The sequence below is a fragment of the Scomber japonicus genome, chromosome 9 (genome assembly GCF_027409825.1).
Source record: "Scomber japonicus isolate fScoJap1 chromosome 9, fScoJap1.pri, whole genome shotgun sequence".
Lineage (NCBI taxonomy): Eukaryota > Metazoa > Chordata > Actinopteri > Scombriformes > Scombridae > Scomber > Scomber japonicus.
In genome coordinates, this window is record NC_070586.1 from 16,059,783 (window position 1) to 16,172,479 (window position 112,697).

Consider the following 112,697-nt stretch of genomic DNA (forward strand, 5'->3'; position numbering starts at 1 on the left):
GAAATGTTAAACGGTGACACAGATAAATTGCTGAAGTCTATGTGGATCCTTGGGGGCCTTACACAACCCTTTTCCACATAGCAAGATTCAAAGGTATACATTTACAGACAGGTTCAGGAAAATATATACATGCTTAGACAGGTTTGACTGTTGGAATGATATATTTTCACGTTTTTGGTTCAATTTGGATCATGACGAATTATGCTGCTCAGTTTGAAGAAAATTGAACATATCACACCTGTTCTCAAGTCTTTGCAATGGCTTTTTGTGCATCTTATAATAGTCAGATTTGCTTATAAATACGTTTTGAGACCAAAATACATGTCTTAGATCACAAGGAGGCAGTCTGCTAACAGTTCAAAGAGTCCAAACTAATCATGGAGAGGTTGAATTACTTATTATAGCCCTCATAACTGAGGATAAAAGCCTTGCATGATATCTGACTCACCTTTAAAACCAGGTTTAAAACTTTTACATTCTCAATTCCATTTAAATGAATCATAAGTAGAAACACTTTCATCCTCAGTTTATGCCTGTCCATTTTTTACTTTCCTTTTATGTTTTCAAATTCCCTATGCTGCATTTCTCTTTTTGATGTTTTTATGCCTCATGTGAAGTACTGTGAATTACCTATGTGTATGAAATGTCCTATAATTTACTTTGCCTTGCTATACATCACAGAATGGATACAGATACAGTATACAGTGATAACCAACTGTAAAGGTTACAAGTAAGTTCCTGAAAACTGATTATCATTTTACCTGCTGTTTTCTGTATTTTATTTTTACTTTGCTGAATGAGAAGAGAAGTAAATTCCTATACCTCGCATTGAGCCCTTGCACCATTTCTTCAGTCTTCTTGTTTAGATATTTTAATGAAATATGCATCCAAATCCAATAAACAAGCCAATACAGAAGCTATGATTCCTGAGAAAACTGCGAGTAAAAGCAGCTTGTGTGTGACTCATTGGGCGCTCCTAGATTTCTTCACTGTCATAGACTGAAAGTCCCACTGATTCATTTTCTCAGTAAACTTCTGCAAAAATAAGTTAAACATCAGCAGCTTGTAATATGATTATCTTGACTTCTTCCTCCTTCTCATCAGTGTTTCCATGCACATCCCTTTACTGCACACGATTCATTTTTTTTCGACTTTCCCACCATGTCATTTTGCATCGTTTGTGACTGTGTGACTCAAAAATCATGAGCTTCACCGCATTTGTATTTAGTGCATATCTGTTGCATGGTGTTTCTTTTATATAGTGCAACCAATAACCTTGAAAAAACACCCACTCATCTTCCCAGCCTGTTAACAGCAGCTCTAATTTCCTCTTTGGGATGCTGCAGTGGGAGTTTGATGAGTGTATCTCTTCATGCTGTCCTCTTAACATTCTTCACAGCCTCAAACTTCATACTCTACAATTTGTCTCATCGTGCACAAGATGCCTTAGTTCTCCACTGTGGCCGAGCCACTGTGTCATTTAGTCAACTCTGTTTTTCAAGACATCCTCTTTCCACACCAGATCTGTCTGTGTGTGCCACCCTGGTGAGAAGACTGTGGGAGGCAGAGAGTCTGTAAATAGATAAGTGGTCATGTCGATGCTCCGGCCTCAGAGGCAGGAAGATGTTCTTAGCTGCAGGGCAATTCCATGGGAAATGCAGACATGACTGAGGAGACACTGGGAGAGATAATAGGGTTTGATGGTTAGAAGCTGTGGGGAGGAAGTGAAGCTCTGTGCAGGAAATATGCCATGAAACCATGTTCCTGCTGCATGCAAAATAAGATGCAGTCAGGCTTCAAATATATATCTCCACTGGTTCCTAAAATATGAAAAAGTCCCCTTGGTGTGACAGAGGGTTTTTTATTTTGATTGTGTGGATGTAAAATAGTAGTTAAAAGCTTTAATTTGGAATTTGGAATATATTAATAATGCATATAATAATTTCATGTTTTATATAAGCAATGATATAATTAGAGAATGCATTTTTGTCTTGAGAACATAAGCTGAGAAATAAACTACACTCACAAATGGCCTACAACCTTTAACAAATGCCTATACCTTTCAACATAAATAATATAATTTATTATAGTATCAGAGCTAAACTCACACACACACACACACACACACACACATGAACACACACACACACACACATGAACACACACACACACACACATGAACACACACACACACACACACACACACACACACACACATACACACAGGAGAACTATATACACTGATGAAATGTGTCCAGTTTTGAAAATAAAAGAAAAAAGCTTCCAAATGTAATAAAAATTTCTGGTTGATCCTTTGAAAAGTGCCATTACCTTCTCTACCTAACAAGTGTTTATTAAGATGGTGGTGAAGTCCTTCTCCATCTGAGAATCAATTTCTGAGCAAGCAAAACGCAACATTATTCCCTTGAGTTTCACCAATTTACTACAGGTCAGATGAAACCTACGTATCCTATGCCCATGCCTGTATTGATGATGAATGTACTAATTTAACCACTAACTGCCACACTGTTTCCAATATTTTTGAGAAATATCAGATTTCCAATTGCACTTTATGCAGGAGATGAGATTTATTGCCTAAATGAATAGCAAAACTTCTTATAATGGTACCACCTCTGAGGCCAGGTGATAGAGAAAAGTACCTTTGACTAAATTTGGATCTGCAGGTACCTGAAGGATTTGGATCTGTTATACTTCTTTAGAGGGATAGCATGAATAAGTCGAGCTTAGAGTAATGCCATTGGAGAATAAATAATAATAGTAGAGTGGATTTGCCAGCAGTTTAAGGTTTGATGTCACAAATAATGTCACACTGGGACACACACATGAGACAAAAATAGGATATGACATATAGGTGACACAACACTTTCCACCACAAAAACACAGTACATTTGAAAATAACAGATTAGTTAGATCACCCAAACTAAGCACAGGGGACTTACTGGGACAAGCCAAACATGAGTGACTTTACAAGAACGAAGCAGCTCTGATGAGTCTGCTGTGGCCATGATGGATAATAAAGTTATATCTTGTTTAAGGTTAAACAGCACAGGACTTGTTCATCTCTGTCTGACTCATAAGAATACACAGACACAAACTAGAGATGATCTTATAAGGTGCTTTTTAAGCATAGCCTACTTTGGCTGAAAATTAACTTCACAAACATTTGGAGTCTTTGCTTATCCAAATTCTATTTATCTGACAATTCTCTTCCATTAATGTCAACATATTAATCACACTAGGAATAAACTAAAACACTGCAGCGTCCTCTGACTCATTCCCATAAAATCACATTAAGCATTCAAACCTAACTAGCGTCAAGGATATTACAACACTATTTGTATTTCCAAAATAAGCATACGTTTTGAATACAGGTGACTTCATAAATTGTATTTGGAAAACATTTCTGTGGTTGCTAACAAATAAAAGAGAAACAGTGGTTAACTCAGTATGATATTTGAATGGTCACTCTTCAGGAATGCTCGTCATCAGCCTACAGCTGTTTGTTTTCGGTGATTTAAAGTACAGAGAATGTACACAAAGACATAAAGAAAGTGCTACGATGTGCTGTTCACAGTTACTTAATCTTTATACAAGATATACACAAGTCAAGGATTTTATTGGACTCTTCTGGCTAATATTTGATCACATATTCTCTTGGGTTGATTATCTTTTATGGACATTCAAGTACATGGCAGGCTGTATCTGTTCAGTTTTCTGCATAGTCATGCTGTGAGGCTTTAGCACAAGATTAGAAGGAGCAGTTAAAGGATAAGTGTAAATCTACTATACATATTTACAGTGTTGTCTGCTGGAAAGAAAAAAATGAAAAGAAGGAGGTAATGAAAAACTGGTGGAATTGTTTTAGTATTACAATGAACTACAAGATATTGCAACCCCTTAAATCTACTTGAGACCCCTTGTCACAGTTTGTATATGTCGACCGGTTGAAAGCAGTTCAACCAAAGAGTGATTCTTTCGTCTTTCTTGAATCTGAATGATTCCTAGAGGTCATAAGAGGTTCAATTGTAAACAGTAAGCCACAAAAATAGAATAGAAGTTCATTCTCCACCAAAGTGTAAAATTGTGTGACAGAAAGAACATGCAAAATACACAACAAGCAACATGCAAAACAAATTCAGTAAAAAAACACCATCTAAAAAAAACCCCTACAAAGTACACAACAATACATGAAAAAATGTTTTAAACAGCACAAAACAGAGGAACAAAAACACAAAAAAACCTAAAAAGTATAACATATATATGCTTTGTAGACCAATTGATGGGTTGAAGACAGAAAATAACCTATTTATTTCAATGTTTTACAATTAATTGGTCGCTAGAACATAAATATAAATGTACAGTCAAAATGCACACCACATGTATGTATGTTGACATATGATACAGACATTCATATGAGATTTTTGAACATCTCACTCCAAAACCATGGGCATTGACAGGCTCTCCTTCAGATTTTAAGAGCAGGCTGCAGGCCTTTATTCCCACTGAGCCACAAGAGCAGAAGTGAGATTGGTCACTCATCTTCACAGTCTGCGTTACAGTTCGTGTGACTATGAACAGGTAAGCTCTTCCACACCTGAAAAGGGATTTCTTCATGGCTCTGTGCATGAATACACTGTCATGATGAAAGAGGATGTTCCCTTGAGGGCCCTCTCCAAGAGCTGGAAGCACACTACTGTCTAAAAAATATTTAAGATTTTGAATATTTGGATTAGAGGGATCAAGGTCAAACCCTGAAAAACAGCAAAAAAGACCACTAAGGTATTTTCATATTGTCCATATTGTGTATTTAAAAAATATACTGTATATACTGAAAAAGTGTACTACAGTGCCCTCTTGTGTCTCAAACTGATTTTATCATCTTTGGAGCATATTTTTCTCCTTTTTTTCTTATCATCTTTATTGGTCACGATGTATGTATTGCAACTAGGTGTTGCCTCTTATAAGGAGCGAATTTATAGTTTTATGTAAGATAAAACGTAAGATAACAGAGATAAGAACCAACTCTGCAAAGGCAACATGGGTAAATTAGGTCACAGAGTGCACTCTCTCTTTCTCTCTCTCTCTCTCTCTCTCTCTTTCTCTCTCTCTCTCACACACACACACACACAACACACACACACACACACACACACACACACACACACACACACACACACACACACACACACACAAACACACACACACACCCACACACACACACATACACACACACACACGCACACACACACAAACACACACACACACACACACACACATACGCGCACACACACACACACACACACACACACAAACACACACACACACACACAGACTCACTCGATGTCTCTCTCCCTATCTATCTTTCTGTGGCCTACAAATCCACAAAGAATGAACAGTTTGAGCAGAACGTCTTCTTCTGCTGGAGCTGTGATTGGACCAGATGAAGGGGTGGAGGTAAACACAGGGTGCAGTGCACAGGGAGTCCTTCTATAACAGGAGAGGAAAGAGTAAAGAAAGATAGAAAACAGAGCGTGTGTGGAGATTATAGGTAGAAAAGACCCAAATAGGTGGATTAGTGTTGGCTCTTTAGGCTCCTCAACACATCATTTTCTGGCTAAGTGTCCTTCAGCATATAGGAGAACCTTTATAAGCTTTGAAAATACAAGGCAGAAACACAAATTTGCAATAGCATGTAGTTGTAGACTTAGGAATTCATCAATATTCAGTATTTCAAAAGCAGTATCGTAACTTCTAATGCAGGTTACAATGCAAGTACCAAATCTGAGGTTAATTTAGGTTATTACAGAAACTTTTCTCTGCTCCATTTCTTTTGCTGTCTGGACAAAAGAACATGTGACAACTTCAAAGTATTGCCAGCACCTTATCAGTGTGTTAGGAGTCAATAGTTAACCACAACTTTATCGGTGTCACCCCAGGTCATTTAAATTAGAAATGTTCTCCACAGAGAGAACTGGGCTTGCAAACTTGACACCTTTCACACCCCCTTCCTCCAGTCTCATACTTCAAACCTGGTCTTTTTCCCAGCCTCACCCCTCATCCTCTCCCCCTCTACCACTCTGGCTCCAGCCCACTATGAAGGGTGCACAACCCCCACTTGACATGTTCAAGTTCCACCTCGAAACCACCCATCAGTCAGTCTCCTTTCACCCTCAGCTTCAGCCTTTGGTCCCTTTGAAACTACACAGACAGCCTCAGTTCCAGCCACAGCCTGTGAAAACTAGTTATGGCTGCAGAGAAAAAAATGTCACCCAGTACAGCTGCTGGTCAACGCCCAATACTCCCAGTGTAATAGTTGGAATAGCTCAGGGGAAATGGGATATGGTACCTATAGGCCATGTAAATAGATTTCATAGAAATTGATCTATGGTGTAACCTCATAAGGCCTTACATGCAATAACTCTTGTTCTGACTTCTGTGGGGCTTTTGAGGCAACAGAAAGATGGTAGAGGAGGAACTACAAATGGAGTTTATCAATAGAAAGGAAAATGTTTCAAATAATTGAAAGGTGATCACTGAAGGAAAAATGACCTTTTTTGAAAAAGATATTGCTCATTCTGAACTATACTTCTTTATTGCCTTCAATATGTGTTAGATAAACCTTCAGGTCAGTCCATATGATGTAAGGTGTCCAGTAGGCCTGGTGAGCAACATTTTGGTGAATTTGGAGCTCTATTCAGAGCAGGGTTGTGGTTCAGTGGACACTTGGAATTTAGGATCTCTTCCACTGTGGAGATGTGTTTACTGAATCAGCACTTCAGTGACACTTGAAACATCAGAGGTATTTCTAACTTTACACATACATGCATGCACACACAAACACACGCACAAACACATGGGGACATCGTCACTCAAAAACATGTTCACCCTCCTGCGACTGGAAGGAAGAAGGGAGGAAGGTTGCCGTTGAAAGTAAAACTACTACACTTTAGTAAACACTGCACTCCTCTCTAAATACAGCCACCATTAAGGAACATTAAGTTGAGTAACATTTTTTTTCCTCCGCTGCTGTGTGTGTATAGTTTGCATGAAGTCATCACTGCCCCACCAGTCTGAGGTACAACACTTTTGTGTATTGCTGTTCAGTTTGGTAACCACTCTGATTCTAAAGGTCACCAGGTTCCCAGCCCGTCTTACTGTACCTTCACATTTCACCTGATTGTTGGAAAGACCCTTTTTACCCTGGGATAAACCTTTTATTTAGCTTAAAGGCATAGTTTGACATTTTGAGATCAATTTTCTCTCTTGCGGAGAGAATCTCATGTAAATCTACGGCCATGAAAGAGTTACTAAAACAGTATGTTGTTTTGTTTTAGTAAGAAAACGTGAAAGTGTAAAAAGGACAATTTGTAATTTCCCAGGAATAATGTGCCAGACTCTTTCTTTTACACAAAGCACTGATTTCTTTAAGTCTTGAGGTTGGCAAGCAGCCAGTGGAGACACAGGGATGTTTAAAAAAGTTTAAAATAAAAAAAAAAGGTCATATTGGCATTTTACACCTTGTTTTTTTTTTTGCAAGGATTGAGCAAATTAGGTTTAACAAGTTAATTGGGGAGCTTTAAGGGTGCTGGTACGCAAGTTTTTCTAGTGTCAAACAAAGCTAGGCTAACGGTTTTACCCTGTTTCCAATCTTTGTGCTAAACTACTGTACGTGCTGATACGTGTGGCTTAAAATCCAGATTTCCCCTATTTAAATCATTGCATAATCACTCTGTCTGATAGTATCAAACCATTTTTTGTTCAAACTCTTCATTGACACTATAATATCTACTCTGAGTGAAATGTTCAGATTCCTCAGTCCAACAAACGGAAATATTCTATATGTGTTTTTTATACATTTCCCCAAAATTCAGCATAGTATTTGACATCTTTGGAAACTTTGGCATCTCTAGTAGATGTACAAATTAAGTCCTGTGGGTTTGCACACTGCTTTCCTCCGCAGGATCAGTGTGTAATGACTGACACACTAGTGGGAACAGGTTTGACATGGATAGTATATTTGCAAACTAATGGCAGAGTCCATTTTTGGGACAAATAACACTTTTATGTAATGCAGTAAACACAGTCCTCTCAGAACGACTATGTGTAACTCCACTGCAGGCTGAATACTGATGAAATCCTATGATGAACTATAGATTGGAGGCGTTTTCTGAACTTTGACTCTGTTGATAAACACCATAGGGAGGCATATCTGTATCTGTCTACCTGAAACTGGATAGACCCAGAGCTGACAAAACTACACACCACCACTATGCTGAAGGTCAACATCCCCCATATCTGTGCGTGAATGTGTGTGTGTTTGTGTTTGTGTTTGTGTGTGTGTGTGTGTGTGCGTGTGTGTGTGTGTGTGTTTGGGTGTGTGTGTGTGTGTGTGTGTGTGTGTGTTTGTGTGTATGTGTGTGTGTGTGTGTATGTGTACATTTTTTCATATGTGTCTGTGTGCAGGGGATGGAAAAACTAGGGACTGAAGACAACAGGCAGGAAAAGAGGTGTTACTGGTTAACCTGGATTTTTCAGATACAGAGTAATACTATTCGTACAAAACTAATCGGTCCAGCAGGGTTTTGACTCAAGGACAGCTGGACTAAAAGTTCTAAAACATTTCTAATTAAACCTGCAACTAACAATTATTTTCATTATCAATTCATCAGCTGAATATTTTCTTGATTAATTGCTTAATTGCCTCCAATAAACAGAGACACATTTCACAGAGAATCATAGACTGTGAAGTGATGTCATCAAATGTCTAGATTTATGCAGCTGACAGTCCAAATGTAAGACAAGGAAAAGCTGCAGAATCTCAACCTGGAGAAGATGTAGCCATCAAATGTTTGGTATTCTTATTTGAAGAATAATTTTTACAGGTAGTCAATTATCAATAAGCACCATCAGTCTTTTTTGTATCAGTCTTTTGTCTCAAGAATGCTTGAAATTGGACAAAAGTGCAAAACACAAGCTTATCTATTCAGGTCTTTGCAATAGGTTCCACCTGTGTGTTGCTCCACTGTCAGTTTTTTAAGTCCTAATTGCATCAGACGTTTTATGGTCATATGACAAACACCAGATTTGATTTGATGTAACCAGGCTGGTTAACGAAGATGTCACATTAAAATGAATAAAAGATTTAGATAACTTGCAGGAAACTATTTTTTATCACCAGAAGTAAACTCAAAGTAGATTTGCATCAAAAGCAAAGTATTATGGTGCTGAATATTAATACAAATACTCTGGTCTGTTAAACTGGTATCTTCTTGAATGAGTTACAATCTACTGTGTGCCACAATTTTCTAAACAGTAGTTTATAATAAAACACAAATGGTTTAGAAGTAAATCAATGTTTAAACCAGATATACTATTGGCTCAGATTGGTAATATAATCATTAAACTGAAAGATTTCTTGTTCTATAACAAACCACATGTCCCTATCTTACTTGTGCCAGCTGTTAACCCATGGCATCTCCATTGATTTCTGCGCTAGACTCTATTGCACAATAGCCAAACAGACATGGGGCAATTAGACATGGATTTGGCACAGATGTATTCATCCAGCAGTATAAAACTGGTGAGGAGCAAGTCTCTGCACTCTTCGGGCCAACAAAGGGGTTCGCTGTTACCAAGTGCTTAGTGCTGCAACTGAAACTGGAAAGAAGAGATGGCACCTGTCAAGAAGGTACGACTAACTTTCCTGCAGATACGATTGTATTTTCATCTCTTCGATATTAAATTATTCAGCTGGGAACAGAAAATTTGTTGATGCAGCTTCTAAGGCCTTAACTTCCTGCAATGTAATTACAGTCACAGTTGTCTTTTTGGTCAATTGACTGTGGTGTTTTATGGGAAATTTTATAGGTTTGCAGGTTTTATGTGTGTGTGTGTGTGTGTGTGTGTGTGTGTGTGTGTGTGTGTGTGTGTGTGTGTGTGTGTGTGTGTGTGTGTGTGAAATAGCCAGACTAAAGCGGTCACTGCTGGAGAATCTCCGGCTAAAAATGTTTTTTATATTTGCACTTTCGCAACTGAACAGCAGCTTTTCACACATAAACAGATACAGAAACATGACATTTTCACTGCACATACACATTTGTCCACATTGGTGTCAACTGCTTTGCAAAGCATATCACAACACATCTGTGCTCTGCTACCATCTTTAACTCACATTATTTTTTTTGTCTGCACTCCTTCCCTCTTAATATTTATAAAGTAAGCTACAAAATATCATTAAGCTTATAAGTCATTCAGTGTGTAGCTGTGGTTTAAAGTGTCCATGGATCCCTCTGCTATCACAGGGCATCCTTGAACGCCTGAATGCTGGGGAGGTAGTGATCGGCGATGGAGGCTTTGTGTTTGCTCTGGAGAAGAGGGGATATGTGAAGGCCGGGCCATGGACCCCTGAGGCAGCTGTCACACACCCTGAGGCTGGTAAGACAGACAACACTCACTTATACGCACATGAACACTCTCAAAAGCACACTTTTTACTTATTTGTCTGACAAACCTGTATGTTCCCGTCAGTGCGGCAGCTGCACAGGGAGTTCCTGAGAGCAGGATCTAATGTCATGCAGACATTCACATTCTACGCCAGTGATGACAAACTGGAGAACAGGGGTCAGAACCTGAGATTGACTGTAAGTACGCAACTATAGCACCTTACAGCCAACATGAGCAGGATCATGCAGATCTTGCAGGTTACACTTTGTCAATAAACATGACGTGTATTGCAGTAGGGGGGAACTAAACTACTTTGAACATGATTGTTTTACCTTCCTCGTTCTTTTAGGGCGTACAAATCAACGAGGCTGCCTGTGACCTGGCGAGGGAAGTAGCCAATGAAGGAGATGCACTGGTAGCTGGTGGAGTGTGTCAGACTCCATCCTACCTGAGCTGTAAGAGCGAGGTAGAAGTGAAAGCTGTCTTCAAAAAACAGCTGGAAGTTTTCATGAAGAAGAATGTGGATTTCATGATTGCTGAGGTAAAAATCACAATCCATTTATTTTTGTTCATGTGGAAAAAAAATAATTATACCAAATCTACTTTGATCTGATTATTAATGAAACAAACAAAAGCTCATTAGTGACTCATCTGTCATTGCAGTACTTTGAGCACGTTGAGGAGGCAGAGTGGGCTGTGCATGTGATGAAGACCAGCGGAAAGCCTGTGGCTGCTTGTATGTGCATCGGACCACAGGGAGACATGCACGGAATCTCACCTGGAGAGTGTGCCGTCAGGCTTGTGAAGGCTGGTACGTATTTATGCTACTCTGAATGATCTCAACTTAAATCCTATGGGTTTTTTTTCTCTTGAAGGTCGGCTGTGTTATCTGACATGACAATAATAATTTTCCCTTGTTCTTCAGGTGCCCAGATTGTGGGAGTCAACTGCCACTTTGACCCCATGACCTGCGTTGAGGCTGTCAGGTTGATGAAGGAGGGAGTGGAGAAGGCTGGGCTGAAGGCTCACTACATGGTGCAGCCGCTGGCATACCACACCCCTGATTGCAACTGCCAGGGATTCATCGATCTGCCAGAATTCCCCTTCGGTAATACACTTTTTGTGAACATAAACTGCAACTACATCATGGCGGTCATGCAGCAATTGAGCAGCACAATTAATTCAGTTGTCCCCATTTTTTCCCTCTGCTTTCAGGTCTGGAGCCCAGGATCCTGACCCGCTGGGACATGCACAAGTATGCCAGAGAGGCATACAAGGTTGGCATCCGCTTCATTGGTGGCTGCTGTGGATTTGAGCCCTACCACATCAGGGCTGTGGCAGAAGAGCTGGCCACCGAGAGAGGGATCGTGCCCCCTGGCTCGGAGAAACATGGAATGTGGGGTTCTGGTCTGGAAATGCACACAAAACCATGGGTCAGGGCAAGGTAAACCGTTTTGATGTACAGTTAATTCACACTTTTGATCACAAGTTTTTCATCTGTATCTAATCATTGTCTCTGTTTCTCTAAGGGCTCGTCGTGACTACTGGGAGAATCTCATGCCTGCATCTGGTCGTCCCCAGTGTGCGTCCATGTCCACTCCAGAGGGTTGGGGTGTGACCAAGGGCCATGTTGACCTGCTGCAGCACAAAGAGGCCACAAGCAGCCAGGAAATGAAGCATGTGCTGGATATGCAGAAGAAGGCCAAATCATCTGCATGAGCAAGACAGAGTTAGAAAATCTAGTTGACAGAAAGAAGAACGGGGAAGAAGTGAAGTCTTTCCATTTCAGTTTGGAGATAAAAAGCACTTGTAACAGCGATGCTCCAGTTGTGGAGTATTACTATGTAAACCCCAAAGCAATAAACCTGAGTTTGTTACATAATTGTACATGGTGTTGATGTGAATTGAGTGTTATGGGTTGATCTGCAAGAAACACAACATATTTAAAAGTTATGATGAAATTTTTAATTCTCAATGTAGCAAATTTCGCATACTTTAAAGTTTAATTAAATTTTAAAGTAACTCTGTCCTCACTTGCCTTCCAAAAGGAGTTCAATTTAATCAATGAGTTTATTCAGGATCAGTACCCACGAATCCAACAGGAGGACAGACAAACACACCAACAACCATAATTAATCCGGACTAAACTAGTAACTCACACACTCACAATACACTCATTCAGTTAAAGAGGGGAGGGAGAAGGAGTAAACATTGGAGTTGTGTAACTTGCCTCTTGCCAATCAGAGCAACTCTTACTTAGTCCCCTCCCCTCCTTCAGACAGATTTATAGTGGCCCTCTGCCCCACTTTAATGTCGCTTCAGTCACTCAAAGTCTGAGCAGTCAGGGGTCCACACAGCTGCAGGATAATGGCACCAGCAAAGAAGGTATGTGTGAGCTTTGTCTATGGGCAGTATGTGCAAGCAGGAGTGTCCGGCAGCATCTTCAGGGGTTTTTGCAGAATGCAAAAAGTATTATTGTCAAATATGTCAAATTTTATTGTAAAGATGAATGAATTCCAAACTCAAACATCTCTTGAGCACTTGGATGTAATTAAAGGGTTGGGCCAACCAAATTACAAAAATGTTTTTTAAGTCAACTCAGCTTCGCTTTTGAGAAAAATCTGTCTTATATTTTCTAAAAATCTTAAGAATAAATATTTAAAACTGTTTATGGATAGAGTAACCAAGATACCACCAAATGCCAAACATAACTGAGAAAATGATAAGTGTTTTAATTTTTTTAGGGGGTTGTAATTTGGGTGAAATTATCCTTTAACAGATAAAAATCAGTTTGATATCATGAACTCAACATCATTGTACCCTAAGTTGCTCAACCTCTTCAAAGTTATTAGCAATGATGGCATAACAATTTCTCAGCAGTTTGGAGGGGTTGTTCAAAGGTTTTCTTTGTGCAGTGTGTATCCAGGCAAGGGGCTGCAAACTTCTAATGCATGTTCTGCACAACATGCCTGTCAACTGATTTCAAATATATTACTGGAATTTAAATGTTTGCAAACTTAACATTTTTTAAATTTAGTAATGCAAAGTCAAGCCAAATCAATTACATGTGTAAATATACAAATATTTGTTTCAGGGGGCTACAGGGGGCTTTACAATCTGTACAGCCATACAACATGTAAAAAATGTAATGGGGAAAAAAGAGAATAAATCTCAGGATGTGATGCAACAACCTTCTCTCAGGATAGACAGACATGCAATAGATGTTATGTGTAGAGAACATACCAAGATAGAAAAATAACAGAAATAAAGCATGGAAAAACAACATGACAAAAATATAGATGGAACATAAATCTAAAGTATAATGAACACAGGATAGTCAGATTACTAGTAGAACTAGTAGCACCAAGTAAAATATTTTACTTTGACTGTCAAGCTTGTTGGAATTAAAAAGTGCAGGTCCATCAGTCCTTTCACACACTGCAGCTGTTCACAGACATGTGCTGCTTTCTTGACAACTCAGGGTCATTGACGGAAGGGGGTTGTGTGTATGTGATGTAATGTATAGCATGTATATTTGTCTCAAGTGTCTATATTACTGCCATGTGTTACTCTTTGACATTTATGGCTCATCTCTGACCTGACTAATCTGTATATTAATTTTTAAATGGCCTTGTTACCACTATACCGCTATTATGTGTTCATTATGGTGTCGCATCCCTTAAACTTACATCAATCCATTATCACAGGGAATCTTGGAGCGTCTTGACGCTGGAGAGATTGTGATCGGCGATGGAGGCTTTGTGTTTGCCCTGGAGAAGAGAGGATATGTGAAGGCTGGTCCCTGGACCCCCGAAGCCGCCGCAGAGTACCCTGAAGCAGGTGAGAACAATACATTTTATTAACTGTAATATTCTGCATCAACTTGAAACAGTTTGTCGATTTCTTCTGTATCATGTGACACAGTTTAAATGGCTTTTCTAGTATATTTGCCTTATGTAATCTATTTGCATTATGGTTTTTAGTGCGCCAGCTGCACAGGGAGTTCCTGAGGGCCGGGGCCAATGTTATGCAGACCTTCACCTTCTATGCCAGTGATGACAAACTGGAGAACAGAGGCAACAAGCTCGCCTTCACTGTAAGTTAAATGGGACATCACACCACTTTCATAGGAATAAAAAGTACATCTGTATCTGCATGCCATCTGTACAGGTTGTATTATATAGTATTCAGCAACTAACCTCTATGCCACTCATCCATTGTTAATTACAAAGTAAACAAAGTTGAGAATTGATTATCTTGTATATCAGAATTAACTGTTTAATTCCCTCCTCTGGTTTGTTTCACCACAATTTGGCATCGCTCTGCAGGGAGCTCAGATCAACGAGGCCGCTTGCGATTTGGCCCGTGAGGTTGCCAATGAGGGTGATGCTCTGGTTGCCGGAGGAGTGTGCCAGACTCCATCTTACCTGAGCTGCAAGAGTGAGGCAGACGTGAAGGCCATCTTCAAGAAACAGCTTGATGTGTTCATCAAGAAAGACGTGGACTTCCTGATTGCTGAGGTACAGATCTTTTAAGAACACCTACCAGCTATGAGGGAGGCTGATTTTCCCCTCATTTCTAACATCTGCATCACATAATGTCTCTGTCTTGCAGTACTTTGAGCATGTTGAAGAGGCCGTGTGGGCGGTGGAGGTGCTGAAGGAGACAGGAAAGCCTGTGGCTGCTTGTCTGTGCATTGGACCTGACGGAGACATGCACGGACTCTCACCTGCAGAGTGCGCTGTCAAGCTGGTGAAGGCCGGTGGGTACAGTGGTGTTTACCCATGAATAAAACTAATTGGACTCTACCAAAAAGGGATAGATCATATATGGGTTAGGGTTAGGATAAGGTTACTCATCTGACTAAAGTGTGGCAAGGAAAGATTTCCCAGATGGCGATTTCTAACTGTTAGATGAGAATAAAAGACATGGAATTTTGAATTAGGACCAGCACACTGGCAAAAACTTGTCATTTCCTTGCACCAAAATGTTACAGGGAATTACGAGGAGTGACATTAAATTTGAATTTGCAATCCAAAATTCACTGATCTGCAAATCTTGCAAACACAGCAGCAAATAACAGTTGGTGCCACTTCTCCGACAGCATCTTATCTGCAGCAGTCAGCTTACACCATTGTCTGTTCATCTGTAGGTGCCCAGATTGTGGGAATCAACTGCCACTTTGACCCCATGACCTGCGTGAAGGCTGTCAAGATGATGAAGGAGGGAGTGGAGAAGGCTGGGCTGAAGGCTCACTACATGGTGCAGCCACTGGCATACCACACCCCTGATTGCAGCTGCCAGGGATTCATCGATCTGCCAGAATTCCCCTTCGGTAATAAAATACTGTGAATTTAATGTAATCATAGCACATTTTCACCACAAGCAACCAGGCTGCAATTAAATGTGTATAAAATGCAATCTTCTGTCAGGTCTGGAGCCCAGGATCCTGACTCGCTGGGACATGCACCAATACGCCAGAGAGGCCTACAATGCCGGCATCCACTTCATTGGTGGCTGCTGTGGATTTGAGGCCTACCACATCAGGGCTGTGGCAGAGGAGTTGGCACCTGAGAGAGGCTATCTCCCAGCTGCATCAGAAAAACATGGCAACTGGGGTGCTGGTCTGGAGATGCATACCAAACCCTGGGTCAGAGCCAGGTCAGAAGCAACTTTTAAAATACATTAATCTGTAGAATACTTCAAATGTGTACTTAAATCTGTCAGGTGAGAAATTCTGTCTCTTCAGCACCTATGGGTCCTAACTGGTATGAGTATTCTTGTCTCTTTGTCTCTTTTAGAGCCCGCCGTAACTACTGGGAGAACCTGAAGCCAGCCTCTGGTCGTCCACAGTGTGCTTCCATGTCCACCCCAGATGGCTGGGGTGTCACTAAGGGCCACACTGATCTCATGCAGCAGAAAGAGGCCACCTCTAAGGACCAACTCAAACAGCTGTTCGACAGGTCAAAGAGCCAGTGAATCGATCTGTCTCCTTCAGACCTGACAGCTGTCCCGTGCAGCTAATGACGCTGCATAGTTGTGTGTACCATCAGTACAATGTGCTGCACCTGTAACAAACACAATGTCAGCATCTGTCACCCTGTTGACCTCAGGGGCCAGATCCTCACTTGAGACTGGCAATGTTTCTGTGAATCTGTTGATAGTGAAACTGTATGTAACTATGTGAAGTGGTATCTCAAGTAAGGATTTGGCCCATATAGGATTGGGACCCTCTTGTTTTTCATGACTCTGGACCAGTGTGTTAAATAAAATAAGCCCTAATAAAATGTGAAATGGTGATTTGACTGTGATGTGATGTTTTCTGCTGTGGATTGTGAGTGGTGGAGTATTTTCTATTTGCATCAAACAGATTAGAAAAAGAGATTTAAATATCCAATTAATTGTAGGTTTGTTAATTACAAAGCACAGACAAAACTTATCAACAGCCAAGCTACTCTCTCCAGTCTGTATCATTTCAGAACATGCCATTAACGTTTGGAAATCCTGTAATGTGGTTCAAGGAAAAGAGATGTATTATTTATGAATTTAAAAAAAAAATAAACACATTAGTGAAGATAGACAATTATTACTAGACATTACAAGGCTTTAGATAATGGTGTGATAGTTTCTAGGAGTCCAGTAGATGGCAGTATTCTGATCCATGTCTGAAAAGTAACCGGATTAACAAAGAGCCTTAAAGGAAAGATGTTCCACCTGCAAGCAATCCTAATGATGTTAACATAATAATATTATCTTTCTCTCTCTTTATTTTAACAATGCATTTAACTATATATATATTTTTTTCTTTTTCAAAAGTACTTCCAAGTGTAATTTCACACCCCACAAATTTATCATCACCAAGATTTTTCTCAGATTATTTTATGTTCAAAGATATTCAAGGCAAGTCAAGGCAGCTTTATTTATATAGCGCATTTCATACACAATGGCAACTCAATGTGCTTTACATAAAACAAACATTTAACAGTAAGAATTGGAAATAAAGAACATGAAAACATGCAATTTGAGAAATAAAAATAAAACCCAATAATAGTAAAAACATGGAAACATTAAAACATACAATTAAAGAACAACTGTCTGATGCAAGTATCACAGTGTTTATAGCTGATGCTAATTCACAACACCTGTCACTAGGAGGGCTTTTGTGAAAGTAAGAGATAATATATAAAGATGTGTGTGTGTGTGTGTGTGTGTGTGTGTGTGTGTGTGTGTGTGTGTGTGTGTGTGTGTGTGTGTGTGTGTGTGTGTGTGTGTGTGTGTGTGTGTAGGCTATATATGTAGTAAAAAAGGAAGTTAAACCAAGTAGCCTACATCAGCACAATAAATACAATATAGCACACAATAAAAAAGGACACAATCAAACATGGTACACGGTACTATAAGACAGGCTACACATAAAACCAGACATGGGTACATTTTTGAAGCTGAATTAGGCCTACCAGGATTAGGTGAGTAAATTTGAAAGTGGTGAATTGTGCAAGCAAATTCAGGTAGAGAGCTTCAGATGTTTGCTCATTTCACAGAGAAGGCTGTTTTGTACAATGAGACTTTAAAGTCTCTATTTAAAAGTGCTCCGGCGTGCTGCACAGTATGAGTTTTCTGCTAGTGACACATCTCCCCATATGTGAACAAGCTCTGCTGCGTTCCTCCTTTGTTATTGGACAAGCCCTGACCACGTGACTTCTGCGCAGCGCTATCAGTTTTTTTCGAGGTGGAGTGAAATTAAGGATAAGGGTATGGTATCTGTCATTGCTTAGCACAGTGACAGTAAGCTTTATTATTTACATTTTCTGTTAACACACAGACAGTATTTGCCATTTAATTGTCGCTTTTTATGGAATAAAACCCTTCTGGAGGCATATGTGACCTCGACGTTTCTGCTATTGAAATGGATTAAGATCTTTTAGTGCTCTATTTTTGTGTGTGTCCTTTATTTTTTTGACAGAAGGCCAACTTTACAACGCGGAGCCTGAAGTATGGCCTGAGTGACTGACCTTGTGGGACATTACTGTAGTTGGGACAGCGCATCTAGCCTATCTGCAGGCTGATATTTATAATTAATCGCTTGAGAGGTAATGTAAACCCAATAAAAGGCTCAAGAATCTGGTTATTTATTCAAAATAGGCTTCTAATTTTGAAACACATGCGTTGTGAAGATTAATAGTATTGTTTAAATCGTCTAAATGTCTATTTTCATTTCTGATGATGCAGCGCAGTTCATCCATAAGCTTCTGCAGGCATGCATTAATGTATACCTGCATCCTCTGGACTACCTCGCTGTATGCTGTATGTAATGACTGTGGTGCCCTCTTGTGGTGTGTTTCAGCTACTGCAGGGAGCCTCAGACACCCGGAAGGAAACCATTAAGGTCAGCATGGGGAGCAAAGTCAGCTCCAAAATGGCAGCTCCTACCGCCCGAGTTATCCAGGTAACGTCGCTGCTGGAAAAAATATTAACTCTAGACATGTATGTGTTGTATTTAAATGAACGTTATTAAGAAAAAAATGTTTCTTTGTCGTCCTCAATGGTGAATGATTTAACTTTGTAGAGGCCTGGCTGGGTGACAAATCCCGTCGTACCCTTGTTGGTGTCCTTGTTGTAAAACTCTTCACTCAAGTCATGTTTTTACCATTTTAAGGAAGCACCAGTAAAAGTATTGAAATTGCTAAATGTGTGTAAATGTGAATTTGGCATTGCTATTGTTTAACTCGGCTAATTTCTGGAGTTAAATGTCTTCATGAGGTAAAATTATCAGTTTAAATGGCTGTGTTATGTTGTCCATCTTCTTATGTCCTATTAAAGACAAAAACACTTTAATAGTTAAGATGGCAAGCCAGTATTATGTCAGAAGATGGTTAAAATGAGTCATTTTTGTCTAATCTACAGTTCAAAGAAAGTGGATTTCTAAGTATTTTTAACAGAAAAACCTCAGAGAAGAGAGCATAAGGGACATCCTGCCTACTTTGCCTACTAAAGCAATTCATTGATCGTCTGTCCATCAGTCGGTTAATAGATTAATTGTCTATTCTTTAAATCACTGAATCTCCTTCTGTCATATGTTTTAAAAATCATAATTTAACCACAAAAACTATCCCTAGTGATATCTAGCCATGTTTGTTGTCAGTGTTGTGTGCCTAAAATTAGATCACAATGCATTGAGAAAGTTGACTGTTTGTAGACTGCACTGTATGGACAGCCTTTTCACTCAATATGTAATCATTGTTTGTATGGATGAAGGCTGCAATGATTGTTTTCATATTAATGTATTTTTCTACAGTGGTTTAATAATTTAATTCAAATCAATATTATATTAAAAGATGGTATAAATGTAGTATCATAGTAGTGCACTCCGGACATCTTGAATTTTCAATAATTCAAACTAAAAAGCTCAGAAAGTTTAAGAGGGTGTAGTAAATGTTTAACCTGTTTTGCTTGATAAATTGCAGTGAATTGATCGTCTAATCTGAAGATGATTAATTTCTGCCTATCATCCAGCTCGTAGATTAATTAAGCCGCACTAATTCATCTCCTGTCACAATCACAAACGATTCTGTCAGTATAAGTGGGTCGTACTTTAACCCCCAGTAGTATTTAGCCATGCTTTTTTTGTGTGTGTTATTTGGCCTCATTTTGAGCACATAATATTGGAAAAAAATGAGACTTGTTTCCTTTTTGAAGAACTGTCTGTAGAGAGATGTGTGTATTATTGAGAATAATGAGGACAGTCTGTAAAACACATTGATGATGACGTTTTCTTTAGCAGCAGATGTCAAAGTGTCTTACAATAAATGTATCAAATGTCAGCAACTAAAGCTATCTGCATGGCTAAGTAAAGTACCACATGCTAGAGTTGGGAAAATACTCTTTCTTATGAATATGATGAACTGACTCTTTAACGAACCCCATCTGTCTAATTAATTTTTTCAGGCTGTTCGGCCTCATGCTCCTCTGATCAAGTTTCCCAATAGACATGACATCCCGAAGCCCAATGGTGAGGACGAAAAACTGAATAATTGTCCAAAAAAAAGCTAAATAAATCTGATATATTTTTATTTCTTTTTTTGTGATGTATTTTCTCATTTTGTGACTAACTGGACAGCTTTTATGTTAGGTCCAGATAGTGGCTGCAAAGTTACAATGCTTTTAAAAATTATTTATTTTTGAGCTCTATTTTTAACTTTCTACAGATAATGTCTGATCCTCCTTCCCCCCCCTTTTTTTCCAGCTCAAGAAGCGTTGAAAATATTAACAACTAGTCTTCCACAACATAACGCTCCCTCAGCTGCAGCACCACCTCAGTTAGCAAGAACTCATGTACCTTTGACCCCAATCCCTGGCACACCCGACACCCTGGCAACCATTAATCTTCTCCCTGCAAGGTACAGAAGGAGACCGATGGCGCTGGATGAGATGGAATTCATTCAGGTGAGGGCAGCGGCAACATACTGTCTTACTAACCTTAACCATCTCTAAGTATTGCTAACATCATTTTTCTCTTATTCAAATAATATAACAATAAAGTGAAACTATTATATGATTATACAGTTTATTACCATTATTACATATAATAATATATGAAGTTAAATAGAAATGGCTCTGGAGGTAGTTAAAAAGGAAGTGGAGCTCTCCAGCCAAAATGATTACCATGGAAATTTATGGAAAATGAGAACATAACTTTAGTCCACTATTTAATATAAAGCTGCACAGAAACCTCAACCTCAGCCCTTGGTGATGTTTTTAAAAAATATATTATTATTAGTGTTCACCACAAAGGTTGGAAAGCAAGAGTTTCAGTTCACATTGGTGTAATAGCATTATAATGGATTCATAATAGGAGCAAAACACACTACAAACACACGTTATCTACCTAATAAAAACAGAAAATATCAAACTAAATAAAGTTCTCCTATCTAGAGACAGTGCATATGTACACTAGTGTCATGAATCAGGAGCCATTACTGTGCTCTTTTAATTTATTTTTTACGGATGTTTATTCTATTTTCTTTTTTTCTTCCAGCGTGGTGGACCAGAGTGATCTAACACAACTCAATCACTGCAACCAAAGTCCTTATCTGTGGAGATCAGTATGTGTCTTTAATTCTGTCCTTCAGCACAAGAGAACCTAATGCCACATGAGACATGATGTAGAATAAAATATTAACATGAATCCTGTTGAAATGTACATATGTTTATTTTATTTTTTAGACGTTAATCTTAAATTGTATTTTAAGTTCACACTAAAGGGACATCTGCATTGCATTCTTTGTTGTGTTAAGATACGGTAAAGCCATAACAACAGCTTCTGGATTTTTCTTATTTTACTGTTTTAGCACTTCGGCTATTCATCACACTTTTCTTGTTATAACCTGGGCTCGGTCGGCATTTTGACAAACGTTATCCGCACTTAACAGCTCCCAACATTGCTCTGATTTTCAATTTTGTCACATAATCTATTTAATTTGCAATGCCACCAAACCCAGATACAAACATGAGACTCTGGTAATGTAGAAGAAAGTGTTTGAGGGTACTTGGTAGGTTTTTTTTTTTTTTGCCCTTCATGCCTTCCATTGCAATGAAGTGACTGATCTGTCTCTTGGAGCTAAACAAGACTGAAGGGGATGATGCTGGATATCAAGTTGCAAAATAGTGTTGAGTTTTGTGAGAAATGCTGGATTTAAATGATTAAAAGAATATTGTATTTTACTGTGGTGTTCTTATCATGCTTCATGCAGCATTCACACTATAAAAATGTGTTAAAAAAAATGACACATGGAATAAAAAACACAGATGAATGACACCATAGTTAGAATTAATTTCAGGTATTTATTGTTGTTACTGTTGCTGGCATGCTCTATATGATAAACATTAACAACATTGAACTTTCACAACACAGCAATATGACCGGGCCACCATGAATGTGTTAACTGGTTTTCTATCTATGAGACTCTGTAAGCAGTTCATTACTTGATTAGATGAATATTAATTTGGCACAAGTAGTACAGACATGACAGAAAGGCCAAAAGTGAATACACACTTCACCTGTCTCGCTGGCAGATTGTCTTATAGTCTCTACTAGAGCTGAGAAAAAGCTTCTAGTTTGTTTTTACTCCCCTTTCTTGCCATGAATTAATTGAGGAGAAGTCACACAGCCAGGCAAATACATGAGAAAACAACTCTGCGTGATCTAAGTACATGTCAGTTTGCCTTTAGGTGAGAATTTTTTTTAACAACCTGCTTCTAAACACATGAATGCCGTTACAGAACAATTCATGGCTTTACAAAAATACCTCTGGGCGTTCAAAACCCAATATCAAACACAACCTATGAACCTTATGAACAAAGTGCAATATATTCATATAAACACTAACAGCAACAAGGAACTGTCAAGTCACAAATGGGCACAACACTAGAAGAAACACTGAGGTATGCACTGGATTACGGATTATTTGGGGGTAGAATATTCTGTCCTACGTGCGTCCTGGTTACAACATAAAAAGCGCTGTGTTATTGGGGAACATTTACAGCATCCCTGTCACTTCTCACTTCTCATAGCTGTGAATGGGACTGTTTTTGCAAACGCTGGACTACACATTGCACTTGAAATGTAATAGAAGCAATCTACACTCCACACTGGAGGCAAAAGGACTCGTCAATTGCTCTGTTCGTCCAGTTCCTCGAAAGCGGGCAAGAAATCGGCGATGGTGTCCACCACGTAGTCGGGTACCAGGCTGTGGTTGGTGGACAGCTCACTATTCCTGTACTCCTGGGCCTCCTCGATCTGAGATATGCCGGTGAGAGTGAGCATGGTGTCCAGGCCGCAGTTGGACCCGAACAGCATGTCTGTCTCCAGGCGATCCCCGACCATCAGGCACTGGGCGGGGTCCACCCCCCGGAACTGGCTGGAGATGCACTCGAACATGAAGCGGCTCGGCTTGCCGATCACAGTAGCCTTCCGACCTGAGGAAACCTCCAGGGCTGCAGTGAGAGACCCAGAGCCTGCCAGAGGGGGATGAAGATAAGATCAGGATTACACATGAACGAATCACCTCCACCAAGTATGTTTGGGTGCAACTGACTCAATGTGTCTCACTCATCTACAGACATGCCTCAGCCTCTTTTTCACACCAACACAAAAGATGATTGAATGGTCAGTTCATATTTTTTCCATCTTAAAAATACTCAGGTGATTATATACACTGTATGAAAGCTTTGGTCAGGTCACTTCAACTGTTCTCTCTGTCCACTCTGGCTGTAAAAAGATTTGTCCCAAAGTCCTTGTTCTGTTTAAAAAATCATTTTGAGATTAAGTCATTATCTCCCAAACTCTTTTTCAGTACAAAATTCCCTCTTTGTCTTTTATGCTGAGCCACGACAGAAGGACAGTGACTCTAAGACTAACTTTGGAAAACACCTACCTTTATTTGTCAAGGGACTAATTGATTCATTGTTGCAGCTCCACACTGAAAATGTTTTTTTTAACAGGAGAAATCATTTCAGTGAATGCAAAATTCAGGCTTGAAAAAATTTGAACCTATCCTTTAATGTTTTTTTCAATCTGGTTTAAGTACTGTAAGAATGGTTTATTATGTGCAAGCCTACTACTAACCACATATAGCTTAGTTCAGGCTTCATTACTGTCAATAGATACTTTTTTAGATTTCTGAATACAGTACTATTTTTCAGAGAGCTTCTGGTTTAAATATATTTCAATGCCACATGAAGATGAACTAGAAAGGTCTTGTTAATTTAGTTGCATTGCTCATATTTTTATTGGCCCTAAAAAAGGACCTAGATTCACTTTGTATCACTTTGGTTTGTAGTGTACATTTATTTGAGAATATATACATTTTATCCAAAGTGCAGGTCCTGCATTATTATCATCCATATTCCAGTTCATGTTGGGCTTTGAGTACATTATCCATATTCATTCATAAATACATTAGTGCTCCATCATATTGACACAAAAAGACACACTGCAAATCTGCGGGCATGTGATTGTTATCTGGGACTTTGTGCCTAATACAATGAATCTGCCATGTGTGGTCTGCCGTGGCGTGTTCAGGGTGGATCCTTTTACAGGTGACACAAAGCTCAGAGAAAAGGAGGAACAAAGGTCGAAGGGGGCCCTCATTTCGAACCACAAGTGATCATTCATGGTGAAAACCATGAGTGTTTGATGTTTTTCACAAAACCAGTGTGTGATGCAGCTGGATCACAGCAGACTGAGCTACAAGCATGTTTTCTAGAGGTGTTTTGCAGGTTAATGTTGACTCTAATAAAGGTCTCATGTTGGTGGTTGAGACTATTTTGATGATCCTGGAAATGATAACAAACATAGCAATATAGTCCTATAACATCTAATGAATATTGAATGAATAATGAATACAAGAAAGCAACTTCTGTCCAGTATTTCGCAGCCTTTTTACCTCTGTACCTCTGTAATGTCATTTTCATACTAGAGAGTTTCCACCATTGACTCTTTTAATCATGAACACTGTGTTTATTTAATGTCAGCTGTGTGACATTAAATAAATGTTCACTCTAGTGGAGTCTAGTTTGGTTGTTGGTAAATCATCAAACCATCAGACTGAGACATGCACAAACATGCTCTTCAAATCTCCAGTTTTCCAGTTTTCTGTCAAATTTGCTCCAATGTTTTAATCTTAATATAGACTAATTATTATAGCATGCCCTGTGTAGCTGTATGAAAGGAAATAGAAATATGACCAAAAAAAAGTAAGATCAGACTTTGCAGATACTAAGGGCCCACATTTAATCAGGTTACCCCCCCCCCCCCCCTCCCCCCCGCCGCAATACCTGGCAGTATCCTTCCACCGGACAGAGGGTGCCAGGGGTCGTTGTCGGTGGCCAGGAACAAGCAGTCCGGGTCCCTCAGGTAGCACGAAGCTTTGGCCAGTTTGAGAAAAGTCAGTTTATCATCATGTCCCACCAGCACCGCCTTCACGTCCGGAGCCAGGGTGCAGTTGTAGATGGTGGCGTCCGGGTCGTCAGCCTCCTCCACGCAGGGGACGCCCGCCTCCTGCAGCTCTCTGCGGAGCCCGTCGCAGCCCATGACGAACACCTGGCCCCGGACCTTGACGACGTCTCTCAGATAGAGAGCCGAGCAGTACGACGAGCTGAAGATCTGCTCCAGCATTACGTCGGTGAAGCCCAGTCGGTAAAACTTGTGCACGTAATTCTCCCGGGGCCTGGTGCAATTGTTGGTGACGAACACTACATTTTTGCCCTGCCTGATCAGCGAGCTCACCACCTTCGCGGCGCCGGTGATCGCCTTCTCTCCGTGCCATATGACCCCATCGCAGTCGAAGAGGAAGAAGTCCTTCGCCTCCAGCAGATTTCTGATCTGCGGACCTCGAATTTTCTGGCAGCCTTTGAACCCAAAGGCGCCTGCCATTCCGGCTTTTTCCTCGGCTTCTTCCGTGTTTCACCTGCTAGTGGCCCCCCATGTCGAAGGCTTGTACATAATGTGGAGAAAGTCAGCGGGGGGGAAATGCTATGAAAACAAATCAATGTCAGGAAATCACATTGCAGAGTCCTTGATGCTGTTACATACACGCAGAGGGCTACATAAACATTGACGTCTGGACACGCCCACTTTGTCGATGCCGACCAATCACACGGCGGCGTTTCAACCAATCAGGTGTCAGTGTGTCACAAGCCCTTCATTGCTTCAACATGCTCTGGAAATTAAATTGCGCCCTCATGGACGTTACAAAATATCACATTTAATACAAATATATATATGCATTTAACATGCAGAGAACGGAAGACAAAAAAACGAACAAAAAACAAAACTAAAAAGAGACTACAGCTGTTTAAAATCTGTTTTGGAGCTGTACGTTTATATAATTGTATTGTGTAAGGTTACCTGTTTAAGTATTTTTTCTGTAGTTCTTGAGTACACGTACTGTATTAATTAAAGAGTGGGTTCACAACTTTTCAAGTCTGTTTTAAAACAACAGTCAGGTGCCCATTTAAACACACTAAATAGCCCTGGGTAGCCAAAACGTGTGCTAAAGTGCCCTCTTGGTTGGCAAAACACACTAAACTGCCCTCTTGAGTGGCAAAAACTCACGCTAAAGTGCCCTCTTCAGTCCCTGTCCTTCAAAAAGTCTGTGCATGCCACTGCTTAGATCCTTAAATGGATAAATAGTCAGAGCCATTAAAAGGAAATATGTATTGTAGGACTTTAAAAAAAATAAGGCATACAATATTATTATTATTTTTATTAGCAGTAGTTGTAGTAGTAGTAGTAGTGATTGTGCACATGACCCCATTCTGACTAGTGCATTATTGAAGTGTCACCCAAGATAGTACTGCAGGATGCATATTTTTAATACAGTTGGGTATGTAATCTGTATCAATCAACTGTTTTCTTCATCATCATACTACTAATAATAATAATAGGTGAGATTTATATAGCACCTTTCACAAACCCAAGGATGCTTTACAAAGGATAAAACAAACACACAAATAAACAAAACAAACAAACCAAAAATCAAGACTGAGCAGGAGAAGAGGAAGAGAAGTGTTCATTGAAGAGAAAGGTTTTTAACTGGGACTTGAAATCAATCACGTAGGGATTGTGGGAGAGAGTTCCAGAGCTTGGGAGCTGTAGCACTGAAGGACCAGCCTCCCAAGGTGGATACTTTCAGTTGTCAGATTATTAGGCATACTTAGCCAAAACTAGGTCAGTCTAATGCAGCCCTGTAATAAATCCTATTTTCATTAAAGTTATATAGCCAAGGTTTATGTTTTGTCCACCTGATGTATATCAATACACACAAACAATCCATCATACCACAAACTACTACAGTCTCAAAAAAAAGTAACATTATAGCTTTCATGTAATAAGGTTTTATTGCCGGCTGTTATATTAGACTGCTGTACTGTCGACCAGGTGAAGCTAATAAACTGGCTTTTTAGTGTATTTTTGAGCATTTAAAATCTTTACCTGCAAAGGAACTGAGTACAGCCATTAAAAATATGTTAAAACACTAATGCTCTTATAGTTATTTATTTATTTATCTTTAACATCCTCTTCAATATTTGCTGATTTTATTATGTTTGATGTACTGTTGTTGTTTTACAGTATGTGTCTTGTAAGGTGTCCTTGAGTGCTTTGAAAAGTGCCTATAAAATGCATTGTTATTATTGTTATTTTTATTTAAGCACCAGTTCCCCAAAACTGTATTTACTCTAACAACAGTATTAAATGTTGGCTCCATGTTTTTCAGTAATGAGTGGTCAAAGAATAGGTTTAATCCAAGATATATGTATATGTAGGTCACACTCTCTTTAAATCTTTTTCTCAGGTCACTAGATGGTGCTCTAGCCCACAAAGTAGATTTTAACTTCAGAATACATTAGCTTAAAAAAAAGGACTATACACTGTGTTGAACTAAGTCATCAAACCAGACTTTATATGCTGTTTTTCTATTGTAGTTTTCTATTTTTGTATATTTAGACTTTACCACTGTAGGAAAATTACAAATGTGTCCATGATGAAAGACATCATTCAGCCACAAGCTTTACTCTCAAATCTAAATGAACTAATTCCCATCTTCAGTCTTTAATTCAGTATTACAGAGGCACAACTCATCAAAATAGGAACGCGTTACTAGAGCCACTTCAAAAAACACCAACCACAAGTATGCAGCTGTTATGAAGACAGCCCAAACTCTTGAGTCACGTTGGTCGTATACAGCCTTTACAAAACTATTTAGCATCTACATGCTTCATCATATGGATGCTATTATGTTACTTTATTTTTTTCTATTTTAGTCTTGTTTGGTACCACATGACACCTGCTTTGAGATTCATGACTGCAAATCAAACTCACACTGAAATGGACAAAAACAGAATTGTAAATGTAATGCCTGACTTTTACTTTTAATAATATTATATTCCAACTACAATTTGTTCTATACTCAGTTCCCCCTGCATGTCTTTTTTCCTGTTTCTTAACTCTCCTCTATTCTGCTTTGCTTTAGTGTATTCTTCTTCTGCTTCATTACAGTTAGCCTTTTTCTTTTTTTCCTCCCCCTATCATGTCATGTCATTCTTTGCCTGCTTTGCCCTGCCCATTTTTAGATTGCGTGCGAGAGAGAGAGAGGAAGACTCATTGGCACCTGCAACTGCCCGACAAAGAGACAAATGAAATGAAGAGAAGGAGTGATGGAATGGACAGCTGAATGGACAAAGAACAAGCTGTCCTAATTGGTCATTATTTTCTTGCTAATCTATATTTTCCTCCCTACTAACCCCCAACACAGATGCAAGGAGTAGGAGGGAGGATAGAGCAGAAGGGAGGTTGAAGGGGGGGGGTCTTCCAAGTAATGGTCTGCTCTGAAAAGTGGCTTGAGCGCTGACCGTGAACATAGCTGTGCGCTTTTGTGCCTTGTTTAGGAAGGGGAAGGAGACTCAGTGGTAACCAGCAGAGGAGGGTGTGGGGGTCAGAGTTGAGACTTGCAGGTGGTGCTGGTAGTTATAAACTGAAGAGCCCAATAGAGCATAATGCTGCCCCCCCTCTCCCACACACACACACGTACACGCACACACACACACACACACACATTGTAGGTAAAACACATTTTTGAGGGCTGAAGTGTATTCTGAGTTCAACGGACAAACAAAGCAGCAAACAAACATTCATTCATCTACACTAACAGTTTTAAAAGCCTTCAACAACACAAAAGCATGACTCAGTTAGTGTGTGTGTGTGTGTGTGTGTGTGTGTGTGTGTGTGTGTTTGCGTGCATACAGTCAACCACCCCTGCTTGCAGCACAGACAGGTCAAAGCAGCACAGAGGTGTTGGACAATGTGGCGCTACAGTACAAATGAGACGTCCGTTAGACATGGCGGCACTGGGAGGGGAGAGGGCAGGATGCGGGGACATTAACACGATTCCCACTGAAGTTAAACCGAAAATACAGAAAGTGAAACATTTGTTATTTTTTACTCGATTGCATTACTTTGTAGTTTTCCTTTAAATAATAATAGTAATGAAAAGGGAAGGGATGCTTTTTCTCGTATGGTGTCCCTTTTGGCTGAGTTTGGGTTACATCACTGTCAAAACACTGTCAAATGTGTTTTCTACATCAGCATGTCAGCTTGCTATCACTTATTTGTTTTTTTATATTGAGGTGAATTGTATAAATCACTTAAAACAAGCATAGTTGATGGGTTTATTAAACATCTGCAATATTTAAGGGCAGCAGGAATTCATTTTTTCAAGTTCTCATATTGATGCAGTCCACAATAAGTCTCAGATAAACAAGTCATATAAAAATAAGGTATTAATCCAAAGTTCCCCTGAGCCAACGCTTAGTGTTACTATTGTATTTTTTGGTGTTTATCCCTGCTGTTCTTGTTCCTACAGTTAGTCCAGCAGAGCGCTAAAGGTCCAAGAAGCACCAGCGAGAAAAGAAGCATCAGGTCCAACAGATATCTCTGGTACCACGGCTGTGTCAGTGAGGCCGGCTTGAGATGAGCTCCACCTTCACTGTGCAGAATGTGCTCTACCCACTGGATAAGACGAAGCGTGGGAGGGACAGGGTGTGATTTGTGGATCCTGCTAAGGGACAAAGCTGAAGACTTGAACCTAGAAAAGGAAAAATATTGTGAGAAAATAAAGAAAGAAAAATGTACTGGCATCACAAATATTGCCCGTCCCTCCCTGGCTTTCACATACCTGCTGTCCTTTATGAGTGTTTGAATAGTGGAGCTGAGCAGTCCCCTGCTGATTTGTTTGGGGTTGATGGTGAGGCCTAGCCCCTTTGCTTCAGCCCTCACCATATTATCAAACTGGTCTCCAAACAGAGGGATTCCCAGCACTGGAACAGCGTGGTACACTGCCTGAAGAAGACTGTTCTGTCCACCGTGGGTAATAAAAAGGCATGCTTTTCTGTGGCCTGGGAAAGAGAGAAAAACACAAAAATGTCACAAAATGGATGTGATGATGCTACCACAGAATAGTACAGAAACAATTAGTATAATAATCAATTATCAAATTTAATTAAATTAACAACCACATTAATAATAATTTAGGCTTTTTATCAAATATAAATGCCAGACAGCTTGTTCAACTTACTACAGTTCATTATTTTGGTCTATTTTCAGCTCACAATAATTAATCAACTGACAAGCTGTTTGAGTCTTGCACATAATGTAACCTGCATATTTGTTTGAGAGAGATAATCCATAATGAGAAGATAAACTAACCCAGTATATCATTCAGAGGGAGCCAGTCCAGGAGCCTGAGATTGGTGGGTTTGTCCAGGTGAGGTGGCCATCGCTTAGGGTCATACCTGCAAGCAAAAAAACACAAGTTTAGGAACTTGCATCATGAGATTAAAAAAAAATCAAATATATCTTTCTTTTTGAGGCAGATATAATATATATAACACTGAAACGTAATTTTTCGTATGTTTTTCCCAATTTGTGTTTTACAAATTGAGATGTGCTTGTACCTCCAGATCACCCCCTGAGAAATCATGGAGAATCCAGTCACCAACTCTACAAGCAGTGGGTCCACAGAGATTGAGGACACCATAGATCCCAGGGTCACAACAATGAAACCTGCCTCTCCAAAACTGGAGATCCACGATTCAAGATCCTGAAGGGTCCACAAGGTTTTGGGAAAGGGAGATGCAGGATGAAAGAGATGGTAGGGCAGCGTCGGACAGGAAAGTAAGGAAGGTAAGACAGAAAGAGAGAGTTTGTTACTCTGAATCCCTGAGTCTTAAATGACATATCTGTATTTATTTATCAAGACTAGAAACCTGATCCAGAGGCTTTGCAGGTTTATTCAGAAGACCCCCAACCAGCACAGTGAAGGGCATAAGAGGCTGAGGGAACTCTAGAGAAAAGTCACTGTTGAAGGCCCACAGTTCAGCTCGTTGGTGTAACTCCTCCAGACCACCAGGGGGTGAGCCTGACTCCAGGTGGCGCTCAGCGACACCTCTAAACATTGACCATAAAAGTTCCTGACCTTTCAATAAAAGACAGAAGTCATAAGCAAGCAATTTGAAGGCACCAACATTGTCTGTCCCATAGTTGATGTGATAATTCAGTATTAGCTTCTTTCTCAGTATCAGAAAGAAGTGGAGACAAGATGAGTGATTCAGTAATAATGCCATTAATAAAGAGATTTTTTTTTTTTTTGCAAGGTCTGCCATTCCAGATGTAAACAATAATACAAGAGTGCAAAGAACAAAAAATTAATGGAGGAATTTGAACCTATTAAAAAACTATGGATTTGGATAGTATGGATGCACTGAGCTGAGAAGAGTAAGTAACACCATGCTTACTGATGGGAGCCAGGAGTGAATAAAAGAGGTTCTTTGCACGACCCCAGAGGTCCATGTGATCAGACAGCTGGGAGCAGGAGACTGGGACGAAGGACACTGAAATGGGGAGGGCGATGGACAGAGGACCATTCAGAGTGCCAGGGTAGAAAGCTATATATTGGACACCTGGAGAAAAGTAAAGAGTAAAGTGCAGGAACGTTTGAGTTGCTACTGATCAGTTAAGAAAAAAATCACGATGAATCTGGCCAGCAGTTTGGTTAAATCAGCATGTTGAAATACATCTGCATTACATTTAAAAGTGGTAAAGTCTTTGTAAATAATATATGATGGCGATAATGACATAAATTAAAGTGATATGAACAGCAAATACCAAGTTTGTGTGCCAGGATGAAGGAGCAGGGGTTAAAAGCATCAAGAATAGCGATGTCGTAGCGTTCCCGCTGGAGGAAAGTTATCATCTCCTTGTCTCCTAACAGCTTGTCACACTGGTAGGACAGGTGCCCCATGAAGCTCAGGAAGTTATTAAAATTATCCCTGAGGGAAAGAGTTAGGAAGAAAAAAAGAAGAGCATGAGTAAGATAAAGACAAACTGAATGAGGTGTGGAGAGTGACGAAAAACTTTTAAAATCAATTTGGATTTGATAATAATTCACACGAATCCCTGTCATTCCAAACTCTAACATAGACACAAATTAGACATTACGTTAAATAAATTCAAGAGCTTCAAAACTTCGACGGAAAACCTGACTCAGTATCAAAATGTGGGAATAGGGAAGGGTGATATGACCACAATCTAATATCTCGATGTAGGTCATTTCATATCCCAACAGAGCACATTTTAACTCAATGAGGTGGTAACAACTAAACGCATGACATCATCTTTGCAGTAAAAAAGCCAAGAAGAGTAATTTATTAATGTAATCCAAGCAAAAGATGGACAGACTCGAAAAGGTTGTAAAATATTGCTGTAAGGGGTGATTTGTGTCACAATGAAATAAATGGTAGATCATATTATTACATTATCTTGTGACATGATCATATTACGGAGCCCTATTTGAAAAGCACTATAGCGCTCTATCATGTAGCTAATTATGAATGTAAGTTTTAATGATGAAAGTTTTTTATCTACAGTATCTAACTAAAATACTGTGTTACCTTCCCAGTAAAAACTGTGTTTGTTGCTCCAGGAACCAGCCATTGTATTCTCTAATGTATTCTTCTCCTAAGGACCAGGAGCTGGTCTGGTAGCTGTCTGTACGGCCTGCGTAGGAAAAACCTGGAAGAGATGTGCAAATCATTTACATCAACATAAGAGTGACTACATCAGAGAGAGGATGAGACAGAATGTTATGTAAAACGTCTTTCTGTAAGCGAGTGTTTCAGGGTGTGGAAATGTACCTGTAATAATGGGGTTGCCCAGTTGTAAGAGCATGCGGACCTCATGGCCATGCTGGTGTAAGTTATGAGAAATCTCATCTAATAACATGTAGTGGCTTCCTCCTGTTGGAGAGGAGAAGACAGACAATATCTCAAACAGTGACTGTACTATTATATACTATATTAAAAAGCATATAATACACATAGATCATTTCCACTTTTAACAACCTATACTTTATTGAGTAACCAGCCTGGCAGAGAGCTATTCATATGTGTAAAGGAATATTTAAAATGAATATCTTTATCACAATCACTGCTACCCTACTCACCAATTAGACACACAGTCAGGATTTTGGCAGACTGAACAACTGGAAGAGCCAGGAGGAAAAACATCCAAAACACAACTTCCATCTTGTCAGTACCACACACTGACCTGCAGCCAAGTCCTCTAACAGTTTGATAAACAGTCTTCAAGTTCAAAAGTTAACTGTGATAAAAATCTGTATGTACACTTCTTTCTGTGAGAAAGTTCACTTTTTCAAAAGTTAGATCCTGTAGATGACTGGGGCAGACAAAAAAAAAAAAAATCCAAGAAAAACGAGAATGCACAACAAATCAGCGGAACGAAACACTGGATTACCAACGTAAAACTGAAGAAAATGACATTGTTGGCAAAATCCTCTTGTAAGCGCACAGTTTGTTTGGTCCTGAAAGTCTTCTTTAAGATCTCCTGTTGGACTCCTTTTAAGTTGATATGGGGGGAAATTCCAAATCCTCACTTAGTGTACCTGGAATGCATCTGGTCCGCTTTGTCTAGTCCGACGTTAATGAACTGATGTATTCCTTATTATTCTTCAAGTTCTGGATGTCAGTCTGTGCGTATGACTCTACTCTGTCTAAATGAGACATGTGAGTGGCTCTGTTTTCTCTAAAAGTCAGACACTCAGACATCCAGGAGCACAGGGCCTACAGTGATAATAAAAGGGAGGGAACAAGAGACGGGTGGGAAAGGGGGGCTGAGGGTTCTCCGAGCCCTCCTTGTATCAAATTAGATGACTGGAAATGTTAACAGGAAATGTCAGGGCTGTTTGTAGTTTTACAATAATACAAATTGTTTTTCTTCTGTATTATATTTTCTGTAATATAGTATGAGATTCGACTGTTGTCTTTTGACACCCATACTTAGTAAAAATAAATGATTTTTGTCTTTCGAAAGCATATACCTGCATATATATACCCCAGAGTTATATATACATATGCCTGATCAGAAAAAAAGAAAACATATATATATATCAATTTTTCTTTTTTTCTGGTCAGCTTGCATTGGCTTGATTGGTATACAGAGGTATAGAGAAGGTAGCACAACACACCCCTGCTGAATGGGCTACAATAGGGTTATGGGTGTCCTGGCAGGCCGTCGCTGGCAAGTCAGGCTTGACATGTAGGTTATCCTGGACAATGCACTCATTGTAACCGTGACCAGTGCTTTTCTGTGTCAGAGAGGTCATTAGAAAAACAAGTGAGTCAGAAAAACTGCTGGAGTGTATCAGAAAAAGAGAGCGAGTCATGGGGTCAATCCTGCCATCACTGATGTTACTGTTGTCATTTCACTCATGTCGTTATTCCAGTCTTCATCAATTATAGAAATATTGAGACAAGATAAGGTTAGCATTTAGTTGCTATGGCTGCAAATTTATTGATTCACTTCTGGATTGAACTACTGGAGGGAAGTAATCAGAATATTTCAAAATACAGAATGAATCATATTTCTCCAGTTCCTGAGTAAACAAGTTCGTCATGATGTACACAGCAGTATGTATATGTGTCTTATCATTTAGGAAACATCCAAGCTGTTAGTCTCTCCTTCATCCTGCTGGGCCACCAGTACTCTATGAATGTTCTGAGAGAGAGAAAAACAGAGAGAGAGATATTTTAGAAAGAAAATAAGGGTTGCAAATGAGAGACAGGGTAACAATTTGTGGTGGGGAGGATAAAAAAGAAAGATGACAAAATACACAAATAAATATCTTCAATTTCAAAAGTAATAGCAGCAGCTTTAAAAATAAACAATGGATGTAGTCAGTGTATGTGATGATGGACAGTCTTGATGCAGAGTATATGTGACTGATTGCAGCAGGTGTGATACACTGTGTGGCTTCACCAAACAGACACTGCAGCAGGGGGGGAACAGATGAAAAAGCAGATGAGTCTTGACAGGGACTTACTATGAGCTGGTGGTGCACTGAGCTCTCCATCAGGCCTTGGGTGAAAGGATGCTGAGAGAAAACTGAAAAGGGGATATGGTCCTCAGGCCCGAAACCAAGTTCTGTGAATATATGCGCCAGGTGCTGCGGGGCAAGATATTGAAAGTAAGATATAGAAGGTAATACCAAGAGAGCAGTGTTTTATTTCATCAAAACTTATCATAAAAGGTCTAATTTAATATATCTTCACTATCATTATTATTATTTTTATTGTAAATATATTTTTCCTTCAGACATTTAATTATTTGTTTGTTTCCTTAAATGCACAGCTTGGTCCTCCACTGTGCTATACCTCAGTGTGCTCCTGCTGACTCATGCACCCTGGAGGAAGAGGGCTGTCATCTCTCATCTTAGTGAGTCTGTGGCAGATGACAGCAAGGACAGCAGGGATGGACACTTGCTGCTCCCCAAAAGAATTGCTTGATGGGCACGGAGTGTCTTGTTCCTTGTACTCTCCATCAAGCTCTGAGGAGCTGAACTCTGAAGCCTCCTCTAAACTGGGCATAGACTGTAGACACAACAATGTAGTGAGATTGTTTGTGGATGGAAGGCCGACATTACCACTCATATATTATATTACATTTTATTACTTTATTGAAAACAAATGATCAACCATTTGAAAAACCTTGCACATGTTCTTACAAAATCCTTCTTGACATACATTTTTTGTGTTCACTAATTTTTTCACCTTGACAAGATGGCTGAATGATGGGTGCTTGAGATGTTGTCCCATCACAACACTAAGTGTTCTGATGAACCCCTGTTTGGGGTTAGGATCAGCTGCAAAGTATTGCAGCATTGACACATAGTCCAGACGAGGTGGAGAGACGGAGTGGTCCGCAAACAATCGGAAAAAGAACTAAGAAAGAGGAGCAAATACAAATGTTATTTCATTTGATTTTTTACATGCAGAGCAGTTCATTTGGACACAGTAGATATTAAACTTTGAGCTTTATATTCAAGATTATTCAACAGGTCAGCAGGACAAAGTGATGACTGTACACTTTTTAAGTTTGTGTTTTAAGACTAAATTCCTTTTACAATAAGAAATCATTAGAAATATCAACAAAAAAAGTCCTAAGTCCTGTACCTTTATGTTTTTTCTCTCCTCTTTCATGTTGCTTGTGACCAATACTTTTTTTGTATTTTTGGAGTAATAAAAGTTTACCATAAGTTTAAATTCAGTTGTCAGGCATTGCAGGTACCTACTTTGCGTAGGTTAGCTAGACGGTCATAAGGCAGAGGCTCAGAGGGGTCCTCAGGGACGGACTGAACACTCTCACTGGGAAACCATAACTCTGTCTGGGAGTAAAGAATGAGGGAAGTAGGAAAAAAGAAACACCTCAATTATTCATTTTCACTTACAGCATAATACAGTTTAGATTCTTATACAGTATTTATTTTATATACTGTACACTATACTGTATTAATTAAATGTGAAGGCACTGTGTCATGAATCCAGATTTATAGAAAGTGAATCTCACTAGTATACATTAATGCTACGAGAGTGAAGAAGGGCTGTGTGTCAATGTGAACTATACATTCATTGTTCATATCCCTCTTTGTTCTCAGCTTGTGTGTTTGATTCTGTGCATGTGAGATTAACCTGTAGGTACTGTTCCTCATTGATCCAGCCAGTGTCACCCTTATCAGCTGCCTTGAAACGCTGCAGCACTGCAAACAGGTGTGTTAAGGAAGGAAATGGCCAAGGAAGTGCAGCACTGAGCAGGAACCGACGGCAGTCTATCAGCTCATAGTCATCCAATAGTAGAGATGCTATCTCCATCAACTACAGATAGGAGAGGAAAGGACAATTCTGACAAGTACATTTCTTCATATTTCATAGGATCAATGTTAAGACTGCGTGAGACTACACAGTATGGTGCTATCTGATTATGTAGTTATTAGGGCTTATAATTTTTTTTTTCAAATCTTACACACATGCTTCAAACAGCCTATGACAACAAACAAAGCCTGTCACATGAAAAATGTCTTCAAGACTTTATAGCAGGTTTAGTTACACATGCTTTACATCTACTGGATATCACAAGAACTGTATAGCTGACAACCTACATAGACCTAACTACATAGTACTCACCTATGTATGTCAGTAACTTAGATACCCCCTAATCAAAAAGAAGATTTCTGTGGTGCAAATGTTACATTTTAGTACCACTTTTATTTTATTTTTTACTCTCAATTCTGTGTTTTTAGTCTGTGAGATATGTGACCTTGATAGGTACCTGTGTTTCATTGATATTGACCCAAGGCTCAGGCAAAGTGTTGCTGCCCATGCTAACAGAAATGATGTCCTTCAGCAAACTGGAGAACTCAGAAACGGACATGAAACCTGGCAGACAGAAAGAAGGAAAAGGAGTGATGGATGAACAAATGGATGGGTAGACCTTGAAATACTACAATTTGTCTGCCCTATATATACCTGATGGAGCCATGTTGCACAGTTGGTAGAGTGTCTCCAACTGAACGATGGTCAGAGTGGACCGTGTGTGTTTCTCCAGAGGAGGTGGACGAGGAGGGGGAAGCGGGCTAGCCACCAAGTGGCAGTCTCCATTTACATAGAAGTCAGTTCCTTCCTGGAGAAGCAAATAAAGGAATTCTTAAAAAGGTGAAACTGAAGAAAAAGAGATTCTGGCCCATTATCAAATGGTACAGTCTGGAGGAACAATTTCTTCCTGCAATCGCAACTCTGTAATTTTAAAACTTGGGGAAAGTGTCTCACATAAAAAAAAACAATACAGTAGTTTAAGACATTACATACCAACACCAGCTCATTCTGCAGCTTAGCACCAGACTCTATGTGGTAGCGTACCACTTCTGCTAGTTGGTCAATACTAGAGAAAATGAGAGACATGCATAAAAAATCCAATATGTTTTATATGTATAATTCTTGATGGACAAATCCTCTAACCAGCCTTGAACATGTTAATAAGGGCTCCTTAGAATAAGCATTATGCATACTGTGCTGTGAAATAAATAATAACACATCATCAGCACAATCAACCTTTCTTCACAATAATAATGCAACAGGAGCACACTCATACCCTACCTCTTCATTTCTGCAAGGTAACGTGCTTCTAACCACTTCTCCATGTTGCTGAAGGTTTCTTCTGCTCTGCTTTGCATAGACTGCAGCAACACTAAGCCATGGCCTTTCACCAGCACGAGGCGTACCTTCACTGCATGCTCTGGAAAACACACACATACACAAACAGTACAACATAAATATTTAAACTTATTGACTATGACTATAATTCACACAAACAGTACCACTCAGAAATGTAATAATTTGGCAATATGTTAATGATGATTAATTAATGATGATGAAATATGGCATAGATGATCTACTTCATCTCTTCATGTGTTTAAGGAGCATACCCTCGTGATCCAGTGCAGCTGCATATTCTTCATGTATTTTGCATCTGACTCTGTGAAGATGAGCCTTCTCTGAGTTTTTTTCATCAGAGGGTGCAGGGCTGGGGGCAGGAGGAGGGGATGGTGGGCCTGGAGAGACAAGTTACAGAGGAAGATAATAATGTAGAACTGTTGAATCATCATTATCATGGAAAGATATATTACTACAGTTCATGTTCATGTTCAATTATTTGTACAATTGGTGACAGCAATAAGCTGACTAACATTTGGTCTAAGTATTAAGTATAGTCGTCACTATTACTTAATACAAATACTTGTATTTGATGTATGTGTCTAAAAATATATTTCTATTTAGCACAAAGTTTGAAATATATTATAATATCTACATAATCTACTTGTAGTCCTTTTTTAAAACTTCACTGTCTTTCCAAATGTATCGGGGTCAAAAGAGGAGAAGAAAGGCTGATCTCAACAGTAAAAATCATAACCTGGAATTTTATCATTTTTTTACTTTTTAAAAACAATTTAATTACGTCATTTGTATAATTTATCTAATTTTAATTATCTATTCATTATTATAGCCGTATTTGTGCTTGTTTTGGTTAAGTGATACAAAACAAACAAAAGACAAGATGACAGCAACACATAGCACATGCTCAAAAGAACCTCTTGATAGTTTTCTATAGTCCTCTAACAGTACCAATACTCTAATAGACATGCCTTTCTGTTTTTTGGATGGCTTCTTTTTGTTTGCACTTGCAGGGGCCTTCTCCTTTTCTTTCTCCTTCTCTTGTGGTTTCTCCTTCTGCTCTTTTGTGTCCATGTCTCTTAGACGGGCCTCTTCTGATATCTGCACACATGTGCAAGCAATACACGTCAGGAATATTAAAATATCTCCATAGTATGCTCATACACTCATATACTCTCACACACAGACCATTACCAATTTGCTGATGGCTGTGAGTGCCTCCTTGTGGTCGGAGATCAGTTTCTCATGGGGTGACTAGAGAAAACAGTATTAGTATCTGTTACTGCTACAACTGGACTGCACAATATTTGAATTATTTTTCTTTTGGAACATTATCACAAACTGCATTTACATTCAAAAAACACAAGGAGGTTTATTTTTTCAACAAGTCTTATAATGCAGTAGAGTCTATATCAACTGAGATAAACAAATATAGCAAGGTATATAATATATAGAAGTAGGTTATGAGTACTTTCTTAAGTAACAAAAACTATAACAAATGTCTGGAAACACTAAAAAATGCAAGTGACTGAAAGACAAATGAAGAGAGGCAGGAAATCTGATCTGAAATTACCTTTTCAGGTTCTGTCTGACCCTGGATATTCATCTTGGAGTCCACTCCTGATGATTCAATATATCTGGGAAGGAGGGGAATACTGGGGAAGAGGAGGAAACAGTAAATGTGTGCAAATATTTGTGCAGCAGAGTATTTGGACTGTGAGGAAATAACATTCATTAAATGTATGAAACAGACTGACGAAAACATAAAGCAATCATTTTGTGTTCTATAGCTCCCTTACAAATTAGTTTTCTTATTCTCTTCGCCATCATTTCTCTGATTGGACAAACTTGCAGCTGCTGGATCACTACTGTTGAGACAAAATCACGTCCGTCACTTTCCACACTAATTTTTCTTAATTTGCTCACAATTTTGTAATTTTATCTTGTATCAAAGTGGTCAGTTTGCGATTAATTTTGTGATTCTTGCCTTTCTTCCTGATCATTCATATCTGGAGTGTCCAGTAGGGGGATACAGACAAAGTCAGAGGGAGGCTCAGGCAGCACTTCTTTGTACATGCTCAGGTAGTAAACCTTGAGAATACAGAGTGTATCCTGGAAACGGTTCAACTCCACCTATATAACACAAACAATTCAAACAAAGGAGATAGCAAAAAATAAACAGATAAGATGAATAGAAAAGGCACCCAGTACATCTATACGACATAAATATAAAGAGGACAGACAACAGCGATGTAAGAGGTATTCAGAGAGGTGTAATCATCAACGAAAAGATGAATTTATAAACTACAGAACAGAAGTGACCCTATAAAATTATAATTTTTTGTTCAGACGAATGGTTAAATAGAAAACAAAAATGTTACCTGCATGAGTCTAGAGTGGTGGTTTAATAGGACTGCTGTGTGATCCTCTAACCATCCATCACCCATGAGAAAAGCCCTCTCTTGCTCATCTTCTTCTTTACGCTTGTCACTAATGTCCCACAAACGTTCTCGCAGATCCTGAACACACAACAGGACACTTCTAATGTTTCATATTTTCATTTTTGAGCAGGTTTTTTTTATTTATCAGTTTGAGTAAAATCTGTATTGTAATATATTACGATTTTTTCTTACATCCAGTCTCTGATGTAGCTCCGCTTTGGTATCTTCGTCTTCTCTCATATCATCAGGTATTTTGTTGAAGTCCTTCTGCCACTGAGACACCAACTCCTGCTTCAGGTCTGGACGCCCCAAGTAATGCTTATACTCCTCTCTGCGTATACAGTATTTTAAAAACATTTTAGGTTAAAAAACATAACCTCCCCCTTGAGGTAAAGGTAAACCAGATTATACTAAAATGTAACATAAAATCAAATATAATTTTGTAATAATTTTCTATTTACATTAATTTTCTCTTTGTCAGAGATTTCTGTCACCATTTGGGTTACACCTTGCTGTATCCAAGGGTAAAACTGCCTGTGACAATCTGCATCTAATAGATGCTGACAATAATTTGGTTCAGGGTCTGGTGCTGTATTTACAGCTATGACAAAATGTAGTATAGGTTAAAAAAGCATCAACTGATTTTTACTAACAAGATAGTGGCTCTTTCCATTCAGTCATACAGTGTGCAAGGGTGTACACTGCAGGATTTACAAATGGGGATAGACACAGAAATGTGTCCATTACGGAAATGGTATGTACTACATGAAATAAACCATGTTTAAAATACCTGATGTTGAATAGGTGATGGATAATAAGAGTGTGTTCTGAGCGCAGTGCCTCCATAACTGCCTTTATGTTGATCACGTAAGAGTCGCACACTGCATCCCAATGGGAGCACAGGTACTCTGGAATTTCCTGGTGATGAGAAAGAAGAAAAGATGAATAAAACAGGGGACGTGAGAGGAAAAAGATAAAGCAGGCAGTGTAATGCAACAAATTTCTGCCATCTTGTGGTTACCCCCAGTGAGTGCGTCTGAATGGCATGTCGTTTCATGACAAAACTAGTTACTACATGGGAAATTAGGAGGCACTTCCAACTTTGATAAGCAAGCTTAGATAGAAGTTGTATCCTACTGGGGGCAGAAGTTCATCCACATAGACCCAACTGGATGAACCTGGCCGGGGAGAGGCAGACTCAGGTGGGTTCTTAGGGACTCCTTGAGAGTCCTCATTGGTCAATGAACAAGATGAAGCCTTCCTTGACTGACCTATTGATTACCCAGAGGAAAGATGTTAATAGATACTATTACAAGATTAGATTAATCATATTCACTGTAAGTTAATGATTGATAAATACGCCTCATAGTGTCATATTAATTTAGTGAGTAATTTACAAAGTCATTATCAGTAAAGAAATACATAATGTTCCCAGTGACTATATATATAAATCTTCTCCAAAGTTGAATTTCTTAAGTCATTTAAAAGAAACAGTGGAATCTACAGACTGATCAAATCACCTCTCGGGGAATGTGTGTTGGATTTGGAAATTGACGTCACACTTTCATCCTTTTGCTCATTAAGGCTGATACTGGACTCTGTGGGGTCTGGGTCTTGGCTTGTGAGGGTTGGACCTTGATCTAGAGGTGCAGGTGTGACAGTTGAGGAGACTTGAGTATTCTCACCGTCTAACACTACATCATCCTCAACAGGAGGACTTGCAGGAGCTGATGAGACAGTAAGTTGGAATATTGTGAGGAAATGTGCTTGTTAGGTGAACAATTTTTGACAATTTCATATTTGATATCATAAAGGAAAAGATTGTATATGAGTCAACTAACACTCACTACTAAAATGGAACCAGTTACCTTCCTGTGTTTGCATCATAACTTGCTGCAGGAGAGACTCCACCCTATTACAAAGCTCCTCCTCCTCTACATCTGCATCAACGTGAATCAAAATGTTTTGCTTCCCACCAAACCATTCCTCTAGTTTGGGCCAGGTGTCCTGAAAAGCTGTGATCCTTAAGGTGGGAAAAGGATGACTGACATTAGACACAGAGTCATGCATTAGTAGTAATGTATTCATTCTAATTTTGGTGTTTGTTCAGGGTTTTTTTTGGTTTTATTTACCTGTGTGGAATCTGTGCTAGAAACATATTATTTTCTGTAGAGGTTGTAGCAGCAGTATCAGTATCTGCACCAGTTTTGGAAACAAGAGTAGCAGCATGTACAGCCACAAACAAATACATGTAAATGATCAGCTGTGCACGTATACACATCAACTTACAGATGGTAATTGCTGGCACACAGATACACTGCATTAATCGGCAACCACTCTAACATACCCGTCTGATTGATAGCCCGTCTGGCAACACACTCATCAGAAATATCCAGCAGTAGAACCACATCCAATGCAGGAGCTGGTGGCGGTGGTGGTGGCGGTGGATTTGGATCAATAGCAAGGTCTGTCCTGCTGTTTACAACTTCACTACCAACATCTACAGACCCACCAAGGGCTTTCTCTAGCAGACAGGCCTGGGTGAAGTTCACTGGAAATCCATCCAGCACCCAACCTGACCCGGCTGGAATCTGCCTGGTGAAAACATAACAAATGTTTCAGAGTCTTGTGTTTTTATCCTCGATCAATTACACATTTTTACTTCAGGGATAATTTTATTTTTCTTTCTTTTGTCTTCACTGTATACAGAAATAAGGATAAAATGTTATCACTGAGGATATAAAACAGACAATCCTGCTGTAATGCTCTCTTATGTTTTATTATCTTAAGATTATTTCATACTGTGGTTTATACTGCTTTTAAAGCCAAAAGAATGTTGTAATACTTTGTTTCTCTGCTTCCCTATGAAAATGTTCCCAACAGGTACCATCAAAAGTGAGCTTTGCGGTGCGCAGGTGGTTGAGTGGTTAGAGTGCATGCCATGTACGCAGCCAACCCCGGTTCGAATCCCACTGGGAGGTCCTTTACTGCATGTCACACCCCCCTCTCTCTCCCATATTTCCTGTCAATCTACTGATAAATAAAGGCGTCTATGCCAACAAAATCTGCCAAAAAAAAGTGAGCTTTGGGACTTGGTCACAGTGACTTTGCTGCTCATTAGACAGAGGCAGATAAGGAAAGTCCAGGGATCAAGGCAAGATTCAGCCTTCAACTCCTAATTTTCAGCAGAGACCGAAAGAAACTCCCTAGAGATACAGTGAATTCATTAAAAATCTGTTATAGTAACGAATATGGGAGGATTGTGACACATGTGGCTGTATGTACAAATACTGACACTGAACTTCATACAGGATCTCTTCAGCCTAGCAAACTGGGAGATCCACATTTGTAAATGTGCCCTCTGGATATTGCAACAAACCCTAACCTAACCCTAACCCTAACCCTAACCCATACAGTATGATACAGAGACTTACCTAATTGCCTCTACTATAATATTCACCACCAGCTCATCAGGGATGGCACTGCCATTCCTGAGCTCATTTTCTGCAGCTCCTCCCTGCATGGCCCGGATAGAAAGCTGGGATAGAGGCACATGTAAGCACTTTATGATGAGTGAGGGAAAGATAGATACAGATTCAGATGGAAAATGGATCAATCAATCAATGTTCATTATTCAATATTTAAAATAATTATTTTCTTAAATCACATTATTTTAATCAGGTGGGTTAGATACAATTTTTTTTCTTACCTTAGTGTTTTTACTTTCCTCTTGAGTGTCAAGATCTTAAAAAATAATGAAAATATCACAGTCTGGCCCATACTATCAAATAAAACAATCATCTGTGTGAAGTAATTCATATACTATTACCAGAAAATTACTGTAATATGTAGTGTAGAATGAGATAAAATAGAATCATAGTGACTTCAGTAACCTACCAGATTTAAGTGTTGTGGAAGATGTGAGCAATTGATCATTGTCTTCCTCTCCCCTCAGCTCTGTGACCTGTAAATGTGTTTAAATAAGGTGCAATGATAAATCTCCTTTATAGCTCTGAAAAATCCTCTAAAGGCAAGATTTGTGACGAAAATGCGAACTAGTGAAGGTACAATACTTTTACACTGTTTCTGACTAACCTCTTCTCCATTCTGGTAAGCAGTCACTGCCTCCTCAATCAGTGTGTCAGCTGATAAGACATAGATGCCATGGGCTAAAGCAGAAAACATATACACACATATAAACAAATATAATCTCATTCCACAATTGTTTTTCTAACTAATAGTAAATATAAGTAAGTAAATATAACTAAAATAGTAAATATAACTAAAATGTGTGACTTGGTGTTTGTAGATGTGTGTGTAGACATGCATCTCTGCTCAGATTGCATGTCATGTACCTTTAGCAATCTTGGCTAGGCAGGTGGTCTTGCCAGAGCAAAACTTGCCCAGGACACAGGCTTTGAGCACAAAGTGAGGAAATGAAGGTGTGGGGGATTCCACGATGGCTGGATGGACAATGTTCCTCAGCCGCAGAACAACATGTCCAAGAATCCTGTTGTTGGTTGGGGGTAAATTGGTCTCCCCTGCTTCTTCTGGCCATGCCCACTCACCTACCATGTTCTGACAAACAGAACACATGGCTAAGACAAAGAGGATCTTTGTTCATGGACAATTCAAACTTAATGTTATGAATGTCAAAATAATGTTACTGTGTTTGCTTTCCACACGTATGGTCATTCCCGAAACTGCTAGTGAAATCACCACTCACTTGGGGTTTAACTAACAAGCTGTTGAGTCCAGGATATACACACACACACACACACACACACACACACACACACATACACACGTACACAAAGTATGCGCAAGTGTGCAAGCATATATACAGACATACACACTCTACATTTAATTTCAAACTCACAGTATATTCATCATAGTCCTGGTTGTTGAGTATCTCCTGCTTCTTAATCTCAACAAGGTCTAGTGGGGCAGAGAACTCAAACCCCGGCTGCTGGCCCTCCATATTTATTGGCTCATAAAGAGGCAGCCCATTGAACAGCAGTTCCTTCCACTCTTTCATCAGCTTCTCTGGAATCAGACTGGACATGACACAGCAGAACATTTGGTTGAGAGGAGGCAAAGCTGGACTGTAATGAAACAGAGTTTTACTGAAAGAGAGAACTATCTTCAAAATGTCCTTTTTTTTCAAAATAAATGCATTTTTATTGATTATTGATGGGGCCTAAAAATCCTAAAACTTAACTTTGTGTTTCAACATAGTTAAAATGACCAAGAGTAGAAGAGCTGATTCAGTGGACACAAACATAAAATTAGCGAGTCAGATACATCCTGTACATATGTACTATATTTTCATGTGGTACAGACTGAGTATAGTGCAGGTTTTTGTGGACATGCAAATTTTTATGGCAGTGATGCTGATATTATCATAAGAAGAAGCAGACAGAGTGTTGAAATCGCCTGGTTTTATTCAACAAATGGTCAGATGTACAAGAAAGTTTTCCATATTGGTAATTTGATCACAAGTTTTTTGACTTGCATCTGAATTAGCAGTGGATCGCAATACTAGTTTTCAAACAAGATTTCACTTAATCAATACTGCCCTAAAATACCTTTTGAATTCTTGTCTCCTTTAGAAAGACAGAAAGGATAGAAAGAAGTGCACAAATTGCACACATTTCCTACTGTTGTGTCTAGCCTTATATGCTTTATTGTATCTCAAGATTTCAACAGTTAAACAATTTTGTTTTGATATTAAATTATGCTCTTCAATGTGATTCAAGAATATTAAATATGCAAAAAATATGTAATGGGAGAGGCCTTATCCAATCATTTTGTATCTCCATACTCACAAAGTGGCCAAAGTTGTACATTTTAACAATGGAACACTTAAGGAATGTGCATATATTAATTATTCAAGAAGTCAAATTGATCATCTTGAGGCCAGGTACCATATGCATGGTTTGGTGAAAGAAACTGTGTTACATACTTCCCAGTGATCAGTCGATATTCTCCAACCTTTGTGGCCAAGTCCATCATCTGCTCCAAAATCCCACTGCAGTTCTCAAAGTGCTTCTTGTATCTGCTCTGAGCACGCTCGGCAGCAATCCTGTTACAGAATTCAAGCTCCTTTCTGATCTCGTCTGCATGGTCCAACTTAACCTGCCGAGCCAAAGTCTGAACCAAGCGCCAGTCAGAGAGGTGAAATGAGTGTAAACTGCATGGCATAAATGTGCACTGTTGTAAGTAATTAAGGAAGATAGAAGATGTTAAATAGGTGATTTATTGTGCAAAAGACACTAATTGGTGGGGTTTGGAAGAGGAAAAAAGCCTTGAAGAGACACAATATAATGTCAGAGATAATGTCAGTTTTTGTAGTCAGTAGATAAGAGATATTGTAGGTTGGAGAAAAATCAAAGGAGGATTTTAAAATAGTTATCTACTGTATAGACACAACAGCTCTAAAATGCTGTATCAGGTTTATGCTTCCTACTTTGCCATACTCAATTGAACCTTTCAACATTTCAACTTTTAATTACATTAGATTTTTTTTAAAAACCTAAATCATCTCCTAAAAAATATGTTTTCATTTTTTAGGGTAAATGCCAAATAACTGCAGAATCTGAGGTTTCATCACACAGCAATCTGTTCTGGGAACATGACCACACCATGGTGCTAAACTACAAAAATGCCCCGTATTTAACACTGAAACCATGATGGACCATGGCAGTATCTACTCACGTATCTCATACTGTCCATCTCTCTGCCCTCTTTTACACTAAATCAGTCATCTGCAGTATAAGTATAATCAGTTGAATGGTACAACAGATAATCCTATGTATTCATGTCCTAATCCATATATAGTTACTTCACCATTTACCTGTCCCTCTAAAGTCTATCTCTTCATAATACCAAATATCTTGTTGATACAATACAACCTAGCACTCTCTCCCTCTCTCTCTCCCTCTATGACACCACTCACACTATCACTGATACAGTCTAATACAAAGTGACAACAGAGAGGATTATTCTTCTTCCGTTCTCATCCTATCTCACCGCCTCCCTCTCCAGAGCTTCCTGGAAGTCCTTCTCTCTCCGCTGCTGGTACTGTTGCTCTCTGAACAGGCGATTCTCCCTGATCACCTCCTTCTGCATGCGGATCTGAAGGAGCTGCACTGCTAAGCGCTGCTCTTGCTGAGTCTGACGTGTGAGGCGTTTCACCAACTGCTCCTCTCGTCTTGCTTCCTGCAGGGGAAGGCAGAAGCGAATATTAGTTTATGAACTTTGGGTTAAAATGACATGTCAAAAATGTGTGTGGACAGAGAGAAAAGACGTGTGAGATTTATTTTAAACCTACTTTGCAAAACTATTATAACTAGATATTCTTCAGGGGAAAAATATTGCCCTGAATAATATCACGTCTTTTAAGTGGGTATTAATCTCTGTTAACATTAGATATATTAACGTTTCTCACCTCTTGAGCTTCATGGGACATGAGCTGCTCTACCAGGAATCTGTCTCGTCTTTTCTCTCTCTGCTCGCAAGCTACAGCATTCTCCTGCAACCTCTGGCGGATCTCCTGAATGTACTTGCTATTGGATTGTAGTAAGACCTTAGATCCACTTCCAGAAACCTCATGGCAATTTCCAGTGAATGGCTGATCACTAATTAATTGAAAAGGTTCGAATCAGATTTAAGTCATTGTTCCAAATATCTCAGATTGCAATATAACTGCATTAAAATGAACATTTAAAAAATGTACATGATTTTGAAAATGTTTAATTGTCTCTCACCTTGAAGAGGAAACAAAACCAGAAGTAACCAGTTTCTTCCTGTTTGTCTCAAACTGGGTTATTTCAGTCTGGACCGTCTGCATGGACAAAATGGACAGAAATTATAATTATACCAGAAAGACGAGGAAACCCATGTCACAAATAATCTGGACAAATGTGTGTGAGAAATTAATTAATTGCTGTCTGATTTATGGCATGACAATAGCTTTAGAGATTGGAGCATCAGTTGAAATTCCCAGCAAATTTGAAAAATCCCAAGGAAAACCTTGACAGGAAAAGTAACATGAAACACTCTCCCTACAAATCTGCAGCTGACTCTGCTAAAAAGCCAAAATTCCCGCTGTGGATTAATAACAAATCACACTATTATTTTATCTGGATTTGACCTGTGCTTGCTGTTCTCGGCGTCGCTGCTGTTGTTGCTTCTTCTTGAGGTTGAGCAGTGAAGTGTAGGGAGGTGGCTTTGGCACGTGGACAATAGCGGCCTGGTTACGAGTCATGATGTCATTGTGCTTCTGACGATATGCGTGCAGCTGCAATATACAGAGTTCCCCATGGTCAATACTGTCAGCGGCTTGAGGTTCTTTTTATTCTATCTTTGGGCAGCTACGGTTGATTTTGTGACTAAAGATAAGAAAAACCTTTCTGGCTGCAGTTAAATTGTAGGTTTGAGACTGAGACAGAATATGTAAAAAATCATAATGATAATGATAAGTTCTGACCTGATTTTAAGTGAATACAGGTAAATTGTATTACAATACAATACTTAAATTACATGGTCATCAGTACCTTCTCAGTATTCTTCATTCTCTTCTCATCCTGGACTTTGAGCTGTGTCTTCTGCTGGACTGGCTGCGACATTGAAGTCAATTGCTGGCATTTTGCCTCATAGTGCTGAGAAATTTTCTGCAACTTGAGCTCTGCGTCACGTTTTACCACCTGGTGCAGTCGCTATATAAAAAGGTAGACAGTCAGTTGCTTGAAATGACATGTTTTTGTTGGACAGTGATGTTACAATACACAAATAATTTGGACTTCAAACATAGATAAATACAGAAAGGCTGAAAGACTAAATGACTGTCAGACTTCACTGTACAGTTTATATTTACAGGTAAAGACCAAGATTACTTATCTCCTCCTACAGAACAAAACAACAACTACAGAGCAGGCTATCATCCAAAAACATTTACCCCCCACCACATGTGCACACATACAGTACAGCCCCTCTTACATCAGAATAGATTTCATGCTCTATTTTGTGCAGGCCAGCATTGGCTGCAGGCTGCATAATCTCCATCACTGTCTCACTGATTTCTGCTTTCTTCTTCTCTTCCAGTGAGACGAAGAGCTGGTAAAGGAGGTGTGTGGCGACCCCTTGCTTCTCCTGCATCAGTCCCTGGGCTATGGTCGTGTCAAAGGAAATCCCCAACAAATGGAGAGTAGGCTCAAGACGGGTAAAATTGTTCAGTTTGGAGACGGAGGTGCTATGGGAAAAAATTTGACTAAAATGATTATGAACAATTAAAATGAGATGGGGATGTTAAGCATTAGTCAGCTATTGCATCACAAGTAATTTGATTTGAGGTAGGAGAGAGAGAGGGAGAGAGGGAAACTTACTCTTTCTTCATAAACATACTGAAATCGTTCTGCAACTGATATTTATGCAGAACCTCCCCAATTAGATAACCACTGGAGAAATCCTTGGCAAAGGTCTTTGGCTCTGTAAAGACATACACACAATCATTTAAGCAATATTAAAATGTCCAGTTTCAGTCAGTTACCTGTCTTTGCAATTCAATTCAACTTTACACTATGTAAGTTTTTCTAGGTCTAAAAAAGAACAATAATACTAATCCATAATTTTTTTAAATTTTAAATGCTCCTAACATCTCCAATATCCCTTGCCCTTATTGATAAGTTAATTAATGTTTGTTTATTCACTTTGATAACCTAAAAACCTAAACCCTAAAAGGACTCTTCCACATTAAGCTTTGTAAGTTCACATAGCTCACCTTTTCATGTGCCCAAGAACAGCCAAACCACCATATTAGCCTTAGCTTAATTCAGCTCGCAGGTGTAGCTAGGTAAAAAACGTAACTTCACTCACACTTACCAACAGCTTTTGACAGCCGGAGCTCCTTGTTCAGCCACCTGCACAATATATCCGACATCTTCTGACTTCAAGTTTAGCTCATACAATATAATACCAGTTCATTTTCATGTAACTAGGCAACAGTATGGGTCTTTAGCTCGCTAATAACTGCTAAAAGCAAACAAGGGCGAAGGAGCTCCCGTCGGTGCGCCGTTACTATGGTGACACGTCAACAGGGGTTGCCCGGCGTTTTCCGGGGGACCCTCCTGGGAGCAGGTGAGAGCGGCTGGTCTTGGATCAGTTCTCATTTCGTGAACTCATATGGAAAACAAGACCGTGTTGACTACAAACTGATCCAGAGCCTGTACAATTTCACACTTCAGGAGGTCAGCAGGGATGATTGTATTTTTAGAAACACTTGACTGAGCCTTACTCCACTAATTAGGTAGGCAAAGAAAAAAAGATGTTTACTGCACTGAAAAACGAACTTGTCAAAGACGTTGAGTACATTGATACAGGCAATTGTCGATTGATGCTTATTTAAATTTATGTGGATATGCTTGGAATCATAAAGTTAGTATTAGCTATTTAATTTGCCAATTGTCCTTATGTGTGCTTTTTGCCTTTGGCACTCAAGTGTACTTTAGACCTATCTAAGGTTGTGTGACTGTGACTCAACTAGTACTAGCACTTTTTATTGTGAAACATTTATTTACTGTGAAAATGATATACTTTTAAAGAGTATTGTTTTAAGGGTCTGCAAGATTTTATGTACTTAAAACAGCAAGATAATAACACTGACACACAAGTGGCCAGACAAATAACTTTTATTGTCTTTAACGAGTAGCATTTCAGTTTGTTTTATTAGTGTTAACATTTATTTATTCACTCAGAACAAATCCACGGTCTCTTTTCATTCAATCAATAGTAAAATATACTCCAAAATATCATGAATTTTAATGCATTTTCAGCAATAAAGCCTTTCCAGGTGCACAATACGTCAGTAATGTTGCCATGCACAACATTAGTCAGTGTTAGTGTTTGAAAGCCATCGGGTAACATAAACATGAAGTTAAAAGGTATTACAAGCCACAACTTTGGAGTAATAGTTTATACAGCATGCAGCATTTGCAAAAACATATAGGGCCAGAGAAAAGGATGTGTAAGGCAGCAAGTGTACCCTGCTGTATAAAACGCATAATCCTAATGTTGTACAGAAGAATAAAAACATAGGCTCCAATTAAAAATGAGGATGGACACCTGAAAAACAACAACAATGTAATGGACTGCATGTCAGCATTTGCCATGTATGAATCTGCATGGTGAGTGCTCTGGCCCTACTTACAATGTGTCTGGAAAAGCGACACTGCTGTCTTAAGACAGGACTGCAAAGCAGCTAAAGTATTATAGGAAGACAGGATCACAATTCTAGTTCAATTTACAAGATTTTCATGAGTTAAAGCGCACAACAAACATGCGATCAAAGTATGATGTTTCTACATTTGATCTAACAATACCTGAAATCATTGACACAAACATTTGCCTTTATTCTGTCAGAAAAGCTGGTAATTCACCATTAACTCTGTCTGATGACATATAGGGAATATAGTTTCCAAAGTAACACAACATAACTCTTATTGTAAGAAGGAAACAAATAAAAGAAAATTACATTTATGTACAGTAGGTTTTATAAAAAAACAAAGATTTAAAGGAAAATAAAAAGGTGCCATTTTGTTGATCCAAATCAACATAAATGCATGTAACACATAGCGTTCATAGGTTAGTCTCCAAAGCTCTGCTTAATTGAGAAAGCATGGACTTTAAAGGAAAAAATCTGCAGCCATGTTTAAATACTAAAAACTATATCCACCATTTTACCACTACCTTGAAGTGTTCACTGATCTCACATGACTGATTGATTCACTCAATACAGTAAGCTTTATTTTAGCTTTTGGACAAATTCTGCCAATAGATTATTCTCACTAATTAGAACTTAGACTTCAGATCAGTGTTACAAGTCAAGATAGAGACAAAGAGGTGGATACATTTTTCTCAGTAGTCAAAGAGGACTGCCTGCCTGTTACTAGTTTGTCATTGGAGCCATCCATTATAGTTCATCTAAGTCATTGTTCATGTCACAGTAGTTTTACTTAAAGCTTGTAGGCTGGAGGCACTGAGAAACAACAGGCCAGAGGCTGTCACAAGCCAGTGCCCGACTATGAAAAATACAACGAAATTATAATCCTAGTTACCACTGGATTAGAATGTCAAATGATAATCGTAGCATAATGATGCTTTCGGGAAGCCAAGCCGATCCTGAACACCCACACTGTACACATAAGTGGAGAGCAAATGGAGTATGTGGAGTGTTCTTACATACAGATACAGGCAATTAGTGGCCTTGTGTATAACACCATTAGTGCTGTTAAGTGACCGATATTCACATTGTAATTACCCCACACTCCTGTCAACAACAGCTCAATGGTAGCATTTACAAATAGGCAGCAAATGATGCTTTCCATTTGGTCCCTTTTTCCAATCACAACATGTACAAGGTGGCTTTAGGACTTATTTGCAACGGACGATTAATAGTCACATTTTGTTACAACTTTAAATGTTGTGTAGACTTGGATCTTCCTAAAAACGAACAAGCTTCCCAATATAGCTGACATCAGAGGCAATCTTGGCATAATTAAAAAAAACAATTAAAACAAACAAAAAAACCTTACAACCAAACAAATATACTAAGAGGGCTGAAAGTAACATTATGACAATTAAAATGTAACTAAACTTGAGAAAAGTAATGTTTAGTATATTACACTCAGTGCTAGTGGAACCTGTATGTCCCATAAAATACATCTCTGAACAGCATAACTGTAAGCTGTTGTATTCTTTATCATTATACATAACATTCAGTGGCAAGGCAGTGTGTGAGAGGGGACACGGTGAAAGTGACTGGAAGTAGTAGATCTATCAAGGCAAGTTGAATACTGTAATTATCTGTCCAAGATAATTGCCATAATTTGCTCATTACCAATCAGCACAGTGGAAAGGCTCATAACTCGCCTGGGGGGGGGGGGGGCTGTTAATGCAGCACATGTAACGACAGACATAACAAGACACTGGCCTGAATGTGAAATGTGTTTCTTACAAAGAAAAAAAAAACTACTGGTTAAGGAAGTCAAAACAAAACAACAATGACAGTGAAGTAACATAACAGCGTATTTGTCCATTAAATTACATCAGTTTATATTCATGTTATAGCTTATATCAGTGTATCTCAACGGGTTCGTCAACCAGACAATTTCAGACCATAAAAGGAAAGCACCAGTCCTGCACCTGTGTAAAATAATGACTTCTCTAATCGAAAAAGTGCTTTTTCCAATTAATCGCCCTCTGTCATTTGTGAAAAATAGATGCTTTTCTACAGCCCAATGCCTTTTCTTCCTTTCAGTAGCTCATCGGCAGTTGTAAAATAGGCAAGATTATCCTATTAATGGACCAGCAAAAGATAAGGTTTCTGTAATGAGAGGGAGGTTTTCTGTCTACTTAGCTACCTTCTGTTTTGAAACAGTTCATTTATAGTGTTCCTCCAAACATGCCCATAAGGTTATTGTGCCGTTTGATTTGAAACTTTCTTGCTTTCAGTTTCCTTCTGTATTTCACTTCAGTAATCACAAAAAAGTTTTAAAAAAACCCATCTGATTTGCAAGCTAAAAACTGAATATACTCAGTTTGAACACAGGATATGCAATTGCTAAATGCCCATTATAGTGAGTCACAAAAAAGGCAGTGAGGGTACTGAACAGCAACCAGGTTGCCAGGGGGTGCAGTAAATGGATAGAAAGGTGTGAATAAGAAATTTGTGTCAGAATATAAATGTTTTAAAAAATAAATATACAGATTTTGATTTATGGCATTTGTATTGAAGGTAAAATTAACTAGTATACCTTTATCTTGATGTTTATAGTAACCTGCAGTCAAAGTGCAATTGTAAGAATGTACTGCTACATCAGAGAGGATATTATACGCTAACAATATGGGCTAGACTTGTTTGATGCATGTCACAGGTAACCGTAATGAATCTATTCTTTGTAAAACCCCCCTGGCCTGGCTGCTTAAGTAAGAGATGATATCACGGTTTTGTGGATGACAGCAGGTTGGTGAACCAAGTTGCTGCTGATGATGACAGTTGACGTTTCTCCTCTTCACGTTCCTCTGAACCACCATCAGGAAGGAGGAACTGAGTGGAAGCAATAGAGGTGGGGGATCCCAGAGAGGGAGCCAGGCCACCACTTTCCTCCGCTTCCACAGGGGAGTCCAAATGCCAGGACCTCTGGGGTTTGTAGCCCCCAGTGCTGGCAACCTGAGGCTCTGGGAAAGACTCAGGGGAAGCTAGGTTCAGGTCATCACTTGTTGCTCTAGGTTGCATCTGTGGCCTGTAACCCCCTCCTCCATCTCCACAGCTGACAGACAGATCAGCCTGGGGTTGGTGGCCCTCAGAGGATCCCTGTGAATCCAGCTGGAGGGCCAAAGAAGACCCTGAGGTCTGGATCCCTGTGTAAGTCACATCTGTGCGTGCTGAATCCAATGAAGATGCAGAGGAATCAGACGAGTCTGGGTAACGCGGCCTTATGGGTCGCTCGTCTACCACCTGGTTGTAATAGCGTAATGACGTCGGCTCATCTGTGTCAACTGGCTCGTCTCCTATCCCCTGCTCATCTTCATCCTCGTCTTCTTCAGGAATGACGACGAGCACCTCTTTACTAGAATCCCAATCATTCTTTTCTACGATACGAACCATACTGTGGGGAGATGGCTTCACATCCAGTGGCCCCTGTCAGACACATTGAGTGAATCAGTACAGCACACTGCTTCACAATTTTTTCACCACAGAAGCTCAAAATTAGAGAAAGGCACTGTAACTTAGAAACATGAACATATTCAACCCTCATTACAAGCATACACATGAATTACAAGAAATATGGTGTCACTATGTTCAAATGTGAGTACTGTTTATGTAATCACTACAAAATTAATTTAGAAGTACAGGACAACACTGGATTAGGTGCATAAAACTGTACCGGTGTCCTGGACCAATCACCAGGCAGCTTAGGCTCAGGTATGTCTGGATAGAACGCTGTCTTCACCCTGATGAGAACAAATTGCAAAACGCTACTATGAAACATACATTGTCATCAAAACTATAGATATTAAAGTACAAATCCTAATGACTCCTACTCAATACGGTGTAGATTGATTGATTGACTGACTGATTTTTTGTCATGCACCAGAAGTGCCCAGCCCAAGTGAGCTTACAAGACACCAAAAAAAAAAAAGGAACAAATAATAACAAATGAAAACCAGATAACAGACATTAGAGTAATAAAACATATAAACCATCCTGACGCTTTTTCCAGGCTTCAGATACATATTTAGCAAACTTAAAGAGATTCAAGTTAAACAACCAGTCCATTCTATCATCAGAGCACCAGAACATTTCTGGGTTTTTAAATAGACATTTCAGTAAATATTGGAGTTCTTCATACAGAAGCGTAGAAAATGTGCTGCTGCCAGTGTGACAGGTATTTTTTTTTTAAATACTATTTTCATGAACATACACAAACAGGAGACAGAAACTGCAGGAGAATGACTCACCATTTCCGTTTCTTGTAGCAAATGAAGGTGACAATAACCAGGAATAAGGCCGTAATTCCCAGTGAGGCCAAGATTTCCAGAATGAGCCAATCAGCTGGAAAGTTATTTTTACAGATATTAGTCATGGAGGAAGATTATTATTAGTATTTTTCCTACTTTTTAGTATTAATAGCTGTGTAAAAACTGACCATAAGTTTGGTCACCTGTAATTATTTATTTATACAAGAGCATGTTTTGTAGCCTTAAATAATTATTAAAAATAAATAGTTGTGGGATAAACACAAATGCCGTTCATTATTTGTCATAGCATACTATAGATTCACATACTTGGCTTCAGTGATATGAAGACAGTGGCGCCTGTGTCCTCGCCTGCTGAGGTGTAGGCCTTGACAGTAAATTTATAGGTGTCCTTAGAGAGACCCTTAACTGTGTAGCTCCTGCTTCCAAGGTCCAACAGATTGGCTATACAAAGACAAATGATACACAGAAAAACAAAAATGAGGGAGAGGTACAGAAAGGAAGAAAATGATGTAGAGAGAGCAATGAGAATGAGAATTTAGCTGGACAAAAAAAAAAAAAGTATTACAACATATTGTGATGAATGGCAGCTGATTTATATGTCATTCCTTTTGAAAGCACTCTGGCACAGCTACTGTAGCAGCTGTACTGTTTACAGAGGAAGCACTTCACATTGCAACATTTACCTAGTAGTGTGAGCTGGGAGCCATTACTGATGTAAATGTTGTATCCCCGGAGGAAGGCTCTTGTGTTGACTGGTGGGATCTCTTCCCAGGTCAAGACAACATCAGAGTCCTGCTGACTGACTGACAGGTGGCGGACAGGGCTGGAGGGGACTGAGGAATCCATGAGAAAGAGAACAGATGAGAGAGAGAGAGAGAGAGAAAGGTGGAAGGTACAACAGAGAGAGACAAAAAAGAGAGTCAACGATTGAAATGCAGAATATAATTTGTAAAGTCACTGTTTTTCTTAAAGGACAGGTGTTCCACATGCAGCACTATCCTTACCCAGCTCCAGCACGTATCCCTGCCAGCGCTGCAGCAGCTCTGAGGAGCAGCTGTACAAGGAAATGTTGTACCTCACACCTGGCTCAAAGTTAGCTGATGGCAAAGAAACAGATTATGCAATTTTTAATATAACCACACCTTATTGGCAACTACAAAAAAAAGAATTGTTTACTTTGCGAATGACTAAAATACCTGAGTCAACGGAGATATTTGTGGTTCCGGTTGCCACCTTGACCCACTCCACATGGCAGTCCTGGGTGCAGAAGGCATCATGCCATTCTACCACATAACCACAGGTGGCATTGTCATTGCTCTGCCAGAAGATAGGGAAACCTCTGTCCGTATAAACTACCCTGGACACTGCAAGGAGGTCCACATCTGGAAAGAAGAAAATATAAATGTATGTATACATACATACATACATACATACATACATACATACATACATACATGCATACATACAACTAATTAGCTGCTGCTTTAGTGTTTCATGACTGTGGAACCCAACACATCAAATCACCAAATTACCAAATCAGTTAAACCGAGATAGCAAAGTTGCTGTGGCCCAGATCCGGCCCACACCCGACACTTGTGGCTTACATACCACGTGCAATGATGAAACATGGGAGGTCTGCTCCCATTTCCCACAAGCAAGCCATAGCAATATCTTATCTTAAAACCAGATAAACAAGCACAGGCTCACATTCAAAACACACATTCCCAAGAGCACCACATCTTTACCAAAATAGGTACACATTTGATTTCAGGCTCACATCCATTATATCCAGACGAAAAGAATGCCAGCAGTGCTGCATCGTTGCCTGAAGTTGCTCACTTCCATATGCTAACTGGAAAGTTTTTGCCTTTAAGAATTAAAAACCTCATCTCCCTTTGACATCTCAACTGCTTTTTATTCCCTCAACTTCCAAAACACACTCCGCCACCATGTCCACATACCTGTCACATGTAGAGGTAAAACTACACTTGCAGACTGTGATGCTCCCGCAGCGTTCTTTGCAATGACAGTTGCTATGACCTGGTTGTCAATGCTGAAGGTAGTTGTCTGTGTGAAGTTGACTGGTACAATGAAAGTGTTCGGAGGAACATTTTCTGTGTGCTGTATATTCTCCTCAGGGTTCCAGAGAGTCACTTCATAACCTGTAATTTGACCATGGCTCTGTTTATGTGTCAAAGGCTGGATGAAATTAGAGGAAGAAAAGGAAGGAAAGGGGAGATGGAAAGACAATTTAAATACTTTGCAAGTTCACATTTTCATGGCATAAATCCACAAATGAACCATCAGCCCAAACTATTTTCATGTCAAAGTAAAGAAAAATGGTAAAAAGCAGAGGCAGACATTGGATAAAAACTGAGGAACAGAGGAACCCTAATCTGATGGACATTGTTTTTGCATCCTCTGACTGTGGCTTCAGCAGCCTTTTATGGAGACATGCTGCAGTTCTGTGGTCTCAACAGTGAAAAAGCCTTTAACAGGTTGGCAAATTCAAGAAAACTCACCTTCCAAACAATCTGCCCACTGTTATCCCTGTTAATATACATCCACACATCAGGAGCATCTGGAACTGAAAGAAAAACAAAACACAGTAAGTACTGAAGAAAATTTACTGCTATTGTTTCATAGCAATTAAGACCAATAATTACTGTTGAAAATACACATTGACAGAGAGATGACTACTAAGATGAAAATAAACTCTGATTTGTATGTGGGTATGTCCACATTTATTTGCTCAAAATAATCATGGCTGGACTTCTAATGGACATAATAGTTACAAAGCAGGTTTTACAGTAATTACATTTTCAATTCAGGAAACTACTGCATTTTAGCTAAGCTTAAAAAATGTAGGATAGAGTCAGTATGTGTAAACATAGGTATTATTCAATAGAAACTACCTCCTAGTAGTGCTGATCATCATTTAAATGATTTAACAGACAAAAACACCACACCTTCACTAGTTGCAGCTTCTCAAATGTACACATTTTCTGACTTATATGAACTTCAGGATTTGGACTGTTGGTCAATTAAAAAAGCAAATTGCACATTGGACACTGACAACTTGTTCTTGGTATTTTTCAGTACTTTAAAGCATTTTGTAGACAAATGTATCAGTTAATTGTAAAAATATTGATAGATTCCATATTAATGGAAATCCTCATGGAAAGCCAAAATAAAGGAATACAACAAATATATTTCTTACCATCAATGGCAGTTTTGAAGGAAAAGGTTTCACTCCAGTCTCCCCACTTCCAGAAATGTTGCTGCGCACCACAGCGTACTTTAACACTGTAATCCTCATCAGGATACAGGTCCGATAAAACCACTGACTGCACACCCTCCCCAGAGAAGTTGAGCTGGAGAGAAATATTTAGAGATATTATTATTTGATACAATGATAGTCTAACAAATGTAGATAAACGTCATGTCAATACAAGCATGCATTTGTCAAAAATAATGTGGGTGGTAATTAGTGTGCTGTAATGGAAATGATAACGTCTGACTGACACACAAACAGAAACAGAACAAATGGTTGTTCCCACACACACACACACACACACGCACACACAAAAGCACAACTCACCATAGTTTTGACCTCCTGGGACGTAAGCTCCACCTGGCAGAAAAGAGGCAAGGAGGAATAGGCGCTGTTCCTCCACTGCCACATTACAGTGGCATTCCAGGCATGGGGGACAGAGGTCAGTTCATCTGGTGCTACTGGTCGCACTAGGGAGAAAGAGTGAAACAGAACTGAAGAGAAATTTTGGATGTGCTACGTCTTTGTGTTTCCTCTGCTAGTGTAAATTGCAATACAAATCAAGTTTACTATATGTAAATATGATAAGCTAAGGCTGAGCTGCCTACCTCTGTGACTGATTTCAGCGGAGTCCGTAATACTGTACTGGCCAAGAGGATTCACAGCTACCAGTGTCCACTTATCCTCCCATTGGGTTGCTTTACAGTATTTCTTCTGCTCCAGGATGGAAACAGTACATTTCCTAAAACAAAACAGATGAAAAACAAAATAGTCAAGACAATCAAATTCAATTGAATGAAGTCTTTTTTTTAAACAACCCCTTCAGATACTCCATCTATATTTAAAGAGACAGATATGGGACCAATAATGCTACTTGTTATGGTCAGCCTGCAGACTATTCCTGTAAAAGTGTGGCAGGCAGCCAATCCACTATCAATATTAAATGGACACACAGAAGCAGCAAGTGGTTACTCAGCCTGAGTGCTTTATATTTCTTGTCATCCTTTTTTTATGGGGAGAAAAACAATATTTTGGAGACAAGCAGGAGGAACAATCATAAATAATGTGGGGATATTATTCAGAAACAAAGTCACATTGTACCACATCCTGCTCTCAATACTGTGGCCATAAAATCATTTCATTGTTTGTGTACATACAGTACTGTGTCTTTGCTTTTTCCCACTTTATAGCCTTCTGGTTTGGAGCCAAATACAGTTATCATTATATGATTAATTAAGAATGTTGGGCAATGAGGACGCCACAGATATATCAGGGAGGAAACCATGTTAACACATATTGTGTTAGTACAAGAGCGTAGGAGTTTTATCAATGTCCAAGTGAAAAGTTGGAAGAGAGGTAAGTTGAGTCTGTGTCTTATTCCACATATTTTAACAAGTCCTTAATAAACGTGACTGAAACAGAGTGACCACAAAGTAACCATTCCCTGCTTTTATTTCCTATTTCCCTTGGCTGGGACCAAATGAACCAAACTACACATATGAGAGCACCCTTAATATGTACTCAGCTTCTGGATCTGTATAAATACATTTAAAAAGGCAATAAATTACACTTGTAGCTTGCTTTTTGTGAATGGGTGAGAATGTAGAGTTCTGCAACCATACCTGAGGCCAACAAGGGATTAAGTAACAGATCAGGTTACTTGTGTCATTTTCTTGCATGTATGAGTGAGCTCATGTGAGCTTTGGCTGTTTTTAAAAAGACATTTCTCATGTTAGCCTGTGTAAATGTAGTACCTCTTGTTCAGTGAGTAGTGTGTTTTTCGATTGCCATACAAATGTGTGTCTCGCCCTTCATTCCACTGGCACACTGCTGAGGTCAAGTCCCGAGTCTCACACACAAAATCACTGAGCTGTGGTGGATCTAGGGATGGGAACAATAAGCAAAAAAAAAAAAAAATCATAAATCATATCATATATTAAGTTACATTAGGTGTATATAAATTATTACTAACATTCATCTAAATGAGGAGTTCTCAAATAATCTATACTCATTCAAATGCATCAGCAGGAAAACTCAGTTATACAAAAAATATAGCGAGCTGTATAACAGGAGAATAAGCTGCGTTCCACACTGACCCCATCACTCATATCAATCATTTTTTAGTCTGAATGTTCAATTGTACTAACTCCCTCCCTGCCACTCCAACCACACTCATCCATCTAAGACATGACAACCATTCAGATCTTATCTATCCAATTAATCAGCTTACATCCAACAAAAACCACTGATCCCCCAAGTCCTGGCATCTGGTCGTTGTAACAAATGACGTTGGTTCCACTTTGTTTGGTGGGTCCCTGATTAATCGCTGTGGTGGCGTAAGCTCGCCTGCTCAGTCGTGTTACGTTCAGGACTCTGTTGCCATAATGGATGGTACCAAAGTCCAACCCCTCCGCCACAATGCAACAGAAGGTAGTGTTAGCCCCCACGGGTACGGCTCTGTCCTGGGGGTACATCTGGATTCCCTCATTGCTGGGTAGATCCCGTCCTGTGGAGAAGATGGAAGAGAAAAGACAATAGATAGAGAAATAAATAGAGCTTCATATTTGGGGACAAACTAATTAACTAATTTGTTTGGTACAAAAATGAACCAAAGCTTATTTTAAATTCCAGATACACATGATTCTCTAATTTTATGTATATTTCCTACAATACACTTTAGGTGCAAGTATGATCATTCTGACCTTGGAGAATCTCAGTGTTGCTCCATTCACTTGTTGTCTGCCCTTCTCTCGAGCGGATTTTGATTGACAGTGATGTACACTCCAGAGGTTCAACTGAGGTCCAGTTCCACTGATGCTGACCACTCACTTGATTCACAGTCACAGGCACTGTCTCCTGTAGCAAATACACAGAATACACAGTGAGGAAATGAACAAGAGCAACAAGAAACTGGTAGAACCTCGTCTTGGTGAAGTCTTACTGTCATACTGCAGCTCAAGCAGAAAATTAAACAGTTATCAATCATTATATCAACAACATAATCTGTAAAATAAGGTAAAATCAAGAGTGTGATATCCCTGGAAATGTTGTTAAGAAATAATGCAAAATAACTAACCAACAAACCCTAACCCTAACCCAATGAATCATGCTGAGGCTCTCCATACTCTTCTAAAAATGAGAATGCATACATTTCGTAATACAACTGTACAACAAAAAAAGCAAATTATAAAAAAAAAAGAAATGTACTTACATAGAAGACAGTTTCATTGAATTCAGTTCTGAGAATCATGAGGTCAAACGTTGAGGCTGCTCCTCCCAGCCAGGATATGGATAGCTGCTGTGTATAACTGTTGGATGACAGGCTCACCTGCTGGGGTACAGTGAGGACTAAGGGGGGAAAAAACAAGAAAATGCATATATCAATACAGTCGATGCACTTATCGTTGCAGATTGATGATTTATAAGAGCGTGAAAAGTAGAATTTTCCCTCAATAGAATTCAGGCTCTTACCATCTTTGGCATGAGTGCGTACAGTTGAGAGGCCCAGCAGAAAACAGATGAGCCACAGAGGGCTACAGTTAGGTTTTGAGTTGTGACTGACACTAGAGCGAGGCATGCTGATCGACTGGCCGAGGCACTCTCTGGAGATCCTAAAGTGACGGTCCTCTCCACTACAGCAACACCATGCAGGGCATCCTGAGAGGCGACACACAGACTGAGGGTGCCCTGTGGGAACAGACACGAAGGAGAGAGGGAGAGAGAGAGAGATAAGCCCATGATGGATACAACAGAGGTCTGCTAAATCACATGACAAGAAAAGACAGTTAGCATCTAAGCTGTGAGGAAATTCAATTATTTTCATGCCTGAGAGTGTAACGATTTTCCAGCTAATTGAGAAACCTATTTTTGTTAATTAGAACCGCCTGACTGTCAGCACAGGGTTGTTTCGTGCTGCTGTTATGGAGCTGTGAAGTGAAAGTCATGCCTACATAATATACTAATAGTGGGATATTCTGGCACACTAAGTAATTTCATAAAAACGTTTCTGGAGATTTTGCCCGTTTGCTCCTGTCACAGCAAGGCTTGGTTTCTATTTAGATTGTAAAAATTTGTTTGGTATGTGTTTTCATGTCTAAGCCAGTGGAAACGCTGCCAATAAAACATATTTCTCTCTGGCAACTGTGGGATGTCGAAACACACAAGTCAGAGAATACACTTTATATGAAGTTTATCCTTGCTGCTCTATTTAAGCTCACCTGTTCTCTCCTCAGCTTGTGTACACTGTGAGTGTTGAAGGCTTCGTGTTGCTGCTTATCTACTAACAATGCAGCTATCCACAAGTATTGTGAATAACCAGATGGAGATCAGGCAGGCAGACAGTCACAGTTAAGCCGAGGACAAAGACAGCTGACAGCTGCGGTTCTGACATCACTTCATTTATTTATTTATTTATTTATTTAATTTGTAAAGGGACCACGTAGATTATTAAACATGACACCATTTGATGTACTGTAACAGAGTTAGATTACAGCTCACTTTCATCTGCAGTCCCTTGGCAGGTTAGTTAATTAAAACAAATGCACAATAACAAAAAAGTATTAAGCAAAAAACACAAAGGACACATAATACAAAACACACACGTGATAAATAATAAGTACATGATGGAGGAATCCTTATGTACAGCACTTTAAACTACCTCCATTTAAAAAGCAACTAGGCTTTCAGTTTAATTTCATTTTTACTCCAGTTTCAGTGTTATTTCAATCTGATGCAAGACACAAGTAAAAGTAAAAGTACAAAGTGCATCAAAAACACTAGCATGAAAAAGGGTGTGCTGATATGATTGTTATGCTTGACAAACACTACCATGGAGTACAGGTTCCAGCTACGTCTCACACACACACACACACGCACGCGCACACACGCACGCACGCGCACACACGCACGCACGCGCACACACACGCACACACACACACCAATATGGGGAGCAAAACATTTCCAGGGAAAAACAAACCCATCAGCATAACGGTGTCTGGCTTTCATTGAATAGAAAGTCATGGTCTATTCATTTCTATTTTATATCACCTCCTTCCACCGTATCACCTTTGACACTGCTGCAGCTTGCTTACTGGATATACTTGGCTGTCCTTTGTAACCAAACACTTGTACAATTATGTTACAAAGTCCACGCTGCTGTTCACTGAAAATGTTAAAGCACTTACAGGAAGCAGGTTAATATTATTATTTTATTTTATTTTTTATTTATTTATTTTTTAAATCAGGCAAATCAGGCAAGCATAATTATTATCACACCACCTCAGACTACACTAACAATGTCATACCTGTGTAAGGATGGACTGTACAAAACCACATTCCTGAAACACTACTGTCATAATGGAAATGAAGAGTCACAGATTGCCATAATGAAAAACAATGAGGTCAAGACTGCCTGCAAAGACACTTAAAACAAGGTCAAGTCTCAGCCTCAGCCACTACATCACGTGGCTATCTCTAAAAACAATCTACATGCCTGATTAAAGCTCAAGAGATGTCGCAATTATTAACCTTGATAAACCTGCATGAACCTGTTTGTGTGTGTGACTCTGTTTCAACGGTCATCTAAGGCGGTGGTGTAGTGCAGTTGGTCTGGTTTCCCCTGAGACAAGCTGGGGCAGACATCAGACAACTCGGTAGCTCGAGAAAACAATGCTCTCGAGTACTGCCAAGCAACACAACACAAACACACACGTATATACAGTTGAAACCAGAACTCTACATACACTGTATAAAAAGACACTGTATAAAAAGACACATAACCTTTTTTTATCTCACTGTCTGACTTTATATCACACAAAACTTTTCCTGTTTTTAGTCAGTCAGGATTACCAACATGATTTATATTTGAGATAATGAGAGAGATCATCTTTTATTCCTTTCTTCAAAGTCAGAAGTTTACATACATTTGAAGTATTTGGTAGCATTGCCTTTAAACTGCATGACTTGGGTCAAAAGTTTTGGGTATCCTTCCACAAGCTTCTCACAATAGTTTGCTGGAATTTTGGCCCATTCCTCCTGACAGAACTGGTGTAACTGTGTGTGCGAGCCTCCTTGCTCGCACACGCCTTTTCAGCTCTGCCCACAAATTCTCTAAAGGATTGAGATCAGGGCTTTGTAATGGCCACTCCAAAACATTGACTTTGTTGTTCTTAAGCCACTTTGAAACTAATTTGGCGGTATGCTTAGGGTCATTGTCCATTTGGAAGACCCAAGCTGTAACTTCCTGGCTGATGTCTTGAGATGTTGCTTCAATATTTCTACATAATGTTCTTTCCTCATGATGCCATCTATTTTATGAAGTGCACCAGTCCCTCCTGCAGCAAAACACCCCCACAACAAGATGCTGCCACCCCCGTACTTCACAGTTGGGATGGTGTTCTCATGCTTGCAAGCTTCCCCCTTTGTGGCCTTTCAGCCCATGTCAGTACAGGACTCATTTCACTGTGGATGATGACACTCTCTTGCCAGTTTAAGCCAGCATCTTCACAAAGTCTTTTGCTTGTGTTCTGGGATTGATATGCACATTTTGCACAAAAGCACATTCGTCTCTGGGACACAGAACCGTCTCCTTCCTGAGCGGTATGATGGCTGAACATTTCCATGGTGTTTATACTTGCGTATAATTGTTTGAACAGATGTACGTGGCACCTTCAGGCATCTGGAAATTGCACTCAACAATGAACCAGACTTGTGGAAGTCCACAATTCTCTTCCAGATATCTTGGGTGATTTCTTTTGATATTCCCATGATGTCACACACGCCGGAAGCAGTATGTTTGAGGTGTGCCTTAAAATACATCCACAGGTGTGCCTCTAATTAACTCAAATGTTGTCAATTAACCTATCAGAAGCTTCCAAAGCCATGACATCATCATCTGGGCTTTCCCAAAGTCAGACAGTGAGAAAAAAAAGGTTATATGGTTTTTTTTTTATACAGTGTATGTAAACTTCTGGTTTCAACTGTATACACGCACACACAGGCGAGGCCCGTTTTGGAAAATAAAACATCAAAGAGTCACCTGAAGCATCTCTGTGAAAGAATCCAGACAGCCAAATAGTGACAGTGTGACTCAAACTATAACCTAAGCAAGTTATTTCATTAGATTAGAAGAATGTGGCCACTGCAAAGCTTATGAAGGAAATGATTTTTTGTTTGGTATCTGGTTTCATAACTTAAGAAACCCTGATAATAGATAAATTCTTTTTATATAAAAATGAATAACAGCTGTCTTTACTGACGTTCAAAAGCAGTAACAGATGTTGATACGAGAACAAAACATATCCCTCCTCTCCAATCCTGGCAGCCTTGCACTCCACCCCCCCCGCCAAACCTAGAATGATATACAGTTGTTTTCTTTTCCCAACACAGTGAGCAAAACAGGCTGTGACAAGTGCCAAAAATGTCCAGGCTCTAATAGTACTGCACACGAGGCTACACAAACAAATACACACTACTGAAATTCACATAATGGGAAATGAGGAAAGGGAGGCTTGATTTCTTCTTTTTTTTTGGGGGGGGGGGGGGGGGGGTTGCTTATCTAACCATGCATTCCTGATAACCAGCTAGTTTCGTTTTGTCTTCATTTAGACTGAATGTTAAAAGCAAGATGGGAACAGAAAAACAAGTTCAGGGGGGCGGAAACAAGGTCAGATAAAAACAATATTTCAGCTTCAGAAAACTTTTTAGAACAAGAAGATGCGTCACAATCACGCCAACAAAGAGACCTAAACCTAAACACCAGTAAAATAATGAAAATTCAACTGCAAAAGACAGCTCACAGGCTGTGAATAAATCCAGTGGATACGATAAAAAGCATAATGATAATCGTTTACCTAGAACTTTCCTCCAGATGTTTTTTTTCTTTTCTCAGTGTCAGGAGAAAGAGAGGAATCTCAAATCTCCTCCTAGAGTGGTTTCACTAGTGTTTAGGAGCTCTTGAGACATGCAACATGTAGATGGATTGAGGTTTAAGGTCACATCCAGTTTGTTTGCTTTCTGGTGCACAAACATGGATTTTCACTGCATTTTTATAATAAGTGTAACAACTAGAGGCCAGCTGCTGCTCGACAAACATGGTGTAAATACTGCAGAGCCCCTGGAGTATCTCTTTGCCAGGCCGATCTCACTGTCCACAACCTATTTCTCCAGCCAGAAAAACGCACTTCTTTCTTAGTTTCACTTGCTCAATGAGTAAAAATCTGAACACTTGTGCTTTTGTTAACCAAAATGTGGGCTGGTAAATCTTCCCACGTTTGCCCAGGATTTTAAAAATGTCCTCCAGTGTGTTCCTGGCTTTAAAGAAAGAAAAAAAACCTCACCTCCAGATGAAATTCAGAGGCATGGCTCAACATAAATACAGCTGTCTTGAGTCAAGGTTTCACACACTTATGTGCCTGCACCAAAATGGTTTTTGAGCCTGTTGCAGGCTTGGTGGGTCCCCACATGAAAAGAACAGCAATATATTTTAATGGCCCTGGATCCTAATAAAGATTATTTTTCCAACATCAATACTAGGCTGAAAAAAAGAAGAAAAAAAAAACCCTAGTGCACTGATGGGAAGCGGGAAAAACAACCATAGATTCTGGGAAATCTAACCAAGAAAGTGATAGCACCAACACACAAATCAATACTCCTATGCTGGGCTCTGTCCTTGTATCAGTGATAAAAGTGACCACAAACTAAATAAAAAACGCAACACAGAGATATGTTTGTTACTTGAAAAGCAAGCCCAAGTCCCTTCTGTATGTCTGCGGTGTTCCTATTTTAGGAAAGGACAGGGCCATCTAAAAAAAAATAAGATTGCCAGCGTGCCTCGTCTGTCTCCACGCTGGACTTTGCCACTGTTCTGTTTGCCTGTTCATCCTTCCTTTCCTTTGGGAGTAAAGCCGTGGAAAACGTCCAGGTAAACTAACAGCGCATTTGTGCAGCACTGACCGCACTGTGATGCAATCGTTGCTCCAAAGCCAAATTTACTTAACCCTCACATACTGTTCATATTCTGACTCATAATCAGTCTCTACACCAATTCACTTTCATTAATTCCTCCATCAGTTATTAATGAAGAGCGTATTCTAATCATTAATGGGAAAGACATTTAAAAACACTATCTTATATCAAGGAGACATTTTTTTTAGTATACATAAAGAATACAGCAACATGATTAAAATGGTGAGTTATGAATTTTGTAATAAAAACAAGTCAAATTTGGACATTTTCATACATGAAAATGTGTATCAGCAGCACAAATATTTTAAAAATGCGTTTTATCTCAATTTTTGTATATTGAGAGTCACATTAGGAAAAGTGCACCTACTGTAGAGGAAATGAGTATTGGGTATTTTTACTGCTCTTAAACGTAAAAATGGCTCAAATTTGATCCTAAAAAGTATGTAAGGGTTAATGCAAAAAGGCCTCATTCGCTCCCACTGTTTCTATGGTATCTAAACATTGGTTTGGCACTAAAATACTGAGCAAACTCCATTAAAACATGTTAAACATCCACCATGTTTACACTATATCAATACAGGGACTGTGCAATTCTGCCATATGCAAAATAATGTGTGTTTGCTTTGAGTGTGTGAATATGTGTGTTGAATTGGGCACTGGATAATAATATCTTGTTTTTTACTTAAATGAACCCTGAAACTAATCATAAGTTATCAATTAATCTGTTAATTATTTTTGTCAAATAAATAATTATTCCATTTATCATTTATCATCATCAGAAAAAATGTTATTCAAGAGCCCAAGCCTTTCCATCCAGGAAATGTTTGGTATTGTGTTAATCTACTAATTTACCTCGCAGTTGTTTCAGCACTAATTTCAAACTAACGTGCATCGTAAAGTATGAAAATATAATGTTATCCTTGCTAAAACCAAAACTGGGATAAAAATAAATATGGTTGTAGAACCAAAGCCAAACTTACTCCTAACTACCAGTGCCTGAGGTAGAGAGAAAAAAAGCTACTTGACACACTACATGAAGCACATAAAAGGTTTCATCATTATCTAAACTTTATGCAAGCTGTATTATTTGTGCATTTTTCAGTAGCTGTTATTATCCAAATGTTGACCATTATTTAGCCATTTGTGTACACAGCCACCAACCATAACCTGATGAAAACCTCTGATAGTATTTACTTTACTGAAAGTGTGTGGGATGGCCTCGCTGGAGCCAAATCCAGAGAAAACTTGTGTCTGTTCTGAGCCTACGCTCAGCAAAGCTGTCATTATACTGTCATACGATGACCACCAGGACCAAAGACATAAGCACACAGTGCCTCAAGTATGCTAAATCAGTGTGGCGACATTTTGAAACACGATCTGAAAATGCTGCTATCTATGTATGACCTTTGAGTGGGACTAGAGGAAGACCGGATGCAAGTCCAGTGAGAGAAAAAAACTTAACAGATGATTGTGTCTGTGTGAAATGTCAGTGCTCTGACCTCATTAGAGAAAGGACATTCAGTCCTGTGTGAGTGTGTCTGTAGCTTTTGGACTTCAACCAAACACAGTTTCCTTCCTTCCCCTTGCCCTGTAATCCTTTATGAATGGAAATGGAAATCGTGGATGGCAACAGGAAGTAAGCAACAAAGTCACTTTAAAAAACACATACTACATGCTTTAAAGTGGTTTGCTGTTGCTTTGAAATTGTCAGCTTAAGACAATTAAACACACATGCGCACACACAGAGTCAAAAGCATGCCCGTCCACACCCTAACAGAGCCAAACCAACTAGCCTGATCTTTTTTGGAAAAAACACAGTGACCAAGTGACCAGTCATAAAGACCACACTCCAACAGGGCAGCTATTGTCCTGCCAGGTACCAGTGGGCGCTTCAGACAGTTAGTTAAGGTGACTAATGTTCAGTGTTTCTTTTACTAAGCCACACTAGGATGACAGTAGGTAGCATGAAAATCAACATCCTGGACATACCATTCAACCTCATGTCGCACTACAGCATATTTATTCCATACAAACAATGGGAATTTATTACAAGGCCGATGACCGCTGGGAAAATTAAATTGGAAGCCTGGTCCAAGTTTCAAGTTATAAGTAGCAATACTTCAGGTATAGCACTAATTTAAGTTCAACTGTGCAATACATATATATATATATATATATATATTTCACTTGAAATCTTTGCAATGTACACTGTCACTCAACACCAATATTACTCTTATACATAATGTTACTTAAAAAATGTTTTTTTAAATATTTTCTCTACTATTGTTTTTGTGTAAATTATGTAAATGTCTCCATCATGGGACTAATAAAGGATTATCTTACTTTATATGATCTTACTTATCTCTTAGATGTGTATGCAAATGCATGTGAATGTTATCCCAAGTGCAGGAAATACATGGATGATTGCCGATGCACCTCAACTCTTCTTTTGATGCACTTCTAGTAATTTAGTATGCACTGTTACCTGTAATAGTAATCAATGAAAGAGTAAACTATGCATTTGCATGATTTAAATATAGAAAATATCATACAATATCCCCACTTTTCTGTAATAACATAGTATATGTATAAAAAGAGAAAAACTACTTTTGTGCATGTGGACCATAACTGACCATATTTGCTCACCAACTAGTGTAAAAGGGAATAAGGTCCTGGGTCCAGGAGAGAGAGACAGTGATGATGCAAATCATAAAAATACTGACACATAAGAACCAAAAAATGTCTAATCTTAGGTCACATTTAATCTAATCACGTCCAAATGACAGAATATCATAAAAATGAAAAACGTCGACATCTAAAGGGGGGGGGGGGGGGGCTCTGATCTTGTTTCTGTCATTTTAATAAGAGGATATCCCAAACTGCATCATCACACAGGACGCTTTGCATCATTAGCATTAGCCACTGGGCAGCATGATGGACAGCGTTACAAGTCTCATTAAAACAAACAGCGACGTGCAGTGATTATAACACGCTTTATAAATGTATCACAAACTGAATTTTATCAAAAGAGAGAGAGACAGCATAGAAAGTGAGACATTTGAAATTAACCTCCCAGCCAGTACCCCACCACACCACAGTACACTGATGTTGGGAAAAACACTGCTGGCCTACTCTAGTTTACCATCAAACACCAACGATTATTAAGAGTTCGCTAATAACACCAACATTACCTCTGATGTAGAAAGATGTCCTTATCCTTTTTGTTTTAGCTGTGCGCCCAGTAACCCCGAAACTCGAAGCACTGGATAATGTATTTTTTATCGGCGTGATATCGTCACAATCCTGCCCCCGCACCGTGTTGTTACACCCGGAGCACATTCCCATAGAACAGCCAGTGTAGGTTGGGATTACTGGAACTGGACGGACCAAGGATTTGACTGATGTGGACACGGACCAATAAGGCTTCGACTACTGCGCACAGGGCGTTGTCATGTGACGTTCACATCACGATGGGAAAAACGGGCGTTTCAGAGTCACGATTCTTTCAGACAAATTATCCAGACCTTTTTTTAAAAAATAGATATTCTAAGCTTCAGTATCAGAGTCGTCAACTAGAGTGAAAGTATCTTTATTCCAAATATAATGGACCCCAGTAGTAAATTTTAAATATATGTTGTGTTGTGAACTCCTTTATACCATGGCTTGTTTGGAGGATTTATGTCGTGCGACCCCAAATGCCTTTTAAACGATAGGTTCACAATGTACCCAGTAAAACATTGCTGTAAAAATATAGCCAAATTCTCACTCTTGTCGAAGCCCATTTCCTCCAATGTGATGGAAAAAAAAATCTGTAAATCAAAATAATCAGAAACTTTCTGAAAATAATGATTTAATATCTCAAAATGATGACTTAGTACTTCAAAGTAATGACTTAGTAGGCCTATCTCAAAATAATGACTTACTATCCCAAAATAATGACTTACTATCCCAAAATGATGACAAACTTTCTGAAAATAATGAGATAGACTACTAATAAGTAAGCCATTATTTTGAGACACTAAGTCATTATTTTGAGATGGCATCTCATTAGTCATTATTTTCAGATGTATCCCATTATTTTGGGATACAGAGTCATTATTTTGAAAAGTATTTTATTATTTTGAGATACTAAGTCATATTTTTGAGAAAGTTTCTTATTATTTATTCATATTATTTTTTAATCACATTGCTGGAAAAGGGCTTCCATAATTTCTAAATATGCTAAAATGCTGTAAATGTGTATGCCTTTTGGAGCCAAAACCAAGAACACTAATTAATAATAGACCTCTGTAAGATTTGACCGTAAAATACAGCATTTTTCACATAGCATATATCTTACTCAGAAAATAGAATAACATTTGGGCACCTGATTACAAGTTTTTGATAACATAAAGTTGGTATAATCCTGGTAGCACCTTGTAGGCACAAGAGAGCATTTTTAGGTAGTGCTCATCAGCAGCTGGAACTTTGAATTACTGGTATTTTAATATTATTTTCACTGCTGCTTGCAAGTCTAGTTTAAAGATGATGATGTTTTAAGACTGGTACTACAGACTGGCCTGGTCTGTACCTACACCTTGTTTATCCCATATGCATTTCATAATTAGTAATTGCCCACTGTAAGCACATGTAAATTGAAGTTGATTAAAAAATGTAACCTTGTTGGCCCCAAAAGACAGAATGGCTACTTCTTATAATGTGTTTCTAGACTGTTGCTAGTTGCTGCAAAGATATTGTAGTATGTTGCCAAGCTGTACTAAAACCTGGAACCTAATAGATGATGTTCAGCCAGTATTGTTCACTCATAGAAGTGTTAGGTGTTGTTTTCAGGGATTTCATTGTGATTAACCCCAAGAGGGGAATAAAGGCCAGCCAAATTAAGTGATTCCTTAGAATACCAACAAGTTTACAGTGAGTACTAATCAACAGTCTTCCAAAGAACTTTACACCACTACATAAAGTTAATGTAGGTGTGGCTGTTGCAGTTTGGCAACCCTATATTAAGGTTATCATTTCCTCAGAATTTGCCTCAGCATTTGCTTTTGTTGCTCCTTTTTAACATACTGTTCATAAATACTGTTCTACTATTTTAAGTACAGTATAGGGGCCATGCCTTGAGTGTTGTCACACAAGACCAGACCACTGTGTAGAAATTAGCAGTGTTTAATGGTAGTAGATGGACTCTACCCAAAGCTCTCAGGGAACCACATCTCCGCTGCGATAGGTGGCAGCAAGCCCAGTTGACGTCACACAAAACGCGGCGAGGAAGAGAAGAAGTGGAGACTGGGACAACAGCGCCACTTTTGAGCGCTTACACCCTCAACAATAACACAGCGCAGAAGTTGTCAGGCAGTGGTCAAAGGATACCCAGAGAGTTGTGCCACGACAACAAAGCCTTCATTCAGATGTCGAAGGTATATGATATTATTTGAGTTATATTGAATATGATGTAATTCTGCATTAAAGTGCATGACCGTTAACTCCTGTGACTCTCCCTCACTAGCAACGGTTGCTAGGAGCTTAGCTAGCCTGCTAACTAACGTCGGTGACTGAACTGTAGCTAACAATGCACTGTGTCTGTCTCTTCCACGTAGTGTCTATTTAATACTAGCCGGCCAAACTCCTTTAAGTTATTAAGTTATCTTAAGCTAGGTTTAGGTATTATGAGGCTTAACGTTCAGGTGCCAGGTGAGTTAAGTCCCGAGTAGAGTAGCAGTTTTACTTGAGTAAAAGTACCAATACAGCAATTTGAAACTACTCCATCACAAGTAAAAGCCCTGCATAAAAACTTCTACTTAAGTTAAAGTATGTAAGTATCAACAGCAAATTGTAGTCAAAATATTAAAGTAAAAGTACTAATTCACCCTGACTGACATATTTTTATATATGACATCATAATACTGCAGTGTACGAGCAGCATGTCACTGTTGTAGCAGCTGGATGTGTTTGAACTACTTTATATACATTAAGCTAGTTCAGTTCAGTGGTTCCCAACCCAGCGGTCACTCCCCTGTAAGGGTCACTAGATAAATCTGAGCGATTGTGAGATGATTAATGGGAGAAGAAAACAAGAAATGTTTTGATACACACAGTTTTTTTGACTTTTTCCCTAATCTTTGATTTTTGGTGAACTATTGTATCATTTTAACATTTATAGAAATGTAACCATGTGAGAAGTTTAGAGGGGAAAATCACTATCTGGTAGAGCTGTTAGCAACTCAAACATATCTTAAATGTGACCCTAACTACACACTGCTTCTTGTAAGATGTCAAAAGCCAAAAAGGTTGTACGCCACTGGTATAATCTTCAACTATGTCTTGTATTTTAAAAGCTTGTTATGTTATCCATTGTGTCAAATCTTCATCTCAAAAATGTAGTGGAGAAGAAAGTACAATATTTCCCTCTGAAATATAGTGGAGTGGAGGTATAAAAGTAAAATAGAGATACTCAAGTAAAGTACAAGAACCTCAAATTTGTACTTAACTTAAAGTAGTTAGGTACTTTCCAAAATGTAGGGTAGACACACTCTTGCACTCATAGTCCTATTCACTGTGAATTAAGTGGGATAATTGGAGCATTGACTAAATGACTTACGTACTATATACTGTATGTTTTTTGTGTTCCTTGTTCAGAGATGGTCCAGGACAGTGCTCAGATGCGGCGACAGGGTGCCCACGACTTCATGGCATGCTATGACTTTGCCTGTGCCAAACAGGAATCAGTCCCTCTCCCAGCTGTCAAAATGCATCTTCACAAAGGGATGCTGGATTTTAATGGAGACAGGATCAAATTGACAGACTGGACACCCATTCTCAACTGTCTCTCCATCAACAAACACTTGCACCATGTTGCAATAAGCAGTACATACCAAGCTAGCCTTGGGTCTGGGGATGCAGGTAAGGTAGAAAGCAACCGAGGTACCAGTGAAAGTGAGAACATTAGAAAAAAGTTTATCCTGTTGATATTCAAACATATACAATTAAAACTATTTCACCAATTTTACAAATAAACATCAATAATATCACCAATTTCAGATAGAAGGTACTATAGATCTAGCTTCAGGAGGAAGATCCCAGCCATCCGTTCTAAGGACATGACATTCAAGTTGTGCAAGGCCCTGAGAGAGTGTCTGACAGTTTCTCCCAACCTCAAGACTCTGCAGCTTAATGGACTTCCACTGAGGGAAAGGGACCTCATCACCTTGACAAAAGTAAAAACAGACTCAGATGGTATTCTATGTACTTGTCATTTTCAGTTTTGTTTGTTTGTTTGTCTGTTTTATATATGGAGATTTATTCATATAATTAAAAACAGGTGAAAATGGGATTTGAAACATTCAAGTAATTACATGATTTTTTTTAAAAATACCATTGCCAGTGCAAACTGTGAATTTGACTTTACTCCTCACTTTTATTTTCACTCTCTGTTACTGGAAGCAAGTTCTGAGCTGTCAGTGTTGCAAAAAATGACTGTACTGTAAACTACAATTAACACTGTCCAATTAGAGCAGGAAACCTTTTTGGATAATGCTGGGACATATAAATCTGGGTGAATTGATTCAAACAGCTGCTTTCTCTGATTAATAATATTTTATATTTAGCAATTTTCAGTTTTCATAAAAACTGAAAATGATTAGCATATGTGTTTCATTCCAGGGTTTGGCAAAAAGTGTTTCCTTAGAAAACCTATCTCTGGCTAACTGTCCAATCAGTGATGAGGGTTTAGAGGGTATGTATATATATTGTTTTTTTGTTTGTTTTTATCATGCAGCAAGACACCTCTTTGCTTTGATTTGCTCAATAAGAATTTACTGTACATAGGCTTGTTGTTTTTTTAACTATAATTTTAAATCTTTTTCAGTCATTTGCCAAAGCGTTAAATACTCTTCAACCATCAGGACAGTAGATTTTACAGGATGCAGTCTCACCTGGAGAGGGGCAGAGCATATGGCCAACATCATCAAGGTGTAATATCTAATTTTAAGACATATGGCATAATATTTTTAATGTGTTGTTGATTGTCTCCATCTAGTGGTGTGTATTTAATCATTACTTTCAAACTTAAACACTATTTTGAAAAATACATGCATAAAAGACCACACATTTCATCCTTGTATATAATATGGCAAATTCCTTTTTCAGCATCAGGGAATGCAGAGGCATGGTACCGCATGGGCAGAGTCTCTGAGGTATCGACAACCACAATTTGAGGGAATGGCAGGTCTTCGCCGTGTCACCCTGAACTGTAACACTTTAATTGGGGACCGAGGTGCTGCTGCTCTTGCAAATGAACTGGCAGAGGACCTCTGGGTTAAAGGTTAGTAGATAGAAATAAAATGAGACAAAGAGAAGTGTTGGTAGAGTTCTGCTTAGTTTGTCCTTTTGTTGTTTGTGGCTTGTTGAACAGCTGTGGACCTGCAGAAGTGTGGTCTTTCCAATGAAGGGGCTCGTCGTTTCCTGGAAGCCTTGAAAACGAATTCTGCTCTTTGTGTACTGGATATTCGTAGTAACCCTTTAGTTGGTAAGAAGCAACCACAACCAAACTCATAACTTTTTTCTATATCTTTTCACACTGCAAAGAATATTGGATAATATTAATATGATTGTAACAAACATTGTAGCCACCAGTGACAGCTAGCACAGTTTATTTTAGCTGTGACCCAGTTGCATACTAATTCTAATCGTGTTTTGAGTATGTAGTGCTTACATACTGGAAAAAGTACAACATTCAAATTACAAATTCATACTATAATTGCTCTGACACACCGTACACTTTAAAATGCATATGGAGCATCTGTTCACATAATGAAATCAAAACTAATTATAGATGGTTGTGCAGCAGCTTCAGAGATGTCTTTTAAACAAAAACATACATCTCTGGAAAAGCATTTCTATGTTTAATGTTTTTTTTCCCCCTTTACAGACAAGGTCCTAATTAAAACTATATTAGAGAAAGTACTGATGAATGCTGATGGACAGTCACCAGAGGTGAGTGTTTGGAGTCATCATTCAAAGTCTAAGAAAAAATGATTCTAAGTTACTGTGAGGTATTTGCATTGTTATTTCATCTTTAATACAAACTATAAAGTTTTAATGCCCCGTATCTTCCTTATGATGTTCTGCAGTACTGCTGGATCAAGCCTGATGCCACAGAGCCACAGAAAGCTTCTGGTCCTCAGAGGCATACACTTCTCAGTACAGTCAAAGGAAAAACTTTTAGGATAGGTATTTGCATATATTTTTATTTTTATTCACAATGCTACATTTAAAATAGGCACCAGTCTGTGATGTAATTAAATTATGGTCACTATTTACTTAGTCTTAAAAAGGTAGGCTAGATGGTATCAAGTGTGATATAATCACTATATTTTTTGGCAATGTACCACACAAAGACAAAAGAAGAGCCACTAGATGGCAGAGTGGTACTTTACAACAACAGCCCGAGTTTCCTCAACTGCATAAATTACCAGTTTGACATGTAAAAGGGGTGAATCTCTTTGAGATGGCATCTATTATCTCTTACTTATGTCATTTATTTCTGACTTCTCACCTTTTGGACTTTAAAAATCATTTGGACACATGGTCCAGAGTTTGATTAATTTTCATCCTGTTCTCCCTTTGTTACTCCAGACAGACGGGAAATGGTCTTGAGTATAAGGGCTTGTTAATTGTCAGATGTCTTTAATAAGATATTCATAATGTTTTCAGACAATGCGTAACATTTATTTTGACAAAAAAACTATATGTCTGTATATGCCTGACAGTACCAAAGTCAAGTCTTTCTTATACTCCCTTTTTTGTTACCCTTAGATTACTGTATACTGTACTTGTGTACACAAGTAAAGGACTTAGTGCCATGTTGTCTGTGTACTTAAAATTAAAGTTTGTCTTTACTCTATTGTGTATATTATATTTAGAACCTGCTTTCTTAGATCCAGTGCGCCTAATGTATAGGCACTGTATAGCACTCCCTTATTACTCATAATTAATTGATAAATTGATAAACAATATCTATGCATGACAAAGAACAGGTGTTTGCATACATGCAGCCGCATCAGCATAGGTCCCCAAAAAAAACCTCACTGTGCTTTTAGCTGAGTGTTCTTTGATTGTCAGTTCTTTAAATTGTTCTCTTTCTGGTGTAGCCACTCGAAAAGGAACCTCTCCTCCAGGGCGGAGTTCAGGTGTCACTCAGTATCAGAAGCACTATTCCCGTGGCAGATATGTGCCATGGCGTGCTGCTGCACGTGCTGAACGTCAGAGGTAAGTAGACTCTGGCTTACCAATTTAGTTAAAAAAGTTGACAAAGTATCCCATTTCTAAAATACATCATCACTATGCAGTATTCCCAGCTGTATACAACCCTTTGACTACGTGCTATGGTGTAATAACAAGTATAGTACTGCCATTCCTATTATCATATCATACAATAAATACACCAATAGGCCACAATAGATCCTGGAATGGACTCAAGACTAAAACTGAAACTTAAAGCCAAAATTCTTCTAAAAGCATTTATCAGGTCCAACTATCATGACATTTAGTGATACAAGGATACGTTGGATGTTTTTGTTGCAGAGGTCTTCCTCCTGGAGTTACAGTGATAGACCAAAGCTTTGAGGTAAGGTTTATTTTGTTTGTGTACAGTGTATTATTGTTAAAAAAAACAAAAAAGACAGCAGTGTTATCTGGGTGAAGTATGTACCCATGTATGTATGTTTGGTTTGTTTTATATTGGCTGATGAATGTCTGGAGAATCAGAACTCTAACAAGAACAGTAAAATTGTGCTGAAAAATGAAAATGAAAACATGGTTTGTCTCTTTTATTTGATTTCATTAGCATGCAGCTACTGTGAAGGTTACTGTGGAGTCAGATTCAGAGGGAGAGGAAGAGGAGGAGGAGGAGGAGGAAGAATCAGTGGTGGTAGAAGTGGAGCAGAAACCATCTTCTCTCAATCACCAGGACAGGATCACTGGACGGCAGTTTGAATGTATGCAGGTCAGTAACATCAGGCCCAAACTGGGACTTTTATGTTTTGTTTTTTACTCAGTGGCCCTCAGTTTAGGGCTAAGTCAGTTTCCACTGCAGCACTTCAATGCTGTGTTTGTTTGTGTGTGTTCTTATGTCCTGCAGATGGAGCTAAAAGAGTGTCGTCTGAGGCTGGCTGAGGAGCGCAGAGCCAGACTAAAAGCAGAGTCTCGGCTCATGGAGGTAATGATACCTTTTATTTAACTTTTTGTCTGTTATTCATTTTTCTGTTTTGGTTAACTGCAAACTCATCAAAAAAGTAGTAATTTGAATTTGACTCATAAGACAGGGCTCAACATTAACTGTGTTTTTAGGCAAGTAAATATGCCCTTTACTTGTCCAGGCACAAAAGTCACTTATCTGGGTAAAAATGATCAAATATACTTTTTGTTTAATTTTGTTTGTGAATTCAGTATTCAGAGAACAAACAGGTGAAGTCATCCAATGTTGACAAATAAATGATTCCATTACTTCCCTGTTAATGACCTTTTCATGTGACCCTGAATTGTGAAGGACTTCGTAAAGTCTGTTTCAATATGAGTTCTATAGACTAGACCAACTACTAGTTTTTTTCGTAGGCAGACGCGTCACATATATGTGGTGTCAACAGTGTCGTCATAGACACGTACAGTAAGATGGTTGTGCATTTATATACACTGAACTGAAAAGAAACAAATGTGCATACATTAGGTAAATACATATAAACAATAACTATAAACAAATAAATCCTTATGGATGATAGATGGCCAAATATGTCACTATCTTAAAATCAAATCTTTATTCTCACACCGACTATATGGTTCTTAATATAGATCAATATTTGTAATATAACAATATAACAAAACTGACAGAATTAATTTGCTCAAACTTAAAGCCAAATCAAGACAACAATTTAACTTTATAAATGGATCAGTCATATATATTATGAATCTATTCCAGTATTTCCTAATACTGGAAACTGTCTGTCAGTTTTAGTGCTCTGTTTACAACACTTATTGAGGTCAGCAGTCTTATAGCAGCAATAAGAAAATTTCTTGTTAATAGAGATGTTGATCTGTGAGTCCTTTTTTATAGCGGGTTTTAATATTGTGTTAAGTGTTTTGTTTGTCGGGATGTCCTTTAGTTTAGATAAATGCTTTTAATATTAACCAGAGCAGTAATCTTTTAGGATATAGGTAGGAGTCAGATCTTAGCCTCACTGCTTTGAATTTGTTCATGTCACTCCATCACATCATTCCTGGACTGCCTCTGTGTGTTTCTCTTATTGCCTTTAAACCTTTTCTCTTAATCTTTAATCGGTTGCACCTTCTTCTTTTTAAATCAACTCTTTGATTTATTACTTACTTGTTTTTCTTTCAACACAATTAACGCTACATCCTGTGATTCTTCCTCACTTCTGTCTCCTCTCTCTCCTGAGTCCTTCACCCACTTTGAAAATGTAAAAAAAAACAACTTCCTTTTTTAAAAAGTCTGAGTGAGCATGAAGCAGACGTTTAACTTGTATGGTGTTAATTACAGTAATTGTGGACAAACAGCACACTGTGGGACTACATGAGCAGTCAAGCTTTCCAACCTATTGAGCTACATGAACATTACTGTAATGTAAAGCAGCAGCACGGGATGGTTAAAAACACGCTAATGCCATTTTTATAAACTTAAGATTCACTGGGGAGCTTATGTAGCTACTTGTTGTCTTTTGTCTGACAACTTAATTTTATGCTGCACGTCTGTTAATGATAGATGACCCTCTGAATTCTGAATCAGTCGTCTGTCCCATGGAGGTGGCTCCAGTCTGCCTGCTAGCTTCGGTACAGACTGTTTGTTTTTGTTTGTTTTACACACCAGCGTGGTACACAGGTGGTGGTTTGCTGGCATATCTATATCTCGTACAAGGTCACAAGGTTCAGCTGGAAAACGTGCCTTCCTAGAAGCTACAGTACAAACTGCGACAGCCTGGGCTAACAGCTGTAAAGTGATGGAAAGTTTGCATAAATGCTACTTCTGAATTTGAGAAGTGGGTAAACAGCATTTATATGCCTTTAGACTATCCCTATCCTGCTATCCTGCTAGTACACAATATATTTGTTTCTTTACGAAGGGTCAGGTGGGGGTCAAGCAGTGGTAGGGGAAACATTACATATAACATGAAGACAGATGTTATTTCCTCTTTTTTTTTTTTTTTTTTTGTTTGCTCGTGGATTTTAACTTGTCCGGTGGAGCAAATTAATTTCTCTTCCACTTACCTGACAAAAAAAACCTTTGGCCTCAAAAATAACTTTTATTTTGTATTTTTCTCCTATTCTTCTATTCAGTATGAGTTGGAGAACGCCCGTCTTCGTGACAACAACATCTCCCTGTCAGAGGCGCTTGCAGCCACTGGCTCTGCATCAGCACCACCAGCTTTCAGTGCCCTTGAAGATGAGGCAGTCCTTGAGAGCATTGAAAGCTCATTCACCAAGTTCCATGCTTTCCTGGATCTGCTCAAGGATGCTGGGTGGGTAATCTAAAAACCAGTCAGTGCAACATTTCTCTTTTGACTGTAGCTGTGCTGGTATGGTTCTGGTACATTCAGTTTCATTCTGTGTCTTTGGCCATGTAAGAATAAATAGAGGTGGTAATGCGACTGTGGGTAATGCTGGAAAATAATTTTGGTGAATTGGCTTTTTAGTGTAGACTGTGTTGGATTTCGGTTTCACTCTGAGTTGCTCTCAATAACACAGGTCTCTTTATTTTGGTCCTGTTGGCTTCCAGTAAATGGTAACCTTGGTACTGAAAGCCCATTCAGAAGAGTTTCATCCTGACGGGATGAGTTTTTAGTGTGACAGAACCACCTGTTTGCTTAGATTTTTTTTTCTTTCTGTTATCATAAATTCTCAATTTAGTCCTGCTTTTAATTGTTTTTGTTTGTTTTCCTTAATTTATACCCGAGGGCCATTAAAGGATGCTGAGCTGTTGTGAAACTAGAACAACTGGGCACAACCAGAAACACAGAAAAACACACCCAGTGTCCTCCTTGAACATGGGTTTTGTCTGACCACCATCTTTTTGACCTTCTTTCAACGTGCATCATTGTTGTAAAGTTTCATTTTCAGACATCTTCTGCAATGACAAAACCACAAAGCCACACTCTGACAAGTTTTTATTCATTTATTTATTTATTTATTTTTATTAAGATGGAGACACCTTTTACTGCCTCACTTGTTCTCCATGTTTAACATTATTCTGTCTTATTAGCCAGTGTAAGGAGTCAAACCAGCATCCTTGCAGTGTTGATCTTCATTCTGTAGCATTTCTTTTTTCGTTGCGCACCGAAATGTGCACCTCCACTAGTGCATGAAGTGACAACCCTGGACCTTACTATAGTTTTCATGGATTTCTCTTCTGTTTTATAGTCTAGGTCAGCTAGCTTCGATGGCTGGAATTGACAAGTCAGATTTCCATGCTCTGGGAAGTCCGCAGTTCTCCTCTACAATTGGACCACATTTGGACGGAGCAGCATCACTGGCCAGTGGAGGAGATCATCGGGGTGTTCAGGCAAAGGATGATGTTTCGTCTTTGGTAAGGATTTACAAAGTGAAGTCTGGGAAATGTTTGCAAATGGCAGGTGTGAAGTGAATGTGTTAAATGTTTGCCTTTAATTTGTAACATGGTAGATATGAAACACAGGAGCACTGAGTCATGTGATCATCTTACAAAATATTTGCTATAAACTATCTACTCATAGTAAAATTAGCAATCTCGACATAATGCACTCACAAAATATTTTTAACTAATACTAATGCATGTTTGCTCAAGTAAAATTTTTAGGACTTTTTGCATTCTTACAGGCTGGTATTGCTATTTTTATTTGAATAAAGGATGTGAATACTTCTTCCACCACAGGTTATGCTTATGTTTCTCAGTCTCTGGTGGTCTATGGGCTGTAAAACATTAAAAGTTTAACAACGCTTCATTCACAGTTCGTCTGTTACTAAGTTAAGCTAATCAGTCTTCTAAATTTTTGGTTTTAGGTAGCCAGCATCCTGCCTCCTTACCCTGGTGTTCTGGCTGACACCTCGCCTCTTAGATCTCCATCCTCTGTCAGGGGGTCTGTGCATGAAGATAGGCTGTTAGATGTGACCTTCAATCCAACAGCTGTACCTGCAGTAGACCCTGGTGTCGGGGCAGAAAAGGAACCAGATCATTTTTCAGTACTTGACGCTGAACGTGACTCAGGCTCTGAGCGCAGTTTCAGAAGCCAAAAATCCTTTGACAGGGTTTCTCTGGGTAAAACTTTTCAGACTCAACCGAGCCACCTTAAGAGCAACAGCAACTCTCACTGCAGCGATCCCTATCATAGCAGTGGTTCCCATGGATATAGCTTCAACAACAGCTATGCTCACAGTAATGGTTCACATGGTGACGGGTCTCATAGCAGATTGTCCATAAAGTCGAGTGTAAGTGACATTATCAGTGACAAAGCAGAGTCTGTGGCATCAGCAGGATCAAGGAACAGGGGAATGGGGAGGTTTGTTACAGTAGGTCAGTCGGGGTCAGAAGAGTCCCAGGGGAAAACCTATCTTGGGAGGGAGACTCTGAAGCAGATCAGATCTCTGGGCAGTCTGGGAGGTCAGTCGGATATTGAATCCTTCTGATCACCTTACCAGGGGCATATAAAAAGTCTCTTGGTGTCTGTTCCCTGTTGCCTTTTCTTTAATGTAATTTCAGTTAGGTTGCTGTTGACTTCACGAAATGACAAAGACCATTAATGGATTTTGTACCTCTTTTCTTTAAAGATGAGATTTATTTTATCATTATGGGGAAAAGCGTGTTAAAGTCTTTTGAAAGTGCTCATAACATTTCCGTTTCCACATTGAGATAGATGCCAGAAAGAACGAATACAGTACTGTATATATTTTTTGTATTTAAGGTGTTACCAATTTCTATAAAAAAGGCATTTTAATGATTAAATGTGCACTTGGGGGTGTGTCTGACAGTATGATTGTAGATATCTAAGTGGCCAAGCCAACCCCACTAAATCAAGTTTCAGTCCAAACCCTCAGATCAAGGTTGTCCGAATATAAACTTGTCAGTTGGAAGCACATCAACATTTGAATTTCACAAGCTGAAAACTAGAATCTCAGCCATGTAATGAGACCTTTCATTGCTTGTTTCATATGTAATGTACTCTATTTGTGTTTCTTATACATCATTTTCACTTTTACAAAAGTAAATAGTAATGTAGGGTATTTGTTTGAAATTTCATTTAATGTGTTCTTTTTAAATGATTTTATATGATGAATTAGACAAGTTGTATTTCTCATCCTGTAAATGTTAAGTTCAAGAAGTTTAGTAATGCTACTTCAAAGTCATAAATGTTCAGACTGCGTCGTCATTATCAGCTGGGGAAATTGTACTAGAATACTTTCCAGGTCTGTGTCTATCATCTTCTACAGTCAGTAGCTTTCTTCAGGACCTAAATCTGTTTTTCCTCTTGTTTGTTCTTTTCAGTGCTGTGTGACAAAGTAGTGGGACCAATGCCTGATTTTTGTTTGAGTAGGACATAGTGTTCTGTTGGAGTGTGCATTTTTCCCCTCACAAGCGAGTCCCAAAACACAAGTAAAAGCCAAGAGTACAGCCCTCTACAAAGAAGACAAAAAGGGCATGTGTGTTTTCATTTATAATGTTACCAGTTTTATTTGGTGGTCTTGAGGTAATCTCAGACACTTGTTTTGCAAATATGTACAATACAAAAATAGCCTCAGAAGGAAATGCTTTAGTTTGTCACATCTCTTTTGTTTTGCTTCTGTACAAATGCCACTTGAGATTATGAAGTACTTGGGAAGGTACAGTGTGGATGGTAAGAACAAGGATTACTTGAGAAGTCTGAACAGTTTCTGAGCTGTTGTACGTGTGTGAGTGTAGATCAGTGAGGGTTAGACTGTCTATGTCTGTTCATGGACAATGTGTGACAGCAGTTGGTGACATTTAAGGCCACCATGATATGAAACTATGACTTATTCACAGTTTCTATTAGCAAGCTGGGACCTGACCTTGACTGTTTGGGTTTTTTTTAAGTTTAGATATTCAAACATTTGGACACTATAAATTCAGTTTAAATTTTCAGGTTTAGGTGACATTCAACATTGCAGTATGATAAAAATTTGTAAAGGGATCATGCTTTTTATACATTTTTTTCAATTTATAGTGAGATATGTAATTTTTAAGATAAGAAATAGCACTTTCATCCTGGTACAAATGGAAAATCTATTAATTGCAGAAAGGGTTAGGGCACTCTTGCTCAATTCAGTACAGTACAGTGTTTTAGTGTCTTCCAGTAAAGGAGTTGCATAGTTACAGTTTTGTTGTAGCTCTTATGCTACTTGCAATAATAAGAACAAGGCAGGATTTAAAGTCAGAGTGAAAGTAGGACTCAAAAAAGAAATTGTGTGTTCCAGGAAAGGAACCAAATCCAAACTGACCAAGACATTATTAGTGGTGAAAACTGGGGTGTGGTGCTTTTAACATTTTCCTTGTTAACATCATAGAGAATGTCATCTGGTAAGTGCTGAAGTTTCAGTTTCTCAACCTCCTGTGTGATGAATGGCTCTGACCCTTGTGGACATCAGCGTGCTAGTGGTCAGGTCAGTTTAGTCTTTATGTGTGAACTGAAATTATGTGAAAATATTAATAATAATAGGAAATGTAAGGGTAAAAGGTCCTGAAGTTAAAGAGAAAGGGTATTATCACTCTTATGTAATAAAACAATGCTACACCGTGTTGACAGGGCCGCCCATGTACTGTTTATTGTATTAATGAGTGTCTCACTATCTATGTCCTGAGACCACTTCGATAAGTAAACTATCAAAGCTCTTCCGCTTCTTTTGGAGATACTACAACACAGGCTTATTGTTATCATCACAGGACACAGTCTCAAACTCTACTTTGCACTTTTAATCTGAGCACCACCAGAACAAAGTGGAAGGCCAGGGAAAAACGTGTGAAAACTGCAGTCATGTTTTATGATCGCCACTGTAACTAAAGCTGCTCTAAAGATATGAAGACTACTGTAGTAATGTTAACAAAGAAGGGTGTGTTAGTGGTGAAGAAGAAGGAATGATAACAACAAAACCAAGTTAGAGACAGTGTTAAAAACGGACGAAAACAAAAACATGAAAACAGTCGCAGATCCAAACTTTTTTTGGGGGGGGATCAAGCAAACCATTCTTGCTCTGCTGTCTATCTGGGCCAGCAAAAAATAACAACCAAGGTCAAAATCTACACTGAGATAATGATATTACTTTCTTTCTGCATGCTTTTTGTACAAAGTGATTTAGAGTTAGTGAATTCAAACTCCATATAAGTTAGAATTTCAAAATAAGACACTGAAATGGACAAAATGTAGGAACCACCATATGAAAAACAACACAAACATGAGAACTTGAGAAGGATCATACACAGTACAGGTGAGTTATAAAAGTAGTGTAAGTATTTACTAGAGGTCTGGCTACATCTGAACTGTATCAGAGTCCCAGTTGTGCCAAATGATTAGGGCAATGAAGTGCATGGGCAGCAAAAATGTGCAAATAATCAAAAGGACAAGATGGTTCACAGGTGAAAATGATATTTGCTCATGGTGGTTGGATCGCTCGATACATAAAATTGAGCAACTTACTAAAGCTTCCTAAGCCAACCAATCAAAAAGAGGGAGCAACCCCAGTAAGCCAGCACAGGTCTGTGTTAGACTTTTCAAAAACGGGTACATTTATAAATTACTAAAAATTACAATTAATTTTCTTCAAATGCAGTATAATGCAAGTGTTGCAAGAGCTGTCTTTTACTATGGTGAAAACTGATAACCACTAATAAATAATGACTGTAGTAAACCCTGGATACATGAATATCAATCATAAACATGTACAAATATGATTTTATGCCATATATGCTATGCTTATAATTGGTTTTCTAAAACTGAGTCACCAGATCGTCAAACTCCAGGATCTGCTGTATGTTGAATCTGCAAAGCAATCCCTTATTATAACAATTTAGTATAGGAATATGCAAAACAAGCTTCAGATCACTCTGTGATACATGAAGAAAAGTATGTGGTAGAGCACCAATGATGCTGCTTTCTTACATTTATAGACAACAATGGCAGTGGTGTGTCCCTCAAGAGTCTTCTGTTACAAAGTCTCATAAGTAAAATGATGGTTTTTAAGAGGTTTTAGTATAAGGGTTGTACGAAATCTGAAAGCTGGCTTTGTTTCAATACAAGAAACTCAACAAGTTATTGTATCTCACTTCCTTACAATGAAACAACGCCCAGTAATGTTCTGTTCAAAATGTTTTATTGAATGATAAATCTTTTGATAGGCTGTTGTTGCTGACTGCATGCTGATTGTTAAATTCACTAACCAAATATGAGAATATATCATCAGGTGAAGATAAAAGATGAATGGGCTTTTACCTAAACTGGCACGTAGTGATCATGGCCTCTTATAAAACAGGTGCCTTGCTGAGGCAATCAAGGCAGTCACTTCTGTCATTATGCAATACTGGCTGTAGGCCATCCCATGCTTGACCTCATACAGAGAAAACCTGGATATATTTATTTAACAAACTCACCTCCCCCAATACATCATGTCCTTTTAGCAAAGACAAATAACGATGAAATGCAACCAATGACGTATGTACCTCTGCTGTTGACCAAACTGTCCATTTTTGCCAGTAAGTGAAAAAGAAGCTGGAGCTCACTAAAAAGGAAGATGATGGGAAGCAGTGACTTACAGGGTAGTACAGAATTTAAATACATTACAAATGCCACTCAAATACATATTTATGTTTTGGATGAATAGATATTAGTGTTGTTTACCTTTAAGAACTGACTAAATTTCGCTTGTGACATGGCAGGCTTCCTCTTTAATTGTAAAAATACTGATCAATGAGATCTGTCCATTTTATTTACTTTTTTTTACACATAAAGCTGTTTTTGCATATGCATGCTCATTTAAAAAAGAGGGGTCAGATATTACAATAAACAAGAAAATCCCAAAATGTAATGTGAGCCACTCAGGAGCTATAACCTTTATACAATGGACCCTTCTAAAATACCATATAAAAGCATGAACTGCATGTTACCTGTCTTACACTGTTACCTACTCTCTTATCTGCTCATTGACCAAGTTTGCAACAGTCTGGCTGTACATACGCAACTCACACAGGGGACAAGATTAATATCAACATTTATTGCCATGTTAATTTTTCAATGGAGTAATTTGTGTGGAGGTTTGCACGTACACTCCTTTTTTCTGCACTAATTCATTCACTAATAAATGCACACTGTAGCAGAGATTATTTGTTTCCTTGCCAACTGTGCACAGACTTTGCTGTCTAGCACAATGATGATCTTTTTATTGGTCAAGGTAATAACCAATCAATATTTATTTCAAATCAAAGTACAAATGGCAACACGCATATTTGTTTGGTTGCCAGGCTGGTGCCAGGCAAAGTTTAAACTTTATGTTAATACATTGCTTTATTACCTCAGTGATGTACTTGGTACTTTTATCAATGAACCATTAGGGTGTTTTCTATCAGTAAGATGCTCATGTATTTGCTACTATTTTAACACAGGGATGCAGTTTGATGCTGTTGCTTTTGCACAGGTCCACCACACAGAGTTCATGTGCTTGTAGCAAACATATTTGAGACAAAAAAAAACATTATCAGTGTAAAAAAATATAAAGCTGAGTAAATGAAAATGACACAAAATGAAGTTCTGTGAAAGTGTAATTGGTGTTTAATGATCTACAGTTATGGTCAGATTTATCATTTACTGTATCACAAAAATCATGCATGGATTGGCAGTGCTAATGACAGATGCTATGCTGGAGTACTACACACTATATAAATATAGCTACAATTAAAACATGCCAAAATCCTGAGAAAAAAAAGTACGATTTTTATCTTAACATATTGTGTGTGAATAATACAAAATAGTCCTCCTCCTCAAGACTCTCTTGGTCAAAACTTGTGAATACATTTATGCGTAACATGGTAGCTTGTTGATTTAAACTCTCAATGAACAGAATACCCTGCAAATAAATTACAAGTATCGCACTTTTAAAAACAACACAACTCTAAAGCTTTACATTTTTTTTTCCAAATGGCAACTTTTTTTAATCAGACTGTACAAACAATGTTTATTTCATAACATTTCCAACAGGTGTTAAGACTATTTTGAGTGGTATAAATCAGACAGTAAATACACATATAAAAGTGCTCCATTTAGAACAAAACTGTTGATTGCAGAAATGTTTTCCTTTTCTTGAGATATATATAATTCAAGAGAAACACTATAAGAGCAATATTCTTCCTTTGAAATGCTAAAGTTGTACTCTTCGACTATGGGCCATAACTTTACAAAAGTGTGGCTTTGCAGGTCATGGATAGACAGGAATGTTGTTATTGGGAAAGGGTCTCCTCTGGCCTAGCAAACAAAAGGCAGATTCAATCCATGTCCAAGCCTATTCATGCATTCGTCCTGTGCTCATCAGTATTTGCCAAGCTCACACTGGGCAGCTATAAAGCCATTCTAATTACTGGGTTGTCCTTTTGAACCAGCCCGCTGCTGATTTTAAATGGGTTGCTTAGTCATAGTAGGTCCACATTTCGCTTCCCCAGCAGTTTCCCTTGAATCGATTTCACAACATTGTCATTTTAACTGCAACTGTCTTCATCATACAGAGCCTCCTTTGGTGACCATTAGTTGTTCTCTTGTGAGACTGTGGTCTCCTGCAAAGAGAGTGAAAAAGAGAGAAAAGGTCATTAAATTACATGCATCTCTGCAATCTGTTAAGAAAGCCCCTCCCAAAGCTAAATCAGGATTATTATCAGGTTCCCAACCTAGACTTAATCATGTTTTCCACAAAAATCTATCATATATTAAAAAAACAAAACAATTATTGGTAACTACTGGTGCATGATGAGTTCGTTATGTACTGACGCTCATGTACTCCTATTATCTTATCTTCCACATTCGATGTTGCAATCTAATGCACTTACTTGACAGTGTTATGGTCAGGGGAAGGTTATACAACTTGCAGATTTCAGATAAGGTTGTTGGCAAGGTGGCCGAAGCAGGGAGCTGTCCTACACTGTAGATGCCCTTGTTTTACCTTTTGTCTGTAATTTATTACTTCCTGTGCAGCACTTTGAATTGTAATTTTTTTTAAACACACATACAGTATAAAAAATGGTTAATTGCATATAATTGGTGTCTTCTCTGGCTGAACATAAAAATAAACTGTTGTCATGTGTTTAATAAGTACCATTTCTTGCCTGCTAAAGCAACATTTATGTCAAGACAGCAGCAAATGGAAACAGCTTTAATGGATATCACATGGAAACTTTCTATTTAACTCCCTCAGTCTTCAAGGGGTGCTGCTTAAATTGCTCATATACTGTGTTTAATGAGGGTAATTAGACACTAGACTAGACTTCCAGTTTCCTGCTCAGGGAATAAATTTAGGGGGCGAGGATATCTGCGTGTTGTACTGATCCTTCAAGTGTGTTGATATGTAAAATGACTAAATTAACAGGTGTATACTTAAGTTTTTAAAATTCTGCTCTCACAATATGCATTTCTGTCCATGCTCTGATTCTGAGACTGATCTTCTACATGAGAGAAACCTCTTTATTTTTAGCTTCTTACTTCATCCTGTGAGTGTTTTGCATGTAATGTTATTATTAAGTAAGGTTTTTGTACTCATACTGTACATGTTGTTACACAACATATTATTCACACTAAGTCTTGCTTCATTTCCCTGCAGGGAAATGATCATGTGAATTTTCTTTTTCCATCTATCCATTACAATAAACTACAATCTACTTAAATGAGCTTGACATTTTTTTTGATTGAATGGTAGAGGTGCATATAAAGTCCCTTACAAATGGAGTCCTCTCTCCGTATTTGCTCCAGAAGGTCATCTTAACAGTGTTCCTGTGCCCCGTACGCTGGTCAAAGGTCTGGCAGGTCTGGAATGGGGGACTGTACAGGTGCAAACTGGCTGCGCACTCTGTGTGGCTGCCATTTTCCACACGATGCAGGCCAATGGTGTCTAAAATATGCACACACACACACACACACACACAAAAAAAACAAACAACATACAGTTAGACAGTGTATGTCACTGGAATACTCTGAATACTTTTTTGGCAGTGCTGTACCAACAACTAAACACTGCACCCTTTCTCTGTTTATCTTTGGGGAAATACTTTGTCAGCAGAAGTTTGGGGATGAGTTTTGGGACCTGAATGCTGCAGTTTTCATTTTAAAATGAAAACTTGCTGTGACTCAGGTGCATCCTAGATGTTACATAACTGCAGGCTCTAAACTTTGGTGATATTATGCACTGTAAAAAATGACACACACATTACTCCAGCCTGCAGCCAGTCATGTCTGAGTTTCAGAGATACGATAGATCTCTTGAGCATATCTCTTGTTGGACTGAACATGTGAGAGATGTTTGTTCTGTTGTACTGTACACAACATGGACAGATTAGCTACGTTAACACAACGATGTTCATGTATCACCATATTCACAACAAATTTAACAGATCGCCCGCGCACACAAATAAAGAAGTATTAATAGAAGTGGTATCAATATTCATCTCACCATTTATATAAGCGACCTCATTTTCCTGGAGAATTCTCTGTGACTTCTGGACCATATCTCCTTGTGATTTACCGTCCGGCCACTCAAACAGCGTCTCCTTCAGCTGACCCTGCAGCATCTTCATGAAACAGTGGGAGTCTGTGTGGTCATGGATACTACTGCAAAGCGTTAAAAAAACACATACACACAGTGTCAGAATCTGGCCTTTTCTTGAACCTCAGGTCAGAAACAATACTGACAATCTTTCCTGTCCAAAGTATCAGGATTTTAAAGTTAGTGAGAGAGTATTCTTGAAAGGTTGTGTTTTCAGAAACTCTGTATCATTGATGTTGGCATAACTGAATTCACTTTGTTACAAAATTAAACCTTTGAATATGGACTGGCATATACCAGATTCAATGCATGTTATAATGTCATACCATTACACTTTTTTAGGTATTAAGTCATGTTTATCATTGCAATAACCATGTCTGTTAAATAATTCATTCTACCACATCTGTACTGTTGAATGTCTTGCCACCAGACACAATTGCTTTAGTGCTTGAAGTGTTCATTGCTTAAGTGCTTATTCTAACTGCAGTAACCAGTAAGTATGTGATAACACTGTAATACACATACGGTAAAACACATCATTGCTCTTGTGACAAACTGCTTTTATTATGCCAGTTCAAACCTCAGGTCTTATAATATGTAATCATATAAAGACCTATTATATCATTTTGATATAGACTTTAGCCAATGTCAGGTGTTCAAATGACTTTTGCTGACATGAAATAAGTATCATCAAACACATAATGTCTTTTTACATAATCTTTCTGTCTGTCTGTAGAACATTGGACTCTCTTATCTGTATCAACTTAACACTATAATTGGCAGATAAAATCACTTGACTAATAAGTCACAGGCTGGCTTGACTAATGAAAGCATGACCAAAGGAAAACTTATATTGGCTGTAGGCAGTTTTATCAGATTTTAAATCAGGCGTTGTTCTTCAATGCATTTGCAGCAGTGATCTAAGACATCCTATTGACATGAAATGAAAATGTGCCAAAGACCTTTTGATAAGTTTCTGTTTTGCATGTTCATTTTTCTTTTGCTTTGCATTGCAACATCTCACCTGCCATGGCCTTCTCCCCAGCACAGAATCATGAGGTTGAACTTTCCATTCCCTTCCTCAACCAAGTTTCTTGTGTATCTGCAAAAGATAACATGCATTACATGATTATATGTGCGAAGAGAAAGTATCCTTGCCACTGTTCCCATGAAGACAAGGGTAAAAGATGTCAAAAAGGAGTCCTGAGGACAACTTAAAATAAAGTCACAAGAAGTGAAGCTCCATAGTCACTGGAAATGAAAAATGTTCATAAATTTAGACAAGATTAAATCTGAATTTAAATCTTAAGATTGGAGTGTTGAGCATATCTGTTCATTAAAGGAGGGGGGGGGGGGGGTACTTTATATATACCAAAGATATCATCTCCACTTTTTCCTTTAAAAAACTGCAGCCCTGCCCTTCGGGGTATGCATGGCCTAGCCTGCATCCTGGCTGGATCTGTAATACTGTTAATACTTGGCGCGTTTTCCTGCCCTGAAAGATTCCGTCAGTCACCAAATATTTTGGACGCAACTGTAGCTCTCTGTGGGCCACAAGCAGTCACACCACAAGTTTAACCTCTGCAGAAATCAGCGGGTGTGTATCGGTTCTGAGTGTTGATTGGATGATCCACACCCCCCCCCCCCCTTCCTCCACTGAGTCCTCTCGCATCAAAACACTGACTGCAGAGCTTTTCAACATTTTTTGAATAGGACACAGCCATGTTTTGCATATTTTGTAGAGAATAAAATCTCAAATATCTGTTTTGTATTTGCAATGAGAATATCAGCAGTACATATGTGGCGTTAAAAACAGTCAGATTGATATACATAATGCAAACAAGTCTCTTATTTTCTTGTATTCAATTAAAGTGTGACGAAAGGGAAACAAACGCTAGTTTTCACTCAAATATAAGGATGATATTGTTCAAAAGCTTAACTGATTGTATTCATCGAATTAACGCATTCACTCATTTGCATGTACACAATCTTCATATACATTTTTCTAAAGCAGCCATAAAACACTAAATTGTAGAAGCAGACTCAATATAAACAAGTATAACTTTTAAAAAAGACATTTTGACTGAAGTAACCACACTGCAGGCCAGAGCAGCAGACTAGGCTGAAGAGCAGGAGTGCAAAGTGCATAAGAATAATAAAAGAGTAATATCTGAGTAGTTAGCAGCAGAGTTAGGAAAAACACGACTTTACCTGTACTGGTCAAACTTGGCATATTTCATCCATTCCTGGGGATTGCTCTCATACGATTCCATGATATTCTGGACCTCTTCAATATTGACACTATCACTCTCGAAGATTTGATTCAGGATTTGTATCAGTTCATCCAGAGTTTGTGGCTTCATCACCTCGGTGTGCTCCATCTCTATGATGTCGTGGAGGTTATTTCTTCCCCGGTGTTAATATTCTGTTACAACAACAAGTTTCTCTCAAACTAAGTTTGCAGAGTCGTTTACTTTTTATAGGCCAGCGCTGTAATTTGGGGGCGAACTGGTGATGGACTGTACCATTATGGAGAGAGGTGAACGCCCACAGCATTTAGTCTTGTTTGAATTAACGATTATGGTGAGCACATGATGAAATATGACAAAAAAATATATGGCTGCACTTTTTAACACCCCTACTCTATAGAGAATGTTTATTTTTCATAATTTTATTCTGTATGTTTTAATCAAAACATCAATCCATTTCACACATTAAGAACTTGGACTAATCCTCTTTGAGTTCAATTCCACCACGTTGTCACAAACACAACCTCCCTTTCCCCCTCTCTTTTTCTCACTGAGGCAGCCCTCCAACAATAGCTGCCCAGCCTCTCTTTGTGAGCCCTCTCCTCACAAACACATCAACATCAACAGACAGTCCAAGGTGTGTACAGAGCAGAGTCCCACAAATAAAGTGGGGATGGGAAGGGAATAGAAAAGGAAACTTGTTTTTAGGACTTTAATCCTCCTGTTTTAGTTGCATTAAATCAAGAGATTATGAATGAACAATGGTAATTCATGAAAGAATAACTGTACAAAGTAATGAACCATACTCATGAGAATTCATTAGATTATGAAAACTTTTAAAAGGACTAAATCCCAATTAATACATATAAATAGAGGGGGGGGGAGAATGGGAAAGGGATTCATTAATGATGCATAATTGTTCATTCAACTCAAGCTGACCTGTGTTCTTATCTATCACCTCATTTATGACTATTGTCAAACCACACAGCAATAGTTGGTGCCAATAAATTGACACTGACTCACCCATTAACAATGTATATTTTTAATGGATGATCCAATGTAAAGTTTGTGGGTGTGAGAAAGCATTAGTGGAAAAATACTCAAATCAATAATGTTATGATGGTAAAATCCTCAATTAAATGTAAAACCCTACAGAGAAATGACTATATCTACAATGGAGTGGTTTACACTCTACTTGGACATTGTCTCCTTGTAAAAGGTGTCAGGTTTTTAAAAAACAGGCACACCCCAGATTCATAAAAAACAAAAGCAGACTTAAGTGAATGTTTTGGCTTTACACCTGCCTGTGCATGTGTGTGCATATTTGAGATAGAAAAAAAAGGACACTTGGATAGGCTGACGTACAAAATCATATGCAGACATCAGTTAGTCAGGCACAAGGAGAGATGCTCCTGTCAGGGTCTTTCATATCAAATAATGATATATTTGCTGTACAGCTAAGATGTTTTTGGAGCTGTGTGTCAACCAGTCCAGTTCTCACAACATGCAGTAAATCATAAATCACTTGAATGAAGGCAACGCATTCCTTTATACAAGTCTGTCGGCCACATTGCTCCACCTGTTCCCCTTCAGCAAGAAAAGGACTCACTGTGAAGAAAAACAACCTTTTACCAGGAGCATAATGAGTACTTTGGTCTCTGTGAGTCACATATGATGCAGACAAAATGTACAGAATGTACAGTTTTTGTTTTTGCATGCAGTTGTGCAGAAATACAAAATATCAAATCATTTTAGACATTTTATTTGCAACTTTAAGCAAATTGCCTTGCTCCAGTTAGTGGAGAAATCAATAGGAAGCTGCCTGAGAAAACAGAACATTTAGTACACTTTACTGAAGATTACAGTTTGGTAGTTTCTGCTGCAAACCACAGTTGAGCTGGGTTAGTCCAGCAGGGTAACTCGGCATTTGTTTTCAGCCCCTCAACATGTGTCAGTATGTCAGAGGAAAATCCTGTCTGGCCAAAGAACATATTCAGGCATACTTCTTTTTTTCTGGCAGCATAAAGAGTGGAGAATGTTCTTTGCATCAGAGGTGGTGCCAAGTTCTGCTCCGAGTTGCCACATCATCAATACCATATGTACTGTTGCTCCCCCTTGTGGTGGAAAGATAAACTACCCAGCTGGTGCGTTTTATATAGAAAATGAATCTGAAGCTATTTTAAGTGAATGAAATGTAATTAGTTATGCATATATTCTTTATGTGGCATATTTAAGTGGCTGGAAAAAAGGCAAACGTACTACAAAGGCTATAAGCCATTTAATGCAATACATGTTGTTAATATGGTGTCAGTTCACTGATTGAATCAATCATGTCAGTATGATCCTCAAATATAAATAATATCAGTTACTTCTACTTTGTAATTTTTAGTTGCTTTAGTACCCCCCCCCCCCCCCCGCCCCCCAAATATATGGTTTCATTTGCTCATACAAACAACTGAGCAATTGTTGACTGTATAAAACTGATATTATGAAATATTATGCTCCCTGAAATGCACACATTTAATATTTTCTTAATTTAATTATTTAATAAAAACACTGTTTTAAACTAAATTACAATTTTACCACTGCTATATGTTTATATTGCATGTACACTTACATTACATTATTCTACAATGTTTTTAGTAAAATTATTTGTATTATACAAGCTTAATTTTTGCAGCATGTCTCATGCATACAATGCTGAAGGTACTTAAAACAGCATATTATAATATGATGAAACAGAAAATAGAAATAACTGATGAAGGTAAGATGAATTAAACACAGAATAGGCCTACAAACAAATTAAAAACAGTACATTTTAAGATGGTTCATAAAATTATTATTATTGTTGTTATTATTGTGGCGCACTGAAAGCCAGTCGAATTTGCATGTTTATAATCCAGTTTACTCCACTACATTTGACATGATTTATTATGATTAACATTCATATCATAAATACTTGATTAACAAAATATGTGCAGCTCTTACGCCACTACATGGATGATTGTAGTATCACACATGAGATGAAAATACATCACTGTATATCGCTGTGTGAGATTTAATTCTTTTTTTTTTTTTTTTTTTAGCGATGGTTGGTATTGATTGAGCCATCGCGGCTGCTGTAGCAGGAGGAGGAGGAGGAGGAGGAGGAGGAGGAAGAGGAAGAGGAGAGCATGACTGGTCCTTTGACGTGGAATATTTCCGTAAAGAGACGATGGAGGAGTCGCAGCAGTAGCGTGCAGCTCGAAGCTATCCCGTATTAACCTTAAATCGAGACGGGGATTTAGCCTTGAATCCCGGTCAGATCCGGGTTCGCGGGAGTCTTTCACGGACTGCTCCCTTTCTTGTCCCCCCTCCCCCTTCTCCCTCCGCTCAGCTACAATCATGATTAAAGCCATTTTAATATTCAACAACCATGGGAAACCGAGGCTATCTAAATTCTACGAGCATTATGTGAGTAAAATGACATTATTTTATTATTGATATTGTTTTGAAGTGTTCAGGCTTGTTGCAAGGCCAAGATGAGACATTAAAAAATATCCTCCTGCGACTGTTGATATACTTTGTTGCCTCTCTTTTCTGCAGGAATGATTATGTGGCTGTGATCATTAGAAAACACATCTAACATTGTTGCAAACTGTTTGAATGGAAAGGTGTGCGCTACAGCTTCAAACACAGCCACTGATCCGGGATAGGATAGGATAGGATAGGATGTCATGTCTGAACCCTGCTGTCCTTTTTTTCTTCTTCTTCTTCTTCTTCTTCTTCTTTTAAACATATGAATAATTAAACGTGTGCAAGCCGAAGCGAGGCGATCACATCACAGTCGGGTTAGTAGAAACAGGCTTGCACCCACTCTCTTCATCCTGCTGTGATGAATACAGTGAAGTGAAGTGAGTTTCACTGTTTGTGTCACATGACTTCAACAACGCCCTTGTGAGTGACTCGTGCTCACGTCAGCCACTTCACTTACTACTGACTGCAATGAGCTTGATAGTCATTAACTGATAGGGACATCACCCACCTACTCTCTCAGGAAATAATCACAGAGAGCTCCAGGTAGCAAATGGCAGGTTATATAATATCATTTACAGGGCAAGCTGTGTTGGCTTGTTCTCATAATTGGATTCTCAAGGTTGGCTGCTTGCTCCTTCTTTATTATTGGTGCTACAACAACATGGTGCACCAACCAGAACAAGTGGTTGATTAATCAGTTGGTCGATCAACAGGGAATCAACTTTTGAGTTTGAGTTCAAGCATAAAAGAAACCTGAAACTGTACAAGCTCCGGATTCTCAAATTTTAATATATTTTGCTTTTCTCTGTGGTGCCTGATTGAAAAGTTAATGTATTAGGATTTTGGTGGGCCTTCAAGTGCAAGGGTCATGACCCAGATGAAACACGGAAACGCTTTGGTCCGACAGTAAAGTTGTTCTTTACACTAAAAGTGTTGCTTTTGACCTTTTTAAGATGTTTTTCCCTTCTCCGTGCACCTTGGAAGTAGATGAATCTGTGTCAGAAACCTTTACTCTGCTTCTACAGTAAATTGGACTATTGATAACTCTTTAACTTTTGCTCCTCCTTCCATAAAAAAAACTTAAATACCTGCAAATTATTCAGGAACTTAGTATAAAATTAAAGTTATTTTTTTCATTGTTGGTTAATCTGAGTATTTTCTCAGTTTACTGATTTATTGGTTGGCCTATGAGATGACAATCAGATAGTGAAAAAGCCACCCAAGGTTTCATCTTCGCGTGGCTCGTTTTGTCCAACCATTAGCACAAGACACTGGAGCAGCAACTAATGTAATTGATTAACCTGCCAATTATGCTCTTATTTACGGGTAAATTGTTTTGTCCATAAAACATTAGAAGACAGTGAAAAATGATAACCGTAACATCCTAGACCTAGAGCACAATGTGATGTCTTCAAATGTCTTTTCTGATATACAGTCCAAAACCCTCAAATATTGAATTGATTATAACCTAAGACCAAGAAAATGAGCAATTTCTTGTATTTAAGAATTTGGAACCATCAAATATTTAGTGTTTTTTTTTCTATTAAAAGCTGATTATACATTTATGTAATTCTATTCTAAGCAAATATATTCAGTTTACTATCATGTAACTAAAAGAAAAGCTGCAAATCATCACATGTGAGGAGCTGCAGTTCATGGCATTTAAATTTGATTTATGACTCAAATTAAACTATTAATTAATTTACAAAGTAGTTGCCAGTTACTTTTTGGACTCAGTTCTAGATTTTGGACAGTTTGTTGGACAAAAGAAGATATTTGATGACATCGCTTTGGGCTCGGGGAAACTGTCACATTATTTTCTCGCATTTTACAGACCAACTGATTAATTGATAATGAAAATATGTTGTTTTCCTTAGAACTGCGCTTCTGCACTATTGAGCTGGGCGTGTATGCATTTTCATTTTAGAAGGATAAAATAAAATTGATTGGAATATAATAAAGCTATGGAGACACCATCTATCACATTAAAAGCTGAGGTGTCAGCTTACAGGCTGGCAAGGTATAATATTTCATATGTAATGCTTGCTGTGAAAACCTTACATTACGGAGCCTTGGGTTAGTGTTTATAGAAGAAGGTTTGTTTTAGGGGTTTTAGAGACAATAGAAGTTAACGACACGTAATGCGATTTCGTTTATCTTGTGTGTGTATGTTGTGTTGAGAGGGAGAGTAGCAGAGCTGGAGAGGCTTTGTCCCATTAGTTAGAGACGGTCTGCTGGCTCAGACATAAAGCCAAAGCATCTGTCTAATCTAAAGATGACATGTGGGTAGAGGAGAGAGAGAAAATATACACACACATACACACACACACTATCACTCACTCGCCATCAATTGGCCCTCGGCCAACGTCACTGAGAAGCTTTGGAGAAAGAGCAGCTGTGTATTCAAGCTTTAATAACATTTCTGTGTGGCAGTCTGGAGTTTCTGGTTCTGCAGCTTGAGAAAAGGTTGTTTTCACACATACTGGGTGTCCATATAATAGTATATTGATTTTTTTATTGTTAAGTTGAGGATGGTAACAGAAAATTACATAGCTACTGAATTAGATCATGTGCCTGAGGTGCTGTGTTGGTTTCAGAAGTTCATTGTATAGAGAGCTTTTAGAGCTGCAAATGTCAGTGCTAAAGAGTGCTTTAAATTGCAGATATGTTATGTCTCCAACAATTAAATCAAGGAGAAAGGGTGCTAATGCTAGTTAGACCATCATTTGGGGGAAGGTTGCAGCCTCAAAAGGCCTCATTTGGTTCAGAGGGAGCCAGAAACATTTCACAGTGCAGTGTAAAAGGTGCTGCTGATATTCACAGTCTTATAACTCGGAGTACCATAACCCTGCTTGTCCCATGCTTCAAGTCACATGACCGATTTAGCCTTTCAGCCAGCTGCATACTGGACACACTCACTGACCTGTTATGGACCCAGAGAGGACATTAGCACCCTTTGATTCAGGCTGAATCAATGTTCGAGCTGCACATAACAAGAGTTTCTCCACGTTTGACTTTTGTTTGAGGATATTGGGGTTAGATTAAATACCTCAGACCAAATGTTTCTGGATGCTTTCTCCTGGACTTAGAAACAGTTTTTAAATCTCCCTTGAGACTTTGGGCATCTTTTTAGTTCAAGAAATCTTTAAGTGTAATTCTCCACTCAGTGAATTTTTGGCAAACATGCTTGAGGTTATTTGAGGTTTTAAACAAAAATTCATTCATTGGCACACAATAAGATGAGCTTCCTTGGTTCATCTTGTACAATTAAATCACTGTGTCTGTAGCCTGTGGGCAGTAGTGTATGTTTAAATATGACAAAGACAATAGTTTGCAGCTAAATCATGCTTTTTTCCAGCTTGAACCCAAGGGACCCTGTTTGCTTAATGCATAGGAAAAGTAATTTAGCCATTAATTTACCTGCTAACCCAGCATTCAGGCCAGTAGTAAAATTGCTTTGTTGAAGTCATTAAAATGATTTACCGCCTTTTATTTTTTTTAACATCCTCTGTTTCCTTATTTGTCCTGCAGAGTGAAGACACAGAACAACAGATCATCAGAGAAACCTTCCATTTGGTCTCAAAAAGAGATGAGAACGTCTGTAATTTCCTAGAAGGTGGAATGTAAGTTCAACGTGAGGTCTGTGTGCTGGGCCAGCTGGGGACTAATATCACTTTTCCACCGAGCTGGAGCCAGTGCTGGTTCAGAGCTAGTGCTAGAGCCAGTGCTCAGTTAGTGCTAATCCAAGCACCTCTTACGAACCTGTTGCTTTTCCACCGGCAAGGAGCCACTGTATAACGTAGCCAGCGCGCGACTTTGAAGCACTTCCATGATTCACCAGTGAGAGGCAGCAACATGGCGCAAGGCATCTAGCCTGCCGGAAACAACGAAGAAGAAGAAGAAGAAGAAGAAGAAGAAGAAGAAGAAGAAGAAGAAGAAGAAGAAGAAAGCTCTGGCAAAAAAATGATAAAAATAGTACTTTTAATCAACAAATGTTTAACCCTCTGTAAATGCCACGCTAGTCAGCTAATAAACGTTAGCCTCGCTAGCCGGCTAATAAATGTTAGCCCCCCCCCCCCAGTCTGCTGACGTAATAGATTCTTGCTTTAGACCAGTTAAGAGTTGGTGCTTGCTCTGGCACCCGTTCTGAAGCTCCGGGCTGGAGCTTTGGCGGTGGAAAAGCAAAGAACCGGTGCTTAGTCAGGCTCTGGCTCCGAACCAGCACCAGCTCCAGCTCGGTGGAAAAGGGGACGAAGTGAAGGACAGTGTTAAAATGCGAAAGAAGCTAATTTAGCTGATTGAAAATTCTTAAGTAGAGAACTTAGCAACGTCATAGGCATTAAATTGATACTATAAAGCAAGCCCAGAGAGCTCAGTGAATAGTAATCGATAGCAGCAGTGTTTGTTTGATGTTCATTTATCTTTCATGAATTAGGAACCAGGTGTCGTTTTACCCCGTGAACCTCTACCTGCTGCTCGGACTCCAACACATACTCTTTACCCTCTCTCTTCCTCACTTTACATTGCTTAACATCAAAGCCACACTCCACACGCTATCGTCTATAACCCTATGCTAACCCTTTGTTCTATTTTCAGTAAATGATCCCCGTAAGACTTAATGGCATATTTCTCGCCTTTTGTAAACAGCCAGTGAATGAAAGCCATACCGTGCTGTAAATGATCAACCACAGGTTCGACTGAATAAACTCAAAGGATCGTTCAAAAATGTTTTGAATTATGTAGAAAATTATTTATTTATATTTTTATTGCTTGTTTTTTTATCACTTTTTGCAAATAGGAAAATGATCATTAATTGATTTCAGGGACTGTATAATGATAACTTTATTTTTAAAACAACAAAAAGTGGGATAGCAAAAACCAGAACTTTGTCCCTAATTAAATAATGAGGATGCATTTGCTCCACTTGCTCCATTGCTCAGGCGCCTTTGTTCTCAATGGCTTTCAAGTGATTACACAGGATGTATGTAACATTTCCTCTGGCTCAAGCTGCTTGTTTATGCATGTTGACAGATCGGTTACTGGGTGAAGTACCTTCCATATCTTCCCATGTCAGTATATCTGGTGTCCTATCTTTAAAAATGTTGACTCATGACGGTACATTTCCTGTTGTTTTTCTCCCGGTGTCTCCATGTTGTTTTTTTCCCCATGGGTCATAACATGTTTTCAGCATGCGAATGCAATCAGGTCATGCTTAGGTTAAAGTGCAACATTGTGCATGCTAACCTCTGTAGTGCTTAATCTTTTCTGGTGTCTCTTTTCACATCTGTATTAAATCAAGAATGGTATTGATGTAGTCTCATTGTTCTCTGTGTGCTAGGTTGATTGGAGGATCAGACTACAAGCTGATCTACAGACACTACGCCACGCTGTACTTTGTGTTCTGTGTGGACTCCTCAGAGAGTGAGCTAGGAATTTTAGACTTAATCCAGGTAAGAAGCCTGGGAAACCTCAGGGTATCTATTACATTGTCTGACTAAGTTCTCTGAGCATGTTTATTGATTTATTCTTGTGTTACAATAAAAAGGAAGCTCCGTTTCATCCATTGAATTCTTCCCATTTTTAGGTATTTGTGGAAACGCTGGACAAATGCTTTGAGAATGTCTGTGAGCTTGACTTAATTTTCCATGTAGACAAGGTAGGAAATACCTTTCATTTTGCTTGCTTCTGTGATGTTACTTACCTGTATTACTGATTAAATATGACCTATAAATGACCTCTGACCTTTTGTGAGAGTACAAATCAGTTGTTGAACTTGCACTTATACTTGCGTCTCTTCTCTGACAACCTCTGCTTTTTAGTCAGAAACAAACTGTTGCAACATTCACAGATTTGCAGTAACATCGCAGGTTTTGTTGTTGAGAGATTTAGACAGTCACAGCAGTCACCTGTCAAATGACTGCACAATTTTAGTGTTACAGGCGACTTTTTAAAAATTAAATGAAGACATACTGCAGTTTTTAGAGCTGAAACAAAAAAAGTGATAGCTATGTTTTTAATCAACTAATCTTTATTCATTTGTAAAGCTGACAATTCTCTGGTTCCAGCTTCTCAAATATCAGGATTTTCTGCTTTTCTTTGTCATATATGATAGCAAACAGAATAACTTTGGGTTTAAGTCTCGAATACATTTTTTTTTCATTACTGATGAAAATAAACAGTTGCAGTCTTAGTGCAATTTTGATGTGATCTAATGGATGGGGTCCCTCAATCAGGTTTTGCCTTCATTAAGTGTTTTTGAGGTAGCACGCCACTTACAGAATGTAAATACATTTTATCAAGTGTTCTTAAAGGGGTCACAACATGCATTTTTGTGATTTTCTTTCATTTATTTGCTGTTAAAATGTCTATATTGAATATTATCAAAGATCCAAAACCTGAGGGGAACATATTGTAAACATGCTGCCTGATAGTGATAAACCAGGGCTTCAGTCTGCTCTCCTTCCCCATTGAACGTTGATGTATTTGAGAAGTTTAGATTTTCACACAGAGGTTGAATTAAGGGGCTACATAAAGGGCCAGTATAAGATAAATAAGGAGTTTTAAGGAGTAGAACTACAAATCATGCATAGATATACCAGTAGATCCCAAGATTTATAAAAACAAGACTACAAATTAAAAAAATGCAATATCTTGAGTTTATTACAGTGTACAGTAGATTCAGACAATTTAGTTTATGTATATGCAGCTGCAACAATGTCGCTCTGTTAACATGATGTGTTGAATTAAATTACACTATGATTCACCTGCTATTTGTTAGGTCCACAACATTCTGGCAGAGATGGTGATGGGTGGGATGGTGCTGGAGACCAACATGAATGAAATCATCACACAGGTGGATGCCCAGAACAAGATGGAGAAGTCTGAGGTAAGCGTGACCCTGCCCATCCACTGTATGTATGACTTGATTCCACCTACATACTTTTTGGAGGTATTGTATACAGTATGCAGGCATGTGTGTATGCTGCACCCTGCATGCTACTCTCCAGTGACCTTGTGGATGCTCCCTACCTACTCTTGAGTGTTTTGTGCTCTTCTCTTGCTGCTGCACTGCCTTTGACACAGATCAAGACTCGACACATATCCCTCTGTAGAAAATAAAGAATCATAGTCATCACTTTTCTCATTACTTATGGAGACTTAATCGTACCATTGTCAGATGCATCTCCAGAATCTGTGATCATCAAATCTCACAATCATCTTATATTCAATATCATTTAAAGTTCAAATAAGAGAAATAGGCTGGTTGTAGGCTGTGTTTTTTTTTTTTTTTTTTACATGCTTTTTAATTTATTTAAAGGAGAATGACAATCTAATATGCTTTCCATGTTGGAGTAAATGCTTTTTAAATATGTTTTGTAGCATCTATAAGCCAGTGTCCTTGCTTAGATATCTGCTCTATGCAAGGACATTGCTTTGCTTTCCATACAGCTTCTGCAAGCAGATAAACATTTCATTTACTTACTGGAACATTTGAATCAGACAGACAGCCAGAGACAATTTCATGAAATCATTTCTGTTTTGCAGCCACTTGATAATTCAAAACACAACTTCAACTAATGATTTGGCTGTTTTTTAAATCACTTGAAATGCACTGCAGCAATATATCTGCAAACTTTTAAGGCAATGTTTGTTTGTTTTTTGAGATTCCTTTTGACTTTTGTAATGAGAAATGCTGACTATAAGCTATAAAGTTGTACAAATTTGCTGTATTTTTTCATGACCATAAAGTGAAGGGTTACATTGTCAGGTTCAGTAGTTTTATCACTGGCTGACATCAGGTGTGTTCTCTCTAACATTTAATATTTTAAAGCTATAGTGATAGTAAAGTGCACTTTTTCCTCACAAACTGAGCTGCATTGTGTGCTTTTTAACCACACAGGTTCTTCTTTTTGATTGATGTTCTGTAAGCAGAGTCTTTTACTGTTCTACAATCATCAGAGCTGCTCTGTCTCTCCCCTCTTGGACCTACCCTAGACCGCAGCATGTTTTTTTTCACCGAGATGCTTATTCGAAACGACACTGTCCATTTATAGGGCGGTGTCCGGGCAACAAGGAACACGCTGTTCTTCTTTGAAACTGGCAAGGACTGATAAAGTTGCATTAATCTTTTTCACCAAACTGACATTTCTCAATTAATATCTTTAATTTTGGGGAAAAATGGGAGCAGCTTTAGATCATTTTTGCCTTTTAAAGATGTGGTCTATGATAGGTCCTATCACTTTTTTTCTGTGGAGATAAACTGTAATTACTTTAATCTGCTTTAACATTCCTCATTCCTCTTTTTCCTGACCCTGTCTAGTTCTTTCCATTCTTCTCTCTCTTTACAGACGTTTATCTTTCAGTCTACCAGGCAGGACAGGTAGACACAGGTACTGCTAAATTTACAACCAAGTACTGTAATCATAAATGAAGTTTACTCCCCCCTGAGTCCATACGGCCCTCCATGTAATAGCAAACTGACGTCACTAACATGCAGTAGGAATCTTTCATGGCAGACCCAAAAATAGTGCCACCAATCTTTTAATCATTTACGGAATGCCTTTACAGGGGAGGACAAAATAACAGAAACACCAGACAGTATAATACAATCAAATTCAATGGTTGTTGAGACGGTTAGAGGGGAGATGACTAATACATTTTAAGGTGGCTGTTTATGGTAGTACATTGTCAGGTGTACCTGTTAGATTGTCCACCCCTGTAGCTAAAAAAAAATTGATTTGCATCTGCCCGACTAAAGAGGCTACTGACTTCTTTGGATCTCTTTTACTGTCTTTCAAGCCTGTCTTTCCAACCCTGCTTCAAACCCATTTTTAGCAAAAATGTTGATTATTTTATGAGACTGGTGCCTTTTTTATGACACTACCTTTTAAGAGCTATTCTCAACCTGCAGTGTGGTAAGGTGTCATCACACATAGTTTGTCTTGAACCAGTGATAAAAAACCTTCCAGACTAATATCCTGTGTTTCCTTTGCACCAATATCCCTCACAGACAAGAGATGGATTGCTGCTCACTCTCTTAAAAGCCCCTTTGACTTATATAAACTGAAAATCAAACCTTGGTTGTGTGATTCATGACTGGTGTGACTATTTATGTACATATTAGTCACTCTGCCTTTTCATTAAAAATCCACTACACCTGCCAAGTCAGTGTACAGGCTACCTGAAGTTAAGGCAAAAAATATTTCGAGTCTGACTCCTGAATACTGAGCCCATGTGCTGGGTCAGCATTCCTCTCAGTTAACGCTACGGCCATCTTTCCATCTAACACAAGTCTCCTTGATTCTTGGCAGAGGGAGGAATGCCCATAAGACAAACGATCCATTGAAATAACCTCGTAAGAAATAAGTGGAGTGGATGAATTTACATTCCAGACGTACTTTGTGTCATATCACTAAATGTTTTACGAGGCTACACATTTTGAATGTGTTCCTAGCAGAAGCAATGAATGTACAGTTCTGTCTTTTAAGTCTTTTGGTCATTTTTGGGTCTGTCTGTCAAAGATTGCCTTGGAGGATCTCTAACCGCAGTGATTCTCAAATGTCTGCTCAAACAAAAATGTGAAACCATTCAGTGTCTGTTGATGTTTTATTGGTCTAGAAAGTCAGAGATGCTTTCATAAGAATACTAATTTGTCCTGGTACAGTTTCACATTGAGATTCATTGCATTAGAGTGATTTGCCTCCTCAATCCCTGAGAGTAGATCTCCCACTGTAGCTCAGTTCTTTCTACTGTAGACTTATAACCCTCTCATGTCATCAGTACTTAACACCATTTATGTACAAATGACACAATATTCGTGTTTCTCTATCCACCACTATATATACAGGCAGATAAATGTTAGCTACAGTCATGTGTAGCCCACTAGAGGTGCAGTATCACTTGTATTATAATGGCTAAAGCTTGTAGTCCTATATTATGTTGACATGTTTTTATTTTATTTTACACACACATTCAATACATACTGTACCTATCTATCCAAACATCATTTCAGTCTTCATATCCAAACCCATTTTTTTCTGCTTTACCCAATTCTCTCCTTGCATTTTTACCCTTATCGGTCCACAAGAGTCCGGTGGGTTCACTTTCAGCAACGCCGCCTTTGTCCATTGATGAATGTCCAGTAACTGCTCAGTACATCAAAATTAGTGAATGATGTAGTACAGCGTGTCTTCACAGTTGATTCATAATTGGCTCTGGTTGTGATGTAAATCATTATAGAATCAAATAATGCATGTGCATTTGAAGCTATGAAGGCATCTGAATGTACATTTGCACATGTTGTCTGTCCAAGTAGCTGTCAGTGCTTTTGCATTTTGTCAGCAGTTGACTGTTTTGTCTAGTTCTGTGTTTAGCACTATGTTGTGTACTTATGTTTGTCCAGTGTCCTCTGTTCAGTGTGGTGTCATGTACAGCTTGTTTTTGATTTACTGGTTTGTATCTTATCAACCCTCCTTGTGTGTGTGTGTGTGCGCTTGTGTCTGTGTGTGTGTGTGTGTGTGCATAGGCCGGTATTGCAGGAGCTCCTGCTCGTGCCGTATCAGCTGTAAAGAACATGAACCTCCCGGAAATGCCCAGAAATATCAACATTGGTGACATCAGCATAAAAGTGCCAAACTTACCTTCCTTCAAATAGTGGCAGCGAGATCCTCATCCTGCAGATGTCAGCCAATGTTTACCGTGATGCAATCTGTTTACCAAAACCTCAAATAAGTAACTTTTATCAAAACTCTACATCTTGAAGGTACTGTGTGATTTTTGTTCTGGTGTTATCTCTTTGTTTTTACAATTAAACAAAATAATGTTTTACATGTTTTGGTTTGTTTTTCTGTTTGAAAGAAGAATTAAGTATTTATTTATCGGTGGTACATTCCTTCTGCCTCATTGGAGGTTGGCCCTTGACGCTCAGCTGCTACAGTACAGATCTGTGTCGGTTTGTCACTGAAATTTTTTCACTTACTGAAATGTTTACTTTCTGAAGAGAAAGCTTCGCATGTTGGGAAGTTTTGAGATAGTCTTACCGGTTTGGTTACTCCAGACTAGAAAAATCAATCAATGGTAGAAAATGTTGTAAATGGAACAATTTTTGAACAACAAACTGGAACAGATCTGCTACAGTATTGGAAAGTCACTCCTTATAGCTTGTTTGTAAAAATCAATGCAAACAGCAAAGAATATTATTATATTAAAAATGTATGCTGATATATGCTGAAATTATGTTTTTCTTTCCTTATTTGTATGCAGAATATTTTTAAATGATTTATCATGTCTTATCAAATAATTCTCTTAATTTCAATCTGTGCATGACTTTTTTTTCTCTCCTTTTACAACATAATAAAGTGTCAAAACTCAACCTGTGTCTATTTTCTTTTTCATTATGATTATTATTATTATTATTATTATTATATTGTCAATGTAATTTTGCTACAGAACATTCAAAGTCCGTGTAAAGTAAGAATAAATGTGTTCTGAGTTTGACATACCACAGAAAAGTGTATTGTTAACCACCCTGCCAAATTTGAATGATTAAAAAAAATTGCCAAGTATATGAAATTAGGCTCATACTGATCTCAAGTTTCCTCTGAAGAGAGACTTTGCCTCATTTGAAGAAGTGCTTTTTAATGGTTTATGACTGAATGAGCTCCTCAGGTGCAGAATCGGCCTTAGTTTGGTTTATTTGACACAATGAGAGGGAGGACTTGCGGTTGCACCTATCTATAAATGTCAAGGACACAGTAAAGTCCAAGATTTATTTCCATTGTGTTCCCTGGAGATGTTCCAGTTATACAGTCTTGTTTAATATTCCACAGTACATGGCAGCTATGGCCACAATTAATCATTTTAGAGGATGACTATTGTAGGGCAACACAATAGTGAAATTGTACACCTTCCTTAAAGGCACTGTCTACTTATGAGGGTTTATGCTTTTTCAATAGTTAACAAATCTTGATTAATGCGTTATGGATAATTTATAAGCCTTTAATAAGTGGAAGTTTTTGCTTGTCAAAATTCCTTTTGACTGGTTAGGCCTATATGTCTTTAAGGGCTAAAAAGATCTGGATCAGAATCTATTTAACAGCTTTGTAATGTGTGATTTACAGATTTGTAAAAGAAAAACCCCTGAAAGCCATGAACATTAATTAATGGATTATTAATGGATTACAAACACTTATAACTGCATTATTGTATAGAAAGGAACCTGTTGAACTGGATTTTCCTCAATGATGGATGGCTTATGACTTAATGGTTACGTGATCTAATATGCATGAGCAAATAATGTATGTATTAATGTTATTATGCCATAACAGATAGTGATACCTATATAAATAGGTATATAAATACATTAAATATAATATTTCATATTATCGCTATAGATTATTATTTTAAAAACTATGATACACTCATATAATATGATGCAGGATGATACTATTACTATTAATCTACCCAAAGTGTAAAATTGGCTCCACATTGATAAACTGTAACATTAAAATGTTCAAAAAACAACACACATGACTGTGTTGATAGCATTTTGACACATGTTGTGTAGATTTGAAAACAGAATGTCTTCTTTTTAATGCCTCTGGATAGATTGACACAGTACTTGTGTTATCATCAGGGGGAGAGCAGTTGGAGATTATAAAAAACAAACAAAACATATTTTATGTGGTAGGACATAAAAAGCTTGAAATAAAATATAATAATAATTAACCAACTCGGCCTAACCTGGTGCTAAATCACTTGCAGATGACCTGAATCTGGGTCAGGGTTTTGTACGTAGCAGAGCAGCACCCTCGCTGCGATTTATTGAAAGTCAGCCTCGATCCAAGCTTTTGTGAGGGTACCAGGGGCGCGATGGATAGGGGATGTTACTGGGGCAGTACATTTGTCAAATGCTCATGCAAGCAAGACTTCGTGAGAATTCAGACCAAACCTCCTGTGGATCTGAAGACAAAAACTTACTTGATTTTGACTCTCACTACTAGTAATGAATGTGAAAAAGGACAATAAGTACTCTTCTTTTGAATTTTAAACTTGAGGTTGATATGGAACTGTATGGCGTTACAGCAATGTCGATCATTTATCCTATGCTATTGGCTGGTGACTTGTGCTAAAGCAACATTGCTGTTTTATCCAACCTTGGTGGATTCAAATAGTATGGAGTACCAGGGGCACAAAGAAGTATATGCTGTACTGTACCTTGAGTTTTTAAATATACTTTATTACATTTTTGCACAAAGGGTATTCATACATACAAAAGTAAAAGGAACTAATTCAATACAATAATAATACAACTTCAACAATAATACATTAAACAGAGCACCTTGGTAGTTGAGTGGATACCGCATATGCCACATAATGGCAGCATCCCTGGTTCAATTCCAGGTCCAGTTAATTCCTTTCAAATAAGGCAAAAAATAAATCTGATAAATAAATCTGACAGAGAAAAGGAAAATGTCCGGGGATCCGCAGGTTCGGTTGGAGTGGAGGCCCAGAGAAAGTCGTGAAGTATTTTGGTCTCACTTTAGGTGGACACTCCAAGCTACCATCTGCACAATTTCAGAAATCCAGTTTTCAAGAGCTCAGGCTTCCAGAGGGAGCCAGTCATGTCAATCCATAGTGCTTCTTAGAATATACATTGAAAAAATAAATGCTCTGAAATTTCAATATCATCACAAAATACACACTTATTCGTCTCAAATCCAAATCTTTGACGTAAAAATTAACTCGAAGGATACACACCATTCAAATTTTTAAAGTGCATTTCTTTAGCTTTTGGGGAGATAGGGAATTTTAAATACTTTAATCGCAATAATGTACAATGTCCCTTGATAAAGCAATTTCGTCATACATTTTTTTAATTGTTTTGTTTGGAATTTTGGTGGACATGAAGTCACAGCCGCCCACAAAAAGACATGGAAGATAGTGAGTGACGTCAGTCGAATTTGAAAGGATGCCTGTAATTAGGTCTAAGAGGTGACAGGGATTGCTTTTGTTATATCAATCAAGTCCTTATTGTACAACGAATTTTTTGAAAATTTCTCTGGGAATATGAAAACCAAATCCTGTTGTTGCTTAAAAGATCTGAACTCTTATTCTAGCACTGTAACTTTAATTCATGGATTTGTGTCATTTTGCGCATATTTACGCCACGTTTCAATGCGGCCACAGTGACTGGAGAGTAAATGATTGTAGACACTGCGGTGTTAGCAGACGTTTGATTATTTTGATGCATTTTGTAGAGTTTTGTTTCACTCAGAGCATTGAAACGTCACGGTATGCGTATTATCATGCAGCTTTGACTGTCACGTGAGTCGTCTT

At 38.6% G+C, this 112,697-nt stretch overlaps 10 protein-coding genes across 11 annotated transcripts; 5 read left to right on the plus strand and 5 right to left on the minus strand.

The window, feature by feature from the left end:
* The first annotated feature begins 9,563 nt into the window (after positions 1–9,563).
* Positions 9,564–12,351, plus strand: LOC128364714 (betaine--homocysteine S-methyltransferase 1-like). The gene is made up of 8 exons (XM_053325308.1): positions 9,564–9,709; positions 10,323–10,455; positions 10,549–10,661; positions 10,814–11,005; positions 11,128–11,275; positions 11,390–11,572; positions 11,680–11,908; positions 11,994–12,351. Exons 1-8 carry the CDS (start codon positions 9,692–9,694, stop codon positions 12,181–12,183), a joined length of 1,206 nt encoding a protein of 401 aa, XP_053181283.1. The 5' UTR covers positions 9,564–9,691; the 3' UTR covers positions 12,184–12,351.
* A 207-nt stretch (positions 12,352–12,558) lies between these two features.
* LOC128364715 (betaine--homocysteine S-methyltransferase 1-like) lies at positions 12,559–16,724 on the plus strand. Its single transcript, XM_053325309.1, has 8 exons — positions 12,559–12,849; positions 14,172–14,304; positions 14,448–14,560; positions 14,793–14,984; positions 15,079–15,226; positions 15,617–15,799; positions 15,897–16,125; positions 16,266–16,724. The coding sequence occupies exons 1-8, from the start codon at positions 12,832–12,834 to the stop codon at positions 16,441–16,443; spliced, it is 1,194 nt and encodes a 397-aa protein (XP_053181284.1). The 5' UTR covers positions 12,559–12,831; the 3' UTR covers positions 16,444–16,724.
* Positions 16,725–18,198: 1,474 nt separating this feature from the next.
* Positions 18,199–22,204, plus strand: mrps36 (mitochondrial ribosomal protein S36). The gene is made up of 6 exons (XM_053325316.1): positions 18,199–18,216; positions 18,428–18,554; positions 18,809–18,910; positions 20,410–20,473; positions 20,708–20,907; positions 21,500–22,204. Exons 3-6 carry the CDS (start codon positions 18,857–18,859, stop codon positions 21,515–21,517), a joined length of 336 nt encoding a protein of 111 aa, XP_053181291.1. The 5' UTR covers positions 18,199–18,216; positions 18,428–18,554; positions 18,809–18,856; the 3' UTR covers positions 21,518–22,204.
* Positions 22,205–22,291: 87 nt separating this feature from the next.
* pdxp (pyridoxal (pyridoxine, vitamin B6) phosphatase) lies at positions 22,292–26,194 on the minus strand. Its single transcript, XM_053325312.1, has 2 exons — positions 25,300–26,194; positions 22,292–23,478 (listed from the first exon to the last, which is right to left on the minus strand). The coding sequence occupies exons 1-2, from the start codon at positions 25,895–25,897 to the stop codon at positions 23,132–23,134; spliced, it is 945 nt and encodes a 314-aa protein (XP_053181287.1). The 5' UTR covers positions 25,898–26,194; the 3' UTR covers positions 22,292–23,131.
* Positions 26,195–29,811: 3,617 nt separating this feature from the next.
* On the minus strand, positions 29,812–33,005 carry LOC128364716 (UDP-glucuronosyltransferase 3A2-like). The gene is made up of 8 exons (XM_053325310.1): positions 32,971–33,005; positions 32,186–32,349; positions 31,816–31,980; positions 31,288–31,496; positions 30,976–31,121; positions 30,728–30,813; positions 30,198–30,417; positions 29,812–30,107 (listed from the first exon to the last, which is right to left on the minus strand). The coding sequence occupies exons 2-8, from the start codon at positions 32,319–32,321 to the stop codon at positions 29,840–29,842; spliced, it is 1,230 nt and encodes a 409-aa protein (XP_053181285.1). The 5' UTR covers positions 32,322–32,349; positions 32,971–33,005; the 3' UTR covers positions 29,812–29,839.
* A 1,973-nt stretch (positions 33,006–34,978) lies between these two features.
* spef2 (sperm flagellar 2) lies at positions 34,979–50,979 on the minus strand. Its single transcript, XM_053325522.1, has 36 exons — positions 50,922–50,979; positions 50,426–50,528; positions 50,040–50,292; positions 49,598–49,759; positions 49,195–49,341; positions 48,809–48,885; positions 48,490–48,679; positions 48,072–48,260; positions 47,005–47,192; positions 45,919–46,096; positions 45,395–45,617; positions 45,135–45,208; positions 44,474–44,577; positions 43,387–43,634; positions 43,172–43,235; positions 42,908–43,062; positions 42,560–42,766; positions 42,177–42,310; positions 41,830–41,957; positions 41,232–41,370; positions 40,980–41,117; positions 40,586–40,731; positions 40,172–40,235; positions 39,793–39,852; positions 39,606–39,699; positions 38,853–38,978; positions 38,524–38,662; positions 38,236–38,308; positions 37,897–38,050; positions 37,700–37,806; positions 37,063–37,245; positions 36,666–36,758; positions 36,145–36,315; positions 35,749–35,964; positions 35,418–35,540; positions 34,979–35,092 (listed from the first exon to the last, which is right to left on the minus strand). Exons 1-36 carry the CDS (start codon positions 50,977–50,979, stop codon positions 35,027–35,029), a joined length of 4,974 nt encoding a protein of 1,657 aa, XP_053181497.1. The 3' UTR covers positions 34,979–35,026.
* Positions 50,980–51,709: 730 nt separating this feature from the next.
* Positions 51,710–72,145, minus strand: lifra (LIF receptor subunit alpha a). 2 transcript variants are annotated; one of them, XM_053325305.1, is made up of 18 exons: positions 72,009–72,145; positions 63,325–63,540; positions 63,065–63,201; positions 62,556–62,709; positions 62,084–62,359; positions 61,608–61,734; positions 60,462–60,595; positions 60,181–60,323; positions 59,800–59,953; positions 59,102–59,166; positions 58,541–58,778; positions 57,776–57,961; positions 57,584–57,676; positions 57,263–57,412; positions 56,886–57,020; positions 56,559–56,652; positions 55,985–56,051; positions 51,710–55,737 (listed from the first exon to the last, which is right to left on the minus strand). In XM_053325305.1, exons 2-18 carry the CDS (start codon positions 63,428–63,430, stop codon positions 55,036–55,038), a joined length of 2,961 nt encoding a protein of 986 aa, XP_053181280.1. In that variant the 5' UTR covers positions 63,431–63,540; positions 72,009–72,145; the 3' UTR covers positions 51,710–55,035. The 2 variants fall into 2 exon arrangements, with proteins under 2 accessions (XP_053181280.1, XP_053181281.1); XM_053325306.1 differs by lacking the exon at positions 72,009–72,145 and adding an exon at positions 64,071–64,184.
* Positions 72,146–74,103: 1,958 nt separating this feature from the next.
* On the plus strand, positions 74,104–85,089 carry cep78 (centrosomal protein 78). The gene is made up of 16 exons (XM_053325307.1): positions 74,104–74,231; positions 75,451–75,714; positions 75,853–76,028; positions 76,474–76,546; positions 76,679–76,782; positions 76,960–77,134; positions 77,225–77,338; positions 77,741–77,805; positions 77,943–78,042; positions 78,963–79,080; positions 79,396–79,438; positions 79,658–79,816; positions 79,952–80,029; positions 82,159–82,340; positions 83,239–83,404; positions 83,857–85,089. The coding sequence occupies exons 2-16, from the start codon at positions 75,453–75,455 to the stop codon at positions 84,478–84,480; spliced, it is 2,439 nt and encodes an 812-aa protein (XP_053181282.1). The 5' UTR covers positions 74,104–74,231; positions 75,451–75,452; the 3' UTR covers positions 84,481–85,089.
* Positions 85,090–89,596: 4,507 nt separating this feature from the next.
* On the minus strand, positions 89,597–95,053 carry cdo1 (cysteine dioxygenase, type I). The gene is made up of 5 exons (XM_053325313.1): positions 94,807–95,053; positions 93,620–93,697; positions 92,503–92,660; positions 91,775–91,944; positions 89,597–90,619 (listed from the first exon to the last, which is right to left on the minus strand). The coding sequence occupies exons 1-5, from the start codon at positions 94,974–94,976 to the stop codon at positions 90,590–90,592; spliced, it is 606 nt and encodes a 201-aa protein (XP_053181288.1). The 5' UTR covers positions 94,977–95,053; the 3' UTR covers positions 89,597–90,589.
* Positions 95,054–98,012: 2,959 nt separating this feature from the next.
* ap3s1 (adaptor related protein complex 3 subunit sigma 1) lies at positions 98,013–109,712 on the plus strand. Its single transcript, XM_053325315.1, has 6 exons — positions 98,013–98,297; positions 101,892–101,983; positions 103,699–103,810; positions 103,945–104,016; positions 105,139–105,246; positions 108,886–109,712. The coding sequence occupies exons 1-6, from the start codon at positions 98,229–98,231 to the stop codon at positions 109,012–109,014; spliced, it is 582 nt and encodes a 193-aa protein (XP_053181290.1). The 5' UTR covers positions 98,013–98,228; the 3' UTR covers positions 109,015–109,712.
* The last annotated feature ends 2,985 nt before the right edge of the window (positions 109,713–112,697 follow it).

Coding starts and splice junctions, on each gene's coding strand:
- lifra (XM_053325305.1), bottom strand. CDS start 63,430: ATGCCTCGCTCTAGTGTCAGTCACAACTCAAAACCTAACTGTAGCCCT. Junction 61,735..62,083: donor ATCAGTGGTTTTTGTTGGAT/GTAAGCTGATTA, acceptor TCCCATCCCTAG/ATCCACCACAGCTCAGTGAT. Junction 58,779..59,101: donor GTGGGCAGATTGTTTGGAAG/GTGAGTTTTCTT, acceptor AATTTCATCCAG/CCTTTGACACATAAACAGAG.
- LOC128364715 (XM_053325309.1), top strand. Junction 14,305..14,447: donor CGCAGAGTACCCTGAAGCAG/GTGAGAACAATA, acceptor TATGGTTTTTAG/TGCGCCAGCTGCACAGGGAG. Junction 15,800..15,896: donor TCTGCCAGAATTCCCCTTCG/GTAATAAAATAC, acceptor ATCTTCTGTCAG/GTCTGGAGCCCAGGATCCTG.
- LOC128364716 (XM_053325310.1), bottom strand. CDS start 32,321: ATGGGGCACCTGTCCTACCAGTGTGACAAGCTGTTAGGAGACAAGGAG. Junction 31,122..31,287: donor CTGCAAAGCCTCTGGATCAG/GTTTCTAGTCTT, acceptor TGGACCCTTCAG/GATCTTGAATCGTGGATCTC. Junction 30,814..30,975: donor TCTCAGGGGGTGATCTGGAG/GTACAAGCACAT, acceptor TTTTGCTTGCAG/GTATGACCCTAAGCGATGGC.
- LOC128364714 (XM_053325308.1), top strand. Junction 10,456..10,548: donor TGTCACACACCCTGAGGCTG/GTAAGACAGACA, acceptor TGTTCCCGTCAG/TGCGGCAGCTGCACAGGGAG. Junction 10,662..10,813: donor GTCAGAACCTGAGATTGACT/GTAAGTACGCAA, acceptor TCGTTCTTTTAG/GGCGTACAAATCAACGAGGC.
- cdo1 (XM_053325313.1), bottom strand. CDS start 94,976: ATGGAGCACACCGAGGTGATGAAGCCACAAACTCTGGATGAACTGATA. Junction 91,945..92,502: donor TGAGGTCGCTTATATAAATG/GTGAGATGAATA, acceptor TGCATATTTTAG/ACACCATTGGCCTGCATCGT. Junction 90,620..91,774: donor ACGGAGAGAGGACTCCATTT/GTAAGGGACTTT, acceptor CTCTCTTTGCAG/GAGACCACAGTCTCACAAGA.
- cep78 (XM_053325307.1), top strand. CDS start 75,453: ATGGTCCAGGACAGTGCTCAGATGCGGCGACAGGGTGCCCACGACTTC. Junction 76,783..76,959: donor ATATGGCCAACATCATCAAG/GTGTAATATCTA, acceptor TTCCTTTTTCAG/CATCAGGGAATGCAGAGGCA. Junction 79,439..79,657: donor TGATAGACCAAAGCTTTGAG/GTAAGGTTTATT, acceptor TGATTTCATTAG/CATGCAGCTACTGTGAAGGT.
- ap3s1 (XM_053325315.1), top strand. CDS start 98,229: ATGATTAAAGCCATTTTAATATTCAACAACCATGGGAAACCGAGGCTA. Junction 101,984..103,698: donor AATTTCCTAGAAGGTGGAAT/GTAAGTTCAACG, acceptor TCTGTGTGCTAG/GTTGATTGGAGGATCAGACT. Junction 103,811..103,944: donor GAATTTTAGACTTAATCCAG/GTAAGAAGCCTG, acceptor TCCCATTTTTAG/GTATTTGTGGAAACGCTGGA.
- mrps36 (XM_053325316.1), top strand. CDS start 18,857: ATGGGGAGCAAAGTCAGCTCCAAAATGGCAGCTCCTACCGCCCGAGTT. Junction 18,911..20,409: donor CTACCGCCCGAGTTATCCAG/GTAACGTCGCTG, acceptor TAATTTTTTCAG/GCTGTTCGGCCTCATGCTCC. Junction 20,474..20,707: donor TGACATCCCGAAGCCCAATG/GTGAGGACGAAA, acceptor CTTTTTTTCCAG/CTCAAGAAGCGTTGAAAATA.
- pdxp (XM_053325312.1), bottom strand. CDS start 25,897: ATGGCAGGCGCCTTTGGGTTCAAAGGCTGCCAGAAAATTCGAGGTCCG. Junction 23,479..25,299: donor CGGTGGAAGGATACTGCCAG/GTATTGCGGCGG, acceptor CCCCTCTGGCAG/GCTCTGGGTCTCTCACTGCA.
- spef2 (XM_053325522.1), bottom strand. CDS start 50,979: ATGTCGGATATATTGTGCAGGTGGCTGAACAAGGAGCTCCGGCTGTCA. Junction 48,261..48,489: donor TGTCCCATGAAGCTCAAGAG/GTGAGAAACGTT, acceptor CTTCCCCTGCAG/GAAGCAAGACGAGAGGAGCA. Junction 43,635..44,473: donor ATTATAGTAGAGGCAATTAG/GTAAGTCTCTGT, acceptor TGTTTTCACCAG/GCAGATTCCAGCCGGGTCAG.